Source organism: Phyllobates terribilis, unplaced genomic scaffold (genome assembly GCF_046119375.1).
Source record: "Phyllobates terribilis strain yellow unplaced genomic scaffold, ASM4611937v1 Scaffold_11__3_contigs__length_659146591, whole genome shotgun sequence".
Taxonomy (NCBI): Eukaryota; Metazoa; Chordata; class Amphibia; order Anura; family Dendrobatidae; genus Phyllobates; species Phyllobates terribilis.
The window spans coordinates 441,770,829-441,915,007 of record NW_027362771.1 but is presented as its reverse complement, the minus strand read 5'-3'; the positions used below and the strand labels follow the sequence as shown (position 1 = coordinate 441,915,007).

The 144,179-nt window shown below is 41.1% G+C and overlaps 1 protein-coding gene across 1 annotated transcript; it reads left to right on the top strand.

Annotated features, from left to right (window-relative positions):
* Positions 1-29,437: 29,437 nt before the first annotated feature.
* On the top strand, positions 29,438-133,521 carry ACAN (aggrecan). The gene is made up of 19 exons (XM_073653271.1): positions 29,438-29,887; positions 66,262-66,338; positions 66,795-67,178; positions 69,891-70,065; positions 74,509-74,636; positions 74,769-75,062; positions 76,128-76,493; positions 76,656-76,830; positions 80,366-80,493; positions 94,648-94,941; positions 97,368-97,553; positions 97,832-99,823; positions 101,279-101,392; positions 106,278-106,391; positions 113,906-114,064; positions 117,042-117,124; positions 121,625-121,769; positions 127,304-127,486; positions 130,903-133,521. The coding sequence occupies exons 2-19, from the start codon at positions 66,269-66,271 to the stop codon at positions 130,980-130,982; spliced, it is 5,070 nt and encodes a 1,689-aa protein (XP_073509372.1). The 5' UTR covers positions 29,438-29,887; positions 66,262-66,268; the 3' UTR covers positions 130,983-133,521.
* The last annotated feature ends 10,658 nt before the right edge of the window (positions 133,522-144,179 follow it).

Sequence of the window (144,179 nt, the reverse complement as noted above, 5' to 3'; positions counted from 1 at the left end):
TTTCTTGCAAAAACGGGGCACTGCGATGGGCGCAGCGTGCGCGCCGTCATACGCTAATCTTTTCTTGGCTTTTGGGAGAGGGAGATTTTTGGGGACGGCGCGGGGGTATAGATTTATTGATGACGTTTTCATCATCTGGCAGGGTCCCGAGTCAGGGCTCCATGACTTCATCACCACACTTAACTGTAATGATCGAAACATCAAACTTACATATAAGTGTGATAAGAATCAGATTGATTTCTTGTATATTAGGATAATTGTCCAACAGGATGGCTTGATACAAACCAATGTTTTCTGGAAAGATACATCGGTTAATTCTTTACTACATGCAAAATCTGCACATACATCTTCGACATTTCAGGCCATGCCTGTTGGACAGTACCTTAGAATGAAACGCATTTATTCTACTGATTGGATTTTTGAGGCTCAGGCTCGGGATCCGGGCCATAGATTCCGAGAATGTGGCTACAGCAATCGCAGTATTAGAAAGGGTTACTTGCGAGCAAGGAGAACCCCACGACATCTGTTACTAACTAATCCCTATAAGCAACCTGAGAGAGATCCACCTATTAGGTTTATATCTACTTTTAACAGCAGTTGGTCTGAGATACGACAAATTCTAACTATGCATTGGCCGGTCCTTAAAACAGAGCCAACATTAAATAAAATCTTACCAGACAGGCCCATGATGACAGAAAGGAGAGGTAGGAGTTTGAGGGATTCCTTGGTCAGAAGCCACTATGTCGCTCCCACTTCCACCTTATTCGGCGCCAGGAAACAGAGATGGGGATGCTACCCCTGCGGGTCTTGTTTGGCCTGCAGGAATATAGTCCGTGCCACTTCGTTTACATCTGTAGACGGGACCAGGAACTTCAAAATTACGCATTACATTTCCTGCAGCTCCACATATGTAGTTTACCTAGCCAGATGCTCCTGTAAACTTAGTTACGTAGGACTGACATCTAGAGAATTTCGAGTCCAGGTTAGGGAGCACATTAGGGACATTACAGTAGCACGAGATGTACTTGATGCAACAACAATTAAAACTATCCCACGACACTTCAGGTAGTATCATAATTGCGACCCCTCTTGCCTCAAATTTAGAGGCATTGACAAGGTACACCTTGGCATAAGGGGAGGAAATTACAAACGCATTTTGGTGCAGCTGGAGTGTCACTGGATAACCACTTTGGACACAATGACCCCTTGGGGTCTCAATGAACAACTCAGCTTTGCCCCTTTTCTATAAGTTGAATAGTCATCCTCTTTTCCCTATGTTCTTAATTATGTGTGTTGCTAATTTTTATATTTTTCCATAGTAGTGTTATACATCGGGGCTATCCACTCTATATATCTGGACCGCCTTCAGGACCCTCAAACGATCAAGGGACAAGTTCTTTTTCCATATACTGTACTTGATAATATGGGTCATAATGTGCAACTCCCTGTTATCAAGTATTTTTACTACTCTGTAGAACAAATCATTTGATATTTATGAAATAATGTAGCCTATGAATTATTTATATCATGCACTTTGATTACGATTATGTATTCGAAACAGCATGTGTTGCTACTATTGATATATTTATTTTGATTATCAATGTATGGGACTTATTGGCTATTGCCCTATTCTCTCTAGCTTGACTACTGATCTGTTCTTGCTATTTGATTTGGATTCTTACTATTTGCCCTCTACTTGTCTCTCATTAGAAATGGCCGTCGCAAGTAGTGCATGCACGGTGTACCACTGGTTCGGCTGCGTCTTACAAGGCTTCCGCATGATGGGAGTGTTGGTCACTGACGTTACTGGAACAATTGTTCCCACCCACACTCTCGTCAGAAACTGGCCGGAAATGACGCGACGGAAGTGGGTGACACTATCGCGCATGCGCCGTGATACCGGCACGTGTTCTAGTTACACCTGGTGAGGCAGATATATAAGGAAAACCCTCATACACACAACCACCCTCCCCGAGGAAGCGTACGCGAAACGCGCGTCGGGGTCACAGTGCGGTACCGGATCCTTATCTCAAACATGGGTGAGTCCTGTAGGTTGTTAGATGGGTAGTCATCTAACTTCCCCTTACCGCTTTCACTCTATTCACACTCATTATTCAAGTTTACTGCTGATATAGATCACTTGAGAATAGGCACATTAAAGTCCATTGAGACTTATCTATGTATGTGCCTGCTACTTGCATTTCTTGAATCATGTAACAACTTCATAGATAACCCCATGTGGACCTAATGGGTTACCGCTCTGATTTTTGTGTATTCCCCTCCATTGACCAGCTATTTTTAACAATTTTGTCTTGTCTATTATCAATCATGTATAATAAAATTGATGTTTTAGATGCACTTAATTTGTCATTGTCTATGACTTTTTCTCGGGTACCATACTCTGTTTTTTTGTAGGTTGCATGTATATTGGGAGTACCCACATTTAATTACCAAATAAGGCTAAAATTTTCTGGCATATTGTTCAGCTCAACTGTTTGCATCCCATTATTAGGAAGTTGGTCTCCCCTACTGTTTGCCTATGCAGTTAATGCAACGGCTGCCAAAAAATTGGAGGCACTTCAATGCCCCTTGCAAGAGACGTAGATATGGTGATATGGTAGATATGGTGGTGATATGGTGGTGGAGGATGAGGATGAGGAGAAGGAGGAGGATAAGAGCAAATAGACAAAATCAGGAATCATATACCCATGTCATGGAGTGAAGACATAGATGTATGGGAATAGAATTAGACCTCCCAAAAAAAAGACATTGTATTCGAGTTTATGTTACACTCCTATGATTTGGTGGTGTAGAGAAGTCTGGCCCAATCCAGCCCTTGTTCATTTTTATAAGAGTCAGCCTGTCAGCATTTTCAGTTGACTGGCGGATGCGCCTATCGGTTATAATTTCACCAGCGGCACTAAAACCCGCTCTGACAAAATGCTAGCAGCAGGGCAAGCCAGGACCTCCAAGGCATAGAGAGTAAGTTCTTGCCACGTGTCCAGCTTGGATACCCAATAATTATAAGACACAGAGGAATCACGGAGGACGTTGGTATTGGTTGGCAAGGTATTCCTTCAGCATCTTCCCAAACTTTTCCCTCGCGCATCAGGGTCTGTGCGGTGGGAGAGTCTGAGAAAACTGTCCCAGAACTTTGACAGTGTTTCCCTGCCTCTGCTGGATTGGATTTGTGTCTCTCTCGCCTGTACTCCTGGGTTGTCCAATGAACTGTGACCTCTGCCGCCAGCATTTTCAGATGGGATTTTTTTTAATAATTCCGCAACAAGGGCCTTCTGGTACTACCCCAAGGGTGGCGGAACCTGTAGCTGACTTTCTAAAATGGGCACACATGGGTAGGTAAGGTAGGTAGGTACCTGGGTAGGTTTTGAGTAACCGATGAACTACAAGGTTAAGCACATGGGTCAGGCATGGTACGTGCGGGAGCTTGTCTCGATTCAGAATCGCCACCATGTTCTGCCCATTGTCACACATGACCATGCCTGGCTGTAGGTTCAGCAGTGTCAGCCACAGATCTGCCTGCTCTTTCGGAGCTGTCCACAACTCTTCAGCATTGTGCGGTTTGTCACCTAAGCATATTAGCTTCAGCACAGTCTGTTGCCGCTTGGCCGAGGCAGTGCTGCAGTGCTTCCAGCGTGCGATTGACGTGGTCATTTCGGAGATGGATGCTGAAGAGGAGGTGCAGGAGCTGTAGAATGTGGGGGCAACCCTTGGCTTTGGGGGGACGTGTTCCGTCCCAAGGTCCGACTGGGTCCCGGCTTCCACTATATTAACTCAGCGTGCCATCAGCAAAATGTACCGTCCCTGTCCACAAGCACTTTTCCACGTGTCCGTGGTTAGGTGGACTTTCCTAGTAACTGCGTTGTTGAGTGCATGGCTAATGTTGTGGGACACATGCTTGTGTAATGCGGGGACGGCACACCAGGAGAAATAGTGGCGGCTGGGGATCGAGTACTGAGGGACGGCCGCAGCCATCAGGTTGTAGAAAGCTTCCGTCTCCATGAGCCTAAAATGCAACATTTCGAGTGCAAGCATTCGCGAAATGTGTGAATTTACTAGTGGGGCCTGTGAGCCGTTGGTTGCGTATTTGGCCTTGCGTTCCAAGGACTGGGGTAGGGACAAATGAATGCTGGGCTTGGACAAGAACGTGGACGTGCTTGCTGATGGTGCTAGTTGAGAGTGTGTAATGACAGGTGCAGGGCGGGAGGCATCTTCGCATGCGCCATGGGCAGGTGATTGGCGTGCATGCACAACAGCAGAAGAATCAGTGGTGTCACCCGCAGACACTGTTTCTGTACCCGAGCGTTAGGCCCACTTAGTTGGATGTTTTGCTGCCATGTGCCTGTCATGCTGGTGGTGGTCAGGCTGCTAGTTTTGCTACCCCTGCTGAAGCTGGCCTGGCAGGTAGTGAAAATGGCCTTTTTGGGGGTTATCTGCAGAGTCTTTAAAAAACAACCAGACTCAGGAAGACCTAACAGTTGTACTGGCAACTTCCGTCGTGTTGGTGTTACGGGGAACGCTTTCCTGCCTTCTGTCTGCGGCTACCACACTGCTTCTTCCTGCCTGTTGTGGTGTTACGCCACCCTCCCCCTGTGTGCTGCTGTCCTCGCTCTGTATGTCCCCCTGCCAGGTCGGGTCAGTTACTATATCGTCCACCACCTCGTCTTCCACTTCCGCACCCTGGTCCTCCTCCTGACTTTCTGGCAATTGTGTCTTATCTCCATCCACCTCTTGTGACAGTAATTGCACTTTCCCACCGTTGCTTTTATGTGACAGTGGCTGCTCAAATATTTAGGCATCGCTACACGCGTTCTCCTCTTGACCCGCTTGAAGCTGGCTGGACGAAAGGCCTGGATCTATAAATGGAAAAGTGAACAGTTCTTCTGAGTGTCCAAGTGTGGGATCAGTTGTCTCCGGTCACTCGGCATTATGGGAGAAAGGAGGATAAGGGTGAGGAATATGTGGTCTAGACTCATGGCTACTGAGACTTGACCGTGTGGCACACAGGGTGGTGGTGTTGGTGACAAAGTGACTGGAAGCATTATCTGCTATCTGACCAACAACCTTTTGACACTGCTCTGTGTTTAATAGTGGTGTTCTGCGGCCCCCTATTAATTGGGACAGGACGGTCGAAAGACAAGATGTGGGTGTTTTTTGTGGCACAATTTCAGCTTGCCCATGGCCCCGGCTTTTGCTTGCACCATCACCATCACGTCCAATTTCCCATCCCTTGCAACGCGCCTTGCCCATTTTAAATGGAGGACAATATTTTCCACGTTCACTACAAACGGCTGGATTAGAACCGCAGTTGTATGTGATACGTCTGATGGACAACCACGATTTTAAATAGCGGGCCTGTAGTTTACTAATACTATTATTCACAAAGACCTCTTGTTAATAGCTTCACTTCCACACTGCAACAAAATGTAAATGGAGGCCAGAAATGGCTGAATTTGGACCGCAGTTAAATGTGATACATCTGACGGAAAACCACGGTTTTAAATAGCAGGCCTGTAGTTTAATAATACTTACACTGCTCAAAAAAATAAAGGAAACACTCAAATAACACATCCTAGATCTGAATGAATGAAATATTCTCATTGAATACTTTGTTCTGTACAAAGTTGAATGTGCTGACAACAAAATCACACAAAAATCATCAATGGAAATTTAATTTATTAACCAATGGAGGCCTGGATTTGGAGTCACCCCCAAAATTAAAATGGAAAAACACACTACAGGCTGATCCAACTTTGATGTAATGTAATTAAAACAAGTCAAAATGAGGCTCAGTATTGTGTGTGGCCTCCACGTACCTGTATGACCTCCCTACAACGCCTGAGCATGCTCCTGATGAAGTTGTGGATGGTCTCCTGTGGGATTTCCTCCCAGACCTGGACTAAAGCATCCGCCAACTCCTGGACAGTCTGTGGTGCAATGTGACGTTGGTGGATGGAGCGAGACATGATGTCCCAGATATGCTCAATCGGATTCAGGTCTGGGGAACGGGCGGGCCAGTCCATAGCTTCAATGCCTTCATCTTGCAGGAACTGCTGACACACTCCAGCCACATGAGGTCTGGCATTGTCCTGCATTAGGAGGAACCCAGGGCCAACGGCACCAGCATATGGTCTCACAAGGGGTCTGAGGATCTCATCTCGGTACCTAATGGCAGTCAGGCTACCTCTGGCGAGCACATGGAGGGCTGTGCGGCCCTCCAAAGAAATGCCACCCCACACCATTACTGACACACTGCCAAACCGGTCATGCTGAAGGATGTTGCAGGCAGCAGATCGCTCACCACGACGTCTCCAGACTCTGTCACGTCAGTCACATGTGCTCAGTTTGAACCTGCTTTCTTCTGTGAAGAGCACAGGGCGCCAGTGGCAACTTTTCCAATCCTGGTGTTCTGTGGCAAATGCGTGCTGCACGGTGTTGGGCTGTGAGCACAACCCCCATCTGTGGACATCGGACCCTCATAACACCCTCATGGAGTCGGTTTCTAACCGTTTGTGCAGACACAAGCACATTTGTGGCCTACTGGAGGTCATTTTGCAGGGCTATGGCAGTGCTCCTTTTGTTCCTCCTTGCACAAAGGTGAAGGTAGCGGTCCTGCTGCTGGGCCTACAGCCCCCTCCACGTCTCCTGGTGTACTGGCCTGTCTCCTGTTACCGCCTCCAGCCTCTGGACACTAGGCTGACAGACACAGCAAACCTTCTTGCCACAGCTCGCATTGTTGTGCCATCCTGGATGAGCTGCACTACCTGAGCAACTTCTTTGGGTTGTAGAGTCCGTCTCATGCTACCACGAGTGTGAAAGCACAACCAACATTCAAAAGTGATCAAAACATCAGCCAGAAAGCATAGGTACTGAGATGTGGTCTGTGGTCCCCACCTGCAGAACCACTCCTTTATTGAGGGTGTCCTGATAATTGCCAATAATTTCCATCTATTGTCTATTCCATTGTCTTAAATAGACCCGATGACGCTATGCAGCCAGTCAGTCACTGTAATGCCACAACCAACATGGCTATGGCATTACAGTGCGTGGCAAGCAATCCCTGCATGTTCATTAGCTCTCTAAAGAGCGCCAAACATGCAGAGTGGGTACCCGAGCTACTGCCCGAGCAACCCGGAAATACTCACCGAGCAAAGAGCTTGTCGAGCACCATGATGCTTGGGCGAGTACCGAGTAGTGGCTAGCACGGTCGCTCATCACTAAACATGACCTCTTCAAGTATTTTAATATATGCAAACTGGTCCATGATCCCTGGTATGCGGTAAATAAGTCCGGCACCATAGTAAGAGCAACATGCCCATATCATGATGCTTGCATCACTATGCTTCACTGTCTTCAGAGTGTACTGTGGCTTGAATGCAGAGTTTGTTGGTCATCTGACGAACTGTCTGTGGCCCTTGGACTCAAAAAGAACAATTTTACTTTCATCAGTCCACATAATGTTTCTCCATTTCTCTTTAGGACAGTTGATGTGTTCTTTGGCAAATTGTATCTGTTTCAGTACATGTCTTTTTTTAACAGTGGGACTTTACAGGGTCTTCTTGCTAAGAGATAAGCTTCACACAGGTGTCTTCTAGCTGTTACAGTACTCACAGGTAACTTGAGACTGTCTTTGATCATCATTGGCTGAGCCCTTGCTATTCTGGCTATTCTTCGATCCATTCGAATTGTAGTCTTCTGTTTTCTTCCACGTCTCTCTGGTTTTGCTTTCCATTTTAAAGCATTGGAGATCATTTTAGCTGAACAGCATATCATTGTCTGCACTTCTTTATAAGTTTTACCCTCTCCAATCAACTTTTTAATCAAAGTACTCTGTTCTTCTGAACAATGTCTCGAACGACCCATATTTCTCAGGCTTTCAAGGAGAAATGCATGTACAACATGTGCTGGTTTCATGTCACGGGTGTGTCAAGTGTGACAGACTGTCGCTCTGGATCCGGCTACAGAAGGTCACTGCATTGGCATTGCAGATGCCTTCTTGATCCTCTCATCTCTGTGGTATAGTTATATCCTTCTTTCTTTAGGACCTAGCAGCGACCTCCACCTTCTGCTGCTGATTGACACACCCTTGCTGGTTAGTTAAAAACTGTCAGTTTCTCCAGAGAGTCGCCGGTGATAGTTCTTTGTACCTCTGTGCAAACTTGGAGTACTGGAAGTAGGCTAATCTCATCTTTGGTGCCCTTGTAGGACAGTTGGCATTATCTCTCTGGTGTCTGCTCAAGCTAAGTGTATCCCCTTTGTTTGTTTACCTTGTTGTCTATAATTTGTAGTGGGGCCTGCTAGTGCTCACCCCATCCCCTCCCTATCCAGGACCTAGCTCTAGGGACATTCAGGGTTTAGGTTCCTGCTCGGCGATTGGTGCAGAACCTATATAGGGATGATAGGGTAGGCAGGATGATATTAGATCTGCCTTGGGATCTCCACTCCCCCTTTCCCTAGGTGTTGGGCTCCTTTCCCCCTCTTCCCGCCATTGTGAACTTAGTCTTTCCCTCACCTTGCATGACACTTCACCCTTAAGGGCCACCTGATTCACACCTGTTTCTTCACAGAATGATTGACCTCACTAATTGAACTCCACACTGCTATTGTTTTGAACACATCCCCTTTCAATTAATTATTCAAATACAAAGCCATAGACCTGCACCAACTGGTAAATTGTTTGACATGTGGTAATATAATTTATACCAAAAACAGTGATTAATTTGGTTATTCATATTGGACTGTTATTATTTTGAACACTACTGTAGAGGGCGACAGCTATACAGGCATGCCTGTCCCATAGAGTAGGCTAATGATATCTGACATGACCTTCCCCATAATGCAATTTAGCTATTACCTTAAATGGTCTAGAAACAGCCAATAAGGGGGACTGTCACAGCCAGTATAAAATATAGGGGATGGCCAAGGGGGCCATTTTATGCTCGTACAGTGGATATGAAGTGAGAGAGCACAGCTTATCCCACCTAGGGATGGAAAAAGGTCTAATCTGATTGTCATGTTCTACTTACAGTGCTCAAGCACATTGAAAATGTGAGTTATAGTCTCAGTCTGTGAATTCTAATCCAAAAATTCAAGTTATATATATATATATATATATATATATATATATATATATATATATATATATACAGTACAGACCGAAAGTTTGGACACACCTTCTCATTTAAAGATTTTTCTGTATTTTCATGACCATGAAAATTGTACATTCACACTGAAGGCATAAAAACTATGAATTAACACATGTGGAATTATATACTTAACAAAAAAAGTGTGAAACAACTGAAAATATGTCTTATATTTTAGATTCTTCAAAGTAGCCACCTTTTGCTTTGATGACTGCTTTGCACACTCTTGGCATTCTCTTGATGAGCTTCAAGAGGTAGTCAATGGAAATGGTCCTCCAACAATCTTGAAGGAGTTCCCAGAGATGCTTAGCACTTGTTGGCCCTTTTGCCTTCACTCTGCAGTGCAGCTCACCCCAAACCATCTCGATTGGGTTCAGGTCTGGTGACTGTGGAGGCCAGGTCATCTGACGCAGCACCCCATCACTCTCCCTCTTGGTCAAATAGCCCTTACACAGCCTGGAGGTGTGTTTGGGGTCAGTGTCCTGTTAAAAAATAAATGATGGTCCAACTAAACGCAAACCGGATGGAATAGCATGCCGCTGCAAGATGCTGTGGTAGTCATGCTGGTTCAGTATGCCTTCAATTTTGAATAAATCCCCAACAGTGTCACCCAAAAAGCACCCCCACACCATCACACCTCCTCCTCCATGCTTCACGGTAGGAACCAGGCATGTAGAGTCCATCCGTTCACCTTTTCTGCGTCGCACAAAGACATGGTGGTTGGAACCAAAGATCTCAAATTTGGACTCATCAGACCAAAGCACAGATTTCCAGTGGTCTAATGTCCATTCCTTGTGTTCTTTAGCCCAAACTTGTCTCTTCTGCTTGTTGCCTGTCCTTAGCAGTGGTTTCCTAGCAGCTATTTTACCATGAAGGCCTGCTGCACAAAGTCTCCTCTTAACAGTTGTTGTAGAGATGTGTCTGCTACTAGAACTCTGTGTGGCATTGACCTGGTCTCTAATCTGAGCTGCTGTTAACCTGCGATTTCTGAGGCTGGTGACTCGGATAAACTTATCCTCAGAAGCAGAGGTGACTCTTGGTCTTCCTTTCCTGGGGCGGTCCTCATGTGAACCAGTTTCTTTGTAGCGCTTGATGGTTTTTGCAATTGCACATGGGGACACTTTCAAAGTTTGCCCAATTTTTTGGACTGACTGACCTTCATTTCTTAAAGTAATGATGGCCGGCCACTAGTTTTTCTTTACTTAGCTGCTTTTTTCTTAACATAATACAAATTCTAACAGTCTATTCAGTAGGACTATCAGCTGTGTATCCACCTGACTTCTGCACAACACAACTAATGGTCCCAGCCCCATTTATAAGGCAAGAAATCCCACTTATTAAACCTGACAGGGCACACCTGTGAAGTGAAAACCATTTCTGGTGACTACCTCTTGAAGCTCATCAAGAGAATGTCAAGAGTGTGCAAAGCAGTCATCAAAGCCAAAGGTGGCTACTTTGAAGAACCTAGAATATAAGACATATTTTCAGTTGTTTCACACTTTTTTGTTAAGTGTATAATTCCACATGTGTTAATTCATAGTTTTGATGCCTTCAGTGTGAATGTACAATTTTCATAGTCATGAAAATACAGAAAAATCTTTAAATGAGAAGGTGTGTCCAAACTTTTGGTCTGTACTGTATATATATATATATATATATATATATATAGTGAAGTGCTGTGGCTGTATAATTACTCAATGTGACAGTATTTAATTTGATCTGAGATATACAGCAGCAACAGCACCTTAATAACAGCCTTTTTTATTCTTCAAACACTGCAAATGAGAGCATTATTAAACCCCTCAGTGCTATTTTTTAATGTATAACAAAATCTTGAATCCAAAGCGTGTGTGTCATCGAAAGTGTGCTTCCTGCATTGTTAGGGTATGTGCACACAATTTTTTTAAAGCCCCGGCACTGCTGCCGACGTTATTCGAAAAATCCAGAAATTTTAACACAAGTCCAATATAAAACCCATTCAAATGCCACCTTATTGCAGGTACTTGAAATTAAACTACCTAGCTTTTTTCACACCTTCTTATTTTGTAAATGCATGTGGACGTGGTTTGTTTTTAATATTTTGAATACCTGTTGATCCAGTTTAGCAATCATACACAGTACAATCATACTGCCTGCTGTTGCCACATTTTCATTTCTGGGCCTAAATCTACATAAAGCTACTTCACAACATAGAATTTTAGGGTTACGCAATTTAAAGTGCATTTTTTTAAAGGATGGGATAGTTAAAAAAAAATAGAAAAAAAAATATATATATACAGTACAGACCAAAAGTTTGGACACACCTTCTGATTTAAAAATGTTTCTGTATTTTCATGACTTTGAAAATTGCACATTCACACTGAAGGCATCAAAACTATGAATTAACACATGTGGAATTATATACTTAACAAAAAAGTGTGAAACAACTGAAAATATGTCTTATATTCTAGGTTCTTCAAAGTAGCCACCTTTGGCTTTGATGACTGCTTTGCACACTCTTGGCATTCTCTTGATGAGCTTCAAGAGGTAGTCACCGGAAATGGTTTTTACTTCACAGGTGTGCCCTGTCAGGTTTAATAAGTGGGATTTCTTGGCTTATAAATGGGGTTGGGACGATCAGTTCTGTTGTGCAGAAGTCAAGTGCATACACAGCTGATAGTCCTACTGAATAGACTGTTAGAATTTGTATTATGGCAAGAAAAAAGCAGCTAAGTAAAGAAAAATGAGTGGCCATCATTACTTTAAGAAATGAAGGTCAGTCAGTCCGAAAAATTGGGAAAACTTTGAAAGTGTCCCCAAGTGCAGTTGCAAAAGCCATGAAGCGCTACAAAGAAACTGGCTGACATGAGGACCGCCCCAAGAAAAGGAAGACCAAGAGTCACCTCTGCTTCTGAGGATAAGTTTATCTGAGTCACCAGCCTCAGAAATCGCAGGTTAACAGCAGCTCAGATCAGAGACCAGGTCAATGCCACACAGAGTTCTAGCAGCAGACACATCTCTACAACAACTGTTAAGAGGAGACTTTGTGCAGCAGGCCTTCATGGTAAAATAGCTGCTAGGAAACCACTGCTAAGGACAGGCAACAATCAGAACTTGTTTGGGCTAAAGAACACAAGGAATGGACATTAGACCAGTGGAAATCTGTCCTTTGGTCTGATGAGTCCAAATTTGAGATCTTCCAACCACCGTGTCTTTGTGCGATGCAGAAAAGGTGAACGGATGAACTCTACATGCCTGGATTCCACCATGAAGCATGGAGGAGGAGGTGTGATGGTGTGGGGGTGCTTTGCTGGTGACACTGTTGGGGATTTATTCAAAATTGAAGGCATACTGAACCAGCATGGCTACCACAGCATCTTGCAGCCGCATGCTATTCCATCCGGTTTGCGTTTAGTTGGGCCATCATTTATTTTTCAACAGGACACTGACCCCAAACACACCTCCAGGCTGTGTAAGGGCTATTTGACCAAGAAGGAGAGTGATGGGGTGCTACGCCAAATGACCTGGCCTCCACAGTCACCAGACCTGAACCCAATCGAGATGGTTTGGGGTGAGCTGGACCGCAGAGTGAAGGCAAAAGGGCCAACAAGTGCTAAGCATCTCTGGGAACTCCTTCAAGATTGTTGGAAGAGCATTTCTGGTGACTACCTCTTGAAGCTCATCAAGAGAATGCCAAGAGTGTGCAAAGCAGTCATCAAAGCAAAAGGTGGCTACTTTGAAGAACCTAGAATATAAGACATATTTTCAGTTGTTTCACACTTTTTTGTTAAGTATATAATTCCACATGTGTTAATTCGTAGTTTTGATGCCTTCAGTGTGAATGTACAATTTTCATAGTCATGAAAATACAGAAAAATCTTTAAAAGAGGTGTGTCCAAACTTTTGGTCTGTACTATATATATATATACATATATATATATATATATATATATATATATATAAAAATAATATCTTTAAAAAGGATTAAAGGAGTCCACTACTTGGGCAACCCCTTTTCAATCATCATATTTCCCCAAGTAAAATAATAACAGTTTATACTCAGCTCTGGTACCAGTGCCATTCCAGGTGTCCAGAGGAAGTCAGAGAGCAGAAGCAGCTCTCACTTCTTCCAGATGTCAATTTCATCTGAAAGAAGTGAGAATGAAGCGGCCATTCCAGCAATGTTGATGCAAAGTGGCTCAGAGCAGCAGTCATGACTGAACGATTGGGTCATCATAACTAGGGGCATAACTACAATAGGTGCAGAGGTTGCAATCGCACCCAGGCCCTGAATCATAAGGATCATAAGGTTATCTCTCAGATCACTTTCTTCTTGATCCTTTTCAATCTGGTTTCCGCTCCCTACACTCTACTGAAACTGCCCTTGCTAAAGTCTCTAACGATCTGCTAACTGCTAAATCTAATAGTCACTAATCCTTGCTGGTTCTCCTGGATCTCTCTGCAGCATTTGATACTGTAGATCACCAGCTCCTCTTCGCTATGCTCTGCTCTATCATCTTCGGGGATACCGCTCTCTCTTGGTTCTCCTCCTACCTCTCTGACTGCCACTTCACTGTATCTTTTGCTGGCTGCTCTTCCTCTCCTCTTCCCCTTACTGATGGGGTTTCTCAGGGCTCAGTCCTAGGCCCCCTCCTCTTCTCCTTATACACCGCCCCTATTGGACAAACAATCAGTAGATTCCATTTTCAGTACCAGCTCTATGCTGATGACACCCAATAATACTCATCGTCTCCGTACATCACCCCTGCATTATTACAAAATACCAGTTATTGTCTCTCTGCTGTCTCTAACATTATGTCCTCCCTCTATCTAAAACTGAGTCTGTCAAAAACTGAACACCTTGTGTTTCCTCCCTCGGCTAACCTACCTATACCCAAAATTGCCATTTAAGTGTGTGATTTTATCATTACTCCCCAGCAACATGCATGCTGTCTTGCTGTCATTTTTTATCCAGATCTTTTATTCACCCCCTATATCCGATCACTTGTTCGCTCAGGTCACCTACACATCAAAAACATCTCTAGAATACGACCTTTTCTTACTGTAAAGTGCGGCCTAGCGTAAGTTGCGACTGAGTTGCTGTCCGGTTGCACTCTGGCACTTTACGTACAAGGGTTGTCCCAGTGTGCTGTGAGGTGTTGGGTGCATCACACTCACTTGTAGGCCACAGCCCTCCGCTGCCTCCAGGCTTCTGTCTTCAGGAGCTGCCCCACACAATTCAGGGGACATCAAGTTCTTTACAACAAGCAAATGTTTACTAATCAGTTCAAGTTCATCAGGTGGTAACAGGTGGGATAGATCTCAGCAATTCACGTTTCTTTCCTCCTTAGCATGACACCTCATCAGCCCTTCCACCTGTTAGTCCTCGACTACTCCAAAGGCTGCTGACTCCATCAACTTGAGGGATTTCCTGTCCACTTCAGCAGTGCACCTGGGACCGGCCACCAACCCTCTAACTAATTCCACGTCCACCGACCTTGTGATGTCAGATAAGCAGGCCCACTCCTTGGTACCTGGCCTGAGCATAGGCTCCAGACATTGTAGGAATGTCCATGAGGGAACTCTATATGGCCTCCCACTGCCTGGAACAAGCGACACATGCTGCCTCTAGCAACCCACCACACCTGAACTTCACCTTCTCTATGCACTTCTTTAACTACTCCTAACTCCTGCTCTACCAAGGAAGTTTCTCTCTTTCTAATGACACTAGTTTCTACCCACTGTGCTAGTTCTATCATTAACTATTTCCTATCTCGTAGACTGAACGTATTATTCTTATCCTATGTCCTATACTGCTGCTAAACCACTCACTATGTAAATCATACTTATGCTATCTTAAGCTAATCCTATGCTTATCCTGTACTATATACTACTCACATTATATATTGTGAAGATCTGAGGTTGTGGGTTGTAAATAATCACCTAGGCAGGTTAACGATGCAACAATATTTTATTCCTCACATCCAGGGTAATACAGCAATTCCAGGTAAATGGCCAAAATGCAATTGTCTCAGTCCACAAGATCCCCTTCCTGGGACTGTAGTTCTGTAGTCACAGTCCCTGATCCACCAGACGACAGGTAAAAGGATGGAAGGTATCCAGCAGCAACAATCCTTTAAGAAAGTTTAAATCTAAACGACAGATCCCACAACAGTAGCATGTCCATCCAAGTCCAGTCGGTAACCGATCTCTAACACTCCATATGCTGTGCTTCCATTATTATTATTATTATTAATTTATATAGCGCCATTGATTCCATGGCGCTGTACATAAGGAGGGGTTACATACCAAATACAGATATCACTTACAGTAAACAAACTAACAGTGATAGAACGGTACGGAGGGAAGAGGACCCTGCTCTTGCGGGCTTACATTCTACAGGAATGGGGCGGAGACAGTAGGTTGAGGGGTTGCAGTAGCTCCGGTGATGTTGGTTGAGGTGGCAGCAAGCAAGGTCATGGCAGGCTGTAAGCTTGCTTGAAGAGATGGGTTTTCAGGTTCCGTCTGAAGGATCCAGGTGTGGTGGATAATCGGACGTGTTGAGGCACAGAATTCCATAGGACGGGGGATATTCGGGAGAAATCTTGGAGGCGATTGCATGAGGAACGAATAAGTGTGGAGAAGAGAAGGAGGTCTTGGGAGGACCGGAGGTTACGTGAGGGAATATATCGGGAGATTAGTTCAGAGATGTACTGAGGAGAGAGGTTATGGATGGCTTTGTAGGTCAGTGTTAGTAGTTTGAACTAGATACGCTGGGGGAATGGGAGCCAATGAAGGGATTTGCAAAGGGGGGTAGCAGAGAAGTAGCGAGGCGAGAGATGAACAAGTCGTGCAGCAGAGTTGAGGATGGACTGGACGGGTGCGAGAGTGTTAGCAGGTAGGCCACAGAGGAGGATGTTGCAATAGTTGAGGCGGGAGATGATGAGGACATGCACAAGCAGTTTAGTAGATTGAGGGTTGAGGAAAGGACGTATTCTGGAAATATTTTTGAGCTGGGGGTGATAGGAGGTGGCGAGAGCTTGGATGTGGGGTTTGAAGGACAGGGCAGAGTCAAGGGTTACTCCGAGGCAGCAGATTGTCGATACAGGGGAAAGAGTAATGTCATTTATTGTGATAGAAAGATCGGGTGGGAAAGATATGCGAGATGAGGGAAAGATAATGAGTTCAGTTTTGTCCACATTGAGCTTGAAGTAGCGGGAGGAGAAGAAGGAGGATATGGCTGCTAGACATGCTGGGATTCTGGACAGCAGAGAGGTGACATCTGAGCCAGAGAGGTAGATCTGGGTGTCATCAGCATACAGATGGTACTGGAAGCCATGGGATTTTATGAGCTGTCCCAGGCCAAGGGTATAGATTGAGAAGAGTAGGGGTCCTAGGACAGAGCCTTGAAGGACTCCAACAGAGAGGGGGCGGGGTGAGGAGGTAGTGTGGGAGTGGGAGACGCTAAATGTGCGGTTAGAAAGGTATGAGGAGATCCAGGATAGGGCAAGGTCTTTGACGCCAAAGGAAGAGAGGATCTGTAGTAGGAGGCAATGGTCAACTGTATCGAAAGCAGAGGACAGGTCAAGGAGAAGGAGTACAGAGAATTGTCTGTTAGCTTTGGCTGTAAGTAAGTCATTGGTGATTTTGGTAAGGGCAGTTTCGGTGGAATGGTGGCGGCGAAAGCCGGATTGTCGGTTGTCGGAGAGTTAGATGAAAAGTGGGAGGAAAATTCAGCGTGAACGTGTTGCTCACGGAGTTTGGAGGCAAATGGGAGCAGCGATATGGGGCGATAGCTGAACAAGGTGGTTGGGTCGAGGGATGGCTTTTTGAGGATGGGCGTGATTGTGGCATGTTTGAAGGTAGCGGGGAAAGTACGAGAAGATAGTGATAGGTTGAAGAGATGGGTTAGGGATGGGATGAGTGTGAGGGTGAGGTTGGGGAGGAGGTGGGATGGGATGGGGTCGAGTGCACATGTGGTGAGGTGTGATTTGGAGAGGAGACGAGTAAGGTCTCTTTCCGTGATGTTGGGAAGGGAGGTTATGGGGGTAAGGAAATGCTGTGGAAAACAAAGGGGTTGTGGTGGTCGGACAGTAAAGACTTGCCGTGTTTGGTCAATCTTGTATTTGAAGTGTGTGGCAAACTCCTCAGCAGAGATGACGGAGGTTGGAGGGGGCAGTGGAGGGCGGAGGAGAGAGTTAAAAGTATTGAATAGCTGTTTGAGCTGTTTGGGGTTGTAGGATAGGGAGGATATGAGGGTTGTGAAGTACAAGCCTACTTCAGCAGGTGAGCTGAGGTGAGCTGAGTTCATTGGACATGAACTCGGCTCATCTGGATGCCGTCACAGCGAGACACTGAGGAGCTTCACTGAGGAGCTTCTCAGTGTCTGCGGCATGGCAAGCTGGATGGCAGCGTTCTGCTGCTCTCCAGCCTGTCATCTCGATGTAGCAGAGCTGAAGCTGTCCTGGGAACCATGGAAAGGTAAGGATGAGGTTGGTTTATTATTTTATTTTTATTGCAGGAGATCGTTGGCTTCAGCTGGAATGGGCGTGACGGTGAGTAGAGTTTAATTTAGAACATTAAAGAATTGTGTGTTTATTTCAATTAAAGGACTTTATTCTGGGTGTTTGTGGGGTTTTTTAACTTTGACTCTGGGGTTAGTAATGGGGGTGTCTTATAGACGCCTTTCCATTACTAACCTGGGCTTGATGTCAGCTGGCATTATAAGCTTACATCAACCCCAACCCTATTGGGCAGTGGGAAAAGCGAGGCTAAGTGCCAGAATTGGTGCATCCTATGGATGCGCCACTTCTGGGGCGGCTGACGGCTGGTGTTTCTAGCCTGGGAGGGGGCCAATATTCATGGCACCCTTCCTGGGCTATTAATATCAGCCCCCAGCTGTCTGCCTAGCCTTTGCTAGCTATTAAAATAGGGGGGACCCACGTCATTTTTTGGGGGGTCCCCCATTTTAATAGCTAGTAAAGGCTAGGTATTCAGCTGGGGGCTGATATTAGTAGCCTGGGAAGCTCCGTGGGTATTACCCCCTTCCCAGGCTTCAAACATCTGCCCCAGCCGTCTGCTTAACCTCCGCTAGAGACTAAAATTACGGGGAACCCCACGCCAATTTTTTTTTTAATAAATCCTTTATTTTAACACTAAATGACAAGTACAGTAACCAACACTATCACTGTACTTATTATATATGTGACTGACATGTTTCTATCTATCTAATCTATGTGTGATGCTCTATTCTTTCTGTTCTAAATTGTCGGGTACCGATGATGAATTGCCGGCCGGCTTTTTTAAAGAGACAGGTGCATGAAAACACTATTATTTTTTTTTAATAAATCCTTTAACGCTAAATGACAAGTACAGTAACCAACACTATCACTGTACTTCTTATATATGTGACTGACATGTTTCTATCTATGTAATCTATGTGTGATGCTCTATTCTTTCTGTTCTAAATTGTCGGGTACCGGTGAATGCCGCTGATGAATTGCCGGCAGGCTTTTTTAAAGAGACGGGTGCATGAAAATCGGAGGGCACTAGTGTGTTCCAAGTGCCCTGCTATGTTTTTCATGCACCCTCCTATATACCCTGCCTGCCTGTCTGCCTATATATTCTGCCTGCCTGACGTTTAATTGAGCACTGTTCCCATCGATTTGGGAAATTTTTGACCTTCTGCAGGGGGGGACCGCCAGAAAAATGCTCGAGTTTCCAATAGACTTACATTGGGCTTGTTGCTCGGGTCAATCACCCGAGTATTCCAATGTGCTCGACCCGAGCTTCGAGCACCCGAGCATTTTAGTGCTCGCTCATCACTAGTTCTAATCTATTTCTACCATCAAGAGACAGTTTTCTGTCTCCTCCCAAACCTCCTCAGTATCCTACTCAACTGTCATGACCCCATCCCCTAAAGATACCTGGCACATCGTTGATTCCACACACCACCTTTATTCTTCTTGCTCATGCAAGGTAAAGCTGTGGCAACTGGTTTAAAAGCATGAAAGCCTACGAGAGAAAAGCCATACAGTGGAAAAGTTGTTGCTGGGTATTAAGCAGCAATGCAAACTGTCATCAGTGACAATGCACAGAACCTTCAAGTGCAACATTTATTTCACAAGTACACCAGCTTAACGAAGGTAGAGATTATGTCCAGGAAAGTTTATGTGGCAAAGCACACTTTTTAGGCAGCTGGTTACCACCATTTCATATCCGCTTACACCCAGCCAGATAAGTTGAGGAACTTCAACATTAAACAACCTGTTTTCCTTAACAAAGCTCAAAATGTATTCAATGCAAACCTAGGAGACCTTGGAGAGCTATATATGTATTTTCCAGGCAATTAGAGGCTTTGCAGTATTGCAATTTGCGGCAAATGTATTTTTTTGTAAAATTCAACAAAGCCGGCCAGTTCATATTTCACACAATCTGCTCATCTCTAGTGATATCACTACAAGTACAGAAAGTTTTTTCCAATGGTTTCAGCCACAATTTCCATGCTTTCTATCATTTTTCTATCAATCTATTATATTTTTTTTATAGAACTTGAAATATGTTCTGAATCATAGATATATTATGTTTCAAAGAAATGTCATTAGGTGAATCAGTAAGTACTTAATTTTCTTCTTTCTTTCAAGGTACAAGTGCAGCAGAAAATAAAGTATTATTGACTCACTTGTATCCTCAACTCAGGCACTAGGGATCTTAATATGTTTATATGTTGATATCTATTCATTCTTAGCATCCTTATTATCTGACTTGTATCTCTCATTCCCTGTCCATGGTGCTGACACAATTAATCATGAACAATTGCTATACTACATATTCGTATTCTCGATCTTATCACCATCACTCCCTCATGGTTTCAGCATCTGCTACTACAGTATGTTTAGAATTTTCTTTCAAATAAAGTTTCATATATTTTTCAACTTTACTGTCGATATTGTGAACATAATTTTTTTTATATTTAGTTAAAAAAAGCTTTATAGTAATATCCTCACAGTCGAGGTTTGAAAACATATACTATACTACGTGCTTGTAAGAATAATAAGAATGAAATCAATTGAAATGCAGACTTGTAGATACCAACTGTTTCAGGACCTACATCCTATACTAGTCATATAAGCAAAACCCATGAATGTCGGATCAAAACAAATATCTATAATTACTGTTTCCCAAAATAAAGAGTATATTGTTCGTTCGCTAAGTCGTACTCGTAAAACACAGAGTTCCTTGTTCATAGGTATATATTACTTCAAAGGAACATATGCTTCAATGGTTCCCAAATGTACAATGTGAATGTTGAGTTACACAATTAAACAGTTAATTCACAAGATGTAAGATACTGTCAGCAATTTAGAATTATAAGTGAATTGTGAAGTTTAAACAAGAAATTTGCCAGAATTTGAAAATAATGTAGCCATAGTCAGCAGGAATCAGACACTGGCAGCATTATTGCAGCCATCTATGTTTTATTATGAGATGCCGGGACATGTCAGAGAAAAGATACTTTGAAAAGCCAGCTGGAGACTATGCTCCTTGGAACGCTAGTCCAAGGCAACTCCCTGGTGACTAAACTGACAAATTGCTGCCTATACACACACACAAGTAAAGACAGGCATATCACCTGGGTGAGGAAATGGCCTCCAACTTTTCATCCAAGACACATAATACCAGGATGGCTTGACAGAGTATGTTTTCTCTGAAATGTAGAACAAAACAGCTATATACGGATTCAACAATGCAGCTAGTTTCAAATTAATACTGCCCGTGGTTTGGGAAGCATGAATGAACTTGATCTTTAATTTGAAATTTATCGTGTTTAACTTATTCTCCATAGGAAGAGTAGAACAGCAACTCCTATCACAGTTAGAGATAATGATTACACAGCACCTGTCATAGTTATTGTTAAGGTGATCTTGTCCAGCTTCCATTACTGAAAACTTCTAGTCTCTTAGCTTATTTAGGAGAATTTAGAGCAAAACATAATCATTCTGTCCCTCAAGCCGGCAGAGGGAGTACTGGCTTTAGCGACCTATGTAATGCTGTGCTGATGCATCTTAGGACTGATAGCAGAGCAGAGAAATAAAAATGTGAGGTTAAAAATGAAATGAAGATGGAGTCTGAAGAGAAGCAGGCAGGGGGCTAAACTGCAGGGAAAAAAGTATGCTATAAATAAAAGAAGTGCAGAGTGTGACAATCAGATAAAGGGTTCAGTGATTTGAAAAATTAGATAGAATGCTTCTTTACGGAACTACCATGGAATCTATGGATATATATGCAGTGTATGTACTTTCAATACCTATTTAATGCCAAACATTCCCAAAGTGCCATTATTTGCCAATGTACAGCCAAAAGTCACATAGCAGCGTATTACACTTACAGTTATATGAAAAAGTTTGGGCACCCCTATTAATCTTAAGCTTAATGTTTTATAAAAATTGGTGTTTTTGCAACAGCTATTTCAGTTTGATATATGTAATAACTGTTGGACACAGTAATGTTTCTGCCTTGAAATGAGGTTTATTGTACTAACAGAAAATGTGCAATCTGCATTCAAACAAAATTTGACAGGTGCATAAGTATGGACACCTCACCAGAAAAGTGACATTAATATTTAGTAGATCCTCCTTTTGCAAAAATAACAGCCTCTAGTCGCTTCCTGTAGCTTTTAATGATTTCCTGGATCCTGGATGAAGGTATTTTTAACCATTCCTCTTTACAAAACAATTCCAGTTCAGTTAAGTTTGATGGTCGCCGAGCATGGACAGCCCTCTTCAAATGATCCCACAGATGTTCAATGATATTCAGGTCTGGGGACTGGGATGGCCATTCCAGAACATTGTAATTGTTCCTCTGCATGAATGCCTGAGTAGATTTGGAGCGGTGTTTTGGATCATTGTCTTGCTGAAAGATCCATCTCCTGCGTAACTTCAACTTTGTCACTGATTCTTGAACATTATTGTCAAGAATCTGCTGATACTGAGTGGAATCCATGCGTCCCTCAACTTTAACAGGATTCCCGATGCCGGCATTGGCCACACAGCCCCAAAGCATGATGGAACCTCCACCAAATTTTACTGTGGGTAGCAAGTGTTTTTCTTGGAATGCTGTGATTTTTGGCCGCCATGCATAACGCCTTTTTGTATGACCAAACAACTCAATCTTGGTTTCATCAGTCCACAGGACCTTCTTCGAAAAATAAATTGGCTTCTCCAAATGTGCTTTTGCATACCTCAGCCGACTCTGTTTGTGGCGTGCTTGCAGAAACGTCTTCTTTCGCATCACTCTCCCATACAGCTTCTCCTTGTGCAAAGTGCGTTGTATAGTTGACCGATGCACAGTGACACCATCTGCAGCAAGTTGATGCTGCAGCTCTCTGGAGGTGGTCTGAGGATTGTCCTTGACTGATCTCACCATTCTTCTTCTCTGCCTTTCTGATGTTTTTCTTGGCCTGCCACTTCTGGCCTTAACAAGAACTGTCCCTGTGTTCTTCCATTTCCTTACTATGTTCCTCACAGTGGAAACTGACAGGTTAAATCTCTGAGACAGCTTTTTGTATCCTTCCCCTGAACAACTATGTTGAATAATCTTTGTCTTCAGATCATTTGACAGTTGTTTTGAGGAGCCCATGATGCCACTCTTCAAAGGAGATTCAAATAGGAGAACAACTTGCAAGTGGCCACTTTAAGTAGCTTTTCTCAAAATTGCATACACCTGGCTATGAAGTTCAAAGCTCAATGAGGTTACAAAACCAAAAAAGTGCTTTAGTAAGTCAGTAAAAAGTAGGTAGGAGTATTTAAATCAAGAAAATGATAAGGGTGCCCATACTTATGCACCTGTCAAATTTTGCTTGAATGCAGATTGCTCATTTTCTGTTAGTACAATAAACCTCATTTCAAGGCAGAAACATTACTGTGTCCAACAGTTATTACATATATCAAACTGAAATAGCTGTTGCAAAAACACCAATTTTTATAAAACATTAAGCTTAAGATTAATAGGGGTGCCCAAACTTTTTCATATAACTGTATAAAGTCCTGAACAGTGAAATTTGTACTTTACCAAAATAAAGCCAAATAGAGTCCAAGGAAAGCTATGGTGAGCCACAATATAACCAAAAATGTTTATATAGTTCAAAACAGTTCACAATGGGCCCCATACATTTACCAGATAACCCAAAATATTAAAGCATTATAACCAGATCAAAAGAGGTCAGATTTTTCTCTTATTTTATTTTCACTGCTGCCCTGAGTATAGTGGGGAAAATAAGTATTTGATACACTGCCAATATTGCATGTTTTCCCATCTACAAAGAATGAAGTGGTCAGTAATTTCTTTCGTATGTAAAGTTCAACTGCGAGAGACAGAATCTGAAATCACATTGTATGATTTTTACATAATTCATTTGCATTTTATTGCATGAAATAAGTATTGGATATATTAGAAAAACAGTACTTAATATTTGGTAAAGTTCAGTTCTTGACCAAGTTTGCACACACTGCAGCAGGGATTTTGGCCTACTTCTCCATACAGAGCTTCTCCAGATCTTTCAGGTTTCGGGGCTGTCACTGGGCAACATTGAGTTTCAGCTCCCTCCAAAGATTTTCTATTGGTTTCAGGTTTGAAGACTGGCTTAGCCACTCCAGGACCTTGAAGTGCTTCTTATGGAGCCACTCCTTAGTTGCCCTGGCTGTGTGTTTTGGGTCACGTCATGCTGGAAGACCCAGTCACGACCCATCTTCAATGTTCTTACTGAGGAAAGGAGGTTGTTGGCGAAAATCTCGCAATACATGACCCCATCCATCCTCCTTTCAATACAGTGCAGTCTTCCTGTCCCCTTTGCAGAAAACCCCCCAAAGTATGATGTTTCCCCCACCATGTTTCATGTTTGGGAAGGTGTTCTTGGGGTTGTAATCATCCTTCATCTTTGTCCTAATATGGCAAGTGGAGTTGATACCAAAAAGTTCTATTTTGGTCTCATCTGACCACATGACCTTCTCCCATGCCTCTGGATCATCCAGATAGTCATTGGCAAACTTCAAATGGGCCGGGACATGTGCCTGTGTAAGCAGGGGGACCTTGCGTGCCCTGCAGGATTTTAATACATGACGGCGTAGTGTGTTACTAACAGTAATGTTTGAGACTGTGGTCCCAGCTCTCATCAGGTCATTGACCAGGTCCCCCTGTGTAGTTCTGGTCTGATTCCTGACCTTTTTCAGAATCATCCTTACCCCACTAGGCGATATGTTGCATGGAGCCCCAGACTGAGGAAGATTGACAATCATCCTGTGTTTCTTCCATTTTCTAATAATTGCATTAACAGTTGTTGCCTTCTCAACAAGATGCTTGCCTATTGTCCTGTAGCCCATCCCAGCCTTGTGCAGGTCTACAATTTTGTCCCTGGTGTCCTTAGAAAGTTCTTTGGCCTTGGCCATGGTGGAGTGGTTGGAGTGTGATTGATTGATTGTGAGGACAGGTGCAATTAATACAGGTAATGAGTGCAGAGTAGGAGAGCTTCTTAAAGAAAAACTAACAGGTCTGTGAGAGCCAGAATACTTGCTGGTTGGTAGGTGATCAAATACTTCTTTCATGCAATAAAATTAAATTTAATTATTTAAAAATCATACAATGTGATTTTCTGGATTTTTTTTAGATTCTGTTTCTCACAGTTGAAGTGTACTTACGATAAAAATTACAAACATCTCCATTCCTTGTAGTTAGGAAAACTTGCAAAATCAGCAGGGTATCAAATACTTATTTTCACAAAATGTATGTGTATTGGTTTTTTTTTAATGTGGTTCCAGTATTTTTTATTTAGTGTTATTTTTTATGGTCTTTACTGAGGTGTTGTTGTTCACAGGATTTTCTGAGGGTTGTGTTCTTAGGCTGCTCTAAATTATTACCCTGTGAGCAACTTTCCCTTGGTAAAGACCATAAAAACTAATTAAAAAGGAGCATATCTCTGGAATCATATGGTGGATTTAAAAAGAAAACAAAAACTTAAAAACAAAAACGAATTACCAAGGGGTGCAGCCAGAATAAGAGTTCTCTTGAAAGATGGTCAGCTATTTGCCATGTTATCCATACCTGACACAGTTTTGGTTTAAATTATAAAATAACTATATAAATCTTGGAGTGACTTTTGGAATAAATTTGAAAGACTTGCTTTAAAGAGAACTTGGAATTTCTCTCAATAAGTTAAAAGATTTGATAAGAAGCTTATCAGTTGAGAAACTTTAAAAAAACACATTTGCATCATTAGTAAAGCTGCTTTTCTAAAGACTACAATGTGGCTGATGTCATTTTCCTGTGCATGTAACACATTGTTGAGATGTTATCCTATGTAAATTATTTTCACAAAATGCTGAGTGATTCCAAACATCGTCTTTCCTAAAAAATAAAAATGATCATTTTCTGAATGCTTCTCTGATCCTCACACAGAAGAAGAAATTAAATATTATAAAGCTAAGTTTTAGTGCAAAAGTAGTCATGTTGGTAAAAAAAAACAACTTTGGCCACCCCTAAAGCAGCTCAGTCTAGCAAATTGACCAACTCTAATCTCCGTTTACACAGTGTTTGTTCACAGATATAATTTTTGGTTAAGATGGGTTGTCTTGGAAATGTACCACTTTGTATGCCGCTACTTTACATATACCACAAATGTCTATTCCTACAGAGAGGCCAGTCTATTTCTAAATCCAAGCTCATCTTCTCTTTCATACGACAAAACATCACAGACCTTGTTCTCTGGAACTGTGATAATTTGTTTAGAAATAATATTCACTATAATATTGACCATGTATTATTTATTCATTTAATTTTTAACAAAGCAAAACATTAAATCTTATAATTCTATTACTACATATCTGTTTAGGATCAACCTCTAATAAATCATAAAAATCACGGTTTATACCTCCACACTTGTTCATAAAACTGCTTGAAACATCAGAATATTTGTGGATTATTTGCAGTTGTGTAAAAAAAATTCTACTTTTGCAATTTTTACACCAGTTTGGGCCAGGTCTGCCAACATTTGGAAAGTGGGCAGAGCTTGATCAGGAGGGGGCAGGGTCGAACACAACAAACTAATTAATTGTAATTTGTACCACAAAAGTGGTGTTAATTACGACAGAAAAGTACGCCAGTCCTTGACATTTCTTGCGAAGGCGCATAGCGGATAATAGATGCACCAAATTGATTGACAGGCACACACCTTATAATGAATGTGGTGTACCTTACTCCAGCTCACACTTAAACTTATTATACAATAATGCCAGTCTTGATGAATTGGAGCCCAAATGTGCACGAGAAAGGTCCACTGGAGCAAAGGGGCATTAACACTGCAAGATAATTGTGAATGAGCGTTGTTAAAAACGCTGGTTTCACGATTATCTTGCTGTGTAAACAGGATGCCGATTACCCGATGAACGAGCAAAACACTTATTCATTGGGTGAAATGATGTTTTATGCACCATAAAAGATCATCGTTCTTGGCGGTGCATGATTGTGCGTAAACAGGACTTGCGCTGGCAAGAACAATGGCAGTCTACGCACACTGAGCAATGTAGTATAGATCGCTTACTGTGCATCATTTGCTTTGGTATGCCTGTGTAAGCAGTCTATGTAAGCAGATCCTTAGTCCAGGGGCGGACATATCCTTGGTGCAACCTGTGCAAGCGAGCAGGGGCCCAAGAGGTAATGGGGCCAACTACCACCTCCAAATCAGCAAGCAGCTTCTGTCATAGACAGAACAATAGGACTGTAAGGGGCTCATGCACTGTTATTGAACAGGGGCCTTTTTCTCCCTGTGTCCACCACTGCCTTATGCCTTTTTTCCTTTTGTTTCATTCAGGGCACTAGCTAAGAGGAAGGGCTTTTCAGGCGCCCCTGGGGGAGTCAACAAGCCACTCAGAATCACACTAAATATCTAGATAAAAGACTAGAACAATAAAAAAATGTTGTCCGAGGATGAATACAAGCTGAGTGACAATTCTGAGGTAATTCCCCTTACAGGAAAGGTCTTTACTCATTGTACCATTGCTGGGAGATGTTTTATATCTTGTATAGTATGTTCATTACTCCCCACATTGCAAAGTGCTGTTGACTGTGTAGTATATAGGAATATAATCATTATTGTTATCATTGTTTTTATTAGTTAATACTTTTTTTTTGTAATTTTATTTATCTTGTGTACAGGGGCGTAACGACCGCGACCGGGCCCGTGCGGGTGAGAGGTTCGCCAACACTAGCGCAAACTTAAACTGGATGTGCGTCATCGGAAGCACATTCAGCTGAAGTGTATTGTGACACAGAGGTCCGTGCACTGCAATACACACTCAAAAGAAAAAAGCTTTGAAAAAGGATAAAAACAAGCACAAAAAAGGGCACCACAACAGGAATCTAAGAATATGGTAAGCAGCAAAATATATAAAGTGCTACATGCCTAGCGTGTCCACGCAAACTGGGTGGAAAAAATAGATGGTAAATAGCGTAGTACTAGTGCTTTATGGTACAATTATGCCATATTCCTGCTGTTGAAGTATGAGCATGTAGGGAACAGAAAAATCCTAGGCACCTAGATTACGCTAGCATGAAGCTGTAAGTAGTGGACATGCTACTTGATAGGATGTGTATCCATATAGTATGACATACTATCGAGTTTTTTGTCATAATTGTATATGTAATACTCACAGCCAAGAGGTGAATTTGCTGCTCTGCAATGGCGCCCACCCCGACGAGTGTTTCGGCGTCCAGCCTTAGTCTGGGGGACTGCAATACACACTGCCAGCCAATCAGAGGCCAGCAGCTGACGTCGGCATGCATGTGACTGCAAGCGCATGACAATGACGTCATGCACTCCCGTCGCTTGCACTCTGAAGTCAGCTGCTGGCTTCAGAAGATTAAGCCACACTGCGAGGGAGCGGAGGGAACGTGAGTAGAATCTTTTTTTTCTATGCATGAAAGAACCGTGGCAGAATGGGGGACATATACACGGATGAGGGATGCATATACCAGGTAGGGGCCCAGGGTAAGAGACATAAATACCAGGATGGGGCCCAGGATATGGGACATATATACCAGGATAGGGGACATATATACCAGGATGGGGGATATATATACCAGGATGAGGCCCAGGATAAGGGACATATATACCAGAATGGTGGATATATACTGTATACCAGGATGGGGCCCAGGATAAGGGACATATATACCAGGATGGAGAACATATATAACAGGATGGGGAACATATATAACAGGATGGGGCCCTCGATGGGGAACATATATACCAGGATGGAGGACAAATGTATACCAAGATGGGGCCAGGATGAGGGAACTATATACCAAGATAAGGGACATATATACTAGGATGGACCCAGGATAGAGGACATATATACTAGGATGGGCCCAGGATGGGGGAGATTAGTACATTATGGGGGAGAGGGGGCAACTCATATGTCTTTATAGGATTTAGAACACTACAAGGGTCCATACATCTGACTAATATGCGGGGGCAGATGGGGCGGGGGGGGCAGGTCCAAATTTTGCATCGGGACCAAGCTCTAGTTACGCCACTGCTTGTGTGGTGTGTTATTATATGCATTATAGATTATAAAACAGAGTATAGCTTACACAGTAGACTTGTCATGTTCCTCGTTTATCTATAGCCTTGATTTCCATTGTGGAACACGACAATCAGCATGTACCCATCCTAAATTGTCTGATAGCGGGGATACAGGGAAAATAGGGTTTATCCAAATGCACAGGAAAAAGAGAAAATTTTAGGTTTTGTGACTTTTTAATTAATTTAAATGTTCATACATTCAATGTATAAAATACGCTACAAAGATCACACAGAATCCAAATCTCCCAGTTTTCTAATACTGACCTCTATGATAATCAGGACATGCTGGGACTTGGAGTTCAACAGCAGGAAGATTAATACAGAAAACTGAATCCTAATCAGTCTATAGTGGGAATATTTGGGATCTATAGATATGGCAAAACTAAGTTCGTTGTATAGGACTGAAGGTAAACATAATGCAACTTCATAAGTTAGAGTTATCACTGTGCATTCTTCTGGACATGATGAACACTTTCAGCTCTGCTACACTTGCATCCTTCGTTTTCTAACTGCATAGAAGTAGCTTTCTCTTTTTCACTGCAGGTTGTGTCCACTTATAGTTTGAGCCCTTTTATAGGAATAACCTTCCCAAAGATGGGACACCCCAGGGGGGCAGAAGCTTCTCCTACTGATGTAAAACACTCCTACTCCTTTTGAAACCCCTCAGCCTGCAGCCTGCAGCCCCTGGACTTGTGCCTACCTTATAGCAGGAGTGTCCAGCAGACTTAGTAATCAGCAGGCATTTCCAGGAGTTATCTGGGGGAGAAAAAAGTTGACAGGAGGAGTCTGGAAGTTAGTGCCTGCTAAACTTGGTCTGATTTTGAAAAAAAATTCTTTCCTTCACCCTCACTTACAATACACTACAGCCCTGCTGCTTCTCCTGCTGCTGCCTCAACTGCCTGCAAAGGACCTGACCTAGTATATACCATAAAGGGGGATTTCGCATTGGAAAGGTGGAAGGCTGGGAAACATCTGGAGGCTGCTGAAGAAGATATCCTAAAGAAGACAGCTATTCTCCTCATAGAAACAAGACTCCGCAAAGAAACCCAACTAAATCTAAGTTTTCTGCCAGGTGTATGGGACATAGATATTCACATTCTGCACTGAACTTTTAAAGGTAAAAAAACTATTTTGTATTAACTCCATATATAATTAATGTGATTTTTTTTCTTTGCTTGTAAGTGGGGGGGGGGATATATCTTTGTTTTATCAAAATGATATATATATGGCAACAAGAAAATGAATGAAACTACAGGTTTATTATTTGGCAAAATTCAATGTAATGCCAAGTGTTAGACTAGGACCATAAAGGCAGCACAAGTCAGTAAAAGTTGCCACTTGTCAGAGACTTCAATTTGTCACTTAGGAAAAAAAAGAAGTCTCAAACGCCCTTGTAACCATTGTAATAAATCCTATCATGCCAGAGGTTTTGCAGTAATCGCCAGGTGACTCTTGTTTTCCATAGTGAAATATTAAATGAACTTATAGTCGACAATATTTTATAGTGTTACACTAGCCGTATGTGTGATTTGTTATTTTACATAGGACTGCAGGTAAACATACTGCATTATATTAAGATACAGAAAAAATATATCTTTGTACTGTTAGCCGGCAGATAGAAAAATATTAACATTTGAGAGTCCTCAGTGGTTGATACCTTCAGATTTTGTGCCTGGTGAAGAGACCTGAGTAGTCTCAAAACCTTGCTATGTGTTGCCATCTTTTCCGTTAGTCATTTAAAGGTATCAACCACTGAGGACTCTCAATTTTTAATATTTATGCATTGTATTAAGGGATACATGTATCCGAATGCCCAAAGGATACAGTAACAAAGTATGAAATGACACATTCAGCTCTGCTACATCTATACATGGTAAATCCATTTACTGGTGGTACTGTATGTTAAATGTCCTCAGAGTACGCTCAGCCAAAATGTAGAAGTGATGGACCACATCCCTCTGCCGGCTCCTTTATTAACGACAACCTTTCCTGGCTCTCAAGGAGACACTTTACAAAGAAGAAAGTTTAAACTTCAGATTATAATGTTTTTTTATTTGCACTGTATATAACTAATACCTACAGTAATTAACAATTTTCATCTAGTTTTAGTAATCGCAGTTGTAGCTTATTGCCCATAATATATATATATATATATATATATACATAAAGCAACACTTCATGCTGTATACAGATTAGCACTACACCTACCAGATGGATCACTTCAACGAACATTAGTTCCCCAAGGAATAATGATCCAGGGATCCCTTATAACCAATTCTACAAGCTCTTCAAGTGAGTTTAACTAGAAAACCATAGTAAAAAAAATAACAAGAAATGATGTCTACAGATGTAGCAGAGCTGAATTTATACAGTTTGAGGCTGATTAATACTCTATGATTAATCTCTAAGATAAGACTGCGGAGTATGTTATGTTGACGGCAGTCCTATGCGAGACAGTAATATCATTCATGACCAAAGGTGTCTAATCAGAAACTCAATTCTGTCACACGACAGTATAAAAAATCGGTCAGAGTTGCATACAGAAAAGCGGGACGTTTTTTTTTCTCACTTGTCATCCGTATACAATCTGTTTTTTGACAGCAGCTATTAATCTTTTACAGTTTCATATGTTACAGAATTGCAAATCATCCATAATAATCGGATGCTATATTGTGACTCCGTATCTCCGTATAGCATCTGATTTTTTTCTCGCACCCATAGACTTCAATGGGTGAGTCTCATCTGATTTTTGGAGGAAAGTCTTGCATGCTGTGGTTTTTTTCACATACAGATGCAGACAGTGAAATAAATTGTTCATCTGCATTGCCCCAGTGAATAACATTGGGGTTAGGGTAATCCATTTTTTTTAATGCACAGTACTAGAAATGAAAATATGATCATGTGACCTTAGCCTAAAGCTGACAATTTCAGCTCTGCCATGTCATTATGGTACTTCTACCAGTATAAAAAGATTACATAGAGCCACTGTTCTGGAAGAATTTAAAAGAAACAAATGTAAAGTTTTGCTAAAATTGAGATCCCTATATTCTGTACATAAACTACATAGAAGGAGAGAGGGAAAAAGCGAGAGGAGATATCACCACACACTACATCATTAATGACAGAAAGTAGTGGTTTATGGTGGAAAGGCAGAGTTTGACTATTGGCTGGCCTGAACATAAATCTCTATTCAAGGTGGAGGGAGGAGAGGGTATGTACAGGAAAGCTGGTAACATACTTAGAACTGCTCTTCTGTCAAACTTTCCACTTTCTTTCCTTAAACCAGTATATTAAGGTTTCCTGTATTACCAGCATTCCAGCGGAGGCTGAATAAGTTCAGCACTGACTGTTCAAAGTGGGCATTTCATATGGAAAATCAGGGAGTTGGGTTATTTTAAGATGATATGGAAATAGGGACTGAAAAAAAGGAAAATAAATATTGAGGAATTGCTGAAGTAAAGAATAAACATTTGTCATGAGATTAGTGATGCTAGACAGGTAAGGACTGTGCAGAAAGGAACACATGGTACTCAGACCAAGGTATACACACTTTACTTGTGTATTTGTACAGTTATCATTGCTTCTGTCATTGATTTAAAGCTCTAGATTGGAAAGAGGATGTGCGAAAATAATGGAGGAAGTGTAAGTGGCTCTAGACTGAGATTGAGATAGATATTGATCAATATTAGATAGATAGACTGATAGATGACAGATATTAGATAGATACTAGATCGCTCGATAGATAGATGGATATTAGATACTAGATAGATAGACTGATAGATGATAGATATTAGATAGATAGATAGATAGATAGATAGATAGATAGATAGATATTTTAAAGGGAACCTGTCACCAGGAAAATTCCGTCCCATCTGTGGGCACCATGTTATAGAGCAGAGGGAACTGAGTAGATTGATATATAGTTTTGTGAGAAAAGATTCAGTATAATCTATGGTTTAATGAATATAATCCTTTGCTCGTTCTGGGACTTTCAGTCCAGTGGGTGGTCCTATTAGTGACTGACAGCCATCTTTGTGTGCACATTTATACAAAGAACACTGTCAGTCGCTGGGACTTAAAGTCCCAGAACGAGCAGAAGTTTATTTGATTAAATCATAGGTAATACAGGATCTTTTCTCACAAAACTATATCAGTCTGCTCACCTACCCCGGTCCTATAACAAGGTGCCCATAGATTGGACTTCCCTTTCATGGTGACATGTTCCCTTTAATATCTAGTAAAACTTTATCTTCTATTGTTTCTAGTTTGAAATTGCCACCCTCTTACACTTCAACATTGTGCTCATGTGCTCCCCCTACAGGAAATTACAAGGCACACTCAGCAGATAAAAGAAAACTTGTTAGAACTGCCAGAAGTGGGAAATCTTCTTCTCACCTTAAAAATGGCACATATATTTTTTCCATATTAAAAAAAAGAAATTTGAGACAACGATGAATGGATTTTATCATGTTTAGTTGTGATGGTGAGACATAGACACCAAGGATATTTTGTGTATGATTTCCAAGTGCAATGATGGCAAAATTAGACCACAGAAAATATTTGTAGTAAGTGGCTCATGCGTGACGTGTGTCTTCATAGATTGTGAATTTGTGCTACAATACTTAGGTACGGAAACACAAGCAGATCTCTACGTGAAGCATAAAAAATCATCATGATTAATTATTGTCAGTATTTGCTCTATAACAAGGTAATGAGATCAGTTTTATAAGGTTCACGATCAATGTATACGATAATATATCACATTGACTAAACGTAAAAACTGCTATTTTCTGCTTCCATCGCCTTTACATGTTCAGCAGTTACTGATTACGACTCCTCAGTATATACCATTTTCTATACCATCATTGGAAACTAAAGTTAAAATAAGCATTCAAAAAGTTCTCATGTGCCCATTAAGTGCAGCACTTCCCCATTTTTTTTTGTTCCTATTACGTTTTCCTATGCTAAGATTTTTTTTTTTGCTACCACAAGATGACGCCAGGCTGACTCCCTCGTTCTCCTCCCCCGTCCTCCTCCCTTCCAAACAAGCCAGTCTCTGTGTCTCCAATGTCCAACTTCTCACCAGTAACAAAAGCTGTGTTCATCTCGCCTGTAGGACCACATAGTGTGCCAGCACTCGGCTACTGAGGGCCCATACATGCCAAGAAAAGTAAAGCTTGTTTAAATGTGAGAAAGGGCGAGGGAGAGACAAGGACAGGGAAAATCAGAGGCAGAAATGTGACCGTTATAAGGGGGAGGGAATGGGTTCATTGGAGCAACGGAAACCTTACAAGTTTACTTTTGAGTAATCACTGACTGCTTATGAGAGACAGAACAGCCCGTCTGTGTATGAGCCGAGTGTATGACTCCTTCTCAATGGCTTTACAGTACTAGGAAGTTTTTTTCCACCCCATGAATGCATTTATTTGATGATGAATCCATGTCACATACACGTCAATATAAACGTTACAGATTCAGTTATTTTATTTGATTTTTTTCTGGGTGTTTTCTAAATAACGGCTTTGGGCACCCTTAGAGTACACTTCAATCATCCAAATTCAATGCCCCTACTGCGCAAAAATACATTAACTTCATAGAATTTTGCAACGTGTAATTATTCTTTATCCCTAAAAAAATCATTGCAAATTCTCTTCTGCATCAGTTCCCATGATGGCAAATCAAAATTAAAATGTGATTTTTATAGATTAATGCACATTTCAAAAATTGTCTTCACTGGATTTTTAACGCTGCGTTCCCACAATGAGCACTTAGTGAGTTTTTAATGTTTCAGAGTTTCTTAACAATTTCAGCATGAATCAGGTAAATTAGGTTACTTGCGTTTTTTTTCGTTGCGTTTTTTGTGCGGTTTTACATGCGTTTTTAGCCTGTTTTATTTGCAGTTTTTGTCTCATTGAAATGTCATGTTTTAAATAAAGGTGCGTTTTTTTTATACTTCCTGGTATGTGGCTTTGATAAAACTTTATTGATACAGTCATGTGTGAATTACATGTGACCTTAGTGCGTTTAAGTAGCGGAAACACTCTAAAAACTCATATGCGTTTTTTACCTGAAGATCTTCTGCCTTTAATGCAAGTCTACTGGGAAAATCTGCACATGAAACTCAGTGTATTCGCAAAAAGAAATTGACATGATGCAGATTTTAAAAACGCACCCTATTTCAGTTTACGACGTGTAAAAAAAAATAAAGCATAGCGGGAACCAGATTTCTATAAATCCCATCCGCTTTGCTGGACCTGTAAGACGCTGCATCTTTTGCTCAGTGAAAATATGTAGCATCAAAAACGCATCGTGGGAACTTAATCTAAGATGAAAGAAATTCGATTTAGTGACTCTTGAACTGATAAAATGCGTTTATGTTCTTAAATCCTAACTAGTAATAATACAGTTCAATATTAACTTACCTATTAAAATGCTCATACAAAAACATTACGTTTAGCGGTAACCACCTTAAATATTAAATGTAATAGATTTTCATTTTATTTATTGATTTATTTGCTTTCATTTGATCTTTATGATATTGCTTACATGGTCGTAGATTTTTTTTCAATCTTTTCGGCCCGCTTCTTTAGTCAGCAACAAGTCTTATTCATTGGTAATATTCAACCTGTCGGATTACTTTTTTTAAGCTTGTATAGGTTAAGATGCCGCGCAGCATTATTTGTGAATGCTGAACCTGATTAATCTCTTTTAGGGTGCAGCCAGACGGTCATATAAATCGGACCGCAATGTACAGACTGGCCGTCAGCTCTCCCGACCGGATCAGTAGAGCTGCATAGAAATATATGAAGCTGACACAGGTTGGGAGAGCCACCGGCCAGCTGTGCACTATGTTCCGACCTAAGTCCAATTTATACTTCCGTCAGATTGCCCCCTTACCATATCTATCTGACCTGTTAGTGGACCATTCCCACCTATAACATGATGGAGCACCTTGAAAGCTACATTCATGTATAGTATTCATCTGGTCATAGGATTTTATTGTCTTTTTGGCTGTCAGATGTTTTCTGGTAGTCAGAAGAAGACGTTGCCTATACACAATGGTCTCATGTATCATGCTCTAATGTGCTTGGTTTGTCAAGTATTTGCCCTGCGTGATCTACTTTGTGGTTAATAAATAACTTTCATAGGATTGATAGTGTGATGGGACACATCCTCATTGGAAAGGAGAATGGTAACACCCAGCTTTTAAATAATTCAAAAATTTCTAGGAAGAATAACAGAGGAACGGCACATTTATAGAAAAAGAAGCATCCAGAATTATTCTTTTAGATAATATATGTATTTACTGATGCTGACAGGTCTTCTCAAATTCAATTTTAAAGGGATTCTGAAATTTGTCTTTTTGGATTGCCTTTTTGTTACATAGCGATGGTTTAAGAGAGAAAAATGGCAAAACTTGGAAAACAGTCATTCAAGTAAAATACATGTAAAATACAATAAAAATATAAGATCTTTGTAAGATGTGATAAGCAATAAGCAGCGGAATAATATCACAAACTACACGTTGTTTCATGTGTTCTAGGTGATTTAGACACTTTTAATATTCCCCCCAACCCTCGTTGACAGATTAAATGTGTCTAGAAATGGGAATTTGTGTATAATGTCATAAATTCACTAAACATTCATATTCTTTGGCTCAGAATCACTTTCTATATGTACTTGAAGGGGTTTTCCATTTTCAGAAAAGTGGACTTTAAATTCTGTAAAATACCTAATCTCCCCCAGTCCAGTGCTGGTTTCCTGCCGCTACTCGGGTTTGGTGTTTGGCTACAGTAGTGACATCATGTCAACAGCGAGGATCACCTCTGTAGTCAATCACTGAGCTCTGCATCTCATGCAGTCTGCCTCAGCACAGACACTTAGTGATTGGCTGCAGTGATGATGCTGAGTGTCGATGTGATGTCACCACCTCAGCCAAAACAGCGAGACCCGAGCAGAGACGGGGAGCCAGTGCTGGACTGAGGTAGGGTGAGTACAGTCTTTGTTTATTATTTTAAGAATTTTAGAGCATTTGGAGTCCACTTTCTTGGAATCAGAAATCTCATTTAACAATGACGTTGTATATTTGTCAAACCTGTCAATGAGTTGCACTATAACTTCCATCATTACCTTCTTCATCCTTCTTTCTTTCTTCCTTCCTTCCTTCCTTTCTTCCTTCTTTCTTTCCTTCCTTCCTTTCTCTCTTCCTCCCTTCCTACCAGTCTGCAGTTTACTATTGGCCTTTGTACTATTTTTTTATATATTAATTGGTAATATTGAGCTGTATACAAATGTGGTACAGTTCTGATTTGCGTCAGCCATGTAACTACACATGCTAGACTGAAATGTTAAATAATAAATAGGACAAGAGCTTGTATCTGCAATTTTTTTCATTTTTCACAGCCATTCCTTTCCCCTAATTTAATTATTTGAAGCTAAACATAAGCTTACAACATACCAGCCTTTAAACCAGAACAGGGTTCCAGCAGAGATATCACAATATCTACATCATGTCTGTATGTTAGTTTTATTCACTCTGTAGCAATGTATATTCTTACATCACCGCACACTACATGACATTGCCTAGACTGTTATAATGTCTTATTCCAGAAAAATTCACATTTTAGTTATATGCAAATGAGCTGTTAAGATCTATGCACCAGACACTGATTGATCTGCATGAGAATTTTATTTTAAATAAAAGGGGGAATTACCAGTGTGAACTAAGTAATGACTGACAGTCTGCTCTTAATATCACACACAGCTCTGTAGGTAGATCTGAGCAAGCACAGTACAGCAGAACGAACACAGTAATGCGTCATTCACAAATCTGTATTTGGTCAGTATTTATAATTGAAAGATTGACACCTGTTCTGTGTTTTGGAGACACTCCAAATACCAATACTGATCAAATACAGATCAAAAATGCTGAGGTGTGAATAAAGCCTAAAGCAAAAGAGAACTTTTTCTCATTACAAAGATTTGCAGCAGCACTTGTCCTCTCATAGTGCTTTAGAGCTGGGCCTGATTATAACCAACACAGTACAGCGGAGGTGAACCTTGTCTCATTACAAACACAACAAGCACACTTGTAGTTGTCCTCTCACAGTGTTGTCAGCTCTGCTATACTACCCTTCCCCCACACTGGCTGCCTATGAGATGGAAGCTGAAGCAGGACAACTGCAAATATTTTTTTAGTGACATAAAGTTTACATCTGCTGTAATGTTAGCTCTGCTGTACTGTTAGCTCTGTTATACTGTGTTAGCTCTGCTGTCTTGCTAGCTCTGCTGTACTATCATTTTATTCAACTTTCTATGATCTATTGACAAATTCCCTTTAAAACAGAAGGGAACAGCATTATTAGTAGAAGGCTGGGGGGGTATTACATTAAATGATGTATATATTTACAGAAATATAATTTAGAAATGTACTTAATATATATAGTAACTTTGCATATAGGCTTGATTAATACTATCTGTTTTGTATTTCCATGGTCAAAGACTACAAACAAGTCCTGTGTATTATTACCTTGCGGCCTTGTCTTTTTTCCCTTCTATTTTCTTTTTATTTCTTTAAGATAGCAAAAATAGAGGACAGAGCAAGTGAAGTATGACTCAAGATTCAAGCAGGATCATAATATGCACAGGTTGTAGCTTGTAACCATGGAGACAAATAGTTCTGCATAAAAGCTGTGGACACCAAGCAGGATAATACTTTTAAACAAATCTTTGTTGATTTTTATTTAATTTTTAATGCACTGAAGCAAGAAACACAACTTGTTACAAAGATTGGCGTACCATTTAAACCTTCTGATATCCATTGCACACAATAATTAATATGAGTAATAAATCAATTCCCTAATAAATAAAAAAATTTAAAAATAAATTGGTCTAGCACAGTTTTGCTGTTATTTAATCGATGTAAATACTTTTATGACCAAAAATTACAAAAATATTCTTGGAGTGATACTTTTATTGGCTCACCAGAAAATATATATTTGCAAGGTTTCAGAGCACAGAGGCTCCTTCTTCAGGTAGGTTTACATATGAATTAATAAGACAAGAGCACAACATTTAACAGATAATACAGCAGAGCATTTGTTCATGAGGTGGAAGGAGTGTTGCCTCCTAAAGATAAGCCCAGTAAATCTAATTAGGGTTTTTGAAATGGAGAGGTGGTGGGAATGTTCCCTTAGTTATTTGGAGTTCGTCTGGTGGAGGTGTGAATTGTGTCCATGTAGTGAGTCATAAATCCAGGTGTTAAATTGAGTCCTATTATTAATGCTTGACAATGACTTTTGACATTGACCTGTTATGTAATGTATCTCCCCTTCAGTAACTACTGACTTAAAAACTTATTAGCCTGTCATTGCCCCATAGTAAAGCTTTGTTATGGAATTCAATTGCCAATGTCACCAACCACTGGCTAGTATCTGGAGCAATGGTTTCTAGATTTGCTCACTCCATTCCCCTGACATTGTTGTTTGTAGTTTCGTCTTTACACTGCTTGCGCCTGCACTGTGCTGACCGGACAGTGTCAGCTGACTGAGGGTAGTGCCATAAAACTACACAAAAGCAGCACAATACATAATGTACTCAAAGGTTGAGAACAATAGCAGCAATTCCAAGCAGGCAATTCCCAAAATCACTTTACATTAATCCATGTCAACCTATTTAGGTCCTATATTTTCTTGCAGTGTAGTTGTAGATACTTGATGAAGGGGAATACATTAGTAGCTATGAGGTAAGAGAGGAAGGTCATCTCTATGACATCTATTAAAATACTGACTTACATTACAACTTTATTATCTTGTGAGAAATGAGAACGACCATCAATTACGACCATTATATGACCTAAATCATCATTCATTGTAAGGTGGCTCCATGTATCCATTGAGACACTTTGATCTCCCGCCAACTACAAGGCTCCATAATGTTTTATGCATTTTTATCAATATTAGTTCAGCTCATGTCCATGAGTACATTTCCTCTAACTAGGATCATTAGATACGAAAAATGAATTCCTTCCTATTTCAGAGTAAATACATAGGATAACAAGGACAAGTATGATTACTCTCCCGAATATTCCAATCTAGAAGACTGAGTGTCCTGTATGTTTTACTCTGGCAGCATGTCTAAACTAAAATGGATTCATTTATAGTGAAGGCTCTGTATTTACGCTTAGTCTCAAATTAATGCAGGAAGGGAAGTGTTGGAATGTCAGTATTGCAATGGAAAGACCAATGTCTGAATGAATAGAGACAGTTTGTGTAAAAGGGAAAACGGACCAGCTTTACCAAAAAGAACATTTTCAGATTAACCCTTTATTACACCGTCTTCATTCCTTCTGTCAGTTTCAAAATAAAATATTCAAGACCAGTCTTTATGAGGTGAGGCCAGATCTGTGACAAGCTTATAAGGACCAGTTTAGTTACAATGATGTCAGTAATTCTGGGTACCATAGAGATTATGTGCAGAAAAAGATCATTTCTTGATATGTGGGAGTCATCTCATTCTCCATTTATGAAAACTATTCTTGGAGGAAATTAGGACATGTCTCTTTTGGGTGGTACCTAAAGTGTCAATTAACCTTTGCTTTAAGGACTAAGCATTATTGAACCATAGTCTTAGATGTCAGCATGTTTTCTTGAACCTTTATGGTGTGCAATTTATTCAGGGTTGTTAAAGCACCACTCCAGGGTTTTTTTTCATTTCAGCACTGGAGTGATACCACTAATCTAAGCTCCCTGCCCCTAGTATTATACTTACCAGCCGCCATCATCAGCTCTTCCCGGTACCGCTCTGGTCCTGATCTGCCATCTTGTGACCGCAACTTCTGACTGACTAGAAGTCAGAGGTAACAGTCACAAGCTCTCAGGGTAAGTCAATGAGAACCTCTTTCTGGCCTCATTCTGCCCCTCATAGACTTACATTGAATTGTTACTTCCAGCTCGCTCAACAAACACTGGAGCGATCAGGCAGGTCACGACTTACAGAAGACCAACCGGAGCACCGCCAATAGAAGAAGACGACGGCTGGTAAATATGATACTAGGTGCTGAGAACGTACATTAGTATCGCCACTCCAGTGGTAAAATTAAAAAAAAAAACACTGTAATGGTCCTTTAAATGAGGTTTATCACCAAAAGAATATAATAAATTCAGGCAGTGACATAAAAATTTGGGGATCTCATTTTTGTAAACTTCGGTCTAGTTTCATTAGGAAGGCGTAACTGAAAGTTACTGTCTAGTCTACAGAATAGACAGTTATGCTGCCCAACCCCCCCAGATTGTTCCCAAGGAGTGGGTCACACACTGGTGGCTCAAAAATATTTTTTCACCTGTGGTTTAACTTCCTGTTTCAGAACAGAGTGGGCAGAAGGACACTGGTTAGTGATGTCACTACCTGCTTTAATCACCAGCCTGTGCTAATGTCTATTTACAGGCATCAACACAGTGGGTGCAAATATGCTTCCCCCATATTGGCACAAGGGGTAGTGGTGGTTTGAAAGCCACTGCACATCTGTCTCTATGAACAACACAATGAAGCTTTTTGAAGGCATGTAATAGGAAAGGTTCACTTCTTTCACTTAAAGACTTGGACCCCTATTAAACACATATTTTAAAGTCTATACATAGAAACAAAGTTTCAGCCTGTATTAGAATCTAGAGAGGAAAAGACAATTCTTCTGATCATCATTTGAAACTTTCTACAAGTTTGGCTTTTAGACTTCTTATCACTTTAGCAGGGCTCCATTATGTCATAGTTTTACGTCTGAGTATTGTTCAAAGTTATTTATTTCTTTAAGAAGAAATATTGATGGAACAGATCTATTCTTCAGAACTTTCTTCTTGAGCAAGAATTACTCAAGAGCAAGAATTAATAATAACTTTATAATACCTGATCATTATCCTCAGGGGATCTAATGGATTTGATCCTACATTATAAAATGAAGATTCACTTGTAAGTGTACAACACAAACTTTTAGTCTTGTCTCAATTCTTCTATCTTATTTTTCATGTTATTTTATTGTATCCCATCATTCAAATCAACAAGTATAGGAATAATATATTTATAGCATGTTAGCCAGTATAGAGAAAAAAATAAGAATTTTTTATTTCCTCAATAATTTATTTCTATACATATTACAGTGCAAAGCGAAGCTAAATTATGTTTTCATTTGTATTATTTGTAAAGAAATGTATTAATATAGATGCACAACCTTAGGCCCCTGCGGCCCCAATTCGCGATCTATAATATGTCTCCGACCTGTCACGTGCCATTTGTAATACTGGTGTGCTTTGTCCTCTTCAGGTGACATGATTGAGTACATCAGCTACCGCTTCATCCCATATAGTAACTTTCTTGCCATTGCAATTGTACACTCCCATTTTTCCCTAAATAATTGTTCTCTAGCATCACACGGGCTCTCTTTCTAGTGTTCTCATACACTATGCTTGCAGGATTTTTTATCTGTAGGTATAGTCTATGCAGCTAAAGGAGTTATCTCATTAGGATAACTCCTGTCTACAGTGGTGGCCAAAAGTATTGGCACCCCTGCAATTCTGTCAGATAATACTCAGTTTCTTCCTGAAAATGATTGCAATCACAAATTATTTGGTATTATTATCTTCATTTAATTTGTCTTCAATGAAAAAACACAAAAAGAATTGTCCTAAAGCCAAATTGGATATAATTCCACACCAAACCTAAAAAAGGGGGTGGACAAAAGTATTGGCACTGTTTGAAAAATCATGTGATGCTTCTCTAATTCGTGTAATTAACAGCACCTGTAACTTACCTGTGGCACCTTACAGGTGTTGGCAATAACTAAATCACACTTGCAGCCAGTTAACATGCATTAAAGTTGACTCAACCTCTGTCCTGTATCCTTGTGTGTACCACATTGAGCATGGAGAAAAGAAAGAAGACCAAAGAACTGTCTGAGGACTTGAGAAACCAAATTGTGAGGAAGCATGAGCAATCTCAAGGCTACGAGTCCATCTCCAAAGACCTGAATGTTCCTGTGTCTTCAGTGCGCAGTGTCATCAAGAAGTTTAAAGCCCATGGCACTGTGGCTAACCTCCTTAGATGTGGACGGAAAAGAAAAATTGACGAGAGATTTCAACGCAAGATTGTGCGGATGGTGGATAAAGAACCTAAACTAACATCCAAACAAGTTCAAGCTGCCCTGCAGTCCGAGGGTACAACAGTGTCAACCCGTACTATCCGTCGGCATCTGAATGAAAAGGGACTGTATGGTAGGATACCCAGGAAGACCCCACTTCTTACCCCGAGACGTAAAATAGCCAGGCTGGAGTTTGCCAAAACTTACCTGAGAAAGCCTAAAACGTTTTGGAAGAATTTTCTCTGGTCAGATGAGACAAAAGTAGAGCTTTTTGGGAAAAAGCATCAACACAGAGTGTACAGGAAAAAAAAAGAGGCATTCAAAGAAAAGAACACGGTCCCTACAGTCAAACATGGTAGAGGTTCCCTGATGTTTTGGGGTTGCTTTGCTGCCTCTGGCACTGGACTGCTTGACCGTGTGCATGGCTTTTTTAAAGTCTGAAGACTACCAACAAATTTTGCAGCATAATGTAGGGCCCAGTGTGAGAAAGCTGGGTCTCCCTCAGAGGTCATGGGTCTTCCAGCAAGACAATGACCCAAAACACACTTCCAAAAGCACTATAAAATGGTTTGAGAGAAAGCACTGGAGACTTCTAAGGTGGCCAGCAATGAGTCCAGACCTGAGGTTGTCATTACTTTTGTTTGGCCCATTTTTGGAGTTTTGTGTGAAATGATCAATGATTTGATTTTTGCTTCATTCTCTTTTGTGTTTTTTCCTTGCAAGCAAATTAAATAAAGATAATAATACCAAAGAATTTGTGATTGCAATCATTTTCAGGAAGAAACTGAGTACTATCTGACAGAATTGCAGGGGTGCCACTGTATATGACTTATTAGGGCCATCATGGTGGGAATTTACAGATGCATAAATTATATGGTTGTCATGTATTCTTACATTACTAGCTGTAGTAGGAATGAATGGCCAGATGTGGCTTTCAAAGCCAATAGAAGAAGACCATTGAGGAATAAGAGACATGTCTGGTATTAGTTTAGATGTATGATCGTAAAAGAGTATTTCCTAACTTTGGAATACAAAAGAAACCTCTAGATGATAAATATTTGGTTCTCTATACCACTCTATAGATTTGCAGAGTAGTTTAAACATTTGATGTACTAGCCCATAGACTGACATTTTGTTACATACATCAGGTCTTCTCAAACGTTTTCTACTAAAGCCTCACCAAAGTTGATGCCTGGATTTCACTATCTGGTCAAAAGTCATGCCAGAATTAAAAATATTGTTCAATTTATTTTGTTTCTTGCATAAAATCTTTTTCCATTCACGTGTCATGCTGACTTCTTACATTATCACTTTGTTTTGTCGTCAGTTGTGTATGATACATTTTCCAAATAACAGATGGTTACAGCTAAACCTTGACTACTTCTTCCTCTCAGTGAGCTGAGGTGTATTGGCTTTATTTGTTCTTATTAGCAAGGATAACCTTAGTTCAATGTGATAATAAATAAATATTTTCAGAAAAATATATCAATCAACATCATCTCACTGGAGCACACAAATTGACATTTTTATGTTCCCCAAGACTGAAGGACTGCTCGGTTTAATGGCTGCTGTTCCTGCTCTCCTGACATTTTTGGGTACTATACTTGCATTCCCCATGAAATGAAAATTCTTAAACATCTTTTCTTATAACTCTACATTGTGATTTTCTTCAGTTATTCCTTCTCGAAATGTATGAATAAATTGGCAACTGAATGTTACCATTCCCCTTGTCAAAGTGGTGTGTCCTTCCACAGAAAGCACTGATAGGATGTTAAGTGTAAGAGTGCATAGGAAAACACCCCAACTGGTAACACCCAGTTCATGAATTTGTATGAGGAATAACAGAGAAATAGCACAATACAGAGGCTTTAGAAAACATGTTTCAGAGTTATTATATTATGAATAATACTACTATTTACTACAACACATTACGATTGGTGGCAGCGTTAAGAGGTTTTCCCGGAGTAAAACATTGATAGAGATATGTAGTGAGTGATAGAGCTGTCACAGTCTCACTCACTACATAGTGAGTGTGCTGCAATCCCTCCCATGCACATTGATAGGCTGCTCTCCATTGTATGTGTGCAGTGTGTGTGCTGAGCTGGATGTCAATCAATGTGCCAGGCAGTGATTACAGCGCACTCAGTGGGTAGTTAGTACTGACTGCAAAGCCCCCGTCTCGCATAGCGAGATCGCTGCTGAGTCACGGTTTTGGTGACGCAACAGCGACCTCACCAGCGATGTCGCTGTGTGTGACACTTTGCAGCGATCAGGCCCCTGCTGTGAGGTCGCTGATTGCTGCAAAATGTCCTGGACCATTTTTTGGTCTTTGCCCTCCCGCTGGTCAGCACACATCGCTGTGTGTGACCAGCGGGACCAGCAATCAGGCTGGTAACCATGATAAACAGCGGGTTACTAGGGGCACACGCGCACTTAGTAACCTGCTGTTTATCATGGTTACCACTCTGCTACGGTGAGCGGTAACCTCTCGCTCACCGTAGCAGAGTGGTAACCATGATAAACAGTGGGTTACTAGGTGTGCGTGTGCCCCTAGCAACCCGCTGTTTATCATGGTTACCAGCCTGCTCCTGCTTCAGCAGGCTGGTAACCAGGAGCAGGACATCGTGGAAAGATTCTTTCCACGATGTCGCTGCTCCCCTGATCGTTGGTGAGCCTGCCTGTTTGACAGCTCACCAGCGATCACATAGCGACGCAGCAACGATCCCTGACAGGTCGTATCGTTGTCGGGATCGCTGTAGCGTCGCTAAGTGTGACGGGGCCTTAAATGCTCCCTGCATCTCCCCCATGACCATAAGTGAGTGGCTGCTGGAAAAATGCAACTTATTTTCCTTCCTTTTCCATGTTTTAAAAGCTATTTCTTTACCTTACAGTAAGATCCAATTTTCTTGGGTTAAATCTTTTTAATTCTGCATAATAGGCATAAATTGCAAATTGCGTCGATAATATTCCTAAAATGAAGATGAGCTTGATACGACTCCATAAACCTGAGAGATTCGATTTTGTTTGCTATTTTGTATCATACTGGCATGGTGTCTTCACCTGTGATTGTGTATAAAATGTCTGAAGCGCCTCTTACAATGTACCGTATTATGGCATGCCAGGGTGAAAAGGACATTTTCATAATTGCATCCAATAATCTGAGATATTACTAAACATCTGTACATATCTGTATACAGCCATTAGTTTTGATGGAATGTCATGTTGTTTGTGCAGCTCATATTATGTTATGTATACTAGTATAGACTTTCAAAGGCTTTGCTAAGCCTTCTGGGGGTCGGGGGTGTATAATGATTAATTAATTAATTAGTTGAAACATGACAATTTTTACATGACTGTAACTAAATATCTTCATGACTCTACAAACTGCACATCCTAAAATGTGATATGCCTATAGCATTTTCACCTCCTTAACAATTCTTACTGCTGCATCCACCAAGAACACTACTTACATTTTTTATTCTGATGAAACAACACTAATTACAGCTATTAATCTAGGATAGCATGTGACCAGCAACACTTTTATCTGGGAGTGCTTGCTGTTTTACAAATATTCTGTACTGATACAATGAAAAATGTCATCTATTGCCCTTCACAAGTGTTCAGAAGCTGTGCTCATGTGATCACCACAGGAACCGGGTGCTGATTGCTTTCAACTGTAATGGCTGAGATCAGTGAGACCTGTGATTGCAGTCATTAGACCCGTTATATCACACATGTCAAACTCTGGCCCGTGGGCCAAATCTGGCCCCCAGAATGGTTACATTTGGCCCGCGACACCATAACCACCACCTTATATGGGCTCATAATACTGTATGGAGGACTATGTGGGACCCATTATACTGTATGGAGGACTATGTGGGCCATTATACTGTATGGAGGACTATGTGGGGCCCTTTATACTGTATGGAGGACTATGTGGAGCCCATTATTCTGTATGGAGGACTATGTGGGGCCCATTGTACTGTATGGAGGATTATGTGAGGTCCATTATTCTCTATGGAGGACTATGTGGGGCTCATTATACTGTATGGAGGACTATGTGGGGCCATTATACTGTACGGAGGACTATGTGGGGCCCATTATACTGTATGGAGGGCTATGTGGAGCCCATTATTCTGTATGGAGGACTAGGTGGGGCCCATTATACTGAATGGAGGACTATGTGGAGCCCATTATTCTGTATGGAGGATTATGTGGGGCCCATTATACTGTATGGAGGACTATGTGGGGCCCTTTAATCTGTATGGAGGACTATGTGGGGTCCATTATACTGTATGGAGGACTATGTGGGCCATTATACTGTATGGAGGACTATGTGGGGCCCTTTATTCTGTATGGAGGACTGGGTGGGCCCATTATATTGTATGGAGGACTATGTAGGGTCCATTATACTGTATGGAGGACTATTTGGGGCCCATTATACTGTATGGAGGACTATATGGGTCATTATACTGTATGGAGGACTATGTGGGGGGCCCTTTATTCTGTATGGAGGACTACGTGGGGCCCATTGTACTGTAAGGAGGACTATGTGGGGCCCATTATACTGTATGGAGGACTATGTGGAGCCCATTATTCTGTATGGAGGACTATGTGGGGCCCATTATACTGTATGGAGGACTATGTGGAGCCCATTATTCTGTATGGAGGACTATGTGGGGTCCATTATACTGTATGGAGGACTATGTGGGCCATTATACTGTATGGAGGACTATGTGGGGCCCTTTATTCTCTATGGAGGACTGTGTGGGCCCATTATATTGTATGGAGGACTATGTGGGGTCCATTATTCTGTATGGAGGATTATGTTTAGCCTTTATTTTGTATGGAAGACTATGTGGAGCCCATTATTCTGTATGGAGGACTATGTGGGGCCCATTATTCTGTATGGAGAACTATGTGGGCCCATTATTCTGTATGGAGGACTATGTGGGGCCATTATACTGTACACTGGTTGGCCCATGACTTTGTCCAAGTTTTTCATGCTGGCCCTCTGTGTGTTTGAGTTTGACACCCCTGCGTTAGATGCATAAGTCAATAGAGACCATTTTTCACCCCATCACAATCCACCCTTGAAACATGCCTGGGTGCCATGGGTTTTCATAGTAGCATAGAGGTTTAATGAAGGCTCCAAAGTCATCCTGCTAATAGTCCCTGCCTTGGCTAAACAGGCTTTATACACTGTAATACATAAATTTATTACATCAGTGATTGTTCCTTACTTGGATTAAAAATAAATAAGATGTTAAAAAAACAAAAAAAAAGAATCAAATATTTTTCGATCAAAAATGCCTTATGTAAAAAATATGAAGAAATAAAAATAAGTACATATAAAAGTCTACTGTAACAATCCATTTTCTCATAAAGAAAATAGTTGATTAAAATGCATCAATAACTTCCACAAAATGGTACCACTGAAAGGAAACTCACAAGATATGGCTTTCTGAATTCTCCCATTCAAGAGCTGTCATGTTTGTATTACTTATCTAATTCTTCCAGTGTGACACTATAGAAATTTAAGCCATTTTTTCACCTCAGCTGCCCTTTTTTTTATTTATATAATGCCAATAATGACACAGTGCTTTACAGACAACATCATCATCCCCATTGGGGCTCACAATCTAATTTCCCTATCAGTATGTCTTTGGAGCATGTGAGGAAACCAGAGACCCCAAAGGAAACCTAAACAAACCCAGGGAGAACATACAAACTCCTTGCAGATTATGTCCTTCCTGGGATTTGAACCCCAGACCAGTCAGAACTGCAAAGCATCATTGCTAATCATCACTGATCCACAACGCTGCCCTGTTTTTTTCTATTGGAAGTTATACAATTTGTTCTTATTCTTACTGTAGAATTGATTATATATTAGAATAAAATTGTATTTCCTTACTGCGTTACTACCTATAAAATCCATTTTCTTTTCACATGTTCTTCTGCTTCTTACTTTAACCCCTTAATGCCAGGGACATACATAGAAATCATGGGGCCCCATAGCAGAAGTTCTATTTGCCCCCCCCCCCCCCTCAAAAAAAATCAAATAATTGTCGGGGTCATAGAAGAGCATATCTCATAACTTTCCAGCCTTTACATACTAATTTTCCTCCTGCTCAAGTCCTAGATTCCTCTTTCATTGCCCCATAAAAAGTATGATGCCAACAAAAGTGCCCACCCCCTAAACACAGTATGATACCCCCATGGTGAATTCCTCCACATGCACAATATAATGACCCTACTGTACCCTACCTCAGCTTCCAAGGCAAAGTATGGTGACCCCAACACAGTATGATCCCCCAACTGTGACCCCCACACAGCCCTCCATGCAGTATAATGGGCCTACATATAGTATAGTGGCCCGCATTAGCCCTCCAAACAGTAAGATGGCCCCCACAAACCTTCACACTGTATAATTGCTTGCACACACTATAATAGCCCCACATAACCCTCCAAATATTATAATGGCCCCACATAGCCTTCCATATAGTATAATGCACCCCTCATGGTCCTCCATGCAATAAAATGCACCCCCCATGGTCCTCCACGCAATATTATGCACCCCTCCATGGTCCTCCATGCAATATTATGCACCCCCCATGGTCCTCCACACAATATAATGCACCCCCATGGTCCTCCATACAGTATAATGCACCCCCATGGACCTCCATACAATATAATGCACCCCATGGTCCTCCATGTAATATAATGCACCCTCATGGTCCTCCAGACAATATAATGCGGCCCCCATAGTCCTCCATACAGTATAATGCACCCCCATGGTCCTCTATACAGTATAATGTGGCCCCCATAGGGCTTAGTGCGGCCCCCATAGGGCTTAGTGTGGTCCCATATGGCTCAGTGTGGCCGCCATAGGGCAGCCCCCATAGGGTATAGTGCGGACCCCATAGGGCATAGTGCAACTACAGTCCTCCAGTAATATGGGCACCACATTTAAATAAATACACAATTACCGGTCCTCGTTCCCCCGCTGCTTCGGTCTCTGCAGTGCGTCTTATCAGCTCCACTGCCTGACCCAGCACGGTGCGATGAAGTGACGTCATTGCGCCGCTGCGTCAGACGCAGAGGGTGAATGGTGGGAGGGGGAGTGTCACATGACGCCCGCTCCTCCATCATTGCCTTCAACTGTATCGGCATCTGCTGATACAGTTGAATGCGGGTTGGGGGCGGTGCTGGCTCTGTGGGGGCTCGATGTGGGAGGGGGCACTGACATCGGGTCCCCCTGGCTCACGGGCCCCATAGCAGTCACGTGGCCTGCCGCCATTGGCGGTACACCACTGCTTAATGCTAAATTATTTACATGTTACTGCTGTAACTGCTAGGGACAGGCATTCTCACCAAGCCCAGCAGCTTAACCCCTCATATTCTGCTGTCAATAGTTCCCTCTGTCAGCCCTGGATGGCAACTGAATGTCTGACAATGAGCTGTCATTATGACATTCTCTAGAACCAATCAGATTCTGCTGGTAACTAGAGATGAGCAGACCCGAATTTTATAGTTTGGGGTTCGAACTCTGAACACGGACCTCCGAACACAGACTTCTCCCGATAGTCCGTTTTAATGTTCACAGTTCCAGGGGAAGCTGAGAGAGAGAGAATATTCTCCAAGGTTTGGGTTCCCATACATTTCAATGGGGTTCGGGTTCATGTTCAAGTTCAGGTAAAGTTCTGGCACCCGAACCGAACTTTGGACCAAAGGTTCTGTCAGGTACCAGAACCCCAACTTCCACAGGTCCACTCATCTTTACTGGGGACAGATCTGATAGATAACCTGTCAATTAAACAGTGACAGGATAGTGTAATACACTGCACTACATAAGAAATACAGTGCATTGCCTCATATGATCTCATGTTCACATCCCTCTGGGGGACTAATAAGTATTGAATAAAAATATTCAATTTTTTTAAAAAAACAAAGAAAAACTGACTCCCAGCTTTCCCAGAAAAAAAAATGTAAACTGGAAAAAAATAAACATATCTTTAAGACATCACATATGTAGGATTACAATTGAAATAGCACATACTTTAACATCATATTATTATTATTGCTGCATGGCGAAAGCTAGTAAAAGAATCAGAAAAAAACACTGCTTTTTTTATTTCTCACAATAATAAAATAGTGATCGAAAATTACATGTATCCAAAAATGGTACAATTTTAAGCTACAGTTTATTATGCAAAAAGAAAAACATATCCCTCAGACAACACTGTAAACATAAAAGAAATAAAAGTTGTGGCTCTCAGAACGTTATAAAAGAAAAACAACTAATTTTCATTAAAAAGTGATTTTATTGGGCAATAGTTACAAAAAACTTATATGAATTGGATATCACAGTTATGATATCGACCAGTGCTATAAAGTCATATCATTATTTAAACCATACAGTGAATAACATAAGAAAAAAAAAGAACAATAAACGCTGGTTTTTGCTCATCCAGGCTCACAGACAAAATAAAATAAAAAAGGATCAAAAAGTTGGATGCACACAAAAAATGGCACCAATAAAAAACACAGCTTATCCTGCAAAAAAATAACCTCTTATTCAACTGTGTTTATGGAAAAATTTTAAAAAATATAGGTCTCAGAATCGGATGAACTCCACATGTGATTTTTTTTTGTAAAAGTAGTAAAACACAACCTACATTATATAAATTGGGTATTGTCATTATCTTATTGACCTTAAAAATTGAGTTAACATGTCCGTTAAACTCAATAGTGAACAGTGATTTTTATGAAAACAATCCAGAATTATTGATTTTTTTGAACATTCTATCTCCCAAAAAGTGTAATAATAAGTTATCAAAAAGTCATATATAGCAGAAGATGGAACAAATACATCTATTCATGCAAAAAAAAAATCCCTATAAAGGTCCTTGGAGGGCAAATTCTAAAACCTATGGCTTTCAGAATATGGTAAACACAAAAGCAAATTATTTTTTTCAAATGGACTCTAAAGTGTAATGTATCTCCTTATGGATAGTTACATGCTTGACATGCCAGTGTAAGGAGACTTATAGGCCATGCAATGCTCCATGGGAAATTAGTGTATTTATAGTACAAAAGTCATGTTCACCTAAGATGTTGTAGTCCCACCTATAATAAAGTCACATTAGACCACTGGCAAGAGTAACAAATAAATAAGGAAAGGAAGAGGGGTAATAAAATGTGAATAAAATATAGCCTTTATTAAAAATTAGGGTATTAAACTAATTAATAATGCAGGTTATATTTTAATCAGATCCTGTTACCCCTTTCCCTATTTGTTAATACAAAAGCCATAAAACATAAATAAAAGTACATAAATTAGATATCACCATAATCAGGATGACCACAGAATAATGTTAACACTTTATTTGTGCAGCATGTGAATTGCTTAAAATTTAAAATGTCAAAAAAAGAAAGCAGAATTACTGTTTCTTCCTATTTCTTCCCATAAAGAGTTAATAAAAGGTTGGTACAGTTATATGTACCCAAAAATACTGCCACTGACAAATATGACTGGTCCTCTTAAAAAAACAAGCCACCATACATGCAAAAATATTATGCTCCTGGAGTGATAAAAGAACAAACATTGCTAAAAATTAAAAAAAATAGGTGCAATCACAATACCAATAACCCTTTTACTTACATATTTAAAGGCACAATTTGCACGATTTAGCCATTTATAATTGCCAATATCAAACAGATGTCACATGGGCAGGTTTTAAGATCCAAAATCTACAATATAAACCTATGGTGTTATAAGTCCAGTTCAGCAGTACCATGTATGGTCTGGGTGTTGCAACCACAATACATACATAAAGACATATAAAGCCTCCTTAACATAGTTTTTGTAGCATTTGAGAAACTTTTTACATTTGACATTTTTTATTTTATGCTATTATATTTGGGCGCTTTCCATGTCCGATCCTTCTATCCCATGAAAGTATCTGTTGGGGAAGAGTCGGAGGGCCCTCCTACACATCGGATGGTTGATGAGTCATGCTGAAATCGGTGGGTTCAGTTGACATTTATCAAATGTTCTTTTAGATGCTTGTTTTCACTCTATTTTGTTATAATGGAACCATTTTCTACCAGATGATTTTTGTAAATGCCAATCATGGTGATTACTTTTCTGTTATATAGGGAGTTATGAACCTTAGGACAACAAAGGAAGAAAAGTATTATTCATAAAGTCATTTTTCTTGAAACCTTATACTGGTAGTTGTCAAGCTGAGAGATTAAATTCCTTTTCATCTTCAGGTTTTTTTAGGAGGTTTTGATGCAAAATTAAGTGATATTTGGTGATATTTTGGTGATATCCCTCCCCTTTGACTAGAACCCCAGTTCCAGCTGCCAAAAAACAGCCCCAAAGCATAATATTGCCTCCACCATTTTTTCATGAATTTTTTTAGGCACGTCCAACTCTGGCTAATGTCACTGTTGTGCCACTTCTTGATGATGTGTTCCACTTTATAGCTAATTTTTTTGTATCCTTTTGACTGATAACTTTTCACAATGAGATCCCTTTGCTGTTTTGTAAGCTGTTTGTTGACCATGGCTTTTGCTGAAAAATGCAACTAAAAAAGCGTCAGGAAAATTGTGCTAGAATAGTTATCACATTGTTTTATTTTTTTTATTTCACCCCATACACTTGTCGCCCCCACCCCCTCCAAAAAAAAAAAAAATTTCAGTATGTTTCTTACTGGGTTTATACAGATTATGGCATTAAAAGCGGAAAAAGTTCTGAAATTATTCTTCTTGGTATGATTGTTTTTAACTTGCCAAAAACCTGGCATTTTAACAGAGATATGGAAACTTTTTATATCCACATGTAATAATATACCAAAAATCCAAACATTTTTGAATCATGGTTGGGATCAACAGGTACTCTATTATTATATTTCTCCTTAAAGGCATTTAATTAAGGAAATTATTTCAATTACTGATATTTGTCCATACAGGTAGCTTTTGTGGTCACACCTCTTTATTCTGTGACAGTCCTCCCTACCCACTCCACACTCCATCATCCACTTATTCTTATGTGTGTGTGTGTGGATACCAGGCTTTGCCTGATAATGGTCCATTCCTGAATCACGTGCAGGAACCCCTAACATTTTTGCTTCCCAGGAAGTTTTCTGCAGCACTTGGGAGATTTTCCAACTTTTACTTCTTTTCAGGATCTCTCCCTGTTCTATGGGATTTAATATTATTCCCTCTAATGTGGTCATGTTATACTGGGAGTCATAGCTCTGAAAAAGCAGGAGAGCCAAAGGTTATATGACCTCTACTTTTGTGAGCGTTTCGAAACAGATGATATATAAAGTAATTGTTGTAGACCTCCTGGTTTCCCTACATATGTGGGGAACTGAATCTGATGTAAAGCAGCTCTGTGTGTTCATATCCTATATTCTGTGTGGCTTTGGTTGAGCTCCCATGTGTCATGGCTTCTGACCCATGATATGAAATGTCAGACTAAATGCCCATTGCCTAAATAGCCGAATAATATTTCCTCATACATCCTTTCTGCCTTCCTGCTTGTCATTTCTCAGATTTTGACCTCTGTGGGGTATTTCCTTGTCTACAGTATCACTTTTCTTTCACTTGTTTTTTTTCATAAGTTTAACTTTTCCTACAAGGGTCACTTCTTCCTTCATTTTGTACTAGAATTGGAATCCATGATAAAAAAATATATAAAATTGAAAATGTATTTATATGAGATATGTATGTATTTATATGATAATGCAAAGCAGATATCTAATATTCAGCTGCAAAAATTATAGAAATAGTGGTATTTTTTAGCTGCTATGAAATGCTACTTAAAAAAAAAAACATGATCAAGGTAATTGGTTCATTTACTTCAACTTAGAAGGAAAGAAAACAAGGAAAGATCAATTAAACATCAGTTTAATTTTATCCGAGTATTTAAAAATACCAAAGAATCTTTATGCGTGGATTTTCTGACTTTGCATGACATTCTTCCTCATATGTTGTAAGAAAAAAATATATAATAGGGAAATATGTACAATGTAGTAAAATAGATCTCTAAATTTCCTGTGTTGATGTGCCCCAGGAAAACCTTTTAATAAGCTATATGGACTATATTTTCAGAATTTTCTCATTGACTTTATCTGACTGCTGCCACTTGGAAATGAATGAAAACAGTAAATTTCCCCATTGACAAGCTAACTATCGCCTGAACCAAACTGTCATTTGGCTGACAGCAACTTGCTCAACTACTGGGCTAAGCTTTTATGTGTTTTTAATGGGGAAACAATAGTTTTCCATGCGAACAATAGGATCGCACAATTCTTCCCTCCACTGTCAAGAGTCCTCCACAGACATGAGAACACAAAATTGCTGGGTTCAGCTGGCCTTAAGGTCTATGGGGGCCGTAACGGAGATAGCATAGCTGACTTCTGGAGTGTATGTGGATTGTCAAATAATCAAAGCAGACTAAGAGAGTAATATTCTCAGGACTGATAGAAAGATAGAAGAGAGGTGTTTTTCCAGTTATATTCTTCACCTACAAGATAGTAATAAAACACAGTGCTTTTTTTTTACTTTTTATTTTTAACGGCCTTCGGCTTGATCTCAAGCCATGACGACTTGTTGGATGAACGTTCTATAGGAAGATGGAAGTTGCGTAAGCCTAAATAGGTCTCCGCCATTATCTTGTTAGTATTAAGTCATCGGGTTGCTGGTCTCGCTCTTCGTCTTGTTCCTTCTATTCTTCCACCCGTGATGTGTTTCTCCAGTGATTCCTCTCTTTGTATGATCTATCACTTGTGAAATCCCTTCCTACATTGTAATACTGTGTTAATATGACAAACACAAGTATTATTATTATAATTATAGGGGTTGTATGACCTTTAAAAAATGAAACCATGGTAGGAATGGATTAAAAACAAAAATTAAGCATATTGACCTATTCGACCCCCACCGGATCAAGCACATGTTGCTCTGGTGGTCTGTGCCTGAAAAGGAAGTAATGACACCCTATTCTGAAGTCACCTGATCACTAATGCCCGTGGTTGCAGCAGTCAGGTGACTATTCAATGTCATCTGAAGTGTTGATGATTCCTTGCCAACTGTAGCCAATAACTAGTGTCAGGATTTAGGTAACTAAAGAACTGGACATCACTCCTTACTTTCCCGGCACAGACTTCTTGAGTGGTCGGCAGAGGATCCACCGGAGAAGGTGGAAACTAACTTTTTTATAGAGGTATTAGAACTATATCAAACTCAGAATTTGACCACCTTACCCCCAAAATGCTACTACCATAGAGAGAAGCCACCTGGTTTGCCTTCTTTTAGTTGCAGTTTACATGTGTTTAAATCTACAGTAAAAATGTATGTAATAAAAAAAAATCGAAAAACTAATTTTCTGAAATATTTAAGTCTTTTAAATTCAGAGATCATTTTTCCCACGTAAAAAATAAATAAAAGTCACAATTATTAATTTATAGTCAATATTTCTATAGAAAAGCAAAATCTTTACATCCATGGTGAAAAAAATAGTCATCCCTAGATTTGTGGGGTTTTTTGGAATAATTTTCAGTTACTTGAAAAAAAAAAAAGTCTTTCAGGTCGTAATTCTTGTAAAAATGCCGAAAAATATTTAAGAGCACAGTGGAGTACAAATGTGTTCTATTATTGAGATGTGTTCTACTAAAAATAAGCAGAAAAGTGCAATTGCGAGAGCCTAGTGGTAATCATTGATTTATTCAACATTGCCACGTCTCGTCCTGAGTGAATTTCAATAGGCCGCATTGTTTGAGGCAGCCAGCTAAACTTATTCTAGCACACAGGATGCCAAGATCAAATGTACACAGTGCTTCTCATTGAGAGGCTTGCTTTGGAACACGCAGAACACAATTTTCTTTGGTCTACAGCTGAAAAAATATCAAATTCATTTTCTGCAGACATATTTCCTAATAAAAATTTCTACTTGATCTTTGATTAAATGTAGCAGTTTTACGGGCTTTCGAGGTTTTGATTGTTGACCGTCAAAATGTAGTATGATATTCTACTTTTAATATGACGTCATAAATGTAAGTCTGGTATGCCTAACTGAGAAAATCGAATCTTTGAACTCTAATCAGAATTTTAATCAGCTAACCTCCAATATCACACCTGTCCTCTTATGTTATACTCAGAGGGGTCAAAAGAGTTACTGTGAAATCCAAGGTTCCCTGAAGGAGTAGCCAGAGCTAGATATATAACATATGTAAATATATAATGTATAAAATTGGACCTTAAAATATGTTTTCCCAATAAAATTACTATTTTGGTGGTTAGCCTCATATGCAGGAGAATATCGTATATTCACATCACTGGTACAGTTGCAATCAAAATTATTCAAAGCCCATTTCAAATTAGCTTTATTAGCAAAAAGTTACAAAGTTTCTGCTGTCTGAAATAACCCAAAAGCACAAGAAATATGGAATTGGCGCAGCACAACTAATGTAACATTTGGTTTTTCCAAATTCCAGACAAAATGCCACTTTTAATGACTACTGCAGTCTCAAAATTATTCACCCCTTTCATTATAAGCCACTTTATTACTTAGTAGAGCATCTATGGCTGCTATGAGATGCTGCAAAGGTAATAGATAGCCAGACACCAGTATCTGACAGTTTCTTTAGAATCTTAGACCATTCCTCATAGGCATTGGCCTCCAGTTCACTAATATTGGGTTTACGAGCTGCAATTGCCTTCTTCAAATCCCAGGAAAGATTTTCTGTGGAGTTCAAGTTAAGTGATTACTCCAGAATCTTCCAGGACTAATTGTCCTTATGGAAAGTCAAATGATGTCCAAGTATAATAAATAGATGAACAGATGGAGAGATAGACAGATACAGTGGGGAAAATAAGTATTTGATACTCTGCTGATTTTGCAAGTTTTCCCACCTACAAAGAATGGAAAGGTCTGTAATTTTTATTGTAGATACACTTCAACTATGAGAGACAGAATCTAAAAAAAAATCCAGAAAATCACATTGTATGATTTTTAAATAATTAATTTGCATTTTATTGCATGAAATAAGTATTTGATACAATAGAAAAACAGAACTTAATATTTGGTACATAAACCTTTGTTTGCAATTACAGAGGTCAGATGTTTCCTGTAGTTCTTGACCAAGTTTGCACACATTACAGCAGGGATTTTGGCCCACTCCTCCATGCAGATCTTATCCAGATCTTTCAGGTTTCGGGGCTATTTCTGGACAACATTGAGTTTCAACTCCCTCCAAAGATTTTCTACTGGGTTCAGGTCTGGAGACTGGCTAGGCCACTCCAGGACCTTGAAATGCTTCTTACAGAGCCACTCTTTAGTTGCTCTGGCTGTGTGTTTCGGGTCATTGTCATGCTTGAATACCCAGCCATGACCTATCTTCAATGCTCTTACTGAGGGAAGGAGGTTGTTGGTCAAAATCTTGCGATACAGGACCTCATCCATCCTCCCTTCAATACAGTGCAGTCGTCCTGTCCCCTTTGCAGAAAAGCACCCCAAAGTATGATGTTTCCTCCATCATGCTTCACGGTTGGGACGGTGTTCTTGGGGTTGTACTTATCCTCCTTCTTCCTCTACCACGGCGACCACATGACCTTCTCCCATACCTCCTCTGGATCATCAAGTTGGTTATTGGTGAACTTCAAATGGGCCTGGACATTTTCTGGCGTGAGCAGGGGGACCTTGTGTGCCCTGCAGGATTTTAATCCATGACAGCATAGTGTGTTACTAATGGTAATGTTTAAGACTATGGTCCATGATTTCTTCAGATCATTGACCAGGTCCTACCATGTAGTTCTGGGCTGATTCCTGACCTTTCTCAGAAATTTCCTTACCCCACGAGACGAGATCTTGCATTGAGCCTCAGACCAAGAAAGATTGACTGTCATCTTGTGTTTCTTTCATTTTACAATAATTGTGCCAACAGTTGTTAGCTTCTCACCAAGCTCCTTGCCTATTGTCCTGTGGCCCATCCCAGCCTTGTGTAGGTCTACAATTTTGTCCCTGGTGTCCTTAGACAGCTTTTTGTTCTTGACCATGGTGGAGAGGTTGGAATGTGACTGAGTGTGTCGACAGATTTCTTTTAAAGAGGTAATGAGTTCAAGCAGGTGCAATTGACACAGGCAATGAGTGCAGAGTAGGAGGGCTTCTTAAAGAAAAAAAAATGTCTGTGAGAACCAAAATTCTTGCTGGTTGGTAGGTGATGAAATACTTATTTCATTCAATAAAGTGCAATTTAATCATTTAAAAATCATGCAATGTGATTTTCTGTTTTTTTAATTTTAGATTCTGTCTCTCACAGGTGAAGTGTACACACGATAAAAATTACAGACCTCTCCATTCTTTGTAGGTGGGAAAACTTGCAAAATCGACAGTGTGTCAAATACTTATTTTCCCCACTGTATATGTAGATTTACTGTACATTCTGTAAGTGAACATACACATTACTAACTTAAAATATTAAATAAGAATAAAAATCAACCTAGCAAGCCTGCTTTCTGCATGGTCTCCTATACGCATAGGCCTATAGTAAAATCCACACCCAGCAACAAGCACAAATGAAATAATAAATGTTAAAATGGGACACTCATTCACCCATAACATTACACGTTCAGTTCCTGTAATGCTAGGTAGTACAGACTAGCTTCTTTTAGAAAGTGATATTAACAATGTTGTCTGTTACTGACAGATTGATTGCCTATGCTTAGGATCTCATCAATATGAGATCAATGGGGATCCTACACATTACACCATGACTGATTACCTGAAATTCATTACTTATATCCGGCCATTGCCAAAGCAAATTCCAGCCCATTTTTAGTGTAGTGAGTGTCAGGTCCTCACCGATCAGCTGAAATTCTCCCCGGTATCAGGCAGATGTAAGCAATGTATGAAGCAGAGCACAGCAGCCCTGTACATTGGTTAGTGGCCATTGCCAAGCACTTCACTTAATCGCCTATTCACCTAAATGGGAAATAGATGTCAGATGCCCAGCGTTCTCATATTGATGACCTATCCTAAGCATAGGTCATCAATAATTAAACACATTTAGGATAGGTCATCAATGTGTCAGTCCCAGAAAACCCACTGTCTTTTCTGCAATTGGGAAACTGCTGTGGTCTTCAGCCACCTATGCGCCATTGATGAACAAGCCCACATTGTGCTCCGGCTTAGAGACGCTCCTCAGTGTACTGGCCCTAGGTCAAACTCTTGATGTACCACAGCCTACTGGTGACACAACCAACATTCTCTCATCAGCATCAGGCTTTTCATGAGCCTAAACTGACACTGGTACCTCCTCCAGTTACCTTACATCCCAGAAACTAAACATTCTTGCTGTGAGCTAAGAGCACAAGGCATGATGGCTCCACTGAGTACTGCAGCCAGCAATTCAGAACCAAAAGTGTGCCATTACATTACAGATCGTATAATATCATATCTACACAGTGTAACATATACAGTATGTATGTTTTTGCCCCTTACTGAGTGGCCCACCAGAGTTTCAGGATTGCTTCCAGTAGGTCCAAGATTTGGTATTATAGCAGAGCCTACTAGGTCGAGAAGCAAGACCTTCCGCTATAGTATGTCCATTTTGGAAATAATTTGACTTTTCATTTGAAGGAACACTCCTTGGGAAACATCTACACTGTGCCCTGCCAAGTCATTTATGTACTCATCCAACTCCTCTCCTTATCAGTTTCATAATTTATTTTAAGACCAGAAAACCATGGTGACCATGACATTACACACAAGCCGATGGGCCTGTGATGCTGTGACATGATGGTCACACATTATAAAATGGTGCTGTTGCTAATAGATAGCAATGTAACAAAATATAATAAAATAAAGATTTCACACCGATGAAAATAACTTTTCAAAAACACCTATAAGTTAAAGAAGAACAACCAATAATGACTCAAAAATGCTTCATTTTCATAGTTTCTAAAAGTGACATCCAGGAAAGAAAATGTTTCCATGTATTTAAACTACACGGTTAATAGGAGTTTACATTTTTTATTCATACTTATCAATCAAGTAAAAGTTTTACATTATTAAATAGATAAACTTATTGGTCACTATGGGTTACTGAATTTCAAATTTTTACCTCCCCCTTTGTATCCTCAATGATAATACAATGACATGCTCGATCTATCTACACTACAATTCTCCTTTTTATTAGTTAGATGTTTGTAGACTTTTTAGCAAATTTATGTCTATTTAAGTATTTATTGATTCTAGCTCTTTGGTTCTAGTTAATTCTAAGAATTTCATTTTCACAATGAGTATATTATTTTTAAAAGAATCCTGCTGTTTTGTTCTTTAATTAGAAATAAATATTCTAAAAGCTTCTCTTTTATTCCGTCTTACATTTTATGATGGCAAAATTACAGGCAAATTTCCAGCTATTTAATCAAAATTCCTTGTAGAGATGTGCCTGAGGACCCTCTATTAAGACGTGATATATTTCATGAAAAATATATAACTATAAAGAATATAATAACAGCTTACTCATTTATCTAGTGAAATGTACACTTCTGTCCACTAACATTTGCATTGCTAGCTGCTAGTAATTATAGACATTCCTAAGAACACTGGAAGAACAGGGATTTTCATGATTGTATTTATTATTCTAATTAGATTGTGTTTGTCTATAATTGTGACTATAATTGTGACTTAGTGAACACATTTTATTAATTGTTATTGTAAAAATATAGGTAATTCCAAGAGGTTCACTCACAATTTCATATTTTTATATATTTATATATACACTACTCAAAGTTGAAATTGCAAGAAGGAAGAAGTCGTGGAATCACGGAAATCACAGAATCAATAGACATGATAATGTTATTCAAATGATGAAAAAAGGGAAAGTGCATAAATATTTCTACTTATATTTGAAACTGATTAAATTTGTAAATCATTTGCATATCTGTATCATATTTATCGACCCTGTGGTTTCCATAATTCCTCAACTTTTCTATCTGAGGAAACTCTCCTTCGGCTGCAGATTAGCCTGGCTATTACATCTTCAAAAGTTTTCTGTTTGGTTTACCAATTGTCATCTATCCAGCCCTTTTAGGCTTGCTAAATGTCTACAAGTTGTCACTCCTCTTGTTACACTGTCTCTTTTCTCGCTATGATCTTCTCCTTAACATCTTCCTCAATACTCTGGTTATGCTCATGTGTTCTCTAAACAGAAGAATTACAAATCTTCTAGTTCATCGCATTTATAGTTGTGTGATCAATTTGCTGACTGGGCGTGAGCCTCTGTGCGGAAGAGTATCCACTTTTAATTACCAGATACAAAGGCCCTGTCCCCGTGGATTCAGGAGATCTTACAACGGGACTGTATGCATGAATAATTTTCCCAGCCAAAGCCGGCTTCTTTTTCATAGACAAGTTCTTGGAACTTTGCATATACTATGGAGAGCTAATTAAAGAAGCACTCCTACTAACTTTATTATGTAGTAAATGTGAGTGTACATGCATGTTATGGAGTGTGAGTGTATTAATATACTCACCTACTGCTGCTCTCTCCAGTGTCCAGCGCTGTTCTTCTCTGCTTCTCTGGACACCGATCCCAAGAGCTTGAGCTTTCAAGAGAACCATGTGAATGGAGCGGTAGTCGATCCTACACACTACCCCTCCAACCATACTTAATGAGACCACTGGTAAAAGCCGATCACCGGGTTCAGCTGGTCTTTGGCACTCCCATGAGAATGAATGAAAGTGTACATGATAGAATTCTGCTCCACTCACACAGGGCTTTTCAGAGATCAGTGTGTGTCCCAGTGGCCAGACTCCCATTGATCAGGACGTTATCCCCAATTCAAAGGATAGGGGATAACTTCCAAACGTGAGTATATCCCTTTAATATCAAATATGGGAAAAATGAGTAAGGGACTTATAAGGAACTATATACAGTAGTATGTGGTAGAAAATAATATTACAAGTAACAGCCAAGATGGTCTTATTAACTACAGAAGTTATCAAACTAATATGATTTGTGTTATGAAGAACTGAGTAGACGCCTGGACACAGGGTAGCTGTGGATGTATTGTTTTGGGAATTTGCAGAGGCATTTGACACATTCCCTCATAGATACCTAATTGGTAAATTAACATCTATGCGCTTAGAAATTAAGGCTTGTAATTGAATAGAAAACTGTCTCAAAGACAGTACCAAAAAAAGTTGGGTGAATGCCTGTTACTCTGAGTGGTCTCCGGGTTTAAGCGGTGTACAGCAAGGTTTACTGCTATGTCAGATATTATTTAACCTATTTATTAACTATATAAAATTAATTATTTCTGATTTTGTTGATGATACCAAGTCATATATTATAGTATAGTCTATAGAAGATGTTCATAAACTACAAGCCGACTTGTACAAATTGAGTAGATTTGGCAGATGAAGATTATTGTGGAATAATGTAAAGTTATGCATGTGGGTACTAATCTATGAGGGCATCTTGTATTCTATGGGAAGTAAAACTAGGAGAGTCACTTGAAGAAAAGGATCCTGATGTACTTATAAATCACAGACTAAATAACAGAAAGTAATGTTAATCAGCAGCTTCTAAATCCAGTGGGATATTGTCATGTATTAAAAAGAGCACAGACTCTCAGAACAATGTAATAGTATTACTTTACAAAACACTAGGGCTGCTTCATTTGGAATATGCTCTTTAGTTCTGGCCACCAGTTCATAGAAAAGATGCCCTGAAGTTAGAAAAGGTACAAAGAAGAGTTACAAAACTATAATGGGCATGGAGGATCTAGTAATATAATTACATTTATTTAGTCTTGAGAAATGACGTTTAAGAGGGGTACATAATCAACTAGCACAAATACATAAATGGCCCATGCAAAAAATAGAGTCAGAAGCAGTTTCATATAAAATGCCCTCAAAAGACAATAGATACTGTCTCAGTCTGGAAGTTCAATCTCCAAAGGAGACAAGCTTTCTTTGAAATGAGAACTATTAACGTGTGGAAAAGTCTTCCTCAGCAGCCAGTCACAGCGTGAACTGTCGTTAGTTTAAAAAACGCTTAGTAGCTTTTTTTAGATGAAAATAACTTTAGTACGTAAAGGAAACCTGCATCCGTGCGCATGATTTGCGACAGTTTGACAGCTTTAATACATGTGAGGAATGCTTGTTTCTTAGGCATTTGTCACATGTATTAAAGCTGTCAAACAGTCGCAAATCATGCACACAGAGTAACTGAAACATAACACCCAAGTACCCTGAAAATACTCGGCGAGCACCTAAGCATGCTCGCCGAAAGGGTTGACAGAACATACTTGCTCATCACTACTAGAGACCTGTCAATCACCTGAAGCAGTGTAGGAAGAAGCCAGAAGGGACAGCGCCAGAATAGTCCAATCTCTCCCTGTAACCCCAGGGAAGGATCTTTGAACTATATTTTCTCTGAAAAGCTACGGCAAAAAAAACATACCTGGCTGCAGTCATGTTGACAGGCCCAGATTCATGCTGCCCGTGGTTTGCTCAGCATGTATAGATTGACAGATTCCCTTTAAGTATTTTAAATTCTTGTTCTGAATGTTGATTCAGTCAATCAATGTTTGGGATGAGGAGGGAAAATTAGCTCTGTTAGGGCAGATTGCTTTATGCATTATGGCTGTACCTGTATTCCTAACCTTTATCCTCTCCCATCTCTCTACTGAACTTGATGGATATGTGTCATGTTTCTACTGTACTGTGTAATTTAGGCCAAATGTTCTTGGGGTATCCAGTGAAGGACAATAAAATCTTCTAGACCAGTGGTTCTCAACCCCAGTCCTCAAGAACCACCAACAGATCATGTTTTCAGCATTTCATTTGTATTACACAAGTAACAATTCCATCACCTGTGCAATACTAAGGAATTCCTGAAAACATGATCTGTTAGTGAGCCTTGAGGACTGGAGTTGAGAACAACTGATCTAGACTAAACACCTTACTTTAGTCTGCTCTACATAGGTTTCAATATCAGGTTTTCTCTTTAAGGGTTCCCCTGCCTAATATTAGTATTTTAATAAAGAATGGTCTGTTGGACACCAATTAGATGCACAAGTAAGAATTGTAGCACTGCTATTGGTCCGCAGGTTCAGAGTCAACCAGTCTTGTCTATGCAAAGTGAAAGAGATGGAAGGGTTCTCTAACTATGATTGACTGCCAGAGAGACATAAAAATTAGGGAGCTGACCCTATTTGATTAGGTGACAGAGATGAAGCCCCATGAGATCTATTATGTTTATAATAGCAGCTAATGCCTGTCAAGGAATGTAGGGGAAGTCAGAAGCATTAACTGCTGACATACAGAGCCAGCACACAGCTACTTTACATAATGACCCAAAACCACGTACAACATTTCATTCCTAATATGGATGAGAAAATGCACAGAGGAAATGCATAAACACATCATTATAGACATGTCAAAGTATAGCCGGCAGTTGCTTCTACCGGTCATATGGCACTGAGGGACACATTATTGTGTGCAATAGTAACAGTAGACACAGACCCTACTCATTGGTGGTTCAGGAATAGTAAAAAAAAATGTAAAATATACATGTATTTAAAATGTTTTTTTCTTATTTTTGAGTCACTTACAAGAGCTGGAAAATCTTCTAGACTCTACACTCTAAAAAAAATTGCAATACGAGACAAAAATTAAGCGTCATTCATTGTATGGTATATTGGTTAGCCATATAAAAATATCAAAGTTAGGTCTCGTTCACACGTGCAATTTTTCCATCTATGAGAAAAACGGGATGATTATTCTGATCAGTGTTTGATTAGAGTTTGATTAGATTGTGGTCCTATTTTCTCGCATGTGGAGAAATTTTAAAAAAAATTCTCCACCTTTTCCAATCTGACAATCCGTGAAAATCTGATTTCACTCTGATCTCATTCGAGAGCAATCCAATTTTTCTCACAGACCCATTGACTTGCATTGTCAATTTTGATCCAACCCTCAGATCAAAATCGGACATGTACAGTATCTGCGATTTTCCGTGGACCTCACAGTTCGCAAAAAATCATGGACATGTGAATGGCCACATAGACTATCACAAGTATGAGTGTTATCCGTGAAAATCATGGGTAGCACGCGTACGCCAAAGTTGGACATGTGAATGAGGCTTTATCCTAATCTGACTCTTGGTGGAACCAGTCATCCAGGCATGGACAGAGGTTGTATCTGACAGTGTATAGATAACACAGAGCAGGTGTAGCACGCACAAGGCAAAGCACTATTCTGGATTTATTGGTTTGCTTATTTACATTGCCAGGTATAACTTTTGATTTGACTTTTTGTTTACTTTCTATGACAGGTAAACTATGACCACTTTATTATTAGTGTTCGTGTGTTTTCGTGTCATCGCTGCAGCAATATCAGAGGAGGTTTCAGGTGAGTATTTTTTGATATTTTGGTAGTACATACTAATATTATCTTTATTCATAGCCATAGCCTCGGACCGTGTCAATATGTATGAACTAAAAATAACCATATAAAAACACAAATTATCCATGACATCTCCGGATGTTTACGTGGACATTGCTATTGCATGATCCAACTGCTGCACAGCTAGGAATGCTCCAGCCTGCGGAGGTTGTGACTCTGTCCAGTGTGTAAAAACAGGCAGTAGGCATAGGGTAGAGTTTCAACCCCATATGGTTGCCAGCCACATTTAATGATGTTTTTGATCAGTGTAACAGGCCTAAAATTGAATAATTAGAAGTAAAAATTGCAAAATTAAAGTAGTAATAAATTATATCGACCGCAACAATTTATAGTCAACAGCTGCAATTTATCATCTATCTTCTAGGATATCATATTCTAATACTTTTTAAAATGAATTTACAGGTCATGCTGACTTATTAAGCGTAAGTATTCCAGCAGAAACTCCGCTGACTTATCAGCTAGGACACTCAATTACCATCCCCTGCTATTTCATCAACGCTTTGGAACATGTGACTGTGTCCCCCTCAACGGCTCCCCTAACACCCAGAATCAAATGGAGCAGACACAACAAAGGACGAGAGACAGTGTTATTGGTAGCCACTGATGGTCAAATTCGTGTAAATGAAGCCTACAAAGAACGCATTTCAATGCCAAACTATCCTCTCATCCCTACTGATGTCAGTTTGGAAATTGTAAACCTATTGTCCAGTGATTCAGGAACCTACCGTTGTGAAGTCATGCATGGAATCGAGGATAGCCAAGACACAGTACAGGTCAATGTGAAAGGTAAATTCTTTTAAGTTCTACAACCTGCAATGTACACCTCTTTAAAGGGGATATGTCAGCGGGTTTTTGCTATGTAACCTGAAAGCAGCATGATATAGGGGATGAGACCCTGATTCCAGTGATGTATCACTTACTTTTCTCTGTTGTAGATGAAGCAGTGCTATGAATGCTGAGCTGTGTATTACCCCGCCCACACCACTGATTGGCAACTTCCAATCAGGGGTAGGGGCAGGATTATACAGATTAGCCTGACTTGTCTGCACGTGAGACCTAGTCCTGTAGTGATAATGTCCTGCTGATAAAACACTGACTATACTGATGGTACAACACACAGCCTAGCAAGTGACACATCCCTGGAATCAGGCTCTCTGCTACTGTATTATGCTGCTCTCAGATTACATAGCAAAAACCTTCAATTTATGTGAACTCAAAACCTGCGCACAGAAGTCAAGGTTTCACTAGATGAAACAATAATTAAATTGCTGCTTAGTAAATCACTGATAGTAATACCATTTAGCTATTATGTACATAAGGAGTGGCCAAATAGTAGACTGGACTATTTTAAATAATGGTTTAATTGACGAAGTGGTTGCATCCCCAAAAATATGAACATTGGGAATCAATCCAGATCCTAAGAGCTATTACGTGCTGCATAACATTTTCTGAATATAGCTCGCATCATATTTTAGCTACAATTTTCTGGTCTTTAAACCGTGTTTATGATTTGCATTTTAAGTATCGTATCTCCATAGGGGTCATGGGAGGTTGTATAAATTTCACTTACCATTCTGAATTGTAAGCTAGCTAGTTATAATGTATAATGATTTACAGATTGATGTGATGAATAGTGTCTCCAGATTTATAACTTAGTTATTTACATCCAAAAACTTGATTTAATACACTCAATCAGACACTTTGTTTTATAGAGGTAAAAATGTATTACCATCTGGCCTGTCATTCAGAACTATTCTGACCCTTTTTATTTCATTCATCCTCCTATTAGATGTAGAAATATAAACACTCAAATGTTGTTTTCTTCTCACCAAACACATGCATTCTTTTTATTAGAATATTTAAAGGGGTTATCCGGGACTATTTAAATTTTTCCTTCTGGGCCTAAGAACTTACAGGCAGGCAGTTGCTAATTACCTGCCTGTTCTGCCCAGCGCTGATCTCTGTCAATTCAGAGTGCGTATGGACAGCTCCTGCCGGTGATTCTGCGGCTTCTGGTGATGTCACATCAACAGAGCAGCTTCTTCCCTTCCGCACTGCTCTGTTAACGGGGCATGACTGCTGATGTTATGCTAATTGGCAGCCGGCTCCCCGCTGCCTAACTGCGGGGAGCTTACTGTCAATCAGCATGACTTGGCAGTCATAGCACATTGACAAAGCAGCCCGGAAGAGGAAGAGCTGCTCTGTTGATGTGAAACAGCAGAATCACCGGCAGGAGCAATTGGTGACCACTTTGAGCTGCCGGCAGGCAGAACAGGCAGTTGGTTAGTAACTACATGCCTGTCAGCTCTTAGCTCAATAGGAAAACCCCTTTAACGATATGTGTAATCTTTTTCTTTGTCTTTGTAATAGTCAGAATAATTATCACCTGAATAGTAACCATTAGCCAATTAATATTAAACTCATTGTGTAATTATGATAATATTAACCAAACATGAATTTTCCAACATAAACCATAAACATTGATTAAACAGGTTGGGTTTTTCATAATAATAACCATATAGTTGTTACTACGTGAGTCATTATTAGCCTTTTGGCTTGAAATCTAGATGTAGCAATGTTAAATTTTTAAATTTTTAAAAATGTGACGGAGCGGAAGACCACCACTCTGTCATACCCTTTAGTAACGGCTATCGAGTACAGCAGAATAGCATTTTTCATTTTAATAGGAGCTGATCTGCAGTACCCTAAAAAGAGAACTAAACAGTGTGACAAAGAAGTGGTGTTCTACACTGCCGCTCCATTTACATCCAGCTACTGCCGATGTGTTAGAAGCTGACACCCAGCACTCTCTAATATTGATGCCCTATTATATCATGAGCAGCATGGTGGCTCAGTGGTTAGCACTGTTGTTTTGCAGTGCAGGGGTCCTGGGTACAAATCCCCCCAAGGATAACATCTGCAAGGAGTTTGTATGTTCTGTGTGGGTTTCCACCGGGTTCTCTAGTTGCTTTCCACACTCCAAAGACATGTTGAGGACGTTGATGTGCGTAAAGCGCTTTAAAATTAACGGCACTATGTAAGCAACCATCATAGCCTTTTAAAGAATGACAGAACTTTCAGAAGACTTTTGACATAATACAAAGACATGTCAGGAGTTTTGATTGGAGGAGGTCCACCGATCTATAAAGTGAAGGAGCAGAAAAGTCTCCTTCAACTCCTTCAAGACTAAAGATGGGCTCAATAGAAAGTCTTCTTCTTGGGGGATTGCAGCCTTCACTTGAGCTTTTTGCTCCTTCATTTTAACAATTAGTTGGGGTCTAAGCTCCCGGACCTCCACAAATCAAAACTTCTGAAGTGCATTTTCACTTTTGAAAAGTTTTGTGATGGTGTTGTTTCTCTTTACTGCTTATGTTCTTTACATGACATCTTTATAAAAACCATAGATTTGGATATCACCACACATTGTGTGAAATGCTGTTTTCTTTTAGAATTTTTTTTAATTCATCATTGTTTTACTTTTTCATCAATTCACTTCAGGGATCGTTTTCCACTATAGAGCCATCTCTACCAGATACACCTTGGATTTCGAAAATGCCAAAAAAGCCTGCATTCAGAACAGTGCTACTATTGCTTCACCGGAACAACTCCAATCTGCATATGATGATGGGTATCACCAGTGTGACGCCGGTTGGCTTTCTGATCAGACAGTCCGGTATGCTCTTATAGCTTAAACTTTACGTATTCACTTTTACAATTACTATAACCATTCTTTTATTACTTTATTCTTATCTATGGCACTAACATTTATTGTAAATTTGTTGAATGTCTTACTGTGTAAAGACTGGGTCTTTTGCACTGTCTTTAGTAGATAGTTCTACTTTAATATATTCATTATTGTTTAAAAGTACTCTGTTTTGTTAACCATATTAACGGAAATGTTATTTATAATATAATAAAAGGAGTCTGTCACCCCCAAAACACATATTAAACTACTTAAACAATTATAAAGGGGACTTAGCCCCTATAAAAATCATACCAGCAGTATACATTTTATCTTTACAGTGACTGAGAAAACCACTTTTATTTTATATACAAATGTGGGGCTTTAGTGATCTTTTGGCATGGCCGTTACACCATTACACCATTACAGTGCATCATGGATTAAAATTAGGCTCAGGATCAGAGACAGTGATTGGAATGTGAATTAAGGTTGCATAATGGTGCACTTAGTCATTGGCCACCCCAAGGGTGCACCAAAAGTCTCTCATTTGCATATGAAATAATAATTATTTTCCTATTTCTTAAAAAAAACTAAATAGTTGGTAGAATTTTTTTAGGGGTTAAGTCCTTTTTATAACTGTTTCATGTACTTACTGAGTTTCTTATTTAGTTTGGTCAATTTTTTTATGTAATGTCCTTAGGGTGCTCTTCTGGTTAGCTCCGTTTTCTTGCATTGCCACCACAAGGGAGATAGAGATCTACACAGTTCCCACTGAAGTCAATGTCATGTTTCTTTAATGCACAGATTTGCTGGGTTATCTAGCGCGAAGGATGCTCTTTGTAGCTGCTCTTCACTCTGGATAAAAGATGAGGGCTGTGGCAAGGGGAACATCTTATATGAGACACTGAATATATTCAATAATGTATAAATTAAACAACCAGTTACTATTGTTTAGACCTGATAAGAGATGAGCAACCTCAAAAGCACTTTTCATTTGTTAAAAATTCAAGTCAATTATGAAGAAATAATGCGCTGAAAAACCACACTATATTAACCCACTATACTAACCGCTTAACTTAACTGTTCTGCTAGGCTCTATTAAGTGAAATCTAGCAGGGAAAATAGACTGCCATACATATATTTTTTATAAAGTCTAAAAAATGTGTGAAAACATTGCAAAAAACAAACACAACAGTTTTCACCAGAATTCATTCATAAAATTGAAATGTCACAAAATTTTGTGCAGCACGCAGTTGCGCCTAAATTTTATGACTTTTGGCACATTTACAACAGTCTTAGCCAGCGGATGTGAAACTTGGACAATAAAGAAACAAGACAGAGAAAGAATTGACGCCTTCGAATTGTGGTGATGGAGAAGGATTTTATCAATACAATGGATGGCAAGAAGAACAAACAAATCAATTTTGGAACAAATCAAGTCGAACATGTTACTCAAAGCAAGGATCACCAAGCTACGACTTGCCTATTTTGGACACATCATGAGAAGAGAGGAATCACTGGAGAAGGACATCGTGGTTCGAAAGAATAGAAGGCAAAGAGGAAGACCAGCAATCCGATGGCTTGATACAATCAAAATAACAGCAGAGAAGACCCTGGTGGACCTATCTAGGCTTGCACAAGATCGATCTTCCTACATATCTTTTATCCATCAAGTTGCCATGGCTCAAAATCGAGTCCAAGGACGTTAAATGAATAAATAGCCAGCTTTACCAGCTGTTTGATTCTCAGGATTCTGGTCCAGAAGCCAAGTCAGTGTTCAGTGACTGGATGGGAGCCCTGCGAATTCCTGCTTACCTGATGGCATCTGTGGCTCCTCTTTGATTAGCTGGGCTGGCATGACGTTGTGTGTGCGTCATGCTGCTATGATGATGTTGCGATTTTCAGGGCTCCAATCCAGCAGTCATGAAATACTAACCTGGCAGCTGGACCAGCATCCTCGCTGTTGGAACAGATTTTCCCATCTCTAGTCACAACCGAGAGCGGATGACATATTCAGCATAATTTATGGCACAAAAGTGGTATAACTTATGACAAGAATGTACTGTAGTATCAGGCTGAAATATATTTCTTATCCTAAGGCACAGTCACTAAATGATGTACTATATTATATATTAAGAGGTGCGCACGTCTTAATTAACATGGAGCATCTTATAACGATGCACCTTTCAACAAAACACTGGTCTTGAAACGCCAGGGCCATCGAGTTTAAACTACACCCCTTTTAATATATGAAAATAATCAAAACAACAATAAAAAAAAAGCATAACTGGTATTACCAGATCCAGAACAATCCATACTATTGAAATATCATGTTATTTGTACCCCAAAGTGAAAAAAATTATAATATAAAATCTGCTTGTTTTTGGCTACCTCGCCTCCTCCAACGAATGGAATAAAAAGTGATTGAAATTGTATCTATAAAAAGTACAGCTCACCAAGCTCCCCCTGCATAAACAACTCCTCATACAGCTCCATCAATAGAAAAATGAAGGCTATAGATCTCAGAACATGGATACAGAAACCAAATAAAAAAACGTTTATATTTTGTAAAAGTAAATCCTCAAAAGATTAATGAGAGAAGATACTTAGTTTCTAATTGCTTGCTCTAGCTGATTGCCCTAATTTAATAATGTTATAAAGTTAGCCACATGCCAATCTTGAGGAACTAGCCCATATAAAAGTAAGTAACACACATATGGACAGTAGGAAAAATAAGTATTTGATACACTGCCGATTTTGCAAGTTTTCCCTCCTACAAAGAATGGAGAGGACTGTAATTTTTATCGTAGGTACACTTCAACTATGAGAGACAGAATCTTAAAAAAAAATGAAGAAAATCACATTGTATGTTATTTACATAATTAATTTGTATTTCATTGCATGAAATAAGTATTTCAATAGAAAAGCAGAACTTAATATTTGGTACAGAAACCTTTGTTTGCAATTACAGAGCTCAGACATTTCCTGTAGTTCTTGACCAAGTTTGCACACACTGCAGCAGGGATTTTGCCCCACTTCTCCATACAGATCTCCTCCAGATCTTTTAGGTTTCGGGGCTGTCACAGGGCAACATTGAGTTTCAGCTCCCTTCAAGGATTTTCTATTGGGTTCAGGTCTGGAGACTGGCTAGGCCACTTCAGGACCTTGAAATTGCCCTGGCTGTGCGTTTCAGGTCATTGTCATGGTGGAAGACCCAGCCATGACCCATCTTCAATGATCAAAGACCCCATCTTGTTCCCTTTGCAGTAAAGCACCCCCAAACTATGATGCTTCCCCCACCATTCTTCACAGTTGGGATGGTGTTCTTGGGGTTGTACTCATCCTTCTTCTTCCTCCAAACTCGGCAAGTGGAGTTCATACCAAAACGTTCTATTTTTGGTCTCATCTGACCACATGACCTTTTCCCATGCCTCCTCTGGATCATTCAGAGGGTCATTGGTGAACTTAAAACTGGCCTGGACATGTGCTGGCGTGTTCTACAGGATTTTAATCCATGACAGCGTAGTGTGTTACGTTAATGTTTGTGACTGTGGTCTCAGCTCTCTGCAGATCATTGGCCAGGTCCTCCCATGTAGTTCTTGCCTGATTCCTGACCTTTCTCACAATCATCCTTACCCCACGAGGCGAGATCGTGCATGGAGCCCCAGACCAAGGAAGATTGACAGTCATCTTGTGTTTCTTCCATTCTCTAATAATTGTGCCAACAGTTGAAGCCTTCTCACCAACTGCTTGCCTATTGTCCTGTTGCCCATCCCAGCCTTGTGCAGATCTACAATTTTGTCCCTGGTGTCCTTAGACAGCTCTTTGGTCTTGGCCATGGGGAAGAGGTTGGACTATGATTGATTAAGTGTGTGGACAGGTAACAAGTTCAAACAGGTGCAATTAATACAGGTAATGAGTGTTGAGTAGGAGGGTTTCTTAAAGAAAAATTAACAGGTCTGTGAGAGCCAGAATTCTTGCTGGCTAGTAGGTGATTGAATACTTATTTGATAAAATAAAATGCAATTTAATTATGTCAAAATCATCAATGTGATTTTCTGTTTTTTATTTTTATATTCTGTCTCTGACAGGTGAAGTGTATCTACGATAAAAAAAACTCTCCATTCTTTGTAGGTGGGAAAACTTGCAAAATCGGCAGTGTATCAAATACTTATTTTCCCCAGTGTATATGTATACTTTCTACACCATTTTTCCAGCACCTTGGACACCATTGAAACAGTGTCAATGGATAGTGGTAGGTGCATAATGTGCTCCATGTAGTGGAATGGAAAATCCCAAACTGGTGTAGCACAAAGTAAAACAACAGTGTTAGGAAACAAATACTATATATACGTATATTGTAAAGCGCTATAAACATTGTGAAAAAGTCTCATTTCCCTATAAGAAGTACATTTATTCATATGTCTCTTTCAGTTATCCAATCCATAATCCACGTGAGCCATGCTATGGTGACAAAGAAAACTTTCCAGGAGTAAGAACATATGGTGTTCGAGATACTGATGAAACTTATGATGTATATTGCTATGCTGAAGACATGACAGGTCTCTATCCATAGTATCTCTCTATCCATAGTATCTATCTATCTATTATCTATTTATCTCTTATCTATCTGTCATCTCTCCCTGGTCATTCTAACTAGCACAATAACAATGACATCTTTCTCGCTTTCTTAGGTGAAGTCTTTTATGCATCATCTGCTGAAAAGTTTACATTCTATGAAGCTGAAAAGCAATGCCAAAACCTAGGAGCCAAGCTTGCCACCACAGGACAACTCTATCTGGCTTGGCAAATTGGCATGGATGTATGCAGTGCCGGCTGGCTGGCAGATCGCAGTGTTAGGTATCCAATTGCCTTTCCCCGTCCCAACTGTGGTGGAAACTTAGTTGGAGTCAGAACAGTTTATCTCCATCCCAACCAGACTGGATATCCAGATCCCCTGTCTCGGTATGATGCCATCTGCTACAAAGGTTAGTCTTCACTTTTTTTATACAGAATGATTACACTTATACGTGTGTATATTTCATGTGTGGACAGAGTAAAGATTAAAATAGTTTATTTTTTATTTTAATATTGAATCTGATCTATAAGCTTTTAAACATTATAACATAGATATTACACAGCAGGTCTTACTACTCTGTGAGGCAAACTATACTCCATAAATCTGGCTTATGTATGATTTAGAAACTTTAAGTATTGGTCAAATAGTATATGATTGTTGTTATTTTAAATCTAAGGTAGATATGTGTACTATATTGAAAATCTATTATCCCCTTTAAAATATTTAACAGAAATGATATGAGTTTTTTCCAAGAATTTTTGCAATTTAAAATTCATTTAAAAAATGGGATGCCTTTCAAAAAATTTTTTAATAACAGCTTTCACAAGCCTTTTATGTGGCTTTAATTTGTTTATGTTTGTAATGGTTTTATGTGCATTTTTGGTTGACATTTATAAAATCCTATGGAAAATCCTGCGAAAAATGGTCAGAAAAATGAATGCAGCGAATTTGAAAAAAATATCCTCATAATAAAAACAGAAGAAAAAAAATATCTTGTAGTCATTGCAAAATTTTACTGCAGACTTTAAAGTAAAATGTGACTTTTTGAATAAAAGTGCCACAAAAAAATCTCTTAAATGATACGTGTGATCTGCCTGTAGGCTGAAATCTCATCTACAGTTTTTTTGGCATTCTTTTATGTCGTTTTTGAACTAAAGTCAAGAGTGGATTAAAAAAAAAAGAAAAATATAAAAGGAAGACTAATTCTTGTTTGCCTAGTCTTTTGTAGAGAATCCATGTTACTCCAGTAACATTGGAGCTAACTAAAGCATTTTTGGCTTTGTACTTCCGTAACATCGAGAAGCACCAGCTGATACAAGCTTTCGCTAATGGTCGGACAGCATAATGACTCTTTCTATTTAGATGTAAAGATGTAGTCTCATTTGTTAGAAGTTGCTGTTCAGCTCAGCTTTCAATACTATTAATGTGGAAAGCGGCCTTATTTGCTTCTTAAACTATTTTGCTCCTGGAACAGATGATGGTGACAACATTACTATTCAAACTGTGACACAGCCTGGCCTGACACTCATCTTTCACCGAAATGCTACCGAAGAGGAAGCCCGTGGCAGCATAACTGCTCTAGAAGGACTAAACTTCACCCTAACACCTTCTGAAGATGGCTTTACAGCAACTCCAGAGTTCCCCGGAACGCCTATTAGTCAGGATCTGCTGCCAACAGGAGGCTTATTAGAAAACATCACAGACGATGGACTTCAGCTATGGCTGGAAAATATCACAGCTGTTCCTCCCATTGAAGCCACTGGCACAGCAGAAAAGGAAATATTACCAGTCACAGCAGCTATTGATGTCGCTCATCCAGTAAAACCCATATCTGACACTGGTGAGTGCTAAGCAATGATTATTCACTAAGGGATAAATGTTATTTCTCAATATAAATCAACAATAATTATACTTTAAATACTATACAAAATAAATAAATACTTAAAACTGCGCGTTTGATTGAGTCTTATGCTGATTATCAATCATTTGTTTTCCCAATAAGGTGTTGTGTTTCATTACCGAGCGGAATCCAGTCGATATTCTCTTAACTTCACACTGGCCAAGAAAGCTTGTCTGGACAATGATGCTGTTATTGCAACTGCTGCTCAGCTCCAGGCTGCTTTTGAAGCCGGATTTGATCAATGTGATGCCGGGTGGATTTCAGATCAAACTGTCAGGTATGAAAACAAGTCCTTGGATGAACGAGGATTGTAACATGCTGTTCTTATTCCGAAACAATCACTTTTATAAATATTTATCTAAAGGTTGTCCAGTTTTATCACGACAGTCTGCAGTCACTGATCGTGCACTTTAAGCACTGTCAGGATTTTCTGGTGCCGGCGGCGAGACCGAGCGGTCATGTGACCCCAAGTTTGCAATATGCATTCTCCCGGCCACATTCCAACTAGACGTGCACGGCCTCTCTCAATTCACTTATACTGAGCAATGTCGCACACGACTAGTCGGAATGTGGCCAGGAGTATTCATATTGAGTATTTGTAGTCACATGACTGCTCGGAGAATACTCAGCTTGCTTGCTGCACGCGATGGGAGAATTCACAAATTTGCAGTGACATCAAGTGACTACAGACTTTCTTGATAAACCTGGACAACCGCTTTAATAAATCAAAGGCTATTATGACACATATGCAGCATTTCTAGGTTTAAGAGATCCAGTGTTTTCTGCACATGACGGATTATTTTCCATTAGGCCTTAAAACTTTAGCTCTCCCTCTTCTCTTACTATATTTCCCATACTTAGTGGGTTACTGAACTAATGTCAGAGAGCTAGCTTCAACCCTAGTTAAAGCGGACTTGTCACAAGATTTTTACAATACATATTGGATGTATTAGTAAATAGCTCTCTGAGATCTGATGAGGCTGGTGTACTTACTGTAAAAAAGCAATGACAGAATAGGTATATAACCCTTTATGAAAATTTAGCTCAATCTCCGCCCATTAGGCCTGATTGACAGCTCCTCAGTGTCCCTCCTGCTACTGCTAAAATCTCAAATGCTCACTAGAAGTTGCAGCTGTCAGTCACAATGGGTGAGCGGAGAATGAATACAGATGACTCATGCGCTCTCCCACTCTATAGCTAAAATGCTCAATGTAATATTAGTAAGTATTATTTATCCATTCTGACAAGGATTTTATAGTAAGCCTACAAGCCTCATCAGGTCTAAGAGATCAATTTAATAATGTATGCAGTTTGTATAGTACAATCTGGTTTCACTTTATGGTTAGTTAATTAATTCATTTACTAATCAGAATTAGCAGAAAATTAATAATTTTCAGCCTGCCATATGGTCCTCCGTGCTTAGTTCTGCTGCTGACTAGGCCTCTGACATCACTGCTTGCTCTCACTGTACATGTCATGACTAGGCCATAGGTGATGTATGTTGTAACGTCACAATGTCAGTGTGTGCCACAACGGCAATGCACGGAGTGATGTCAGAGGGCAAGGTGACCAGGCATATGGTAAAGCAGGCTGAAGAGGATGTGTGGTGTGACAAGGGAAAGTGAAAAGAGCAAGAACAGAGGACTGGACAGCTGACTGCAGGGACCGAGGGTCGTGTAGAGTGGGATAGATGAGCGGTGAGGTGAGTATTTTTTATCACATGCTACCTTTATTATGCTCCAAGGAACATTTAATACCCATTGAATAACAATACCTTGAAAAATCCAATTGATTTGTCCAGTTTGAATTAGTAGTAACAGTAGTAATAAAATAATAGATAAGAAATTATGTTCTGCATTAATAATCATGGAAATGAATTAGCTCAACTTGCTGCCCACGTTCGAACTGACCAAATCAATTATCATTTTACTCAAATTATTAAAGATTTAATAATTCTGCAAGCGGAACTGGAACTATTAAATCTGACATATTTATGTAATCATCTATAAATGGCAGGATTAGTTCTCATCCCGAGCCAAGAAGATGGATAAGTCGATTAGGTGGTTGTCTAGTGTACGGTTAAGGGAGGAAATAATAATAACAATAATCTTTTTATAACGCCATCATATTCCGCAATGCTTTACAATTCAGATCATTTACAGACATTTTTGGCGCTGTCCCCATTGGGGCTCACAATCTACATTCCCTATCAGTATGTCTTTGGAGTGTGGGAGGAAACCGGAGAACCCAGAGGAAACCCACACAAACATGGGGAGAACATACAGACTCCTTGCAGATGTTGTCCTTGGTGGGATTTGAACCCAGGACCCCAGCGCTGCAAGGCTGCAGTGAAAACCACTGAGCCACCAAAACATCATACATTAAAAAAAGCAAAACATTGCTCTCCCTTTCTAAAAATGTATTTGAGCGGTCAGCTAGATAATGTATTCAGATAAGATGAACATGCAAGTTACTAGTAAGTCAGGGCTGCAGGCTATCCAGAGAGAGAAGACATACTAAAGACCTGCCTTCGACACCAAGAAAGCTTGTGCCACCTTTATTTTTGTGCTCATTTTTGTGATTTTCCCAAGTATAAACCATAATGTCTGGGTATCGTCACACGAGCATGGTAGTATTTTCTTATTGTAATGTGATTTGCACTTTATTTTTTAAAGCAATCTTTTTGTTTCTCCTGACTCTAAGTACAGTTTAATTAAATTAGTGTTATATGTTCAAGTATGCTCTACCAATTCAATCCTCTTCCAAAGTGTTAAGTAAACTATGCCCGACCAATTCAACTTCCCCCTGCTGTTTATACATTTGTAATTGTGTATTTTTTCATGAACTCATATAACCTTAGTTCATGCCAGTGCTTCATACATGAATCCAGATTTTTTGTTCACAATAATCACTATTTTTTCATACATAAAAATTTTTGGGAAATTACAGACATAAATATCGAAATAACTTTATCAAACGCCCTTTTTTTTTTTTTCATATTTTTTGGTTTCACATATATCTTGCATCGGTGGCCTAACAGCTTGTATTGTCTATGCTTGCAAGGTGGAAGCAAAGCTGAACTCTGGGTTCCTGAAAAACACAGCAAGAAAAGCTGCAAAAATGCAGCAAAATCTGTGTTTTGGCTGCAGCTTTTTTACTGCCAAAAGATCAGGTTTTGGCTGCAGAAAAAAACGCAACAAAAAAGCAATGTGTGAACATAGCCTAAGGCCACATGCACACATTGAGTATTTAGTGTATTTTTTACATCAGTATTTGTAATCCAAAACCAGGAGTGGGTGAAAAATACAGAAGTGGTGACGTGTTTCTATTATACTTTTCCTCTGATCGTTCCTCTCCTGATTTTGGCTTACAAATACTGATGTAAAATACTGACCAAATACTCAACATGTGCACGTGGCTTAAGGTTTTTTTTCTTGTTGTATGAGGCAATTGTCATCCACATAGAAGTTTTTTTTCCTCCTGAGGATTAGTTGGATTATAGATTAGACTTGTGTCATTTTCCAAATTTATCAGTTATGAAATTATATATAAATTATGGATATATGCATTTTAATAAGACACAGTGCATGAGAAAGGAGAGAAGTTAAAAAGTTTTTTATGTCTGAAAAATAGTGACTATCCTGAACAAAAAAAGCTGGATTCATGTGCAAAGCACAAATAATAATAAATAAGATATAAAAACAAAGCAAAAACGAAAAATTATAGACGCAAATTGCCCAAATTTAAACGAATAGGTAAAGAGTTGTTAAAAGTTGCAAATAAGAAAGTTGTTAATATATTTCTTTGGACAGGTACCCCATCACCAGTCCTCGTGAGAACTGCCATGGAGATAAGAATGGATTCCCTGGAGTGAGGAATTATGGAGTGGTGGATCCATCAGAAGAATATGATGTATATTGTTACATTGACAAGCTACGAGGTATGCGACGAAACTATTAGGAATAGCAGAAAAGGGGGTAAATAAGCTTTTTTTATGCAAAGCACTTTTTCTGTTTATGCCAAACTACTGCTGAGATAACTACTACCTTGGTTTTTATGTAAATGTGCCCATATTATTGTTAGCTATATTACCATTATTAAAGCATGTATTTATTATGTGTAGGTGTTTGCTTTTATGCACAGATGTATATTCTTGGTATGTGGTAGACCATACATTTATTATACTCATTCATTATTGCTGCTACTCTTCTAATAAAAATATTATTTGGGTGAGGCATGTGTGCGCTATATAAATACATGTTACTGAGCTTTTTTACATCCTTTTGCAATTTATCCTCTATCTATCTGCCAGTCTATCTATTATCTACAGGTATCTATCTATCTAGTGTATATACAGTGGGTGTGAAAAGTATTCAGACCCCTTTAAATTTTTCACTCTTTGTTTCATTGCAGCCATTTGGTAAATTCTAAAAAGTTCATTTTTTTCTCATTAATGTACTCTGCACCCCATCTTGACTGAAAAAAAATGTAGAAATTTTTGCAAATTTATTAAAAAAGAAAAACTGAAAAATCATATGGTCATAAGTATAAGACCTCACAGCTCACAGTGCATGTCAGACCAAATGAGAATCATGGGCTCAAAGGAACTGCCCAAGGAGCTCAGAGACAGAATTGTGGCAAAGCACAGATCTGGCCAAGGTTGCAAAAGAATTTCTGCATTACTCAAGGTTCCTAAGAGCACAGTGGCCTCCATAATCCTTAAATGGAAGAAGTTTGGGACCACCAGAAGTCTTCCTAGACCTGGTCATCCAGCCAAACTGAGCGATCGTGGGAGAAGAGCCTTGGTGAGAGAGGTAAAGAAGAACCCCAAGATCACTGTGACTGAGCTCCAGAGATGTGTAGCACCCTGAGGATTCGGCTGCTACAGGGGTATTACACCTCAAGCCAGAGGTGTGGTATTCCACTCCCGGGTAAGGATGGAGTGTGGAACTGAGCTAGTAGGCTGCATGCACTACATACATCCCATTTCCGGGGGACAGAACTACGGTACTCCCACCAGTTTATGTGCAGGTACGACAGCGTCTGTCCCTGGCTGGAGTGGGAGGGGGGTGGAACATCCCAGTAGTGTAGGGGCAGATAGGGGGAGTAGTCTGGGTAAATGTAGGAGCTCATTGGGTGCTGGTCACCTGAGCTCACACATAGAGGGAGTATATAAGGTGGGCACCAACTTAGGACAGGGTCAGTCAGTCAAGTCAGTGAGTCAGCAGTAACTCCAGGAGAGGAGAAGGAAGAGAGACCCAGAGGCGCAGGACGAGAGGGGACCCCAAGATCCCAGAATAATTACAAAAGGGTGAAGGGTCGGCAAAAGGGTACCGGATCCCAAGCTGGCGGAGGCCAAAGCACACCTTAGCCAGGAACCGGAGGTTGTGGGCAGGATCTGCCACGACCCTCACCAAATCCACTAGAAAGGCACACCGAGCATAGGGTCAGGGAGCCCAGAGGAGGCTTGACCACCAAGAGACCCGAGGGAGCCGGACATAGGTGGATCCCTGGTGAGAACGGCCAGAGAGAGAGAGAGAAGAAGGGAGCTCAGGACCATACTCAGGAATTGCCCGGGAGTTGACCGAGTCCCGCACCTGGTGGACGCAGCACGGCTTGGGTGGTCACTGCTGTACAGAGTGACCCGAGCAACACCAGTGAGTAAACACCCTGAAACTGCATTTCATGCCTCTGAGTCTCCTTGCTGCACCTTCACAACCACCATCCTCCACGTCTGACCCCCTGAGGCTATACCCCTCCCGTTGGGGGTTATACTACCACAGCTGCACACACACCACCAGCCTCAGCGGACCATCCTGCAGCGGCGGCCTTTTGACCGCAAATCAACGGGTGGCGTAGTCGACACTAAGAACATCTGCAAGGACTGCCGCACACTGAGTTTGACACCCTGGGCACGGACCGGGTCACAGCCACTCGGAGACTACAACCCCCATCTGATCCGGCTCCGGGTATTCCTAACAACATGGCCCAGGGGGCGCGTCAACTTTGGCGTAGTCGGCAGGATCACGTGCCCGCAACCACCGGGTACTGCGTGCCTGAAGAAAAGTTCACATTTACCTCAAAAAGAAGTCTCCCGCCAATTCCGGAGGGTCCCCGCCATCGGACGCCATCTCGGATCAGTTCCCGCCGTTTGTCCGCCATCTGCAGTCTTTTCCCGCCATCCACAGAGTTTCCCGCCACTGGGAAGCGGTTCCCGCCATCTGAGAAGATTTCCCGCCTTGGCAGAGCGGACGCCATTATGGGCGTGCCAGAGGATGGCAAGAGGCCACCTCCCATCGTGGGCCAGGATCGGAAATGGCGCCAAAAGTGGAAACCGCCCCCACCAGCAGAGACTGTGATGATTGATATGTCCATCAGCATGAGGGAACTGCCCCTGGAACTGGCAATCACAAAGTTGCCCCAGGACGACCCCCAATGTGGGCGGATACAGAACCAAACAGAGAAGATGGGTGCAGCCTGGAGGAGTCTGGAGAGGAGTCTGGAGGAGCCGTACCCGGAGATGGAGGGAGAGGCAGGCAGCACCGACCCTGTGGTCAGGAGCCTGATGCAAGCAACCACCCCACAAGACCTGGTGGAGATCCTGGCACAGCTCCCCCGAGACCGGGAGCGTGCACAGACCGCGCTGGAGGGCCTCGCAAGGAGGATGGCCCAGGTGCAGCGAGAAACGCTGACGGAATGGAGCAGGGAGATGGCCCAGCAGGCTGGAACCCGCCAGCGGAGCATGCCACCCGCAGCGAGGAGCAAGTCCACCTCTGAGGACGGCGAAGGAGGGACGACGGCCGGAGACGACGCCGCGGAGGGAGCCGAAGAGATGAAGGCAGGTAATGGGGACGACAATATCCCGTGCCCAGAAGCCGTAAACCTGCCCCAGCTCCCCGTCGCAGAGCCCGAAGCCCCACTCACCATTCCCGTAGCCGCTGCGTCATCGCTCCAAGCTAGGCCTCAAGCGGCCGGAGCCGCGGCCACGCCCCCTGTGACGTCATGCGCCTCGATCCAGAGCACGGCCAAGCAGGAGATGCCACCGGCCTGGTCGCAAGGCCGAGTGCCCCCGGGCGCCGCAGTGCCAACAGCGCCCTCTACCTCCACTGAGCCACCGGCCTGGTCACTGGGCCAAGTAACCCCGGGCGCCGCCGTCTTCACGGTGCCCTTTACATTCAGGGTGCCCCAGGCCTGGTCGCAAGGCCTGGTGAACCCGGGCGCCGCCACCACAACAGCGCCCTCAACGTCCACAGCGCCACACCTGGGTGAAGACCTATTTGCCCAGCACACATGCCCGGATGGGCAGCCCTTTGTGTGGCCACCGGAGTTCCACCATCCCCGACTCCGGAAGGAAAGACCCCTGGATGAGCCCCTGATCCCGGCTCCGGCGCCCGCCAAGACCACCCCACTCTCGTTGGAGGAAGCACAGTTTGCGTGGGACCCCACCGGAGACGACCTCATCGGGTTCACCGAGGAGACCCGGGCAGCCGCAGCCCAGCGTGCGGAGTGCTGCCAGCAACAATTGGAGGTTTTTGCTAGAGAGCGACGAGAGAGGCGGGTCCGCGAGGAGCGGCTCCAAGTGAAGAGCGCCGAGCAGAAGAGCCGAGCCCGCAGAAACCCCCGTGCTGCCCACGGTCCCCGTGCCAGCGGGACTGTAATAAAATTCCAGTTGGAGCACGGGTGGGGTTTCATCCGGGACCACAAGACCCCCGGCGACGTCTTTGTCACCCGCAGAGACGTTGAAAGTCATCTGCCGGAGGGACACAGAGGTCGTGACCTATACCTGGGTGATGAGGTCACCTTCACCCGGCATCAGTGCGCCAAGGGCCCGTATGCCCTGCACGTGCATAGACTTACTGAGAAGGAGCTACGGGGTGAGGAGGATCAAGAGGACCCAGACGGGTCTAAAGATTACCCTCAGCCAAGAGCACACCGCCACTGATGAACTGTAAATAGAATATGTAAATAGTTACCCGTGTGGGTACAGGAACTGTTACCATTATAGTCCCCGTTGGGACCAGTGAACTGTTCTAGTGTGTCCCATATCCCTTAACAGGCTGAGGACTGTGAGCAGCCATCCCTAATCCCACTGGCCGAGGACTGAGAGCGGCCATACCTTCCCTTGTATATAGTTGCGCTTCCTAAGGCGCCCCCTACCGGTTTTATAGGAAAGCTGTGTTTTTCTTGAAGAGACTGTTGCACTTTACCCGGTCACAAGTTGCACCGTGGCCGGAGAAACAAGAATGTTTAATAAGAAAAGTTTTATATCAAAAGTCTGATGATATATATAATGTTTTATATGTTTATGATGTTTAAAAAAAATTGTATGTTTTTGGATGTTTTTATTCTTTTACAGCCCGAGGACGTGCTGTGATTTACCAGGGGGGAATGTAGCACCCTGAGGATTCGGCTGCTACAGGGGTATTACACCTCAAGCCAGAGGTGTGGTATTCCACTCCCGGGTAAGGATGGAGTGTGGAACTGAGCTAGTAGGCTGCATGCACTACATACATCCCATTTCCGGGGGACAGAACTACGGTACTCCCACCAGTTTATGTGCAGGTACGACAGCGTCTGTCCCTGGCTGGAGTGGGAGGGGGGTGGAACATCCCAGTAGTGTAGGGGCAGATAGGGGGAGTAGTCTGGGTAAATGTAGGAGCTCATTGGGTGCTGGTCACCTGAGCTCACACATAGAGGGAGTATATAAGGTGGGCACCATCTTAGGACAGGGTCAGTCAGTCAAGTCAGTGAGTCAGCAGTAACTCCAGGAGAGGAGAAGGAAGAGAGACCCAGAGGCGCAGGACGAGAGGGGACCCCAAGATCCCAGAATAAGGACAAAAGGGTGAAGGGTCGGCAAAAGGGTACCGGATCCCAAGCTGGCGGAGGCCAAAGCACACCTTAGCCAGGAACCGGAGGTTGTGGACAGGATCTGCCACGACCCTCACCAAATCCACTAGAAAGGCACACCGAGCATAGGGTCAGGGAGCCCAGAGGAGGCTTGACCACCAAGAGACCCGAGGGAGCCGGACATAGGTGGATCCCTGGTGAGAACGGCCAGAGAGAGAGAGAGAAGAAGGGAGCTCAGGACCATACTCAGGAATTGCCCGGGAGTTGACCGAGTCCCGCACCTGGTGGACGCAGCACGGCTTGGGTGGTCACTGCTGTACAGAGTGACCCGAGCAACACCAGTGAGTAAACACCCTGAAACTGCATTTCATGCCTCTGAGTCTCCTTGCTGCACCTTCACAACCACCATCCTCCACGTCTGACCCCCTGAGGCTATACCCCTCCCGTTGGGGGTTATACTACCACAGCTGCACACACACCACCAGCCTCAGCGGACCATCCTGCAGCGGCGGCCTTTTGACCGCAAATCAACGGGTGGCGTAGTCGACACTAAGAACATCTGCAAGGACTGCCGCACACTGAGTTTGACACCCTGGGCACGGACCGGGTCACAGCCACTCGGAGACTACAACCCCCATCTGATCCGGCTCCGGGTATTCCTAACAACATGGCCCAGGGGGCGCGTCAGATGCAGTAGGGAGATGGGAGAAAGTTCCACAAAGTCATCTATCACTGCAGCCCTCCACCAGTCAGGCCTTTATAGCAGAGTTGCCTGACGGAAGCCTCTCCTCAGTGCAAGACATATGAAAGCCCGCATAGAGTTTGCTCAAAAACACATGAAGGACTCCCAGACTATGAGAAATAAGATTCTCTGGTCTGATGAGACAAAAATAGAACTTTTTGGTGATAATTTTAAGTGGTATATGTGGAGAAAACCAGGCACTGCTCATCACCTGCCCAATACAATCCCAACAGTGAAACATGATGGTGGCAGCATCATGCTATGGGGGTGTTTTTCAGTTGCAGGGATAGGACGACTGGTTGCAATTGAAGGAAACATGAATGCGGCCAAGTACAGAGATATCCTAGATGAAAACCTCTTCCAGAGTGTCTGAGCAAAGGGTCTGAATACTTATGACCATGTGATATTTCAGTTTTTCTTTTTTAATAAATTTGCAAAAATTTCTACATTTCTGTTTTTTTTTCAGTGAAGATAGGGTGCAGAGTGTACATTAATAAGAAAAAAAAAATAACTATTTAGAATTTACCAAATGGCTGCAATGAAACAAAGAGTGAAAAATTTAAAGGGGTCTGAATACTTTCCATACCCACTGTATAATAATAATGCAGGTGATATTGGTCATTGTTTTCATATGTATGGTTAAACAATGTAATTAATTAAAAACAAAAGAAGTTATGTGCGAAGCTTAAAACTGGGTGAGGAACAGGCATACTCTGCTATACAGGTGAGGTTGTGGAAGACAGTTTCAGGTCACAGGTCATATACCATGGCAAGGCTGAGCACAGCAGCAAAACACAAGGTAGTTGTCCTGCATCAAAACTTTCAAAACATCTCAATTTATTCAGTATCAAAGATGAGCACAACACACAGAAATACACGCATACCTTGGCATTCTATCAATGAGGAAATCAATGTTTGTCTGAGGAAATTTTGCCATCTTCAAAGTAATTGAGCAAATCATTAGATTCATTGCTGGCATTGCTGTGGCTGACCAATGGTGTCGAAATGTGCTCAATGGGAGACAAATCCAGAGATGCTACAGGTGATGTTAGGCCATCCAGGCTGCTTCCAGTACCATGTGCAAAATACCGCCTGTGCCATCATGATGAAAAATAGCTCTTGAAACACTTTAAAATTACCTCATTAAGATCTCTTCATGATGGTACCCATGTGGTTTCCAAACCAATCTCTGACTATCATTGCATCTAAGATACAAATGGGACTCCTCACTGAAGAGGATAGGCATCTATTGCAGTCTCCATTGACATTTTGCTCTGCACCATGTCAAGCGATTGTGTGAGGTCAGTGGAACATTTGTAGCTGAACATTTAGCTCATAACCGAATGTTATACAAATACCTTCTGATGGTTTGTGTAAATCCTGTTTAATACCTCAGGCTTGGTATATGACACCTAATTTCGCCTGCAGTAAAAAATGGATCACTACACACCATTCTACGAATCTAACAAGGTCACATAAGCATAGGCGGATTATAATGAGGGCAATCTGGGCTACCGCCCGGGGCCCCGGGACTCCGGGAGGTCCATGGCCAGATTGCCTTCATTATAATATGTGGGGCGCCGTGGCACATACCGGCTGTCAGAGGCGCGGGGCCCCCGGACCGCTCCCCCAGCAGCGGCGCACTGCCGCTGCTTCTTCTTCGGCCAGGCCAGCACTGCACCTGTTAACTTCCCTATGTGCTGGCCCGGCCACGTCACAGCTAGGAGACACAGCCCTGTGCACGGCCGTGTCTGCTAGTGTGACGTCACGCAGTGCGTGCCCTGCACTGCTACTTACCACCGGAGAGGAGCTGGACGACGGGAGTCGGGGGATGGTGAGTGAGTGAGTGTGTGTGTGAGTATGTGTGTGTGAGTGTGTGTGTGCAGATATCATTGTGTGATGTCTGTTTATATGTATTTTTATGTTTCAAATGTGTTTATGCATGTATGTATGTATATGTCTGTATATGTTTGTGTGTGTGTGCGTGACTGCGTGCGGCCTCCCGCTGTCTCTGGGGGGGCGCCGTGCAGCCTCCCGCTATCTCTGAGGGGGAGCCGTGCGGCCTCCCGCTGTCTCTGGGGAGGCGCCGTGCGGCCTCCCGCGGTATCTGGGGGGCGCCGTGCGGCCTCCCGCTGTGTATAAATGGCGCCATGCGGCCCCCTGCTGTGTATAGATGGCACCGTGCAGCCCCCTGCTGTGTATAGATGGTGCTGTGCGGCCTCCTGCTGTGTATAGATGGCACCTTGTGGCCCCCTGCTGTGTATAGATGTCTACGTGCGGCCTCCTGCTGTGTATAGATGGCTCCGTGCGGCCTCCCGCTGTATATAGATGGCACCATGTGGCCCCCTGCTGTGTATAGATGGCTACGTGCGGCCTCCCGCTGTGTATAGATGGCACCGTGCGGCCTCCTGCTTTGTATAGATGGCTACCTGTGGCCTCCTGCTGTGTATAGATGGCTACGTGCGGCCTCCCGCTGTGTATAGATGGCACCTTGTGGCCTCCTGCTGTGTATAGATGGCGCCGTGCGGCCCCCTGATGTGTACAGATCGCGCCATGCGGCCTCCCGCTATCTCTGGGGGGCACCATGCGGCCTCCCACTGTATCTGGGGGATGCCGTGCGCCCTCCTGCTGTGTATAGATGGCACCATGCGGCCCCCTGCTGTGTATAGATGGTGCCTTGCGGCCTCCTGCTGTGTATAGATGGTGCCGTGCGGCCTCCTGCTGTGTATAGATGGCTTCGTGTGGCCTCCCGCTGTGTAAAGATGGCACTGTGCGGCCTCCTGCTGTGTATAGATGGCACCGTGCGGCCCCCTGCTGTGTATAGATGGCTACGTGCGGCCTCCCACTGTGTATAGATGGCACCGTGCGGCCTACTGCTGTGTATAGATGGCGCCCAGCGGCCCCCTGCTGTGTATAGATGGCGCTGTGCGGCCTCTTGCTGTGTATAGATGGCTACGTGTGGCCTCCTGCTGTGTATAGATGGCTACGTGCGGCCTCCTGCTGTGTATAGATGTCTACGTGCGGCCTCCTGCTGTGTATAAATGGCTCCGTGCGGCCTCCTGCTGTGTATAGATGGCACCATGCGGCCCCCTGCTGTGTATAGATGGCTACGTGCGGCCTCCCGCTGTGTATAGATGGCACCGTGTGGCCTCCTACTTTGTATAGATGGCTACGTGTGGCCTCCTGCTGTGTATAGATGGCTACGTGCGGCCTCCCGCTGTGTATAGATGGCACCGTGTGGCCTCCTGCTGTGTATAGATGGCACCGTGCGGCCCCCTGATGTGTACAGATGGCGCCGTGCGGCCTCCCGCTGTCTCTGGGGGGCGCCGTGCGGCCTCCCACTGTATCTGGGGGGCGCCGTGCGCCCTCCCGCTGTGTATAGATGGCACCATGCGGCCCCCTGCTGTGTATAGATGGTGCCTTGCGGCCTCCTGCTGTGTATAGATAGCGCCGTGTGGCCTCCTGCTTTGTATAGATGGCTTTGTGCGGCCTCCCGCTGTGTAAAGATGGCACTGTGCGGCCTCCTGCTGTGTATAGATGGCACCGTGCGGCCCCCTGCTGTGTATAGATGGCTACGTGCGGCCTCCCACTGTGTATAGATGGCACCGTGCGGCCTACTGCTGTGTATAGATGGTGCCAAGCGGCCCCCTGCTGTGTATAGATGGCGCTGTGCGGCCTCTTGCTGTGCATAGATGGCTACGTGTGGCCTCCTGTTTTGTATAAATGGCTACGTGTGGCCTCCTGCTGTGTATAGATGGCTACATGCGGCCTCCCGCTGTGTATAGATGGCACCGTGCGGCCTCCTGCTGTGTATAGCTGGCACCGTGCGGCCCCCTGCTGTGTATAGATGGCGCCGTGTGGCCTCCTGCTGTGTATAGATGGCACCGTGCGGCCCCCTGATGTGTACAGATGGCGCCGTGCGGCCTCCCGCTGTCTCTGGGGGGTGCCGTGCGGCCTCCTACTGTATCTGGGGGCGCCGTGCGCCCTCCCGCTGTGTATAGATGGCACCATGCGGCCCACTGCTGTGTATAGATGGTGCCTTGCGGCCTCCTGCTGTGTATAGATGGCGCCGTGTGGCCTCCTGCTTTGTATAGATGGCTTCGTGCGGCCTCCCGCTGTGTAAAGATGGCACTGTGCGGCCTCCTGCTGTGTATAGATGGCACCGTGCGGCCCCCTGCTGTGTATAGATGGCTAAGTGCGGCCTCCCACTGTGTATAGATGGCACCGTGCGGCCTACTGCTGTGTATAGATGGCGCCAAGCGGCCCCCTGCTGTGTATAGATGGCGCTGTGCGGCCTCTTGCTGTGCATAGATGGCTACGTGTGGCCTCCTGCTTTGTATAAATGGCTACGTGTGGCCTCCTGCTGTGTATAGATGGCTACATGCGGCCTCCCGCTGTGTATAGATGGCACCGTGCGGCCTCCTGCTGTGTATAGCTGGCACCGTGCGGCCCCCTGCTGTGTATAGATGGCGCCGTGTGGCCTCCTGCTGTGTATAGATGGCACCGTGCGGCCTCCTGCTGTGTATAGATGTCTACGTGCGGCCTCCTGCTGTGTATAAATGGCTCCGTGCGGCCTCCTGCTGTGTATAGATGGCATCATGCGGCCCCCTGCTGTGTATAGATGGCTACGTGCAGCCTCCCGCTGTGTATAGATGGCACCGTGTGGCCTCCTGCTTTGTATAGATGGCTACGTGTGGCCTCCTGCTGTGTATAGATGGCTACGTGCGGCCTCCCGCTGTGTATAGATGGCACCGTGTGACCTCCTGCTATGTATAGATGGCACCGTGCGGCCCCCTGATGTGTACAGATGGCGCCGTGCGGCCTCCCACTGTATCTGGGGGGCGCCGTGCGCCCTCCCGCTGTGTATATATGGCACCACGCGGCCCCCTGCTGTGTATAGATGGTGCCTTGCGGCCTCCTGCTGTGTATAGATGGCGCCGTGTGGCCTCCTGCTTTGTATAGATGGCTTCGTGCGGCCTCCCGCTGTGTAAAGATGGCACTGTGCGGCCTCCTGCTGTGTATAGATGGCTACGTGCGGCCTCCCACTGTGTATAGATGGCACCGTGCGGCCTACTGCTGTGTATAGATGGCGCCAAGCGGCCCCCTGCTGTGTATAGATGGCGCTGTGCGGCCTCTTGCTGTGCATAGATGGCTACGTGTGGCCTCCTGCTGTGTTTAGATGGCTACGTGCGGCCTCCCGCTGTGTATAGATGGCACCGTGCGGCCTCCTGCTGTGTATAGCTGGCACCGTGCGGCCCCCTGCTGTGTATAGATGACGCCGTGTGGCCTCCTGCTGTCTCTGGGGGGTGCCGTGCGGCCTCCCGCTGTATCTGGGGGGCGCCGTGCGGCCTCCCGCTGTGTATAGATGGCGCCATGCGGCCCCCTGCTGTGTATAGATGGCTCCTTGCGGCCCCCTGCTGTGTAGACATGGTGCCATGCGGCCTCCTGCTGTGTATAGATGGCGCCGTGCGGCCCCCTGCTGTGTATAGATGGCTATGTGCGGCCTCCCACTGTGTATAGATGGCACCGTGCGGCCTACTGCTGTGTATAGATGGCGCTGTGCGGCCTCTTGCTGTGTATAGATGGCTACGTGCGGCCTCCTGCTGTGTATAGATGGCTACATGCGGCCTCCCGCTGTGTATAGACGGCGCCGTGCAGCCTCTTGCTGTGTATAGATGGCTATGTGCGGCCTCCTGCTGTGTATAGATGGTGCCATGCGGCCTCCCGCTGTGTATAGATGGCACCGTTGTGCCTCCTGCTGTGTATAGATGGCTACATGCGGCCTCCCGCTGTGTATAGATGGCACCGTGCGGCTTCCCGCTATGTATAGATGGCTACGTGCGGCCTCCCACTGTGTATAGATGGCTACATGCGGCCTCCCGCTGTATATAGATGGCTATGTGTGGCCTCCTGCTGTGTATAGATGGCTACGTGCGGCCTCCCGCTGTGTATAGATGGCACCGTGCAGCCTCCCGCTGTGTATAGATGGCTATGTGTGGACTCCCACTGTGTATAGATGGCTACGTGCGGCCCCCTGCTGTGTATAATTGGCTCTGTGCAGCCTCCTGCTGTGTATAGATTGCTACGTGCGGCCTCCTGCTGTGTATAGATGGCTCCGTGCGGCCTCCCGCTGTGTATAGATGGCTACATGCGGCCTCCCGCTGTGTATAGATGGCTACGTGCGGCCCCCTGCTGTGTATAATTGGCTTCGTGCAGCCTCCTGCTGTGTATAGATGGCTCCGTGCGGCCTCCTGCTGTGTATAGATGGCTACGTGCAGCCTCCCACTGTGTATAGATGGCTACGTGCGGCCTCACGCTGTGTATAAATGGCTAAGTGCGACCTCCCGCTGTGTATAGATGGCTACGTGCGCCTCCCGCTGTGTATAGATGGCTACGTGCGGCCTCCCGCTGTGTATATATGGCTACGTGCGGCCTCCCACTGTGTATAGATGGCTACGTGTGGCCTCCCGCTGTGTATAGATGGCTACGTGTGGCCTCCCGCTGTGTATAGATGGCTACGTGCGGCCTTCCGCTGTGTATAGATGGCTACGTGTGGCCTCCTGCTGTGTATAGATGGCTATGTGTGGCCTCCTGCTGTGTATAGATGGCAACGTGCGGCCTCCTGCTGTGTATGGGAGGATTGTGGCAGCTCATATTGTGTGTAGGGTCTCAAACTGCATATAGGATATGTCAGCATACTTAATTGTGCTCAATATTAAGTCATACAATTAATGTCAAAAAATTATTATAATTAATATATTAATATTGTGCCAAATTAATTTCACGTGAACTATCACATTATCTATCACAGGGGATCATGTGACATGTCACGTGATACATCAGGTGTGTGGGGGGGGGCCCGCGCCTTCTAAACTGCCCAGGGCCCTTGCTACTCTTAATCCACCCCTGCACATAAGTAATATCTTGACGAGGTCTTCATGTAGGAATGTCACACCAGTTCTATGGATTATGGTGTGTCGTGGAATAATGTATAGCTTTCATACCCCTCGTTCCAGGTACACTCATAGCTTGGCATTACATTAATTTAATTGTGCAACCAGCGGTTCAGTCATTTCTCAAAAATGTCCCAGGAGCTATTTTTCAACACAACGCCAGGCCACATGTTGCTTGTACTACTGTGAGCAACCTGAGTAGCCTAAAAGTGCTACCATAGCCTGCAGCATCTCCAGACTTGTCTCCCATCGAGCACATCTTAGTTGTCATTGGTCCGCAATTGCAAAGCGAGCTGCTGCAGTGGATCTTGATGATTTGCCCAAGTGAATTCAGTGTGGCAGAACATTCCTCAAACAAATAACCTCACAGATATCATGACAATGCATATAAGTGCATGTATTTCTGCACATGGTGCTCATGCTAGATACTAAATGAATCAAGATATTTTGATATATGTTTCCATTTTTCTCATTTTCATATCATTAACAAGTCTATCACTCCTGTGAGTTTCATAATTCCACGACTTTTCCTTGGTGTTCCAATTTGAATGTTGAGTGTATATGAAACACACAATAAATATGGTGTCATGGAGACAGATTTTTGCCATATTTCCTTTAAAATGGGTGATAAAGTCCACGCTGTGCCTTAAATATGTTGCCCAGTCTTGTGGTGAAAGTCTTCAGTCACTCTACGTGACTACAGGGTATTGAATCCTTACATTAAGCACACCGCACTCTCTCAGAATTCTCTTGTGTTGCCAAGACCGGACAGTCAAGTAGCCTCATTTATGCGATTTGCATACATGCGGTCACATGCTGGCTAGATGTGCTTAGACTTGCTCAATATGACTGAATTGAGTGAGGTTAAGCACGTCTAGTCGGAATGTGGCCGGATATATGCAAATTCCGAACTTGGGGTCACGTGACTGCCTGGTCTCGGCAGTGACACCACAGAATCCTGACCGTGTGCAGTGTGCATAAAACAAAACTGGACAACCCCTTTAATAATAAAAATTTGTATAAGGCAAATATTGATATTGGGGGCACGCTGAGTACTGAAAATTAATTCTATGCTAAATATAAAGGACCTGTGGGAGTATAATAATGATGGTATTGTTGTTACTACTAAAAATCAATCGAATGAAAATGACTGAAATAGTTGCAGAAACAGGTTCTGTATCCAAACATGAAGATTTTTTTTTTAAAAAAGGCTCATGTTAAGCACTAATAGATTTTCTGTATCAATTTGTGAAAATATTGGCTGGTAAGATATACATTTTTATTTTTTTGTAGTTTAAAATAAATCAGGCAAAAATTACAGACAACCCAAAATGTTTATGACCAAACTAGGAAACAAAATGAGACAAAAATCAATTTTTTTTAAATTGTGCGTTAAATTGTGTACATTTGGCTACAGTAAGGATGAAATTTGTGACGGATTCATTAACCCAGTGAATGGTAGCACATCCATGTAATGGCCTAAATACAAAAATGTATTTTATCTTAACTAATAAAATTCAAATTTTAAATGTTTTTTTTTCTTTCTTTGCAGGTGAAGTGTTTTTTGTAACTCGACCAGATCAGTTCACTTTGCAAGAAGCAGCTGAATTTTGCGAGAGTAAGAATGCAACACTAGCTTCCACTGGACAACTTTATGCGGCCTGGAGATTGGGATTCGACAAGTGCAGAGCAGGCTGGTTATCTGATGGTAGTGTTCGTTACCCTATTGTGAAAGCACGGAAAGTTTGTGGAGGGGACAATCCTGGAGTTCGCACAGTCTACGTACATGACAATCAGACCGGATTTCCTGATCCTCTGTCAAAACACCATGCCTTCTGTTTCAGAGGTAATTATTCGTCAATAACATTCACAATATCCCTATTAAACAACATTGTAAAAGATAAGCTAAGATTTTTTTTATCAAAGAGAATTAAATATACTTGCTAATAATTAAGAAGTCCCATACTATAACTGCTGCTAACCATTCTTAGGCATACTACATGTTTCCTAAAAAGTTATGTTTTGCAGGCTCTATAAACAGGTACATCTCACTAAATTAGAATATCATCAAAAAGTTGATTTATTTCAGTTCTTCAATACAAAAAGTGAAACTCATGTATTATATAGAGTCATTACAGACAGAGTGATCTATTTCAAGTGTTTATTTCTGTTAATGTTGATGATTATGGCTTACAGCCAATGAAAACACAAAAGTCATTATCTCAGTAAATTAGAATACTTTATAACAACAGCTTGAAAAATGATTTTAAAATCTGAAATGTTGGCCTACTGAAATGTATGTTCAGTAAATGCACTCAATAAGACACTCGCCATGGTCCTCCACACAGTATAACACACTCGCCATGGTCCTCCACACAGTATAATGCACTCGCCATGGTCCTCCACACAGTATAAGACACTCACCATGGTCCTCCATACAGTATACGGCATTCCCTATAGTCCTCCATATCAGGGCTGTGGAGTCGGTAAGCCAAACCTCCGACTCCGACTCCTCAATTTCCATGACACTGACTCCGACTCCACAACTCCGACTCCTTCATACATGGCTCATGTTTAAGTGATAAATTTACTATAACACAGATTCATCTCAGCTAAAAGTCTAGACCCTTAGATCAGGAATAGGACAGACATTTATAGGACATTTCATAACTTTCCCAAATTCTTCTGAAAAAATATTCCCCACAAACTGTATTGAACTACTGTACCCAATTTATTATATATTTTAGCAGCCTGAGTTGGTCCACCGACTTTGACTCCACCAAAATGGGCTCCGAAGCCCTGCTCCATACAGTATACTGCACTCCCTATAGTCCTCCATATAGTATACTGCACTCCCCATAGTCCTCCATACAGTATAATGCACTCCTCATAGTCCTCCATACAGTATACTGCACTCCCCATAGTCCTCCATAAAGTATAATGCACCCCCATGGTGCTCCATGCAGTATAATGCAGCCTCATGGTCCTCAATGTAGTATAATGCACCCCCATGGTCCTCCATGTAGTATAATGCACCCCCATGGATCTACATGCAGTATGATGCACCCCCCTGGTCCTCCATGCAGTATAATGCACCCTCCTGGTCCTCCATGCAGTATACTGCAGTCCTCATATTGTATTATGGCCATCGGTCAAATAAATACAATATTCACCTCTCCTGGTTTCAGCCGATGCTCCAGTCCCCTCAGCGTTAATGACATCATACGTCGAGTAAGAATGATGGTAATGGAAACGTCTTCTGAAGCTCCCTCCTCCATTATCATTGCTCTCACTGGGCCCTCCCCCCCCTCCGGCTGTCAGCGCGAGCAATGATGATGGACGAGGGAGCATTAGAAGATATTTCCATTCCCATTATTCTATGCGGGAGAGCGGCTGGGCAGTGCAGGTGCTAACAGGCGGAAGCGGGGCCCAGTGAGCTGCGGCTCACGGGTCCCATAGCAGTTGTGCGGCCTGCCGCCATTGGCGGTACACCGCTACATATATGCACACACATATATATATATTTATACACATATATGCACACACACACACACACATATGCACACACACATATATACACTCACATATGCATACACATATATGCGCACACACACATTAGACATGGACTTAGCCTCTCTGCAGATGATTCCACATGATGCACTTCTCTGGTGCAGCCTCCCATCTGCCAGGTCCTGACAGAGGAGTGTTCTTGCAAATTGCAGGGCTGAAGTTAGGAGGGGGAGAGCGGAGAGCTCTTGCTGGAGCAGCCCCTCTGCTGGAACTACAGGCCAGAGCTGGTGGGCGGAGCCTCATCTCCTGCACTTACAGAGACAATGAGGCATCATCTGCGTGGCCGGACAGGACACAGTGCAGCCAGAGGTGAAGAAGTGGGTCCTGACTACGGCCCACCGAACCTCTGGAGGTTCTGAACGAGCCGGTTTGCTTTCAACAGTATCTGCATCCAAAGGATGCAGATACTGTTGAGACTGTGATGCGGGATGGAGGGGTCTGATGTTTCACATCGGGCCCCCCTGTCTCACGGGCCCCATAGCAGCTGCGTGGGCTGCCTCTATGTACTGTACGCTCCTGGCTTAAAATAGAAGGGAACAATTCATCATAGCAGTGAAGTTCTCAAGGTGGTGATAAGATGGTAAGGGTAATGGTAAACATATATTTTGTCATTTACTGTAAATGATTAACCTATTGTACTGATGAAAACATTTTAGATTGTCTTTAGAAGGAAAAAATAATGTTCTGTTTTTCATGTTGTAGCTGGAGAAGAGCTTCCAAGTACTCCAATTGAAGAATTAATTCCAACTCAAGTAGTAGGTATTTTGGAGGGCCTGCCTTCTGGGGAGGCGACTGAGGAACCCATACTTATCACTGGATTTGAAAATGAGACAGACGTCTGGCTGACAAATGTCACTGCCCTTCCGACAGTGGAAATATTAGAAACAGGTATAAAAGATGTCCAAATCTATTCTCTATCAAAACATGACCGATATGTTAATAATCACCAGAATGTACTTATTTTGCTTGACATTTTGGTCTTTGAAAAAACGTTAAAAAAATGTCTTTTTATATAGTTAATATGAAAAAATGTTTACGTAAACATGAAATATTATTTTTTATTCTTCTGATACAAACTTTTTTATTATTTTGAATGTTTTTTTTGTATACCTTCGATTAATAACATATATCTAACCATACAATTTTTTTCACTCTTTTTTTTAAAGTGAGGCCTTCAGCAATTCCTCCTTTGAGCTCTATTCCCGAAGTCATAAGCGGAGATGCATCTGTGGAAATTAGTGGAGTCAGTGGTATTCCATCTGGTGAAGCATCTGGAGATATATCTGGAATTTCTGGAATAAGTGGAGAAGCGAGTGGGTTGCCTTCAGGAGTTGAAATTAGTGGGGAACCATCTGGAAGTGGATTGCCATCTGGTTTTGAGCTTTCTGGAGAAACAAGTGTGAGTGGACTTCCATCTGGAGAAATTTCTGGTGAATTACCATCAGGTGAAGCTAGTGGTCTGCCTTCTGGAGATGAACTCATATCTGGATCAGCTTCGGGAATCCCAGATACTAGTGGACTGTCATCAGCAGATATTGAGGCATCTGGAATTGAACTAGGCAGTGGTTTACCATCAGGGCTAGAATTTGGAAGTGGTCTGCCATCTGGTAGTGGGGATATTAGTGGACTGTTTTCAGGTAGTGGAGATTTTAGTGGACTGCCATCTGGGTTTCCAACAATTATACACGTGGATACAACTTGGATAGAAAGTGCAACGAAAACACCAGAAACAGAAGCAGAAGGAAAAGGTCTTACTGAGTTTAGTGCATCTGGAGAACTATCTGGATTGCCATCAAGTGATTTCAGTGGCATAGCTTCAGGTCTAGAAATCAGTGGTGAATCTTCTGGATTAGATATTAGTGGCCAACCATCTGGATTTTTTGATGTAAGTGGAGATATCTCAGGTGTTGATGCTAGTGGATTTCCATTTGGAATTAGTGGCGACCTTTCAGGTTTACCATATGCAAGTGGGGATTTTTCTGGTATTAGTGGTGAAGCGTCTGGAATAATTGATATCAGTGGAGAAATATCTGGAATAGTAGATGCTAGTGGTGATTTGTCTGGCATTAGTGGAGAATATTCTGGAATAATTGATATTAGTGCAGAATTGTCTGGTGTGAGTTCTGGTATTTTTGATGAAAGTGGTGAATCTTCTGGAATAACTCTTGTAGATGGAAGTTTAACTGAACTTTTAAGACCATCAGTAGAAGAAATGGAAGGAAAAGGGGCAGTAGAAACTAGCGGTTTGTTTTCAGGAGATATCTCAGGTGAAGTATCTGGAATTTCTGGCATTAGTGGTGAAACCTCAGGCTTTATAGATACCAGTGGTTTTGTATCTGGAGATATTGTTAGTGGAGAAATTAGTGGACTCTCAAGTGGCATTGACTTTAGTGGAGAGATATCAGGAATTGAATTTGTGAGTGGTATCACATCTGGCATTGAAGACTTTAGTGGACTCACATCTGGTATACCAACAATATCTCATATAGATTTTACTTTAGTGGAAGCCCCAACGTTGGGTCCTATTGTAGAGGAGGCAGGTCAGGGACCATCAGGAATATTTGAAATAAGTGGATTTTCTTCAGGAGAGGCATCTGCTGAAACATCTGGACTTCGTGATTTAAGTGGGCAACCCTCAGCCGCACAAGAAAGTGGAGATATTTCAGGATACACATCTGGACTTCCAGAAATCAAATTAATAACTGATGATTTAATTGAAGCTGTTACCAAACCAACAGTTTCACAAGAGTTAGGTGGTATCACTGTTCCATACATTGTTGAAAGCTCTGCTTCTGGGGATATTAGTGGGGAGGCACCACTTTCTATTCCCGAAGTCAGTGGAGATCCATCTGGAATTCCTCTAACTAGTGGTGAACCTGTTGATGGAAGTACAGAAGCCAGTGTAGACACATCTGGGTATCAAACTTTTTCTTCAAAAGATTTGTCCGGTGAATCATCCGTACCTGATATAATTATTAGCACATCAACACCAGAATCTGAATTAACAATTGTATCAAAGGAACCAGAGGAAGCAAAAAAAGACACTGAACTATCTACTTCTGCGTCCGGAGATATTATAGACGAGGCAACAGTTCAAACACCTGCACCATTGATGGAAGCAACACCTCAAGTACTTCCCGATGTAGATTATGTTGAAGGTATTATGTTTCTCATTCTCAGTATTACTGGATTGAAGCTGAATATTTAAATTATTTTATTCTGATATTTATCACCAATACTTATTGAGGGAAATATACTTTATAGTTCCTTGGAGTAAATGTGCCAAATTTATTAAAACCATAAATATGCTTACATTTCTGGCATATTTATTGACACATCTGTTGGGTCAAAGGAAACAAAATTCCCCAATTGACCTTGTTCACTTCTCCTGACACTTTTGAAAAGTGTTGAAAGGCAAGAAAAGTTCAAAATTATTATGCAATTATGATATGTACTATAATTTGAGACTTTTTAAAGCCACAGAACTGGCACAGATCGTTTAATAAATTACCTCTATTATCTGTTAATATATAATTCAAGCTGAACCCAGAACTGCACTTAAAGGGGACCTTTCACCAAATTTTTCACACTGAACTGGATATACAATGAAATAGTGGCTGCAGAGTGGAATAAAACATTTTTTTTATTTTGTCTCTACATTGCAGAGATATTAGCAATCACATATTTGGCACCTAATAAGTTAACATTAGTTAAGTCCATGTGGGTTTTATTAGAAACTTTCCACTGGAGGCATGTAATTCTGTCTCTTGTATGATGCTGACCAATCATAAGCAGGCAGCAACATAGAAGTGCAAAAGGGTCTGTGATAATGTCATCAGGATCACATGATCACAATCCGCAGATCCTGCCAGCCAGAGTGTGCAGCCTAAATAAGCATTGAAGATATATTACACAACACAGAAGTGTGGCGCTATTAGCTGCAGTTAATATTTCAGTGAGTGCCAAATATTTGATTGCTAATATCTCCGCAACTGAGAGGCGTAATAAAAAAAATAAAAAAAATTTTCGCTACAACATTGGGTGTCCAGTCCACATTGAAAAAAATTGTGAAAAGTTCTATTGAAGGCTTCCATACACATGCGATAGCTATTTCTCCTGGCTCCTCTTGGCTCATACAAGTGTTCATGTGTAGAGCAGAAAAAGCCACTGCCAGACACCTCTGGAACTAACTTATCTCCTGAAGATTAAAAAGGATGTGTGTTACAATTCAAGCTGCTTCACCCTCATTTACCCTTAACCATCTAGCGGAGAGAATTGGTAGGCCCCCTATAAACATTAGACTGATCCTGTCGATATTGGGGGTTTGGACACCTGTAGTTTAGTTGGTATGGGGACATCCCAACTGTACTCTGACAGATGATGTTGGGAGAGATAAGGGTCAGGCAGAAGCTCAATGGTTTACCTGATTGAAAACATGAATAATATATTGCATTTCAAATCTCATTATTGGATTAATCTGGAAGATGTCAAAAAAACAACTGTGCATGCTTCCATATGAAACTGAAGGCTTGTGGACAATCAATATGGCCCAATCTTGGGGAATTGTATCATTGCATTGCATTACTTAACTGATGAACTTTTGGTAATTACAGGAATTTTTGGGACATGTGCGGATATCCAGTGTGGAATTGGAACATGTGTAGAAAATGAAGGGAGAGTTCATTGCCTGTGTCCACCAGGATATGGAGGAGACAGCTGTGACATAGGTAAATTCTTGCAATTTTGTATGTTATTGACATATGTGTGCATTTTATTGCTTATTTCATTGCGTTAATTAAGGGAAGCGGCTTATATTGAGCTTCTTCAAACACACATTACTTTAAGTAAAATGTATATTGATGAAGTGAAGAATTTCAGCTGTCAATGATTCCAAGTGACAAAGGTAAGTAAATCATTGGGTTTGTTCTCTACTCATCATTTTGAGATTTACTTTTGATCTAGTGTAGCAATATCATGGTTATAGTATCTATTTTATATGTGCGTGATCTTTTTGGACTTTTTTTTTCCTATTGTTTAATAATGCTGACAGTATTATGACCATATGGGTCATAGGGTGCTAGAATAATATAAATGGCAATGCATGAGGGCAGAAATAAGTATAAGATGTACTCAAAACTAGCCTGTATTCCACAGTTTTAGAAGATGTCTACTCTGACCTACATAGTGGGATAATATCATTTGATGAAAATAGAAACCAATCAGTAGGTTTGCGGCGTATTATGACCCAGCACATAAATGGCTGGACTGGGAATAAGCCCAGCTCCACTAGTGGTGTTACGTATGTGGATTACCAAAGGCTCCATTGTATTGTGGATCTGCAGCTATAAAAGTGACTATATGCAAAATTATCCCGTATCCTGTAACATCCTCCTGTCAGATTCAAGAGGGCATAAACAAAAGATAGCTTTTATTTTTATTTTCTTTCTTTTCTTTTTTTATTTAGGGAAGATTGAAAAACTGATCTAATTTTTTTAACTCATATGCATTTTATATATGAAAAAAAAACAATTATGTTACCAGAAATATAGACGAAGATACACATAACTAAATAATTAAATTATTGTAACTGGGAACTAATAAAATAAGAATGTTGTATAGAACAAGTAATATGTACATTGTACACCTACTCAGGTCCCTCACAACTAATGTTCTTGTATATTGACAACAAAATCCAGAACATCCCTATCATAAATTGTAAGGAAACCAAGAATTTGGCCTGTCATCATTGTGTTGACCGTTACCTACCCGGCCCTCATTGCATCTTCTGATCCCTGTTGTGCTGAAATAACAACTCAAATCCTTGCCAGGATGTCTGACTCTGATGAGGCCCAAGAGGGTTCTGCACAAGTTCGCAAAAGGTCATAGCATCATGATGTCACGTTGTGTGCCATGACTGTGCACATGCATGGACAAAACCGTCTCAGACCTCATCAGGGAATTTCAGCACTGGCACTGTCTATCAGAAGATGCAACCAGTGTTGAATGGATAATGGTAAGGTGTATAGGGGCCAAATAGGTGACCAGTAAAATGAGATTACAATATTTTTGTTTGTTTTTTAACCTTATGATGGCAGCCTATAGCTTAGACAAATGGCAGCAGGCAGCCGCCACTTCACTTTATCCATGCAGAAGTGAATAAAAATAATCCACATTTTGGTTAATGCAGATTTTTTTTTAAAAATTGAGTAAATTATTCCACTTAAATGTATTCACTAATCTCTATTATCAACTATATAATAAGATGTCTCTATGTGTTATGAAGCCCAAAAAAGGGAGAAGATTAAAGTGGCTATTAAATTGTTAATCTCTAAGAGGATGAAATAGTTAAATCTACAAGATCTGCAAAATATTTTGAGTTTCTCACTAAATACTATACATAGACAGTCACACGAGGCTATGAGATGTGACCGGCTATACTTCCGTTACTGTTACTTGTCTCCTCCGCCTCCCACTGTTGCTCTGTAATACACAGGAATCCATCTTACTTTCTCTTTTTATAATAACATTAAGAAAGAGGTAAAACACAGCAATAAAATAGTATCAAACATATTCCTCCTGTGTATCCATTCCACACACACCTATTCCAGATGAAAAGTGGAAGTCTCACACAGCTGTCAAAATAGGGAGATAGCTGAGAGCCTTAATTTAGCTGACTTCTGACTCCTCTTTCCAAAGGATCAAGATGTGATTCTTCAATTTTAACTATGGAGCATTCAGCTAAAGGCTTTTAAAGATTTATGAGCATCTTTAGCCGTGAGAAGATGGACAGTATCTGGTCAAAAATATATTTTCATCTCTTGCCGTCTCCAATATGAGTAACGGGTCATTTGTAGAGATAAGCAAATGTATTCGAGTGGAATTGAATTGTCCTCAAATTGTACAAAAATTTGTATTCTCCAGAATACGGAATTTTAGCAAGTCGCTCACTGCGAAAATTCATTTTGCTGAACCATAGAAGGTTTAAAAAAATTAATATCGACCTCATCACTCACTTGTCTCCACCTCTGCAGCCTGCTATCTGGTCCTCAATGGCTCTTCTTTTTGCCTTCCTCCGTTGCACGCATATTTTTGGCCTGCTTCCCTTTGGGCCACAGCTTCCAATGCGACCAGGCCTCTGACATTTCCGTGCCCAAGCTGTTGCAGTGGCCATCATGACATCAATATGTGTGAAGCGCTGACTAGGCTTTGGGCGAAGCAATGACCTAATGGTCCAGTAGCCATGGCCCAAAGTGAAGCAGTTTGAAGAAGATGCGTGTAACAGGGAAAGGCGAATAAAAGATGCACAGAGGAATTAACATGGGTGGGAAGGCAGGTGCGTGGTGAGGTATTATTTTTATTTTTTTTACTTTTAATGTTTTTTATGTTCCGTGGTCTTTAGAGACACCAGAGAGCATAATAAAGAACATTCATTTCTCATTGATTAACGTCAATGCAAAAAAGAATTTCCTTGATAAATTTGCATGATTTGCCAAATTCGAATCTTTGCAGACTTGATCATCTTTAGTCATTTATCATCAGGAAAATATTAACACAAAGGCATACAAATTTTGCTATACCTGATTTTCCTGTGACAAAAAGGCTCAAGGAGTCTGATTCATAACAAAGTTCTCTAAAATAAAAATCCAACGATCCTATGAAATCTGAGTTAATATTTGAGGTGTTTCTTTCTGTTTGATACTGTGATTTGTTGTTCTCCTTGTTTTGTTTTTCTCCAGGAATTATGTGCGAGAGTTCACAAGTGACCCGCTAGATTCAAGGATGAAGCTTAAAAAGTCCTAATCTCCTGCCTATTAAAACCCCCACCATCCCCCGCTGTATGCCTTGCTTTAGCTAAATGCCTAATTTTCCCTTTTACAGCGTGCTTAATTGTTGCTAATTAAATAATAATAAAGGAGAGCAAGTTACTTGGTCAGCTTGTGTGCATTCAGCCCTGGTTCAAATTGCTGCTGCTTGCTGACAAACACGGAGCATGCTGGGCCCTGGAAACTTAACTCTTTTTGCTATAGAACCAAGAAGGCCATAGAAAGCCTACACAAAAGCATATTGTGTTACCAGCTTCATCCAAAGGTTATACCAATGCATAGAAAAGGCTCATCATCACCTACGCAAAAGGCATTCCATCCCTCGATGTCATAGCGTAACTCTGAGAACATTAAAAGGGTGTATTAATCAGCAATCATTGAAAAAATGTTGATTTTTTTTTTTATTTAAACCCATGCCTGTCCAATTTAATAGGAGTATGTGCTATAAAGAGTAGGTTTTATGCTAATGCCAACACAAGTGAATGCGGTTTAGTCTCTGTTTGTGCAATCTAGAATACTTTCTGGATCGTGATAAATGACCCCAACGAAACCTCTTGTAAAAATAACGTGAAACATTACAATTTCTTTATTTTGCTCGTGATGGGAACGCACTTAGTTACAGCAGATAATTAGTAGAGATTTAACGCCAGATTTTTCTAATTTAATCCTTGACATTTAGCAAGCCTGATTCTGCTATATGCAGTAGTGTAATGCATTAGGCAGAGTTCAGTCACTATAGAATTCCTGCTGTAAAGCATTGAAAGAATAACAAAGATTTCATTTACACCGTACAAAGGTGAAAAAGTATACATTGCCTATGTACTATGCGGTTTTGTATCAGATCCTCTTAGTGACCATTGCCATTTATCCATTTCACTGTCTTTGACAATTTTTATACTTGCATTGTGGCTTGCTTCCATAATACTGTAGAAGCCATGATGCCCTGGTGGATCTGTTATATGATGGATACCCCCACTGAATAAGAATGGGTTGGTTCTAGTTCCTTTAAAAAGTAGTCCTTTATATATATAAAGTACATTAAAAATAGATTACATTTTGCATTAGGAAAAAGCCAACGCTTTTTGACCTCACAGCTGTGTTCTTTGAGCTCAGACAAAGAACGCCGGTGTTTGTTCAAAACACGTTACATTTTCCCTCATGCAATATGGAATTTATTTTTAATGTATATCAATAAAGGACTACTATTTAAAGGAGCTGGAACCAACCTGTTTGGACAGAGTTCAGTGCACCTATACGCTTTGAGCCATAGCGGTGAGTTGGTTTTCTAAACCTTTTTTTGCACTGTATTCCTGCAACACAGGATACAACCAGTGCCTGACCCATCAAATATGCAGGATTATTCGCTTTCAAATCATTTTTTGAATGAACGTTGATATACACATGGCCGTTAAAGAGGTGTTCTTATAATTTGAGGTCTGAACTCTGGGTTCCTCCCTGAACCTAAGAATAAAGGGGCACTGGTGTAGTCCTGCATCCTCTTCATCGTTTTTTCTCTGCTGAACGTCACTCATATTCCTTTATATTCAGAAAACTGTGTGGGTCAGCTACGGATTGAAGCACTTCTTGATAGCCGGGAATACTACTGAACACGGAAAACATAAAAGGGACGCATTGCTATAACAAGCCCATGGCTTTGAGTGCAGGCATGTAATTTTGACCACCAGAACCAGCAGCTGAAAGGCAAAGTCCAAGCAACCTCAGAAGTCTTCCTTTTTCCATCAGAGTAGTAGACTAGGAGTCCTAATGGCAAAACCTTGATTTCTTACAGACATTGATGAGTGCCTACCAAGCCTTTGTGTGAATGGAGCTACCTGCGTTGATGGCATCGACTCATTCAAATGCTTATGCCTTCCCAGCTACGGAGGGGACCTATGTCAGATCGGTACGACAAATGTGGCTTGAGCTAATTGTACTAACAACTGCATCCCACTCAAACAGAACATCCCTCCTTTGAAAGCAAATGGTTGTGCTTGTTTCTTAGTGGGCTCTTTGCTAATACAGTCCTACATGTGAGAGAAAAGTAAATAACCTATTTTTGTTTCCTTCAGTTTCTCTTCTCTTCCTCCACTTTGAATGTGATTTATTTCAGATTACAGGAATTGACCTTGAAAAGGACCTCATCAAGACAGACCTTCATTTTTACTCTTCTTCACTTAAAAGGTTAAATCACCTGCAGGTTTCCTTTTAAAGATGAACCACTACATGTAAAAACTTCCTTCACCCAAAACCTTTGTTTTTGGTGTAGATGACAAATTTTAAAAGTAACAAAATTGTCCACCACATTCAATAAATATACTACTAAGTACTATAGTAAGACCCCCACCAATTAATATAGGAGTGGAAGCAGATGTATTCAGCCAAGTTCTGCTCTCCTTCAACACTGAAGATGGACTTCGTAGACTTCCTATTAAGCTCATCTTTAGTCTTTGAGGGGAGAGGAGCTTGGCTAAACACTTCTTCTCCCCCTTGTTTTAGTTATTGGTGAGTAACTAGAACCCCTGCAATCAAATCTTCTTACATGTCAAAAGTTGTATTTTTTTTAATGCAGATACTTTTAAAGAAAATCATGAATACATGACCTATGATGACTCTCTGTAGACTTTATTGGCGACACTCGTATGTGGGCAACAGGCAGAGGAGGGAGTTCTACTCACATAACAAATCTTAACTGGTTACATTTTCAGTAAAGAAAGAGCAAAAGATCATTTTATGTAAATTACTGAGTATTTCGAATAGAGGAATATTTGTAAAATACTCTGAAAAAAGTTAGACACAAAGGGGAAAATCTATCCAAACTGGTCTTTGATTGTCCAATCTTAAACCCATAACCCACTGGAGTAGGTTGCACAATTCTTAATAAATTTGAAGCATCTATGGGCTGTCTTTGCGCCAGAAACTGAAAGCAAAGCTTCATAAGGGGGAACTAGGCAACACTCATTTATGGTAACCCCTGCCCACTTGTTGAAAAAGTTTTAGAGGGGGGCACAAAGTGGGAAACAGTCAAAAACATTGCACAAATTCCACTCGCAAAAAATTTACAACTTTTCTAGCTAAAAAGATGATACATTTCTTGCTTATTTTTTATTATTAATTTTTCATTTGCAAATTTGTAGATGATATTCTGCTCATAGCTTCCTATACCTGAATTGACATTGCTTAGATAATGTCATTCTAAGAATACTGAGAGATGAGAAATGTAAAATATTTAGTTCTATAGCTCTGATAAAAGTATATTTGATTAATGTCATAATAATATTCTTTATTTCTATAGCACCAATATATTGTGCAGCACTTTAAAATTCAGAGTGCACATGTACAGTGTGGTAGATCGGCTCACTCGGCTGCACAAGGAGGTATACACGGAACACTGTCTCTTTAAATTGAAAAAGAGCATGGACCGCACCTCCAAAAACATACGTTGATCTAATGCCTCTCGGCAAACATATATAAAACTGAACATAAGGTTTTTAGTTTAACATTCTGATCAGATTGTATGAAGCCCACTGTCATGTCACGCCAAACCTCTTAGTGGGTCCTAACATTTCCTGCCTAAGAAAGAAAGGTGCCGTGCGCCAACCACGCATTATATCAACGTATGATTTTTTGGAGGTGCAGTCCAAGGTCCTTTTTTTTCATTTTTTTTGGTATTCCATGTTCTTTCCCCTTTCTTGGATCAGCACTCCTCCCATTTGGCACAGGTGATTTTAAATTAGCAGGAGACTGCAGAGAGTGTCTGGCCTCTTTTCCTCTTACTTGAGAGCTTAAAGAAGGTGAATGTTGGTGCAGTGTGTCAGCCATTGTTGCTGTGGTTTTGTGCTAGTGGGGCGGCGCGGCCTGGAGTCATGGGGACTCAGTCTTGCAGCGTGGGTGCTGTGAGGCACCAGGCCGATCGCCCTTATGGTGTATTCCCGCTGCGGCGATGGTTGGCGCACGTCGCCGCTCCTTTAAGGCAGGAAATGTTAGGACCCACTAAGAGGTTTGCCGTGACATGGTAGTGGGCTTCATACAGTCTGATCAGAATATTAAACTGAGAACCTCATGTTCAGTTATATATATTTTTGCTGAGAGGCATTAGATCAAAGTATGATTTTTTGGAGGTACGGTCCATGCTCTTTTTTTTTCCTTTAAATTTCTTGTTGGTTTATTAAACGGCATAAACCAATGTAGAGCTCATAAAAATAAACACGATCTTTCTGTCATAATAGCAAAACAAAAGAAAATGTCCAGCATAGTCCTTGTACCTGCCGGGATCCGGCCACTCAGGGTTAGCAAAACACACGGTTCAGATTAGCACAAAATAACACAAACTCCTCTCTCTGGAGCTGGCCTTCAGATACTGAACAACACCTGAGTGAAAAGGCTGGCTATTTATAGCCCAGACCACACCCTGGGGTGGAGATATGGTGAATGACTTCCCACCAGCACTATGGTCATTCACAAAAAAACAGCCCTTTTAAAATGGCGGTTTAACCCTCTCAGCACATAACAAGCTGCAGAAGACTTCCCAGTTTCACATCACTGAAGTTAATAGCCTCAGTGACACATATCTCCCGTCCATCACTCTGTCAGTGACTTTGTCACAACAGACATTGCCAGACATTATATAGAGTAACACATAATTCAACACATATCAAGAGGAGTGAGGGTCCTGTTCTCAAGCTTACAATCTGTGAGGAAATAGGGAGGACACAAAAGTTAAATGGTAAAAAGTGCTATTCTTGTATGATCCAGCCATCAATATAATAAATAGAGGCATTCAAATAACTCTGCATGAAGCAGTCATCAACCAGTATGTGTATAAGTAAAGATACAAAGTGCTACTGAGTGCATGGAGGGTGTGGGAATAGTTCATAGAAGGAACCAGATTCTGAGGAAACGTTAAGAAGGGAAAATAGAGAATAGTAATATTAGTAAGGTGGTAGGCCAGTCTAAAAAAATGTGTTTTTAGAGCACGCTTGAAACTGTGGATACTGGAAATTAAAATAATGTTAAAGGGGTTGCCCACTACTCTGACAACTCCTTCATAATCCGTATGTTTTCCCTTAGTAAATTAATAACACTTTTACTCACCTCTGGTGCCAACATCGTTCCAGTGGTGTCAGCACTGTATCTCCCACGGCTTGCATGACATTATTACGTCATGTGATCCCTGCAGTCAGTCAGCGGCCAATTCATTCTTCCCACCAGTATTGAATTAGTCGATACTGAGTAAATTGTGATGTTTTGAAAATGTTCTTTCCATTTTTTCATCATTTTCATATAATTAACAAGTCTATCAATCCTGTAATTTCCATAATTCCACAACTTTTCCTTTCCTTCTTGGTGTTGCAATTGTGAGGAGTGTGGATACACCCATAAAAATGTGTTTATCAGACTTAATATATTGTGAAATACATAATATATTCTACATGACAAGAAAAATGTAAAATATAAGAATTTAGTCAGGTTTTTAAAAAAATAAAAATAATATTAAGCTAGCAGCCATATAAGGGGGACATTGCTAATATCAAACAGTTAATTGTTAATAAACTAATACGTGAATATGCTCATTTTTTCAATATATTAATAGAAAAAATACAGTATTTTGCTGTTTTCCATTTAGACGATATACTGACAAGTAGAAACAAACTGAAAATATATTTTATGCAGCAGAAAGGTCAATATTAATTTCAAATAATGGAAAATCTATTCATTTCCTCGTCTACGTTAGACAATTGGTATTTTTTTGATGCAGGAATTCACAAGATTCCAGACTATTAATCGACTTTATCTTTTCACTCAAATAGCAGATGCTTCAAGCTCCATAGTGAATGACTGTCACACCAAATGTACAGTGGGTACGGAAAGTATTTAGGCCCCTTTAAATTTTTCACTCTCTGTTTCATTGCAGTCATTTGGTAAATTCTAAAAAGTTCATTTTTTTCTCATTAAAGTAGACTCTGCCCCCCATCTTGACTGAAAAAAAAGAGAAATGTAGAAAATTTTGCAAATTTATTAAAAAAGAAAAACTGAAATATCACATGGTCATAAGTATTCAGACACTTTGCTCAGTATTGAGTAGAAGCACCCTTTTGAGCTAGTACAGCCATGAGTCTTCTTGAGAATGATGCAACAAGTTTTTCACACCTGGATTTGGGGATCATCTGCCATTCTTCCCTGCAGATCCTCTCCAGTTAAGTCAGGTTGGATGGTGAATGTTGATGGACAGCCATTTTCAGGTCTCTCCAGAGATGCTCAATCTGGTTTAAGCCAGGGCTCTGGCTGGGCCCATCAAGAATGGTCACAAAGTTGTTCTGAAGCCCCTCCTTTGTTATTTTAGCTGTGTGCTTAGGGTCATTGTCTTGTTGGAAGGTGAACCTTCTGCCAATTCTGAGGTCCAGAGCACTCTGGAAGACGTTTTCATCCAGGATATCTCTGTACGTGGCCGCATTCATGTTTCCTTCAATTGCAACCAGTCATCCTGTCCCTGCAGCTGAAAAACACACCCATAGCATGATGCTGCCACCACCATGTTTCACTGCTGGAATTGTATTGGGCAGGTGATGAGCAGTGCCTGGTTTTCTCAACACATACCACTTAGAATTATCACCAAAAAGTTCTATCTTCGTCTCATCAGACCAGAGAATCTTATTTCTCATAGTTTGGGAGTCCTTCATGTGTTTTTGAGCAAACTCCATGTGGGCTCTCATATGTCTTGCACTGAGGAGAGGCTTTCGTCGGGCCACCCTGCCATAAAGGCCCAACTGGTGGAGGGCTGCAGTGATAGTTGACTTTGTGGAACTTTCTCCCATCTCCCTACTACATCTCTGGAGCTCAGCCACAGTGATCTTGGGGTTCTTCTTTACCTCTCTCATTCAGGCTCTTCTCCCATGATTGCTCAGATTGGCTGGACAGCTGTGATGCTCACAGCCCTACCCTGGGAGATGGGGGTACTCGGAGCCGGGTCAGATGTTTGGTGGGTTGTAGCCATGTCCTGGACCCGTTCCGTGCCCAGGGCCGTCACATTTAAAAGGGTGTAATGGGCTTTCAGGTTTTGGTGTTAATCGAGTGGTTGCATTGACTACGCCACCTGTGGTACCTGATGATTCACCCAAGAGCGCTGCGTTCAGTCCTCTGAGGCAGGATGTAGTGGCAGCCGGAGATGATACTACTCCCCACAGGTGGAGCAGGGCCTCAGGGCAGGGAAAACAGGAGGATGGGAATTGTAGTGGGAGATGTGGTGCGGTGTCGTGCGGTGCCGCGTTGCAATAAGAAACCGGAGGCCATATGGGTAGTCTTCCAAGCTTTACTCACGGTAGAATGCACAGCTGCAAGGCTTCTCCCTGCTCCTCACGGCGCGCTGCAGCCACCAGGACCGGGGGTCCGACAACCTCCGGGTAGTTCAGGTGCTTTGGTCAGGACCCTGCACCAGAGTGTTCCTAGACGTTCCCACTAGGTCCTCTCCTGTCCGTGTGAAGTACGTGTACTAAGGCCGGGTCTCCCTCTGGACTATGCACAGAACAAGGGTACGGATGGCGACTCCGCTCCGTCCGTTACCCGGTGGGATCCACTGAGCCTCCGGGCTTCTCCGACTAAGACTTGAAGTGACAGAGTCAGATATCGGGGGCCGGTACCCCTTTTGCAGCAGGAATCCCTCTGACTAGGCCAGAATAGTGAGGACAGGTGGCGTATGCCGCTCCATCTGCATCTCCCTGGGATCCTTTTGCCTGTGGAGCTTGTCTCCTCTACTCCCCTCCAGGCCTTCTTGGGTAGGGACCTTGACCGGGTAGAGACAGCCGTTAACTCTTGCCCGCTCCTCGACTCAAGGCCAGAGTACAAGGACCGTGTCCCCATCAACTGCAGGTTCACACAGAAAGCCACGGTCAGTGATGAAGATCACAATCAAAAGACCATAAGCCCAAGATGGCTGTTTATTAAATAAGAATTTTTGTTGTGTAACCTCTAAGTGTGTCCTCCACCCTCACCCACTACTAGGTTCCCCCTTACTTTGGTTCCCCCATCTCCACTTATCCCGGCTGGGGCAGCACCCTGGTGCATATCAGCCCCCCTACAGGTGGGAGAGATGTGGTGTTGGATGCGGAGGTGAGGTCCTGACAGTTGCACCATCCTTACCTCGAAGGAGAGATACCACACCTCATTAAAGAGATGCAGTACCCCTGTGACGACCGAACCCTAGTCTAGGAAGACTTCTGGTGGCCCCAAACTTCTTCCATTTAAGGATTATGGAGGCCACTGTGCTCTTAGGAACCTTGAGCAATGCAGAAATGAAATTCTTTTGTAACCTTGGCCAGATCTGTGCTTTGCCACAATTCTGTCTCTGAGCTCCTTGTGCAGTTCCTTTGAGCTCATGATTCTCATTTGGTCTGACATGCACTGTGAGCTGTGAGGTCTTATATAGACAGGTGTGTGCCTTTCCAAATCAAGTCCTATCAGTTTAATTAAACACAGCTGGACTCCAGTGAAGGAGTAGAACCATCTCAAGGAGGATGGCAATGAAATGGACAGCATGTGACTTAAATATGAGTGTCTGAGCAAAGCGTCTGAATACTTATGACCATGTGATATTTCAGTTTTTCTTTTTTAAGAAATGTTCAAAAATTTCTACATTTCTGTTTTTTTTTCAGTCAAGATGGGGTGCAGAGTGTACTTTAATGAGAAAAAAAAATGAACTTTTTAGAATTTACCAAATGGCTGCAATGAAACAAAGAGTGAAAAATTTAAAGGGGTCTGAATACTTTCCGTACCCACTGTATGTTGCATACTTGAATTATACCTGGCTTTTAATAAACTTAGGACTATTTCATTTACTTTTCTTATGTGATTATTAAATCTGGTAGCATGAAAATATTGTCTCGAGTCCAAACACTAGCTACAGACATATAGACCACAATTTGAAGGTCTCCAGTGCGGCTCTACGACATCCTGTAGGCCATCCTATAAAGAAAAGTTCTTTACCTTTCCTTCTTTTGTTAATTTAGTGGTCATGAAAGAAAATAAAATCTAGAATAACTTTCCCCATTTTTCTACAAGCTGAACATATATTTATATTTTTCTGTTCAGGATGTGATTAAAGGAACTCTAATACCTATTCCTAAGCATCTTATACTGAAATAGCATCTTAAATCTTAAAGGGTACCTGCAGTTGAAATCTCCTTCCCTTTTACCTCTGTAAGTCATGAATTTCTGTATGCCTGAGGTGGTCTGATTCTTTCTTCTTGTTACTCCAGAAAAAGAAACTCTATAACATTCTCTGTTTCCTCTGATGTCAGTGTCCTTTTTTTTATTCTACAGGTTTTGATCTCTCCTTGGGAATCCCGTAAGAAGACTTGAGGCATACAAGTAACTTCAACCTATTGATGTTTTCTCCTCACTTCAATCTTTTCTTGTATTTCTTAGATCTCGATGTGTGTGATGAAGGATGGACCAAATTCCAAGGATACTGCTATAAACACTTCTCAGAGAGAGAAACCTGGGTCGATGCAGAAAACCTTTGTCGCAGCCATCAGTCACATTTATCTAGCATATTGACCCCCGAAGAACAAGAATTTGTGAATGGTGAGTAGTATAAGTGTCTTGTTGGTTGTGTGTTGGTTCTATACGTCTTCTGGTGTTTGTGAACATACCTTATATTTTCTCTGATTGAGCCAAATACAAATGTATCATCCTTGTTCTAGCAAAACTGAAAAGCTCTAGAGCCTAATGGGAAAACTGCTGTAATTCAGGATTCTTTTATCTAGAAATAAGTCATATAGAGAATAAAAACACCAATTTTTTTTTTTAAAAAAATTATATAATTAAAATCTGATTGAAATCATATATAATGCTCAGACTCCCTTAAATTTTCTAATATTGTTTTTTTTGTGTATCTCTGAGACAGCAAACTATTTCTGACATAATTGCTACTATTAGAGAGGATGACCGCTTTTGGAATAAAAAAATCATTCAAATTGCTACCATCCCTTATTTATAGCCAATAAAGTTAATCTCATTTTCCACTTTCTGTGTGAGTAAATTGCAGCAACTACTATGACTCTACATGTTTTCTGTTATTTAGTAGGCATATGTGTTCTAATTAAAAGGTCTTTAAAATGCATGAAAAACAAATGAAAAACACATACTGAAAAAAAAGTATATGAAGGAATAAATCTGAATTTCCGTCCTTAAGCATCATTTCATTTTCTTTTTTAATATAAATTGGTTTATTATTCTATGTGCATTCATTTCTTTATATAGAGCTCAGTACTTCAGTTAAAATCCCATTCACAGATGTAGAGTTACATGTCTATAGCTAAGACTGAAGAGAGCTAAAAAACTTTCTACATACTGGCTACAAAGTGAGCAGTAAGTAATTGGTCATGTAAAGGGGGTCTGTCAGCATATTTTGTTATGCAATCTGAGAGCAGCATGATGTTGAGGCTGAGACCCTGATTCTAGTGATGTGTCACTTGTTAGGCTGTATTTTGCTGTTTCAATAAAATCAGCAGGATATTATCACTGCAAGACTAGTTGTCACATGCATCCTAGTCAACTGTTCTGTATAACCCCGCCCCCACCACTGATTGGCAGGATTTCTGCCAATCAGTGGTGGAGGCGGGGTTACACAGAGCTCCTCATTCAGAGAACTGCTAGATCTGCAGTAGAAAAAAAAAAGGATTTTATCACAACTCCTGCGCCCAGTAAACTAAGTGATACATCACTGTAATCAGTCTCTCCACCCCTACATCATGCTGCTCTCAAATGAGGTAGCAAAAACTTAGTGACAGATTACCTTTAATAACAGCCATGATAAAGGCTATACACCGTAACTTGTAGGTCTAATGTCTTTAATGTAGATTAGTATATACGTGTTATGAAGTCTTTTAATTATCTTCAATAAATGTCAAGTTCTCTCATACACACCTTGATTCATTGCTGCATTTTCCTTTTTCTTCAATTTTCCTGTTAGCTCATGATATATAAGTACCCCCTTCTGCCCATTAAAAAAAAAAAATTCAATAAAAATATTTGGTATCACTGTGACAGTAACAGTCTCATCCATGCAATAATCTCATCTATAAAATTATTTAAACTACAGTAAAGAGAAGTAAAAAAAAAAGGAAAGGCGAGAATTGACATTTTTATGTCACTAAACTCCCCAAGAAAATGCAACGCAAAGTTATGAAAATGTCATATGTACTCCAAAATGGTATCAATAAAAACGACAGCTCACCCCACCAAAAACAAGTCCTCGTACACATAGATCCATCGACAAAAAATAATAAAGTTATTGGTTTTGGAAAATGGAGACAAAAACCTTTTTTTTTACAAAATTCAGATTTTTTAACCACTAAAATATAAAAAAGAATGTATCACCCTAATCGTATTGACCTAGAAAATGACATTATGCGTCCTTTTTACTACACAATGAACGCCTGAAAAACAAAACCCAAATAATTAAACGTGAAATTGCATTTTTTTTTCACCATTTCACCCCATTAGGAATTCTTTTCCTATTTTTCATTACATTATATGGTAAAATGAATGGTGTTATTCAAAATTACAATGCGTCCTGCATAAAACAAGCCCTCTTAAAAGAATGGGAGGAAAAAGCAAAGGAGCAAAAAAATAAACTACGGTATTAAAAAGGTTCAATAGGACTTATCACTAGGTCAAAAATGGCATCTTTTTAGCTCTTGTTTTATGTCTGCTGCTCCCCTGAGCATTCTGTTCTTGAATAAAATAAGGGCAAAAATTGGCCTTATTTGACCTGGTGACAGGTCCTCTTAATATAAGAAATGTGCATCTGTTCACATAACTTTGTTTTTTACTGATCTCCCATTATATAGAAATAAATGGACCAGTGGGTGTTTCAATGTCTATGACTGTAGTCTATGACTATGTAGAGACCCAACTCTTTGATAGAGGGTATAGTACCACCCATAGGGGTACGAAGAAATCATACCACCCCATAGCAAAACCTGAAATGGAGCCATATTCTAATATGACCACCTTCAGCGGCATTAGCAGAGTTCTAAATTTATGTTCCCAGAACTGGTATTTTAATGGAAGTGCAAGTGTTTACTAAGGTTGGATTATCGTCTATCCATTGCATCAAAGGATCTGAAGTGATGGCAAAACTGATGCAAAAATTCATCATTTACCATCAGACTTATTTTTATTATTTACACTTTGGTACTGGTCCGAGGCCAAAACAAAATGTTACATGAAACATTGAGATTGGGTCATGAGGCCGGCACATGTCCAAAGAAAAAATGAATGCACTGGACAGGTTTGAACAATCATTTTGCAAACAATGAGATCAGTTCCTCCATAAGCTTCCGTGTTTTTGTTAAATGCCAGATGGAAACGAAGATGCAGTGTTAGCTATATGTGGACGCAGCCTAAAACACACATATCAGAAGTGGCAACAGGACTTCTGTGTGAAAAATGTGCAAAAACTGCCATCTCTGCAACATGTATATACCCGAATAAACCATCTGTTACCTGTTCAACCTAAACAGTATATTTATTAATCCTGTCTAATACATAACAGGCAATGCACAAGACTATCAATGGATCGGACTCAATGATAAAACTCTGGAGAATGATTTCCGTTGGTCTGATGGCAGTCCTATGGTAAGTGTTCTTAACTATCTGATTACACATAAAGCTCTATTTCTGTCCATGAGCCTTTTTTGGTATTGCAGCTAAGAAAAATTCAAGCACCCTTGATTAAGAATAATGTCTAGTAATATAAAGCAGACCTCTGTACCTAATCTTATACAGACCTTTAAAACTTTTTAAATAGATAAGATGTGTGATTTTTTTTTATAATATCATTAAAAGGGGTTGTGCTTCAGTTTTAATGTGGCAGACACGTTTTGGTGCAAACAAAAATATTGCTACTTTAATTGGTTCATATGCTTTAAGGGGTTGTTTCGATACCTAAAAGGTAATTTCTAAATATCTACTTTTACACCCCAAGCACTTTTGCAATTAGCTGTATTATAAAATACCACACAGTTCTCCCTATCCAGCTAATCGCTAAATGTGTTTATTTTATTTCACTTCCTTTGATGTTTCGTTTGAGAGGAGTCTCAAATGAAGCACCATGAGGAGGTTGGAGCTACATTCACTTCCCCTCAGCTTCTATCACCCTGACAAAAACAGGATGTCCTCAGGATGTCACTTACTACAATTTTTTTAATCGCTGCCCTATGAAGATTTTCTGGATCCATGGCACTGATAGAAGTGACCGGAGCACCTACACTCTGCTTCTGTCTCAATGCAGGGTTAAAATGAGACGTCATCAGGGGATGGTGATAGAAGGAAGGTGAGTGACAGAAGCACCGCCCCACATCTTCTATTAGCACTCTCTAATAAATCATCATTAGTGGGCAGTTCTAGTGTCCTTCACCCTGCTTCTATCACTGGCCCCTGATGATGATTCATTTTAGGGCAGTGATAGAAGCTGTGGGGCTGTGTTGCTGTCACTCACCCTGTTTCTGTCTCCAACCCCTGATAACATCTGATTTCACAGTAAGACATTGTGGCCAGCGTGGACAGAAGTAGAGTGCCAGTGTTGTGGTCACTTCTTCCATAGCTTCTGTCAGTGCCATGGATCCAGGATATGTTCAGAGGGTAGCGAAGAAAGAAACTGTAGTAAGTGAATGTAGTGCCACCCCCTGATGATGTCCTATTGCAGGTGGGGTGATAGAAGCTGCAGTGAAGTGAGTGCAGTCCCAACCTCATGATGATGTTTCGTATGAGACTCCTCTCAAATGAAACCCACAGGAAGTGAAGTAAAAATAAACATATTTAGGTATTAGCTGGATGAGGACAAACATAAGGTATTTTGCAATAAAGCTAATTATAAAAGTGATATTTAGAAAGGACATTTTAGGTATCAGACATACCCTTTACAATGTCAGTCTTTTATTGACTTACAAGCATGGTGGATACTCTTGAATTTAATGAGCACAGTCTCTTGAACACCAGAACAATAAGCAGTAGAAAAGTTGCAGCAATTTTACACAGTTTTTGATAGAGAATTGGTGGTCAATTTCATCCAAAATGGCTGATGGCTTTTGTCTGAACATACATGTTGCTAACTTGCTATGCGTATAAGGTAGACAGCTTCCTACTATAACTTGTATAAGGATGCCCTGACTCCTCCCAGGGTCTCTACTGCCACTAGGCCTCTACCCATTTCCAGAATCACTACTGACACTAACAGTGTGAGCTTATAACCAGCACACCATCACATCTGCATGTTACAGAGAGCGGTCCCTTTTTAACACAACCCGAGTTTACAGTCCATAACCTTACTGTATATATCATCTCTTTAAAGTGGTTGTCCTGACATTTTTTACTTTTTCTAAACTAAAATATTCATGTAACTAAATAAGAACTCCTCTGTTCAGAAATCAGCACTTTCATGGCTCTCTAACATTTCCTTTATTCTACTGTTAAAATTATTCTTCATAACAGCAGACCTGATGCCCTACTGCAGATTACATTACCGAAAAGTAGGGGAGTCTCTTGTGCATTCTCGGCTGCCAAAAAGTCACATGTACCAATGGCCAAAGTAAGGACTGTAGGTACTGCTCAAGCTTTGCTTAGTAACTGCACATGCTCAACCCATTAAACAAAGCACTACCGCAGAACGTAGCGGGAGCCAATCAGATGTGGTATATAGAGATCATCAGAAATATCCATTTTAGCTAAGTGATACTAGTTGGAAAGTTTAACGACTTTTGATATCTGGTACAATAGTACTTGATTGTGATGTTGTGAGTACCCCATTAAGAGTACCACCTCAACAACACATGGTTCAACTTGACTTAGTGTATATGTTTATTTACTCTGGGTGTTTCTAGCATCACTCCTTACTTGTAGGAAGAAGATAACTAAAGATTCTGATTCCATATTATTGGCTTCCTAGTGCAGTAACCGGCACATGGAGGCCTTCTTTTAAGAGTCTCTCAGACTGACTAGCTTTAGAGCTCTTCATGTATCTCTGAGGGACACCCCTGATTGTTACTTCAAAACCCATCTTGCTCTAACTTTAGCTGTCCCACTCCTCACTAATCTATATTGGCGCATTCACTTCTCAGGCCTCTTTTCCTTACAACCCTCTAGCTTGTTCCTTAGTGGCTTCCTAGGCCCAGACCTGTGCCCGATCTCACAGTCTTCTATGTGTTCTCTGTATTAAAATTACCAGAAGTACCAAACACACAACCTTTTATGAAGGTGACTCTAACCACACCTAACCCCAACACCAGATGCAACGAAGCAATGCTTGTAGTGCCGAAAATAATGGTCCCTACTGATTGACACTTCCTCCTTCTGCAAGATGGCATCCTGGAACCCTGGCATCATTGAATAACTCAGGAATGACACCACAATTGAGACAGTTCACGCCATCCTTACATCATTAATCCTGCAGTTTACATATTGTATAGTACACCATTGTATTAATGTTCTTTTTTGACAGCTAAAACATTTATGGTTCTCACCGCAGCATTTTAGTGTTATTTAATTTGTTACCTGTTAGTCTATTATTTACTATAGCACCAACATAATTAGAAACATGGTAAGGAGGTTGCCACCAGTTATGTGAAATACACACTTGGGTCAATTTTATATGAAGTCAATTAATATATCAGTGGTATATGAGAAAACCAAAGTTTTGCATAAAAAAAGCATATAAACAACTAAATCAGACCTGTCCTGAACACCTCTAGACCTTTAATAAAGTATGATCCCGAGCTCAGCTCCAATCAAAACTAAAGTTCATGTTTTAAGTGGAAGGGTGAATTCATATAAATTAGGTTATAATAACATAATTTCAAATTTAATGGAACAGATACAATATATCAAAAATATACACAATATGTATTGACATGGTGTGCAAGAGGAAGGACAAATAGCCCCATGGACATTAAAAAAAGTTGAAACATTACATCAAAATGATACCTATTAGGCTACATTCCCACAATGAGATTTTGTTGAGTTTTTGACACTGCAGAATTTCTTCACCATTTCTGCACTTACTATTTAAATTAGGTTACTTGCATTCTTTCATTGCTTTTTTGTGTGCGTTTTTTAACATGCATTTTTATCGTGTTTTTGATGCGTTTTATAGCGTTTTTGACACACTTAGGTGCAGACTACATGCATTTTTTATGTATTTCTGCCGCACTCAAAATGCATGTGTGTTTTTTAACAGTGGAATTTCCGCACCTAATGCAAGTCTATGGGGAAATTATTCACAGAAAACGCTGCATACCTGCAATAGAAATTGACATGCTGTGGTTTTGAAACACGCACCACAGGGGAGTTTATGTTACATAAAAATGAAGCACAGTGGGCATGAGATTTCTATAAATCCCATACACTTTCCTGGAACTGTAAAATGCTGGGTTTTTTACGCCGCTTCAAAAACACACCAAAATCTCATGGTGGGAATGTCGCCTTGGACTTAGAGATGAACAAAAGATTCAAACCATCCTTGTCTGGTGTCACGTTTGCAGCAAGACACATGTCATGACATTGAAGGAGGCCAAGTAACTGGGCTTCACATGGCATAATGATGTTGAGGGGTCCTAGGAAGCAGCAGAGGTGTCCTGGATGACGGGAAAAGGACAGCTGGCACAGAAGTGAACACTGTCCTGGTCCGGCTGTTATGGAGGACTGAACTGGACGACGGGTAGTTTGGTTATTTTTCCACATCTCTAATTAGAAGGCATAGTGATTTCTGTTATTACGTTATAATAACAAATCTTAGTGCCTAGCGGATGCTAGTGACTTATAATAATGGTTCTGTAAGGTTTTTCAGAATTATTTTTTTGTCTCTGGAAAGGCTATAACAACAGACTGTGCTATAATGGCCAATGGACAGCAATAAAAACCTGACCGAACAGACCCCAGTGCTAGCGTGAACTGAGCCTGAAGATTTAGAAAAATGTAGCTTAATAATGACAATAAAAGAATATAACCTTCCACAGCCTGGTTAATGTTTTAGAATTGGATTTCAGCTGAATGTATTCATGGGTGCCTCTTTACATTTTAGACTAATACAGTTTGGATTTCCTCCATCAAGCTTTAATAAAATGTTATTTTTTTTGCCACTAGCTTTATGAAAATTGGAGACCAAATCAGCCAGATAACTTCTTTGCTACTGGAGAAGACTGTGTGGTGATGATCTGGCATGAGAGAGGCGAATGGAATGATGTGCCCTGCAATTACCACCTGCCTTTCACATGCAAGAAGGGAACAGGTACTGAGTAATCTGAAACAGGTCAATGGACCCAACATATGAAGAATGGTGTTGTTTGGACATATATTTTACTGGCTTACTATTTTATTCCTATTTTGTTTTTTTTGCTGTTTTAAAAGGCATATTATAAAGAAAAATACCAAAATATGTATACCATGCAGTGCAGTTGTTTTACAGGGGGCATCAATGGGTGACTTACTGTATACATGTGTTTGTCAACAATTTAAACACATTGGGGCTAGAGATTTATGTAGTGTGCGCTTCACTTGCCTAGTTCTCACTACTAGCTCACTACTGCAAAGTAATATTTTAATATTTGGGGCTAAAACATACTGTTTGGAGAATAGTGGAAATTGCGGCTCCAGAAACCTTTAAGAGCACAATAAAGTGGAACAGACTAAAATTTATAACCATGTCTGTTAATGGAGCAGCAGTAATTTCTTGTGGGTACTTTCCCATTATTTGCTTTCTTTTAGTAAATCTTACAAAGAGTAAAGTATTGTGCCGCTTTTTAATGAAACAACATGTTTTGTTTAAGGAAAATCCTCTTCAATATTGTTGCTAAGCACCGAAAACTCAGAAAAGCCCAGAGCGGTATATAAATATGCTGAGGAAGGGTAATCCAGGGAAGCATAATAAGGAGACTTTGTATAATTATTTACAAAAAAAAAATAATTAAGCTGGCTCTTATTTATAGCACAGTACCAGTTCAGTGGCAGCCGGGGAAGTGTTTGACTTAGCTTTCCATGGTTGGCACAGTAAAGGGAGGCTGCTGCAATGTTCATGAGCCTAGCAACCAAATTTAGGGAATAGATGTGAAACAAGAATATGTTGCTTGGCGGTTACTTTTTACTGTTCCTACATTGTAATATTTTTTACCTTTAGAATCATAGAATGTTAGTTGTGATGGACCTCCAGGGTCATTGTGTCTATCCCCCTGCTCAATGCAGGATTCACTAAACCATCTCAGACAGATGTCTGTCCAACCTGTGTTTGAAGACTTTCATTGAAGAAGAACTCACCACCTCTCGTGGCCGCCTGTTCCACTCACTGATCACCCTCACTGTCAAAAAGTTTTTTCTAATATCTAATCTGTATCTTCTCCCTTTCAGTTTTATTCCATTGCTTCTCATGTTTCCATGCGCATTTGAGAATGAGGATTATCCCTCCACACTGTGACATCCCTTCAGATATTTGTAGACAGCTACTAAGTCTCCTCTTAGCCTTCTTTTTTGCAAGTTAAACATTCCTAGATCCTTTAACCGTTCCTTGTAGGACATAGTTTGCAGTCCGCTAACCATACTGGTAGCTTTTCTCTGAATTTGCTCCTGTTTTTCTATGTCTTTTTTAAAATGTGGTGCCTAGAACTGAACACAGAATTCCAGATGAGGTCAGACCAAGGAGGAGGAGAGGGGGACATTTACTTCCCGTGATCCAGACTCTATGCTTCTCTTAATACATCCCAGAACTGTGTTTGCCTTTTTTGCTGCTGCATCACACTGTTGACTCATGTGCAGTCTGTGATCTATTAGCATACCCAAGTCTTTTTTACACGTGCTGGTGCTTAGTTCTATTACTCCCATTCTGTAGATGTCATTTTCATTTTTCTTGCCCAGATGTGGAATCTTGCATTTCTCCCTGTTAAATACCATTCTATTAGTCGCTGCCCATTGTTCAAGCTTATCTAGATCCTTCTGAATCCTTTCGCTGTCTTCTCTAATGTTAGCTATCTCTCCTAGCTTTGCATCATCTGCAAATTTGATTAGTTTAATTTCAGTTCCCTTATCTAGGTCATTTATAAAAATGTGGAACAACACTGGAGCCAGGATATGACCTTGTGATACCCCACTTGAAACATTCTTCCAATTGTATGTGCAACCATTTATTACCACTCTTTGAGTACGATCACTGAGCCAGTTATGAATCCACCTAACCATTGTCTTGTCAATCCCATACTTGGTTATTTTGTCAGTAAGGATAGTATGAGATACTTTATGAAATGGTTTTGCTGAAGTCGAGATATACTATATCTACCGCATTTCCCTGATCCACCCAGTCAGAGATGCCATCATAGAAGGAAATTAGGTTAGTCTGGCATGATTTGTTTGCTACAAACCCATGCTGGCTCTGGTTAATTACTGTATTTTTATCCAAGTACTTACATACATGCTGTTTAATAATTTGTTCAAAGATCTTTCCTGGTATAGAAGTAAGCCTCACTGGCCTGTAATTTCCTGGCTCCATCTCCATTCCTTTTTTGAAGATCGGGACAACATTTGCCCTTCTCCAATCTTCTGGGACTTCTCCTGTTCTCCAGGAATTTTCAAAGATTCTTGCTAATGGTTCTGCAATTTCCTCTGCTATCTCTTTCAGTACCCTAGAATGTAATTAATCTGGACCGGGAGATTTAAATTCATTTAAATTAGCCAAGTGTTGCCTCACTATCTCTCTGTTTATAGATAGTGTGCATTCTTTTATTCCTTTGATAGCACAGTGAAGATCATTTGATGTTACATTTGCTTTCTTAGAGAACACAGATGCAAAATAGGAATTTAAAAGTGTTGCCTTCTCAACATCATTTTTGGCCACTTCCCCTTTTCATCCTGTAAAACTCCCATAGCATCTTTGACTTTTCTTTTACTTTTGACATACCCCCCAAATCCTTTTTTATTGCTTTTGTAAGCCTCACTTAATTAATGGCTTTAGCTCTTCTAACACTTACCCTGGAGTCCCTGCAGACAGCATTATATTCTTATTTTGTGTTCTTCTTTTTTTGTTCTGATACAATATATTAATAAATATATCTATAAAAATAATAGTTAACTGAGTAGAGAAATTTTCCAAGACATCAACATTTTGTAATAGTTTAAAACATAATCTCAGTAGCACTAGTAAATAGAAACCGGGAACCCTTATTCTTTAAAGATTTTTCAGTCAGTTTTCTGTCATAAAACACCTTAATAAGTTGCAAAATTGCTACACGAACCGTCCAGCTTCATCAAAATTGGCAAATCATGAATGGGACGGAACATGGTTACGCATGCTTGTCTAATTCATGAAAAGTTACTCCACTTTAGTAGCGTAACTTTTGCCAGTAATATACTCCAGTCCTTGACTTGAGTATATCTCGGGGGGGGGGGTGCACAGTACTTGTAAGATGCGCCAACTTCATTAATTCTTAATGAATTAGTGGCATTTTACTATTCACTATACTATTTACTATTTTACTGCATGCCCCATCATTAAGACTCGAGCGTCCCTGCTGGAGTAAGATCTGTGGCATAGCAAAAGCAAATTTGAAAGTGACATAAACACACACACACAACCTTATCTCCCAATATTTGCCATGTGTAGTGGGATGAATCAAATGAGTGGGCTTAAAAGATTTATTCTTTCAAAAACCACCCAGCATGGTGGAAGCTAAAAAAAAATCATACTCACCTATACTGATTCACAACTGCTGTTTTTATAGCGTTGCATAGTATTCCCAACCAGTCTCAGCAGCAGTGAGTAATGCGTCACATATCCAGCGGGCTGAAAGAGGAGACATGGAGACTGGCAGGGGACCCAGGTAGCACTGGAAAATCAACCCATTTTTCATTTATTCCAGTGCATGTGTATAATCGATAGACGGTAGGAACCCTAAGTGTTGAAGCAGTAAGGAAAATTAGGTGCCAAAGGAAATGTCATCTCAGGGGCATAGTCGGAGGGGTCTGGTGATGTACAGTGGTGGCCAAAAGTATTGGCACCCCTGCAATTCTGTCAGATAATACTCTGACAGAATAGTTTCTTCCTGAATAGTTTCTGAATAGTTTCTTCCTGAAAATGATTGCAATCACAAATTCTTTGGTATTATTATCTTCATTTAATTCGCTTGCAAGGAAAAAACACAAAAGAGAATGAAGCAAAAATCAAATCAATGATCATTTCACACAAAACTCCAAAAATGGCCCAGACAAAAGTATTGGCACCCTCAGCCTAATACTTGGTTGCACAACCTTTAGCCAAAATAACTGGGAACAACCGCTTCCGGAAACCATCAATGAGTTTCTTACAATGCTCTGTTGGAATTGTAGACCATTCTTCTTTGGCAAACTGCTCCAGGTCCCTGATATTTGAAGGGTGTCTTCTCCAAACTGCCATTTTGAGATCTCTCCACAGGTGTTCTATGGGATTCAGGTCTGGACTCATTGCTGGCCACCTTAGAAGTCTCCAGTGCTTTCTCTCAAACCATTTTATAGTGCTTTTTGGAAGTGTGTTTTAGGTCATTGTCCTGCTGGAAGACCCATGACCTCTGAGGGAGACCCAGCTTTCTCACACTGGGCCCTACATTATGCTGCAAAATTTGTTGGTAGTCTTCAGATTTCATAATGCCATGCACACGGTCAAGCAGTCCAGTGCCAGAGGCAGCAAAGCAACCCCAAAACATCAGGGAACCTCTGCCATGTTTGACTGTAGGGACCATGTTCTTTTCTTTGAATGCCTCTTTTTTTTTCCTGTACACTCTATGTTGATGCTTTTTCCCAAAAAGCTCTACTATTGTCTCATTTGACCAGAGAACATTCTTCCAAAACGTTTTAGGCTTTCTCATGTAAGTTTTGGCAAACTCCAGCCTGGCTTTTTTATGTCTCGGGTTAAGAAGTGGGGTCTTCCTGGGTATCCTACCATACAGTCCCTTTTCATTCAGACGCCGACGGATAGTATGGGTTGACACTGTTGTATCCTCGGACTGCAGGGCGGCTTGAACTTGTTTGGATGTTAGTCGAGGTTCTTTTCTTTATCCACCATCCGCACAATCTTGCGTTGAAATTTCTCGTCAATTTTTCTTTTCCGTCCACACCTAGGGAGGTTAGCCACAGCGCCATGGGCTTTAAACTTCTTGATGACACTGCGCACGGAAGACACAGGAACATTCAGGTCTTTGGAGATGGACTTGTAGCCTTGAGATTGCTCATGCTTCCTCACAATTTGGTGTCTCAAGTCCTCAGACCGTTCTTTGGTCTTCTTTCTTTTCTCCATGCTCAATGTGGTACACACAAGGACACAGGACAGAGGTTGAGTCAACTTTAATCCATGTTAACTGGCTGCAAGTGTGATTTAGTTATTGCCAACACCTGTTAGGTGCCACAGGTAAGTTACAGGTGCTGTTAATTACACGAATTAGAGAAACATCACATGATTTTTCAAACAGTGCCAATACTTTTGTCCACCCCCTTTTTTAGGTTTGGTGTGGAATTGTATCCAATTTGGCTTTAGGACAATTATTTTTGTGTTTTTTCATTGAAGACAAATTAAATGAAGATAATAATACCAAAGAATTTGTGATTGCAATCATTTTCAGGAAGAAACTGAGTATTATCTGACAGAATTGCAGGGGTGCCAATACTTTTGGCCACCACTGTATGTGCACTTGGCGTAATGGGTGCACAAACTGATCGCTCTGACTTGATCAGATTAACCTGATTATTTGTCCCAGGTAAAAGAATGCCTAATGCAGATATAAGTAATATTCTCTTTCCTCTCTTACCTCCTAGTGGCTTGTAATGATCCTCCAGTGGTTGAGAATGCCTATACATTAGGAAAAAGGAAGGAGCGATATGAAATCAGCTCATTAGTGCGGTACCAATGTAACGAAGGTCTCCTACAGCGTCACGTTCCTATAATTCGGTGCCTACCAAGTGGGCAGTGGGAAGTACCTAGAATACAGTGCATAGATCGTAAGTATACCTTTTTGTTCTTTAAACATTTTTGGGGTGGGGAGGGATTGTAATACTCATATCTGAATGCATTCACTCCAGCTAAACACTTCAGTTGTACTTTAATTTCAGCACAGTTAATTGTTGTTGTGAATAATTATTAATGCTCCTTTTGGTACACAACCTGATGATTCTGTGATTATTCCAGCTAATGGTAGGTTGTGCAACATTATGCCAGGTGCTGATATGTATACAAAGCCAATCTATTTCTAATCCCATAGTTAATATATTTGGTAATGGTAAATTAACATTCTCTTGATCCTGTTCATTTATGTAATCTACTGATTTCCTGGGAGTCGCAGCTCTAGCTATCAAATATTGATGAGAGAGATAGATGGATAGATAGATAGATAGATAGATAGATAGATAGATAGATAGATAGATAGATAGATAGATAGATAGAGACAGTGAGGGAAATTATATGCGAGGGACGATATGTATCCCCTAGGATGCACATAGAGAATTATTGAACCCACTGGAGTGCATTGCAATCACAGAAACAGCTCTGCTTGCTGTGACAAATAAAAGTAAAAGTTTGGAATTGGTCAAGCTTAAGAAGATTTAAGAAAGCCTGACCTGGGCTTTTATTTTTGAGTGATCTACAGGATGGTAGTGGGGCGGGTCACTCCCTCCAGTCCGGGTCTTACAACTGGCTCATGTCCAGGATTCACATTTAAACCTCAGCAAAGGTTTGGGTGTGTCAGTGTTGAGATTGCTAGCAGCAGAGTAGGAGGCTCTGCACTGCAAGCCTGTGTGAAGCTGAACACAGGCCTGTGAAGGCAACCGACTGACTCACCCACAAGTGTTACGGCAGTGCCGTCTCCCATGGCAACAAGGTTGTTTTCGTTCATATGTTACTGCAGGACCCGGCTGCGATCCAGAGGATAAATCTGCCTGTAATTGTGTGAGTTTTTGGACAATAAAAGCTTTAAGTTGGACACTCTTGGGTCACTGCCTGTTAAATCGCACTGTGTGAACACTGCCGCACTACAATAGATAGATAGATGCTATAGATAGATAAATACCATAGATAGATAGATACAAAACATAGATAGATATGATAAATAGATAGATAGATAGATAGATGATAGATAAGATAGATAGATAGATAGATAGATAGATAGATAGATAGATAGATAGATAGATAGATAGATAGATAGATAGATGAATAGTTAAGAAAATTTAGCAGCACTACCAAAAGAAGCTGGGTGCAATAAAACCTGTTAAGGTGATGTCCAAACTTTCCACAAATAGAAAATAAGAAAAAACAGGCAGCACTCCAAAAATTAAAGTGAAAAAAACGTGGCTTTAGAGATCCATAAACAGCAACATTTCTCAGAAATCTGCCGAAACATTGCTGTTTATGGATCAGTAAAGCCACGTTTTTTTCTTATTTTCTAGATAGATAGATAAATGGATAGATACAATAGATAGGTAGATAGATAGATAGATAGATAGATAGATAGATAGATAGATAGATAGATAGATACTTGTCCTTTAAATTTATAGGCCCAAGAGAGGCACATCTGATAGAAATGGTTAGTGTCCATCCAAAGAAAGGTTGCCTTGTCATGGCTGGTGGGCACAAACGAATTGGCCTTCAAGCACCACTCCAGCTTTTTGGGTTTTTTTCAGTGCTGGAGTGGCGGTTTAAATATAAGCCCCCAGCCTCCTTTTTTATACTCATTTTCTGGTGACTTTACCTTTTACCAACGCCGCTAGGGTCCTGCCGTGCCATCTTGTGCCTATAACTTCTGACTGGCTAGAAGGTAGAAGTTAGGACACAAGAGCTCAATGCAAGTCTATGAGAGCCAGAATGAAGCTCTCATAGATATGTATTGAAAAGTGACCTCCGGTGCGCTCCAAGAAACACAGGAGCTGCAGGCAGGTTACTTTTCACTGGAGACCAACCGGAGCAACGCTGGAAAAGGATGAAGGCAGTGTGGCAGGTGAGTATGAGATTGGAAAGGGGAATTACATTTCAAGCACCACTTCAGCAGTGCAATAAAAAAAAAACGCTGGAGTTGTGCTTTAATTATATTAGTATATTCTACATAGCTGTAATGCACTTTAAATTTCACATATTCAATGGTTGCATATGTGTTATTTCATATAGTGTGCTGCAAAAATCTTTGGTTTGTAGATAGACAAAAAACAGGCTAAAGATACAGACTTTGGAGTGGCAAAATCCTGACCTTAATCCGATTGAGATGCTGTGTGACCTTAAAAAGGTGTTTCATGCACGGAAACCCTCCAATGTGGCTGAATTACAACAATTTTGCAAAGATGAGTGGGCCAGAATTCCTCCAGCGCCTTGTAAAAGACTCATTGCGAGTTATCACAAATGCTTGATTGAAGTTGCTGCTGCTAGGGGCGGCCCAACCAGGTTTATGGGGCAATCACTTTTTCACACAGGTCCCTGTAGGTTTGGATTTCTTTTTCTCTTTATTATAAAGACCGTCATTTGAAAAATGCATTTTGTGTTTACTTGTGTTATCTTTGTGTAATATTTACATTTGTTTTGTGATCTGAAACATTTAAGTGTGACAAGCATGCAAAAGAATAAGAAAACAGGAAGGTGGAAAACACTTTTTCACACCACTGTAGATAGATAGATGCGTAGATAGATATTCAATAAGAGAAGAAGGCAGCACTCCAAAAAATTGTTGAAAAAAAGTGGGGACTTTATTACTCCATAAATGTGGCAAAGTTTTGGCTTAACACAGTCTTTTTCAAGCTGTGTTAAGCCGAAACGTTGCTGCATTTATGGACTAATAAAGTCCCCACGTTTTTCAACAATTTTTTGGAGTGCTGCCTTCTTCTGCCTGAATATATAGTATGACAACGGAATCATTGTCTGGGAGGCCTTGCACCCATATATACATGATTGGTGCTGTTCCATAGATAGATAGATAGATACTGTAGATAATATAAATAGAAAAGCAGGAGCAGCACCAGAGAAGTATGGGTGCACAGCCTCCCGGCAAGAACCAGACCATCCAGACGAAAAACTAAAAGTGGAGGTAGCACTCCAAAAACTTATAGCACAGAGAGTGGTTTATTAGCCTATAGTGCCAATGTTGCGATTCTGAACTATGCTTGAGAAAGGTTCACACTTCAGAACTGAAACGTTGCCACTATGGACTAATAAACCACTCTCTTTACCATAATTTTTTGGAGTGCTGCCTCCAATTTTTGTATTTTTGTCCAGACAGATAGATAAATTAGGTAAATATATTTTTTTAATTATTTTTGAGATTTAGCATAAAGTTAACTTGTACTTTATAATATGTATCATTGAATAAGATAATGGAAAATAATAAAGTTGACTTACGATTTTTTTCCGTTTCCTTTTTCTCTCTGTTCACTTCCTGCAGCTTCCACTTACAGACACAAGAGAAGCCCCAGACTTCGATCGAAATCCACTAGCAGAGTTGCACAAAACACAGCCCATTAAATGAAAAAGACAAAAAAAAAATTATTGTAATGAACATTTATGTTAACAATGTCAATTTCTTTTTGTTTTGTCATATAAGGAGTTTATATTGAAGAAAAACCCAAGCTGTATATAAAAAAAAAAAGCACCAAAGCAAATTAGGTTTCAGCATTGTTACTAATGGTCAAAGAAGTGCCTTTGTCAGGGATTACATTGTGCCTTTCTTAATGGAGGGTGGAAGAGTTGATTGGAAATAGGAAAGGCTATGTGAAGCCATAAAGACTATCTCCCCCCCTGCCTTAACTAAATATAATGTGATAATAATGTAATATTTTTATTATTTAAACTCCAGGCTGGCCGACTTTAATTAAAAAATATAAATATAGTAACAAACGCATTGCACATTAAGGACCTTAAATAAAAAAAATTGTGAAAAATCGCTGAATGTATCTCAAATGTGAGAGGACAAAGGGGTGGGGTGGGTGAGAAATTGAAAAGACAATGTCCAGGTATGGTGCTTGTACTATCTAATGGTATGTAAACTACAAGCCGTAGCCACATTTCATATGTGCTACCATGAATAGTCCTCTCCCACTGCACTTATTACCCAAAGGTTACTAAGGTCATGTCTAGAAAGCTCTTGCTGGAGTAGATGTCATACATCTGTATGGACTTACCATAGAGATATACTTGACTTTCAGAGGAGACTTTCTAACTCTAGACGATTCGCTCATGCATGGCCTAATGCTGCTCATCTAAGAGTTCTTTTGACGTCATATGTTTAAGTATGCTCTGAAATATTTGCACACACATTATATACTAATTCTGCACTTATGTAACAATGCACTTACCTAGTCTTAAGCAATAAAAAGAGTCGTTCTTGCAGATCTGCTTACAAGCAACTCTGCAAATCTTTCGATTTGGTTCCTTTTCTTAAGTATGGATGCGTCGTTTGGACAAGTCATTGTCGTTGCGACACATCCTTGATGTATCTCTGTTAATAGATGCCTTTTGCAAAGCTACGCTTCGTATCTACGCTTGTGTTATGTTGGCAGATTATTACCTTACTATTCGGATAAAGCTTGGCATGCCCTGTAATGTGCAAATCTATTGGACCACTGGGACACCCTGTGGATTTGTGAAATGCTTGACAGATGCATCTGTGTCTCATACATCATCCATAGCCTTGAATGCAAGATATTATGTCTATAATACACCTGAAACCAATGCCATGTTCTCCCAATTAGCTGAATGAGATCTGCAGTGGGACCTACTATAGCTACAGCTCTATAATAGGGCGAGGACTATTATTATACCGTGGACAGATTTTCTGAAACCTGATAACATAATCCACCATCACTCTGCTTCCCCTGCATTGCCAGCTGTGCCTGTGTCTCTATAATAGAAGAACCTCATGACTCCCCGTAGTAGGACTGAAACAGTTTGCTTCCATTTCCCACCCTTGGCTCCGGGGACCGTGCAGTGCATGATGTTTCCGTGCACCTATTTATATTAAAAAAAATAATAATGTAATGTTATTAAAATACAATTGGAATACAACGTTCTAATTTTATTTAAATGAAGTTGCAATATTCTCCTAGAATTCTGGAGGAGCCTCTGTGTGTAATGTCAGGTACAACATTTTCTATATATTATTATTATTATTTTTTTTTTTTTTTTGTAAAAAGCAAAACAAATATTTTATGAATCGTGCATAGAGAGAAGACAGAGTAAAGAATGTGTAACATCAGGTGAAAAAAAAAAAACGTTGTGAAATGTGTATAAATAAAAAAGCAAAACCTGTTGTATTATATTTTGCTGGATGTGCAGTGATATCTTTGGATCGATGTGTGAATATGTTGCCAGTCCAAGGTGTGTGAACACTGCGTACACTGATGAGTGACTTACAAACTTTGGTACAAAGGCTTAGTGTCCTGGCCGTGCCCAAGTGTTTTCCTTCCAGTAAGAGGTGATACTCGTCTATTTATGGCCATTCGTAAATAAGAAAAAAAAAAAAGGTGGTTATTTCCCGAAAATATTCAATTTATATTTGGCTTCTGATCAGCTTGGTAAACCAATATGAAGTCAAATTAGATATGGGCAAGTCCTATAATGAATATGTTTACAAAATGCGGCAAAACTAACTGAAAAATAAACGTTAGAATTTAATTTCCGAAACTTGGAAATAAAAATGGTTTGCAAATGATTGTCATTCACTTTTATCTGCCTCCTTGTGGTGTAAGTGTTTGCTTTATGGAGCTCAAGTGCATTTGGACTCTCGCGGCAATAAGACTGGGTCGGCATCTGCCACTGCTTGTCCTTCAATAATGCTTTTTTTGTTAACCCATAGTACTGCAGACGAGTTTATATCCAAAATTTGTATGTGTCTGATATACCCTCAAAACACTCTTCACAAACATCATACACTGAAAGCCAATGGATTTCTGATAGGGGCATACAGCCAATATTATTACAAATGAGCATTGTCCAAAAAAGTCTTTGCACTGTACTCTGTACCATGTAACACCTATGAAATAAAGCACTGAGCCAATAAAACATACATTTTCTATTTCTTCAGTTATTTCACTGATGTTACTGCCACCAGAGACTTGCCTTCAATGCTTGTCCTACAATGGTGATATGTGCTTCAATTCTAGCCTAGGATTCAGAAAGCCAACATATTAAATGTCACAGAGGCAGACACTCTGGGTGATTTGGGTTCCTGATAAAGGGCACCCAATTTAATGAAATCTACTAAAGCAAATAATTTTGTATTTGTCCAATAAGTCTATACTGAAATTCATAAATTCTTTAAGAGCCCAAAGCCTGAGACTGCGCTGCAGCATGATTTTGATGAGATCCCCTCTTCGGTCAGATATAGGATGGTATGGAGAGATTAGGTGGATTCAAATTACGTCTACATCAGTAGCTACATACTAACTGGCTTTAGATATTAGACACAACCTGACATAACACTGAACTTTACTCATAACCTCAGACGAATGATGGCTTATGTCATGGTTATTGTGAGACCACAGGAGCTGAGCTTGTTTGATCTAGGTTGGAGCCCAGTTGTGACCAATCTCTGGGCTCCATCCTAATGCCCAGGGTTAGGAATAACTCCAAACCCAACATGTTAAATACTCAGCTACTATTATCAATGCTGACTACAGCATCTAAGTGGTTGACAGAGGGAAAGGATTTCCTCTGTTACCACATCAGGTCCCCGCAGCATGTATGCAAAGTACAATGGATTGTTATGTGCCAAATAGTTTGGCTTTTTACTGCATCCATTAGGTCTTGTCAGAGACGTTGACCGATAGCAAAGCACAAATAAAACCCACTCTTGTGGGCTCTGTTGGGCTAATGTAACCTAATGGATATGTTTAGTATGTATAGCTTGAGTTCTCCTGATGTACAAGCGTGATGTGGAAATAGACTTTCTAACGTACAGTCCATAGTTGAAATATCTCTGTAAAGCTGGCCATATACTGTCAGTCGACCATTTGGATGTTTTCAAAAGCTAGAGTAAAAGAAAGCGACTGCCCGACTTCGCTGGCAATGGCTTATCTCCCTTGAAAATGAATGGATCGGCTTTGAAATTTCAACTTGCAGGAATCTATCTGTCCAGGGTGGGTTTGGAGGGCCGGGGGTCCAGAAGCCCCTATACACATCAGATGATCAGCCAGTCCTGTTTAAATAGGCAGGTTCAGACAACTTTCATCTAATGTGTATGGGGGCCTTAAGCCAGCCTCATGTAAAGCCATGTCACCAATCTTTAGAAGTTTATTTGCTGCCGATTACCTTGTAGTATGAGACCTTTACACGTCAAATGTCTCTTATCTCCAGTGCTCTCTGTTCTCACTCTTCCATTTGCGATTCTGAAGGGGCTCCGTCTGAGATGCTAGCTAGCAGAGTGCGCAGTGTTTGGTGGAATATCAGAAAGTAGAGAGGTCTCTCAGTAGCAAATATGTGACGCTCACAGCCCTACCCTGGGAAGATGGGGGGATACTCGGAGCCGGGTCAGATGTCTGGAGGGTTGTAGCCGTGGCCTGGACCCGTTCCGTGCCCAGGGCCGTCACATTATAAAAATAGGATGTAATGGGCTATCAGGGTTGAGTGGTTGCTTTCGACTACGCCACCTGTGGTACCTGGTGAAGGCCACCAGCGCTGCTGCAGTCCTCTGAGGCGGGAGGCTGTGGCAGCCGACGTTGATACTACTCCCAACAGGCGGAGCAGGGCCTCAGGGCAGAGACGCGGATGGAGGGAGTTGTAGTGGCGGAAGTCTGGTGTCGCGTGGTGCGGTGCAGAAATAAAGAGTCCGGAGGCCATAGGGGTTGACTTCCAGGGTTATTACTCACGGTAGAGCATGCAGCTGCAAGGCTTCTCCCTGCTCCTCACGGGGCTCTGCGTCCACCAGGACTGGGGGTCCGACAACCTCCGAGTAATTCAGGTGCTTTGGTCAGGACCCCGCACCAGAGTGTTCCTAGACTTCAAACTAAGTCCTCTCCTATCCGTGTGTGTGTAGAAAGACCGGGTCTCCCTCTGGACTATGCACAGAACAAGGGTACGGGTGGACACTTCGCTCCGTCCGTTACCCGGTGGGATCCACTGAGCCTTCCGGGCTTCCCTGACTAGGACGTAGAGTAGCAAAGTCAGGTATCGGGGGCCGGTACCCCTCTTGCAGCCGGAATCCCTCTGACTGGGCCAGAATAGCAAGGACAGGTGGCGTATACTGCTCCGTCTGCCTCCCCCTGGGATCCTTTTGCGGTGGAGCTAGACTTCTAAGCTCCAGGCCTTCTTGGGTAGGGACTTTGACCGGGTAGAGACAGCAATTAACTCTTGCCCGCTCCTCGCCTCAAGGCCAGAGCATGAGGACCGTGTCCCTATCAACTGCAGGTTCGCACAGAAAGCCACATTCAGTGATCAAGATCACAATCAAAAGACCATAAGCCCAAGATGGCTGTTTATTAAATATGAATTATTAAGTGTAACCTATATGTGCGTCCTCCACCCTCACCCATTACATGGTTCCCCCTATCTTTTGGTTCCCCAATCTCCACTTATCCTGGAAGGGGCAGCACTGTAGTGCCTATTAGCCCCTCTGCAGGTGGAAGAAGTGTGGTGTTGGATGTAGAGGTCGGGTCCTGACGATTGCACCATCCTTACCTCGAAGGGGAGATACCACACCCCATTAAAGAGGTGCAGCATCTCTGTGGCGGTCGAACCCCCAGGGGCGCCACAAATATGTATGAAGATAACGAGCAATTATAGTTCTATCTTACAACTTGTAATAGAGAGTAACGCAGACTGCTGTAATAGAGGCAATGTCTGTGAGAGAGGAGAGTATATAAGCGAGAGACCTTGACGTAATAATCCAGCCACAGAAAGCCCTGGCAGCATCAAAGCAAAGGTTCAGCACAGAGCTGGGAGAGATTATGACAATGATAAATCGTGTACTTCTCAGCTGTGGTGCATTCAGACACGTATAGCATGTAAGTACTTTCTATAATTTTGTAACTTTTCTATAATTTTTTTTTTCATGTGAACCAGCACTAGAAACATTGTCAGGCTGTGTTCACATGTCCAGTAATGATCCATTAGAACGGATCCAGCAGCAATCTGTTGGCAAAAAAGTTGTGCAGACAGAACTTTTTTGTAGGTTTTTAAAAAACTGATCTCTGCTGGATCCATTTTTTAACATTAAAGTCTATGGAAAATGGATCTGTTAATTAGTCATTCGTTTTTCTTTCTTTTTTAAAGAATCTGTTTTTTGTTTGCCATAGACTTCGATGTTAAAAAAATGGATCCAGCAGAGATCAGTTATTTAGTTAAAACGGACTAGAAAGTTGTGTCTTCCAACGGATCATTACCGGACATGTGAACATAGCCTTGACGTTTTTTTTTAGCTATGGGTCACCCACATTTCTATGTATTTAACTACTCATTGCCATCTGAGAAAATCGGTCCGATTATGCTAATCAGACTCTGATCAGAGTGGGATCCAATTTTCTCAAAGGTGGAAAGGAAATGTAGCCAGTCCGTGACAATCAGACCACACTCGGATGTCATCTGAGAGCAGTCTGATTTTTTTGTATGCTGCAATTTGTTTCTTCAGACCACCCGGTCCAAGGGAAAAAAAATTGGACATGTGCACAGCCCCATAGAATAACATGGGGACGAGTGCTATCCTTCACTTGTCCGATTTATAAGATGGTGTGCACGAGCCCTTTAAGTCACTAAGGGGGTCCATATACATAAAATTCAACACCGGCAGTCAAAAGCGAAAAGAATCGTCAGTAGGAAACAGTCTTGAGATTGTGAAACCAAAAATGTGATTGTATGTATCACCTGAAAATACCACAAGATATTAAGCCAGAAAAATGTATATGTTAGTGCCTCTGTACATTTTTCCTCTTGACATTCATTTTCTTATGAACATTAGTCCTTGAAAGCATCTTATATCATACTTTATACATTCTATATTATTGCTCAGATATTCTCCACTTAGATATATAAGGGATCCAATGTAATATGCATCATTTTGACATAAATGAGGGGTGCACCGTGTTACCGGATTTATATTGGATGGTTGTAATACGGTCATAATAAATCCATTAAACATTCAAATGCTCATTTTATGAGTGGTCAATTAGACAGAGAAAAATTGAAAAAATGTCATTCTAACTGAAACAGCCCTTTTGCAGCTAACATTATGGCCATTATTAACCTAAATTGATTTGCGCAAATTATATTTTTATTGAATATTTTCTCATTAGAAAAGACGCCGCTTTTGATATTTAGGGCATAGCAGATTGTTTCTATCAGCAGGTCACACAATTGAAAGTCAGGGTTAGAAACAATTCAGAACAGAAAAAAGCAAAAAACAAAAATAACAACCTTTTTTGTGAAGTGCTGTTATTTACTTGTATTTGGAGCCTGCCACATTCTTAATAATTATGTGCCTATTTCTAGTACGAGACCTCAATCATATGCAATTATGTCACACTGTATTTTTTGCAATCTATTGATTTAGAAAAAGCTAACATGGGCAGTCATTTTTTCGAGCACCTAATAAATAGATTATAAAGTATAAAATGATTAGGGAGGAAATCACTTTATCATTACGTGTGTGCTTGTAGTTCTTTCGTTGTTAGGAACATTCATGTTTGCCTCTTTAAAGACTCCGATTAAAAAAAAATGAGCTTCTTAATTATCTTGTATAGAGAGGTCAAAAAAATCCTGTTTAGGTCGATCATGAACTGGAGCTTGTATTTAAAAACAAATTGCATCCTTGTATCAGTTTTTGAGCAGCTTCCGCATCTAGCAATTCCATATTCCGATTGCAAATTTAGTTGTCTCCACTGGGTGAAAGTCTATTTGCATCTTCAAAATGACAGGAAGAATATGACAGTGGTAAGAAGGTTTTGAGAATGGATCTAGTGATAAGAAGAATATTACCAGGAGAACGGCTGGTGTGTATAATAAATTCCATAGTAGAAGAGGAAGAGCGCCTCATTTTTTTAAAGATTCAAAAATGTAGGTACATCTGAGGGCACGTTGTTTTGGGTAAAGGACAGTAGACAGTGCACAGTTCTATATGGTCACCATGTATTTCCTTTTTTGGCACCTGATTATTTTTTTTTTCTTTTTGCAAACTCCTGTTTTTTCATATTTTTACAAAGAAGCCCAGATTTCTGTTGATTTTCCTATTGTTCATATTGTCTCTGATGAAGAGACTTATGTAGCCTCAAAAGCCTGCTGAATAACATTATTTATTTAATTTTAGATAGATACCCCCACAATGAGCCCAACACAGTATGATGCCCCACAGTGACACCAGCACAGTATGATGGCCCCCACATTCTACTGCCCACAATATAATGGCCCCCATTGTCCACAGTGAGCCCAACACAGTATGATGCCCCACAGTGACACCAACATAGTATGATGGCCCCCACATTCTACTGCCCACAATATAATGGCCCCCATTGTCTTCCACCCACAGCATGATGGCCCCCACGGTCTCCCCATAGTATTATGATCCCCACAGTCCTACCCACAGTATGATGGTCCCCATTGTCCTCCACACACAGTATGATGGCCCCAACACCGGCCTCCCACACAGTATGAGGCCACCCACAGCCCCCCCACACATTATCATGGCCCCAAACAGCCCTTCATACAGTATGATGGCTCTCCATACTGTATGATGGTCCTCCATACAGTATAATGGGGCTCATTAAACTGTGCTATCATTTCATGAATATTGTTTGATTTATACTTGCCCACTTTCACACAGAAGTATTTTCCTCAATATTGTAGATACTATTAGCCAAAACTAGAAGTTCTACCTTCAATAGAGAGGAAGCATTTACATTTCTTTTGAGTTTTGGATCTGATTCTGCTTTTGGCTTACAGATATATTTGGTATGTAAAATTCTGAACAAAATCTTGCCATGTCAAACACCTCAGGCCTCATTCACACATCTGTGATTTTATCATATGTAAAACACAGATCCATTTTTCATCAGTGTTTGGTCCATTTGTCAGTTTATACCATCAGTGATTCGTCAGTGATTTTTCATGGGTAAAAAAAAAAACTGCTAAGTTTCTCCTATCCATTATATTATTAATCACAGACAGGACATGGATAGCACATGGATGCCATCTGTGCGCTATCTGTGATTTTCATGGACCCATAGACTTGTATGTCTAAAATTGATCCATGACTCGGATCAAATTCAGACAATTTTTTGTGGACACATACAGTCCACAAAAAATATGGACATGTGAACAGCCCCATAGTCGTTATTAGGTACAATTTCTATCTGTGAAAATTACAGATAGAACATGTACATGATTCACAGACGCCTAAATGAGGCTTTATTGTGGATATTACAAGTTTTTTCAACTGGCTAACATGATATAGAGCATCTTTTTTTTCCTACTGACTTTAAAAATGTACTAAAAAAACATACTAAAACTAGGGGTCAATGTTCTTTCATACAATACCCTGTGGGATGTGCTGAGTTGCTCCCGCTGAGGAGTAATATGTAACGTCAATCTTATTTTAAATGCTAATCTCCAAATGTAGATATCACACAGACACACATTATTTTAGCATGGCTGTAAAGGTTCAGTTTTCTTCCTTTAAATACATCTTATTTTACATAAAAAGAATATGAACAAAAGTTATTTTAGAAAAAAAGATTATTGAATAAGTCGTAAGTTCATATTATAAAGATATACAGGTACTCTTACTACAATAGGCAATAGTTATTCTGCACATGGAAGTAGAGACTCCAATACAGACATAAATATTCAATTATGTATTTTAGCATACATACATATATAAATATACATTTATACCTAAGGATAAACATAGCCAACATAATATATCAAGTAATGTACTAAAAAAGAACATGCATTTAAAGTAAATGGTGGTGGAACAGCTTAAGACATGCCATGGCATTTATGCATCATTTACTTAAAATTCAGTTTTGGAAGCCCTGGAGGTCAAAGCGGGGTAGCGTCTAAAACAAAACGTTGAAGATTATATAGATAGTACAGTATGATATAGAATATATTACAATATATTAGTAAGTAGCCATCAGTTGGAGCTGGGAGTAATGAACAATAACTGATTTGACTTCCAACAGGCACAAGACATTAAGCAACTAGGACACCAGGGATTGAGTTTACTCAATTAACCAAAACAGAGTCATAACGATGTATTTAATCCCTAACAAGATTATTTTTAATGGACTTAAATTGGGATTCCACCCTCTACCTTTTTAGATGTTCATTGTGGGAATTGATTTAGCTGTTTCTCTATAACTGATATTGGCAGTCAATGCACTGACTTCCAGGAGGGCTAGTGCTTATACACAGCAGCCAACGCAAACAAGCAGATCCAAAACTATCAGCACTCCACTGTAAGTAGTGGTCCACATGGAAAGTACGGTAGATAACGTAGCGTTAACAGAATCCCGAAACTCACATAGATTTTTATCTTGATTCTTTTAGTGTCAACGCATTTCAGCCCATCCAGATCTTTCAACAGCCCTGCTGTTAAAACTTCTGGATGGACTGAAATGCGTCGACATTAAAAGAATCAAGATAAAAAGCTACGTGAGTGTCGGGATTCTTTCGACTCTACAACCTTAACAAGCAGAGCTGCAACAAGTAACATGGGATGATGACAGAGGCCATCTGTGCTTATTGTTAGACAGAACATACATTTCATATCATTCAGAACAAGTTGATCCATCGAGACTGCAGTTATTTTAGCTTGCATTTGAACCTTGGGTACCAAAACAAGGCTCCAGAGTTACATTGATTGATTACAGGAAGGCTTAAGCATGAATAATGATTTCTCTCATCTGCACAAGAACCTATATCATGTCACTGTTACTGGTAGGAAAGAGCTCTCATCAGCGGATGGCCATTCCGCTTGTGTGGACAGACTAGTTTCTCTATTGACTACATCTGAATCTCCACTGTACTGGCATTTATTTACGAATATAGCACGCTTAATAACCTAATTTTGTTGGTAACTTTATAAGAAAAATATTTTCTGTTTGCTTAGAATAACCTACAGTATATTATCAGCTTAAAAGCACGTATTAGCTGCAAAAGTGACTGAATGGACCTTTAACAAGACTAAATTCATAATGAAAGCATTAACTGCTTGCCCATGTATGGACTGGACACCAGGATGTGCACACACAGTGTAGCGCTTTTCCACCTAAGTGGTCTTGTGTAGATCTGTTCTGTTTATCTATTTGCCGTTGGCCATCTGGAGACCTCGCGGTTTATACACAAACTGGGAAGTTCATTGAGAAACTTGGAATGTTGCCATCCTGGGAATACAGAGCCCAGTTGTTCATGAAGGAGCCCTTTTTACTGCCTGCCACGTGGATGTCCACTTTGAATAGGCGCCGCAGTGTGGACACTGTACACCAGGAAATGCTCCGAGGATCTCCACTTCTTACTGTTAACTGGGTGTAGCAACATCAACACATGGGTTAACACCTCACCTGCCAAGTGCAAATATGTGGATATTAGCATCTGGAAACAAAAAGGGTTAATTATTACAGTTCATTACTTGGTTTGCAACTACATAAATTGTACAACCTATACTATCATATGGAAAGTAGATGTAAATGATATAAATCTAGCACCATGGGCCAATGTTACCAAGTGTAAATAATGAGAATCCTAATAGCGGTAACAGGGGCGGACACTGACGTCTCGCAGCCCTTGTGCAAGTAATGTGTCTGAGCCCCCTCCTCTTATGGCGTATCATAGTCTCCTCTCTTATTAAGTACAGTAAGTCCCTGATAGCATCACAGTGAATTAGGGGGTGGAAGAAGACGTTATCAGGATTTTATAATGAAACAGATAAGTGCGGGTGGAGGCTGAAATACAGAAAACAACTTGTCTTAAAGGAAATAAATAATTACAATCACCTGACAATCGGTGAAGCAAGCTAACGTCGGGTTCAAAAATAACCGGGTGCTGTAGTGGCTTGGGCCTTTACAGTTTCACAATGTTGAAGTTGGGCTTGTTTTTGACCCACACCACTTGGAGGTGATCAATTATGACCAAAGATACTGAAATGTAGTTCTATCTGTGATCGCCTGTCAGTTCTAAAAATGGCTACCTTGGACATGCTTAAGGATATCCATTCCATTTACCAGATCCCATGGGTTTCCATATCCTTCACTCTTTATTCCCTGTACAGGGATCTGGGCTTACACAGAAGGGCAGACAATGTACAAAATCAGAAGACTGAAGAATAGTAGTAAACGGGCCAAGGTCAGAACAAGAAACTAACAGACTAAGCAGGAGCTGCGAAGCAACAGTAAACCAGAGGAAGAACTAACTATATCTGGCGCGATGAGGGTAGGGGGAGTGGGAGTAAGAGTTTACCATGCCGATTAATCCAGAGTATATTCACATGAAGTTGCTCCGGTGGATGCCAGAGATCTACTGGTAATTGCAGCAACAAGTAGAAATCATCCGCTGGTGATTGCAGCATAGGAGTAAGGGTGCTGTCATGCACCAGAAAAGCGTCAGGTTTCTACATTTTAATATGAATTTTATCTAGTTCTGAATAAAGATTCATAATTTTAATTCCTGTCTTGATGGGCCGATGTAATCTTCTCCTTTCTAACTATATCTGGCAGCTCCCAGTAGTAAGTTGGGAGTTTAACAGGGTGTGGTGCTATGCTGGCTTATTGGTCAATGCAGGGAACTGATTACTCCAGCTGGACAGCACATTCACTCATAATGCTATATTGGACAGGACTACAGGTCCCAGCCAACATAGTCCCAGTGCTTGGACAGTGACGAGAGCTTCAGGTCCTGATGCATAAGGAGTATGGTGGTGCCTGGCGATGGAAGCAGACATCGTAGAGACAGGTCCCAGAGAAGATGTGACAAAAATACAGTGACTAGCTACAAGGGAAAGAAGGGATGGTATGAAGAACTGTACATTAGATATTGGGTGGCAGGTGAGAAAAACTAAAATTGCAGCCCCATAGGAGATTCACTAAGGAGATAGAAGAGGCATTTAGCGGAGTCACAGTGAATATACAGTACAGACCAAAAGTTTGGACACACCTAGTTAACAAAAAAGTGTGAAACAACTGAAAATATGTCTTATATTCTAGGTTCTTCAAAGTAGCCACCTTTTGCTTTGATGACTGCTTTGCACACTCTTGGCATTCTCTTGATGAGCTTCAAGAGGAAGTCACCGGAAATGGTCTTCCAACAATCTTGAAGGAGTTCCCAGAGATGCTTAGCACTTGTTGGCCCTTTCGCCTTCACTCTGCAGTCCAGCTCACCCCAAACCATCTCGATTGGGTTCAGGTCTGGTGACTATGGAGGCCAGGTCATCTGGCGTAGCACCCCATCACTCTCCTTCTTGGTCAAATAGCCCTTACACAGCTTGGAGGTGTGTTTGGGGGTCATTGTCCTATTGAAAAATAAATGATGGTCCAACTAAACGCAAACCGGATGGAATAGCATGCCGCTGCAAGATGCTGTGGTAGCCATGCTGGTTCAGTATGCCTTCAATTTTGAATAAATCCCCAACAGTGTCACCAGCAAAGCACCCCCACACCATCACACCTCCTCCTCCATGCTTCACGGTGTGAACCAGGCATGTAGAGTCCATCCGTTCACCTTTTCTGCATCGCATAAAGACAC

Coding starts and splice junctions, on each gene's coding strand:
- ACAN (XM_073653271.1), top strand. CDS start 66,269: ATGACCACTTTATTATTAGTGTTCGTGTGTTTTCGTGTCATCGCTGCA. Junction 66,339..66,794: donor AATATCAGAGGAGGTTTCAG/GTGAGTATTTTT, acceptor ATGAATTTACAG/GTCATGCTGACTTATTAAGC. Junction 70,066..74,508: donor CTTTCTGATCAGACAGTCCG/GTATGCTCTTAT, acceptor TGTCTCTTTCAG/TTATCCAATCCATAATCCAC.